The following is a 138,123-nucleotide window of genomic DNA, read 5'->3' as shown; positions in this document are numbered from 1 at the left end:
GGTTTTACAGAGTGGGGTTATTACTTGTTATTGAAATGGTTTGGAAAAATTTGTTTTTGCCCACTCACGTTTTCTGTTTTACGCCCTTCCAGGTTTTAGGTAGCGAGGACGTAGGTGACGAAAAAGGCATCGAGGTATTTATGACAGAGCACCCTCCATGTAGGATTTTCTAGTTATCGCTTGTGTAGTGTTTGTTTATTCTGGACTGCACCTAGGATACTTGAACTTCTACTTTGCATTTTTCCTTTTGTATTTGTCACTAGCACTCACTGATCTTTTTATTGTAAATCATCTTGTCGACTTTATTTTTCTCATATTTTCACTCTTTTACTTCTGCATTGCGCACTTGGCTTCGTCACCCTCACGTGATGGCTAGCACGCTCCAAAATTTTTGATCGGGGTGTGTCAGGGCAGCCCTTAACTTGGCTCCGCCATTGTTTCTACCTTTTGTATTTCAACGTGAATTAAAGAGATATTTTATAGAGACACCCATTGATAAGTTTAAAATGACAAAAGTGTGATAGACTAATGAAACAAAACTTCGTCAAAATAAAAAATGAAATAAAAAATTTTGTCCATTGCAATGAGTTTATTGATTGTCGCCTTGTTCAAAATGTGATATCTTACATTTAGTACCCTTTTCTTTTGATCTCCTTACTTAGAATATTGATGTGCCTTTGGTAGTCTTGACGAATGGCGAAGTCAAGAATTGTTGAATGAAGGAATGAAATTTAAAAGGGTAAAAAGATTTCAAAAAATGAGGACAACTAAATCCTTTTAGATAATAAACAATATTATTTTGTTCATAATTTAACACATAAAAAAATTAATTGTTGCACCAAAGTTTCATGTTATAAAAACATAGCACAATACGCTCATTATCAATAAAATTAAAAACATATCGCTCATTATAAATAATCATGCTATCATTCAATCATTGATCTCCTATTTTATTACGCTATAGTGTTTTCACAATTTTCATAGCAGCAAACGCTCTCTCCACCGAAGTGGTTGCAACCGGTAACACCAAAGCCCAATGTAAGGAATTTATGCACTAACTTGTAGTTTTCACACCTCTTGGTCTTCACCAATTCCTTTGAAAGATCACTAATTCCTTTCAATGATGAAAACTCATTATGCATCTTCATATGATGAATAAAATTGTCAAGTTGAATTGGAAGATTCATGAGGTCCACACAATCAAAATCTTGATGATAAAATTAGGCGAAATGAACCAAAAAAATTCAATTCACCATGTACACAACATCACTCAAGTGGTCATCAATTCAAACATTTATAATTTTTGCAGTGGTCAACAACGCCAAAACAATAGAAACCACTGCATGGGCCTTAAAAACTAAAAACAAACAAATTGAATCAATTCGCACAAAATAAATTGCAGCAAAACAACTCCTGAGCAAGGTTAAATTGTAGAAGGGGACTTTTATCACACCTCGATTCCAAGATACATCCAGAATCGACACATACCGTCACCAAGTACCTGAGGATCTATCATGCTTCGCCTCCGAGACATGACCAAAGACACAAATAAATGGTTCAACAGCGCAATAACTTACCCTTTATTTCATGACTGCATCTAATCTCTTTGTTAAACTGCCTACGTACCTTAAGATGGGATCAAACCATTCATAGTTCACCCTTCATTATACTCGACATTTATCATAGTACATTCTTACAGAAAAGCATAGGATTCCAAAATCACTCAATGGAACTCAATGAGTATGATTGTGACATCCCACATCGCCCAGGAGAATGATCCTTAAATGTATATTCTTATCTCTACCTAGCACGAGGCCTTTTGGGAGCTCACTGGCTTCGGGTTCCGTAGGAACTCCGAAGTTAAGCGAGAAGGTGGCTAGAGCAATCCCATGATGGGTGACCCACTGGGAAGTTGCTCGTGAGTTCCCAAAAACAAAACCGTGAGGGAATGGTAAGCCCAAAGCGGACAATATCGTGCTACGGTGGTGGAGCGGGCCCGGGAAGTGGTCCCACCCTGGGCTGGGATGTGACAATGATTCAGTAGATTCCAAACTACTTTAAGCAACCATTTCACGACCAGGATTGTCATTGGGTCAAACAGCAATTTACCCTTAATACAATATTGAGATTCTGTAGACCCAAGTTTAGTCAAGTTGGCAAGAGTGTGCTCCATCCTTTGCACCGAAATTCGAATAATAAATATAAATTTTTTTTTTTTGTCAAACGATAAATTTTGTTAGATTAGATGTTAGATTAGCACTAACGGGGTTTGAATCCACATCATCATGCAATGACTCAACACATTTCCACCAATATGGTAAATGGTCGAATGCAAATAAAACTTTATAATTATAATTTTCTTTCTCCCTCATCTATCATTAGTTATTTTCATCAAAATTATGTTTCATTCTCATTTTTTCCGTGTCCATCATCTTAATGGTCTGCTCTAGTTTAGACTTTCACCGGATTTGGTAGTTAAGAGTTATAGTCTAAGCTAGTTTGGTGTTTTATTAACAGTATAGGAAGAATCATACATAACTTCCATGGCTACAAAATAATATACACAGGTGTGAAAATTGAAGGAATAATCAAAGCACCATAGCAGTGATGATGAGTTCCATGGGGTAACGAAGCTTTGTGTGGAAAAAAAAAAAAAGGGGTTTAGGAAGCATTAAGAAAAAAGGTGGGACAATAAAAATAAGAGCGGATGAAGACGAAAAGTTTCATTGGAGACAAGTTTCAGAATACGTTTCATTCTCTTATTTCTTTTCAGTCAAATAAGAGCGGATGAACACGAAAAGAAAAGTTCGTAGGAGAGGATGAAGACGAAAAGATAGGAAAGTAAGTGGATTGTTTTTGAAAAAAGATGTTATAAATAGAATGCTTTCGGATTTTTAATTCAAATGTTTTACTTTTTGGAAAAGTTATGCCAAATAAATTATAGACTACATCTCAACCATTAAAAGCGGGCTAATCGAATGGTTCAAACCTCGTGTCAAATGTTGTGTCATAAACGTGGTGTCATGGATCTGCTCTCTATAGATATAAAGAGTGTCACATCCCGATCCAGGGGAGACTACTTCCTGGGTCCGCTCCACCACCGTAGCACGATATTGTCCACTTTGGGCCCCGACCACACCATCACGGTTTTGTTTCTGGGAACTCACACAAGAACTTCCCAATGGGTCACCCATCCTAGGAGTGCTCTCGTATGCTACTCGCTTAACTTCGGAGTTCCCATGGAATCCGAAGCCAGTGAGCTCTCAAAATGCCTCATGCTAGGTAGAGATGGGAATATACATATAAGGATGACTCCTCTGGGCGATGTGGGATGTCACAAAGAGAGGAAGCCTTTAAGGTAAGGGCCCCATTTCTTTTTTTTTATAAAAATAGGGATTAGTTGAGGGGTTCACACCATATTGAACTGTAACGATCTGAACCGTCTATTTTTCAAGTTGTACCTCATAGATCACCCTTGCAAAATATTAGCTAAAAATGAAATATTTAAGACATTTAATTGGGTTAAAAAAAATTAACGAATATTATTATATAAGAAACAATGAAATTTTATTTTGATAATTAAATAGGCAAATAGGTTCAGGTTGAATTGAATTTTTACAAGAATGATCTATAATCAAGATTTACAAAATAAACGGTTCAGATCGTTGAAATTCGATGTGGAGTGGACCTCATACCTAATCCCCGTTTTTTGAAAAAAATGAGAATCCCTTTGCATAAGGGGTATGTATATGTGTGTGTGTAAGATTTGGGGACACATGCTTTAGACATACATTTTTGTAGAATCCACTTTATAATATATTTTAACGATCTAACTGTCTATCTTTTATATCATACCTCAAAGATCATTGTCTACCAAAAATCACCCAAATTCAAAACTATATGACCGTTGAAATAAATTTAGTGTTTCTTAGTTGAACCATATTCATCCATTTTCTTCCATACAAACAAATGTCTTAATGGTTTTGAATGTCTAATTTTTTGTTAGAACCATCTACAAATGACAACGGTTCAAATCTTTAAAATACATTACAAAGTGAGCCCTACAAAATATGTATTAAAATGTATGTCAAAAGTGTGTCTCTAAATCTTAAACCCTATATATATATATATATATATATATATATATATGTTTCGAAAAAAAAAAAAAAAAAAAAAAGAAAAGAAAAGAAAGAAACCCTACATAGATATCTATTATATATAAAGAAGGAAGAAAAGGTAAATAGTGTTTTGATGTCATCCAGCTTCATTTTCGTCATTTTAATAGTATTTTGTAATAATTAAATTTTGTTCGTGTGTGTGTGTGTTTTTTTTTCTTTTATTTTTATAATTAGTACCTCACCATGGGCTAGCAATAATGTGATTTAATTTCTTTATTTTTAAACAAGTTCAAAAAGTCTTAAGATGTGTGTAATGCTAGTTATAAAAAGATCATTCGCACGCGGATAATAATGTAATTAAATTAGTTGTCAAATGATTTTTTTTTTTACATGTTCAAAACATCTTAAGAGGCGTGTAATGCCGGTTATAAAAAAGGTCATTCGCATGCGGATAATAATGTGATTAAATTAGTTGTCAAATGATTGTTTTTTTTTTTAAACAAACGGTATTATCTACACCAAAGGGGAGGGGTGGGCTTAGCCTCATAATGGGCTAGCAATAATGTGATTCAATTAGTTGTTTATAAAATATTATTTTCTCTATTTTTAACACGTTCAAAACATCTTAAGAGGCATGCAATGTCGGTTATAAAAAAAGTCTTTAGCACATGAATAATAATGTGATTAAATTAGTTATCAAATAATTTTTTTTTTTAACAAATGATATTATCTACACTAAGGGGGAGGGGGTGGGCTTAGTCTCACAATAAGTTAGCAATAACGTGATTCAATCAGTTGTTTATTAAATATTATTGTGAACACAAAAGATTCCTTGAAACAAGAAACCAGAATAACGTGTACAAAATAATATTTTTGTGTTTATGATTTTGGGGTTACGATCTCTCTCAAATTTGGTCCTCTGATTCTATCTTCGTAGGGTGTAGGTTTGTGGATGAGTTGTTGATCCAAAGGGCCGTCGGGGCTTGATCTAAGGATGAACAGTTGATGAACGGATCTTCAAGGGACGTTGGGCTTGATCTTGAAGAATGGGTGTATGGATTTCTTCAAGGGCTTTTGGGCTTGATCTTGAAGGTTGATGGATGAGCAGATCTTCAAGGGCTTTTGGGCTTAGTCTTGAAGAACGATTGGATGTGTGGATTTGTTTGTGTTGTTGATCCAAGGGGCCGTTGGGGCTTGATCTTAGGATGAACGATGAACACTTTCTTCAAGGGTCGTCGGGGCTTGATCTTGAATAATGGTTGTGTGGATTTCTTCAAGGGCTTTTGGGCTTGATCTTGAAGGTTGATGGATGAGCGGATCTTCAAGGGCTTTTGGGCTTAATCTTGAAGAACGATTGGATGTGTGGATTTGTTGAGGTTGTTGATCCAAAGGGCCGTTGGGGACTTATGCTTAGGATGAACGGATGAACACTTTCTTTAAGGGCCGTCGGGGCTTGATCTTGAAAGAGGATTTAACGAAGAACGAAGAGAGCTTTCTTGATCCTTCGGAATTCTTGGGAATTTGGATGGTTGGAAGCTTTGGAGTTTCAAAGCTTCAAGGATTTGGGGAATTCTCTTCTAATTTTGGAGTAGAGAAATGTATTTGTGAATTCCTTGATGCTTGATACCTTGATGGAGAAGCCTATTTATAAGCTTTGAGAATGAATCACCACCACAAAATATTTTTTTCCTTTTCAAGCACCATTGCCTAATTTTCCCACTTAATGTAATATTGAAATTGAAGTGGTGTAACTTATGGCCTAATTTCCCACTTAATACCATTTTAAACTTGAAGTGGTCTAACTTATGGCCTAATTTCCCACTTAATGCAATATTGAAATTGAAGTGGTGTAACTTATGGCCTAATTTCCCACTTAATACCATTTTAAACTTGAAGTGGTTTAACTTATGGCCTAATTTCCCACTTAACACCATTTTAAACTTGAAATGTGTATGCTTTGTCATTGCCCAAAATGAGAAGAACTTGCTTTGATCCGTAATGAATTGAAGTGTGCTTGCCTTGTCATTGCCCAAAATGAGAAAAACTTGCTTTGAACCGTAATGGATTGAAATGTACTTGCCTTGTCATTGCCCAAAATGAGAAGAAAAACTTGTTTAATCCTTCAAGGGTATTTCTTCCTATTTTGTTGAGTCACACGCCATGTGTACAATTTGTACAACACGTGGCGTATGCCATGTATGCCTTGACACGTCAAAACTTTAATGCATTGGTGAACATTTGTTTTACTGAAATTTCGATGTCTACAATTATTTTCTCTATTTTTAAACACGTTCAAAACATCTTAAGATGCGTGTAATGTCGGTTATAAAAAAGGTCTTTCACACGCAGATAATATTGTGATTAAATTAGTTGTCAAATGATTGTTTTTTTTTTTAACAACGATATTATCTGCACTAAGAGAGGGGGTGAGCTTAGCCTCACAATGGGTTAGCAATAATGTGATTAAATCAGTTGTTTATGAAATGCTGGTTATAAAAAAAGTCTTTCGCACTCGGATAATAATGTGATTAAATTAGTTGTTAAATGATTTTTTTTTTTTTTAACAAACGATAGTATTTATACTAAGAGAGAGGATGTGGGCTTAGCCTCACAATGGGCTAGCAATAATGTGATTCAATCCTTTGTTTATTAAATATTATTTTCTCTATTCTTAATGTAAATTCTATAAAGACCGATTTTATTATATGAATTCAGCTGCTTTAATTGGTTTATGAGGGGTTTCTTCTAGCATGATCTAAGATTATTCATTTACTTCAAATATTTGACTTTTCTTTTGTCAATTTAGGTATACAGATACATTTAAAATGTATAATTTGCGCTTAGCACGTTGTGATTCAAAAAATACCTTCTACACTCGCGTGAGCGCGTGCATGAAGGCTAGTATATATATAAACACGTGTGCATGAAGGCTAGTATATATATAATTGGGATTCCATTGATTAGTGACGCGCGTGCATGAATGCCAGTATATATATAAACGCGAGTGCATGAAGGTTAGAATATATATAAACGCGCATGCACGAAGGCTAGTATATATATATATATATATATAATTGGGATTCCATTGATTAGCAACTAACGTCATTTTAACCTCTACAAAACAGATTCTCTATTCACAAAGGTCAAAGGAAGAAAAGTCAGACGGACAGATACATACCAATACAAAAGCCAGCCATATCGAAAGTCTACAAACTATTATCCATACACCATCGTTAGGATGAGACTTTGATAAAACTTTCAAAAAGCACGCGAGTTTAATTCCGGGCACTTAGGCCGAATATGACCAGGCTCGCCGCAGTGATGGCAAATGTACTGCTTTCTTGGCCTTTTTTCCCCTACACCAGAAGCTTCCTCAAACGACTCTTCCTCGCTGTCCTCAAAAGACTGTTCCACTCTCAACGCCGCTTCGACAATGTCATCATAAGTACTGAATTGAGCTACCCTAGTTCTTATGGAAGGCCTCAGTGCCCTTAGAAACTTCCATGCTTTATATTTATCTGAACTCAAAAGATTAGGTTGTGCATACCATGATAGCCCAAGTAACTTAGATGACAATTGAGCAATAGTCATGTTTTGTTGGGTTAACCTTAGAAATTCGTCGTATTTAGCCGCCCTAGTAGTCTCAGGAAAATAGTTATTCAAAAACAGCTCCTCAAATTCTGCCCAAGTGATGGATTTAACATCACGTCTCCTTTTCACAAATTCCCACCAGCAGTGCGCCGGTCCAGTAAGACAGTATGTGGCAAACCCAACTTTTAAGTCTTCGGGGACATCACTTACATCAAAACATTGCTTTATCCTTTTGAGCCACTCCACCCCTTCTAACAGTTCATCAGGATTTCCTGCATACTGCGGGGGTGACAGACTAATGAAAACCTTCAAAAATTTCAGCCTCCGATTTACTTCGGATGTACCTTCAAGCGCAAGGTCAGCCATTTTCTTCATGGCTTGAAGAACCCTAGCCACTTCCTCATCATGTGAAACCCTGGGATTGGATGAAGTGGCTTCACCTGTTCTAGGCATATCTTTCTGAAATTTAAACAAACAAAACATTAGCTTCCATATAAATGCATAATCAAGAGACTGTTCCCAGTGTAGCCAACAGCATACTAGCCACCTTAGAAATTACCCCTCACGCTGCCGAAGTCTACCAACTTCAAAAATACCAAACAAGTACATCATCAGTATCATCACAGTATTCACCATGACACAATCATTTCTAATGGACGGCACAGCTGTAAGAATATTAATAATTTGTAATTATAAGGCACTCTCAAGAGGTGGAACATAGTATACTTTTTCTTATAAAAGAGAATCAGAAAACAGACCCAAGCAACACTGCAGCTGCATCATCAATCTGAGTTTGACAACAGAAACACCTAAGAATTATCATCATAATTAATGCAACTCTTAAGAAACACAAGCGATGCTAAATTACTATAGAAGACGTCATTCAATAGGTACAGCAAAAGGAGAACAACTACTAGAGGCATTCGCTCCGTAATTTCTTAAGCCAATCAATCTGAACATCAGGATCATTATAGGCCATGAATACCGCTATGTTATTCTTGCGTAAAATTTGGAAGATAACAAGTATGCTCATCTTCTCTTCAACTCCAGGAAGGACCCTAAGCATCTCGATCACCTCTTGGCTTTCTGGTCTCATCCATCCTAGATGCCACAAATGGCACACCCTTTGACTGCATTTACGCATGTGTTCCGTTTATTGAGGTAACTTGCCTCCAACTCATACCACCTGTCCCTTGTATCATCATCCACAGTATCATCAGAATACAATCTCTGATGAAGCCAAAATATTTTTTTATGAATCTTGATGATAAGTTCCATCTCACAGGATGGCTTTGACTTACTAATTTTGTTGGGATTATCCTGGCATTCTACTTCTTTTGATATATAAACTACCAAAAGAATTATTTACTAACAACAACAACAAAGCCTTTTCCCATTAGGTGGGGTCGGCTGTATGAATCCTAGACGCCACTGCCTTCAGTTTTGTGCCAAGTCCTCCGTTAAAACTTATAACAAGCAATATGTGTTACAATTTATAACAAGCAATATGTGTAAGAAAAAAATTAGTTAAAATAATATAACACTTGCAAAATATCTTAAACTGGGTATATACTATACTTAGCCAACATAACTTTCTTTAACTCCTAAGCAACACACACACACACACACACACACTTGAGTACAAAACAAGGGGCCGAAGAAGCAGAGCCAGGATGACACTAAAAACCCTTCTAGGTTCGTTATACACCACAAAATATTGGAGGAGTAGTCAAGCAACAACAAACAATGAGGTATTCGTCATAAGAAAATAAGAAGAGAACTGACTGTAATCTTTCTCTATCTAAAGAACCAATTAATTAATCTCTGAGAGTTTTTCCTTTGGTCAAAGGAACACTAAGATGCCTACCATTTAATCCGAACGGTCATATGGTTTATGATTTGAGTAATTGTTGGTAGAAAACGGTTGATTTGTTTGAAATATAATGTGGAGTAAGACCAACAATGGAATCCCTCACATAAGCTTATTTGACAGATCCATCAACTAAAGTATTCACATACATATGGTTCAGATCAAGGGGGACACACATTTTGACACACTTTCTTGTAGTTCGCATTCCATAACTTTTTCTTGGCACAACATAAAGGTTGCTTCTTTGTGACCGAAAGGTAACGTCTTTGAGTTTTGGAAGCAGCTTCGTTACAAAGTAAGGATAAGACTGCATAAGATAGACATTTCCACCCATTGCAAAGCGGGGAGCGCTAGCTTGGGGTTGCCGGAAGCTTGCATGCATAACATCAATTTGATACCATAAAATTCAATGGCTACATCATCCCTAAAGTACAAGTTCTGTGCTATACAACTAGTATTTCAGTTGGTTACTGCAATTACTTTAATCAACTTACACCAAGTTGTGATTGAAATTTGTTGGTCAACCTTTTTGCTTTGTGATTAATTGAAATTATCGCTTTAAATTCTTCGACTCTCAACAACAGAAAATAATCTAGGATGTTGCACGAGGAAACCCATAGAGAATCAGACTCAATAAGTAACTAACCTTCATATCAACTTTCACCTTCACTGCTGGATGATCCCGATTCATCAGTTTGCTTGTTTCGCCGGAGCGGATGGAATTTTTTGGTTCGCTCGCCAGCAGCTCGGCTTTTCATAACAAAACTTTGCGGTCTGGAACTCGAGAAATTTTTTATTGTGAAGTACACCCTTATACAAGTGATAGAGTATTTTATTTTTTAAGTTATTAATATTTTAACATATATATTTTACTAGTTATATAATGACATATAATGTATTATTCTATATTTCGGTTGCACTGAAAAATAAATTCTAAATTAGACTCTCGTTATGAGAGATTTTTTTTAGTATGTTCAAACCACGAACAATACCACATATCATCATATCATTATACAATTAGAATGCTAAATTAAAAACTTTGGGTGTAATAACATGGGAAGTACATTTCTATGTTTTGCGCAAACGGGAAAACTTTTTGTAATGGTAAGGGGCCGATGAATATTCTTGAGACCGTGTGGAGAAAAGGGAATTCACTAACATTTTAGATGAGGAAATACAAATTACTAGAAATTTTAGAGTGTATTTTTATTCACCACTCTTAGTGGTGGTAATTCTCACTATCTTCAAGGGGTGGCTGCTTACCATTCTACTTATTACCAATTAGTTTAAATCTAAGTCAATGGTTAACTAACTCTTAGTTTAGCTATATATTTTCAATGAAACTTAACTTAAAAGGTTGAGTTAATATTCACACATTCATTTTTATTTCTCACACACCATTTTCAATTTTTGACTATCGGATCAAATTAATTGAAAAAGATAAATAACAAAAAATTAACCAGAGTGTGTGAAAAATAAAAATGAGCATGTGAATCAAATATACAGATTAAATATGGGGTGTCATTCAAATCTTTGGATCTATTTTCAAATTTTTAATGCCACACTTGCATATTTATTTAAATTTATTTCGTTAAAAACACTTGGTAAAAATTAGAATACATCTGCCTTGAATAAATGGATATTTTATGAAGTAATATTTCATAAAATACCCAAAGCTGAGACTGAGGTGATTCTGAAAAAAGCTAATATCAAAAAAGGCTGGGAACTGTTTTTGTGTTTGGTAAACATTCAGCTTCAGCTTTTTTTCACAGTTTTGAGTGAAAAAAAGCCAAAAACAAGAAGCTGCAAAAGCCAGCTTTGAAAAACTGGTTTTTTTTCACATATGTTTTACATAAAAGTTTACCAAACACTATAATACTGTTTTTTTTTTTTTCAAAAACACTTTTACAAAAAAATTTACCAAACACTCTGCTGCTTTATTTCACAGCTGCTTATTCTCACAGCACATCAGAAACAACTTTTTTTCAAAGCACATCAATACCAAACCAGCCCTAAAACGCTGGAATCGAAGGAGTCGATAAGGGCAAGAAGGCCATTTTCCTGCCGCAGAGAGGGAGAAAAGGGCGGGCAAGGAAGGAATGGGAGGGCAGCTTGGGGCGTTCACTGCTGGTGAACAGTAGCCCCTCTCACATGATGAACAGTGGAGGCCAACTCAGTTTTAGTAGATAGTAATTTGAGAGTTTTAACAAAAACTCGCGGTACTGTCACTTTAACGAAAAACCATATTTTTACATTAAAAAATCAATCTTGATACTATTCACTTTATCCTTTATTTTATTCTTATCATTAAAACTAAAATTTTTCAAATCATTTTCATTAGTTTTCCTTACTAATTTCTTATCATTTGTTAAGATTTAGGGACATACGTTTTTGTATGGCCTATCCGTAATGTATTTCAACGATCCAATTATCCATCTTTTATATCTTACCTCAAAGATCATTGTCTCCAAAATCACACAAATCCAAAACTATATGATTGTTTGATTAAATTAATGTTTTTTTTATAGAAACGTATTCGTCCATTTTCTTCCTTATAAATGAATGTTTTACTGGTTATGGAGGTCTAACTTTTTGTAAAGATCATCTATGAATGATGTACAAAAATATAAACGGTCTGAATCGATAAAATAATTACAAAATGCAACCTACAAAACGAGTGTCCTGAATCTTAAACCCTAGATATATAATTGGGATTCCATTGATTAGCACCTAGCAAGTAACACTTATAACCTCTACAAAATAGATTCTCCATGCACGAAGGTCCAAGGGAACAAAAGTCACAGACAGATACATACCAAAACAAAAGCCAGGCATAGTCTTACAAACTATTATCCCCACACGAATGACTTGGAATTGAAACCATTTTTGCCTTCCATCATTAGGATGAGATTTTGATAAACCTTTCAAAAAGCACGCGAGTTTAATTCCGGGCAATTAGGCCGAATATGACCAGGCTCGCCGCAGTGGTGGCAAATGTACTGGTTTCTTGGCCTTTTTCCCCCTACACCAGAAGCTTCCTCAAACGGCTCTTCCTCGCTGTCCTCCAAAGATTGTTCCACTCTCAACGCTGCTGCAACCATTCCATCATAGGTATTGAATAGAGCTACCCTTGGTCTTATGGAAGGCCTCAGTCCACTTAGAAACTCCGATGCTGCAAGTTCATCTGACCTCACAAGATTAGTTCGTGCATACCATGCTAGCTCAAGGAACTTAGATGCATACTGAGCAACGGTCATGTTTCCTTGGCTCAACCCTAGAAATTCTTCGCGTTTAGCAGCGCTTATAGTTTGAGGAAAATATATATTCAAAAACAGCTCCTCTAATTCTCCCCAAGTGATGGATTTAACATCACGTATCCTTTTAACATATTCCCACCAGTGGTGAGCCGCTCCAGTAAGACAGTATGTGGCAAACCCCACTTTCAGGTCATCGGGGACATCACTTACATCAAAACATTGCTTTATCCTTGCAAGCCACTCCACCCCTTCTAACGGTTCATCAGGATTTCCTGCATACTGCGGGGGCGACAGACTAATGAAAACCTTCAAAAATTTCAGCCTCCGATCTACTCCGGATGTGCCCTCAAGCGCAGGGTCAGCCATTTGCTTGATGGCCTGTAAAACCTTAGCCACATCCTCATCATATGGAGCCCTGGGATTGGATAAAGTAGCTTCGCTTGTTCTAGGCATATCTTTCTGAAATTTAAACAAACAAAACATTAGCTTCCATACAAATGCATAATCAAGAGACTATTCTAAGTGTAGGCAACAGCATACTAGCCACCTTAGCAGTTACCCATCATGCCGGTGAAGTCACCAACTTCAGATATACCAACAAGACTACATACAAGTCGAATCTAAAGGCTAAAGCAAAAATTCACCATCAGTATCATCACAGTATTCACCATGACACAATCATTTAAAATGGATGGCATAACTGTAAGAACTTTAATAATTTATAATTTATAAGGCACTCTCAAGAGATGGAACACAGTACAGTTTTTCTTTGGTTTTTCTTAGAAAAGCGAATCAGAAAACAGACTCATGAGTCATAACACAGCCGACTGCATCATCAATGTGAGTTTGACAACAAAAACGCCTAAAGAATTATCATCGTAATTAATACAACTCTTAAGAAACACAAGTGATGCTTTACTAGATTCAACAGGTACAGAGAATGGGAGACGAATGACTGGAGGCATTCGCTCCATAAATTTCTTAAGCCAATCAATCTGAGCATCAGGATCATTAAAGGCCATGAATAACGCTATGTTATTCTTGCGTAAACTTTGGAAGATAACAAGTATGCTCATCTTCTCTTCAACTCCAGGAAGGACCCTAAGAATCTCGATCACCTCTTGGCTTATCCTCCACCAAGATGGCACCTCCGGTCTCATCCATCATAGATGCCACAAGTGACACACGCTTTGACTGCATTCACGTATGTGTTCATTTATCGAGGAAACCTGCCTCCAACTCATACTACATGTCCCTCGTATCATCATCCACAGTATCATCACAAAGTACAATCCCTGATGAAGCCAAAATATTTTTTGATGAATCTTGATGATATGTTCATCTCACAGGATGCATTTGACTTATTATTCTGTTGGGATTATCCTGGCATGCTACCACTTCTGATATATAAACTACCCTAAGAGTTATTTACTGAACGCAAGAAAATTGCACGTGTAAGAAAAAAAATTAGTTAAAACTAATATAACACCTGCAAACTATCTTAAACTGGGTATACCATAGTTAGCCTACATAATTTTCTTTAACTTAACTCCTCAATAACGCACGCCCGCCCGCAAGCATGACACACAGACAGAGTACGAGACAAGAGGCAGAAGAAGCACACTGCAAAATATTGGAGGAGTAGTCAAGAAATAACAAGCAATGAGGTACTCATCATAAGAAAACAAGAAGAGAACTGACTGTAATCTTTCTCAATCTAAAGAAGCAATTATATTAATCCCTGAAAGTTTGTCCTTTGGGCAAAGAAACACTAAATGTCTACCATTTAATCCAAACGGTCATATGGTTTCTGATTTGATTTGTGTAATTGTTGGTAGAAAACTGTTGGATCGTTTGAAATATAATGTGGAATAAGACCTACAATATATATGGTTCAAGATGAGGGGGACAGACATTTTGACGCACTTTCTTGTGGTTCCCATTCCGTAACTCTTTTTCAAGAATCGGAACCTTGCATGCGTAACATCAGCTCAATAACATCAAATTGAATAACTTTAATAATTCCATCATCCCTAAAGTACAAGTTCAGTGCTATAACAGCTAGTATTTCAGTAGGTTACTGAAATTACATTAAACAATCTCACAAATAACACCAAGTTGTGGTTGAAATTTGTTGGTCAAACTTTTTGCTTTGTGGTTATGGAACTTATCCACACCACATCTATGCAGGAGGAGGATTTTTTTCCCATACTAATCTCTCTCCCCTTCCCTCTCCTCCTACTTAAACTGTTACGGTTAAACCATATTAATATCTTATATTAATTTTTTTTTTTTACAAAAACAATAAGACAGAAAGCAATGGTTAAACCATATTAATATCTTATATTATTTTTTTTTTTTACAAAAACAATAAGACAGAAAGCAATGTATGTGTGAGAGGAGGAGAGAAGGGGAGAAAACAAGAGGGGCGAGAATCCGATGCGTGTACAGCATCACCTTAAATCTTCAACTTTCAACAACAAAAATTAATCATGGATGTTGCACGAGAAAAGAAAACCCAGAGAGAATCAGAATAAGCAAGAAAGTAACTAACCTTCGTATGAACTTTCCCTTTCACTGCTAGATGATTCCGATTCATCTATATGTTTGTTTCGCACCGGATAGAATATTTTGGTTCGCGCGCCAACCACTCGGCTTTTCATAACAAAGCCTTCCCGTCTGGAGCTCGGCTTTTCTAAATTGGGCTGTTATTATAAGGGGCCCAATGATATTCTTGGGACCGTTTGTGAAGAAAATGGAATTCTCGTTCGTTTAGAAGTGTTTTTATAATTCCTTAAAGCATTATTTGTTTGTGAAAGTATTTTTGTAATTAATTTTTAGTAAAAACGTAAGTGAATCATAGTATGATACTTAAAATGTTTCTTAAAAAAAAGCACAGCTGGTGCTTATTCTAAGAAGCACATTTAAGTGTTTTTGGAATCTAAAAATATTTTTTTAAACGCACTTAAACGACCCAATAATATTTATTGTTTGAACGAACAAATTATAAATTACTAGAAATTCTAAACTGACGAAATTTAAATTTTCATAAAATTTTGTATATTTGATGGAATTTAAATGACAGAATGTCTAATTATGTTGTTTGGTACTATCTTATACATTTTTGGTCTTCCACTTTCCATACTCTTAGTTTAGAAATATATTTTTTTAGAAATTGTTATTAGCATTTCAGAAAATTTCATTTCATACTTTAAACTTTTTATAATTAAAAAGAAAAATCCACGTATAAGATTTTTGAAGTACAAATAATTTTTAACGATATGTCTAATTTGTCTGTTAATTCTTCGTGCAATTGAATGAATAAAAAACAAGACTGCTTTGAATAAATGGAGATTTCATGAAGTAATATTTCATAAAATGCCCATTTCCAATTCGAAGTGGCAAAACCATAACATTTGTGTACGATTTACCAAACAAAACAGTCACACATTTAATGTTCGGCATTGAAATTAAATATTAATTAAATTTTTATTTCTCGTCAAATGTCTATAAAAGATGAGACAAAGAGTTGGCGTTGTATTTAAATTATTATCAATTTTTTAGAGTCTTTTAGATAATAGTATCACGTAAGACATACAATTTTTTTCATGGCACTTCTACATAGGATATTAGAGGAAACTAAAAAATATTAAGCTCTTACTACAAAAAAATAGGATGCAAAACAAAAGAAAACAAGGTTTTTTTGTTGTTGAGCAATTTCGGGATTGGATGTGGTATCTGTAGAGGCGCTATGGGATTGAGAATGAAAAACGGCTGAAGGACCTGTTTCAGAGGGTGGCGATGGCTATGGAATCTTCTGACATAAGCTATTTGGTTTCTAGACCTTACTGTTATGGGGCCTTTTTTCTGTTTTGTCTTTGTTTAGGCCTTTTTTTGTTGTAATTAAAATGTGTGTTAGGCCTTTTGTTGTAAGTTATGTTTTGTTGTAATAAAATTCTCCATTGTCCCAAAAAAAAAAAAAAAAAACAAAAGACAAAAGAATTGATCTGGAGGAAAAGTTAAGGTAACTCAAGTAACGTTTTGAATCTGGTTAGTCAAGTGCCTAAGATCACCCATTCTTCATTTTTACGTACTTTGAAATTGAATTATCAGATTTTATTTTTTATTTTTTAAGTAATAGCATCCTCTCAATAACTCGGTCAAGATTTCAGTGCAACTAAAGAGAGGCGCAGAGAGATTTCACATGGAGGGTTTTTGTGAAGCTATATAGTTGTCATGCAAGTGTTTATACAGATACGAAGGCTTCTTCTTTTTTTTTTTTTTTTTTTTTTTTTAATTACTGCGACTTATGCGCAACATACAAAGTTATATTTTATTTTTCACATTTATATTTACCAAGCCTAACTCTTGTATTGTTTGTTTTCAGATCAAATGCATCAAGATAAAATTTAACATTTTTTGAGTATCATGAATAGAATTTTCTTACCTTTTGTATTTCAACGTGAATTTCAACCAATCATAGTTTCGCTTTATTTTTTAACTAGTGACATCATTCTTTATTACAAACACAGCAAAGACATTTATAGAGAGCTCCATAAATAAGTTTATAATGACAAAAATGTGATGGACTAAATGAAATAAAACAATTTTGTCCATTGCAATGAGTTTATTGATCGTTGCCTCCATCTTTGTTGAAAATGTCATATCTTATTTTTAGTACCTTCTTCTTTTCATCGCTGGTGTCCTTATTCAAATTATTGTTGTGCTTTTTGTAGTATTGACTATGATATCTTCATAAACTTCAAATTCAAATTTTGAGCATCATTCCTCTAGTGGTTCTTCACATCAACATTGAGAGACTATGTGATCACCTTTGGAGGATAATGCAAGAATGAGTGCTTTTTGGCTGACGATGAGGACAAATGCAATTTTGGACGACATTGTCAAGAAAAAACAGAACGACCACCTGAATGAAAAGAAAAACAAATTCTCAACTCAATCATACCCTTATATGGATTCCTACCAAAGACTCGCAAATGCATTACCTTTATCGAGCAAGATAACTTCCTTAATTACTCTTACATTATCATGAAAACCTGATGCAACTACTTATTAAGTTGTACACACTTAAGAGCGAGTGCTGCGAATAAAATTATTCTAAGACTATGATTGTGTAAACTTAAAAATAATGACTTGTATTACTTGGAGTTGGAGATCAAGTAAACCCTATTTATAATTATAATAAATAAAGACACAATAATAAAAGAAAAAACATAAAACATATCTCATAAACAGCTGAGCCCATCACTCTCACTCTCAAATATTTTATTTTATTTTCACAACATTTTTGTTTGTTTGTTTGTTTCCTGTCGATTTTATGGTTATCGCTGCACTGCAAAGATAGGGCGAGTTGAATGCCTCACAATTTGGGAATGTGATTGCAGACATTTTCACAGAGGAAGATGAGTTTTAGTGGACATGCAACGAATAAGGTAGCCCATCGATTGGCTCGTTTGACTGAGCTTATTTAGTGACAATTTTGTAATTTGGTTTGAGTAACCACGTAATCATTGACCTCCTGCTTGATGATAGTACTTCGTAGTATTAGTTTTGGTGCGGATGATCTTTTTTCTTCATCCAAATTGAAATATCCGACAATGTTTGTATTGAGATTCATTTTATGCATCAAATTCTTAGCAATTTTACGTTTTATATTCTACTTTAATGAATATCGTACTTAAAAAAAAAAAAAATCATCCGTCTAATTGAGTAAATTGATAATATATATGTATGTATATAGAATGATCAATGTACAGCCAGAATATAATTTAAAAAATTGACAAATTTATAAAATATTAAACTAATTTCGCAAAAACCAAAACAAATCCAAACACAGAAAAAAGGTATTCATACTTTAATAGCCGATTACTCCTAAACTTTTATCATTAACCAATTTTCCACCTGAACGTTAACTTCAGCTAATTACCCCTAAAATTTTATAAATAGTCAACTTCCCCTAGTGTTGGATTTTAAATTTTCCATCCCTCCACTTTTCCGTTCTTTTTTTAGAGTTTTAACGAAACACTTTCGGTATCGTTCATTTTTAACGAAAAATCACATTTTTACCTTCACTACACCTTTAATTGTCATTTTTCATAAAAAATTTTTGAACTTTTCGTTAGTTTTCTTTCTTTTTTCTCCATACAGTTGTAATATGTTGTTTACGTGATTAAAATAGAAATTTTTTTAAAATCTAGCGTCAAAGGAAAATTGGCTATTTATAAAAGTTCAGATGATAATTAGCTAAAGTTAACGTTCAGGTGTAAAATTGACTAATCATAAAAGTTCAGGGCTAATCGACCAAAATTAAAGTTCAGAAGGAAGTAACAAGCTCTGTACAAGTTTAGAGTGCAAATCGACAAATATTTGAAACAAAAAAAATATCCCCATGCCTTAAGTAGAGAAATATGAATGAGGATCTAAAGATCTTTCAATTATATCTGTTTATCATGTATCATATAATTAATTTTCGTCAAATACTGTTTATATTTAATTTTAAATAAAAAAATTTATAATAATTTCTGACCATAAGAATATGGACGAGGTTCGAGAAATACGACCACTTCTTTATGTTGGCGCGCTCAAAAGCTGTCTGCGTCTCCAATCTCTCTCTCTCTCCCCATCATGCCTCCTTCCTTGGCGCTCACAACTCTCTCCATTCCCCTTCTGCAATTGCATAACACGGTAACAAATCTCTGCATTTTTACTAATTAATTACTTAATTATTCATTTTATTTAGTCTATTACCGTCGCTGCTATGCAGCACTCTTATCTTTCTTGATTTGTGATTTAGGGCTGCAATGAGTTTGCGTACTTGAGAAATTCCTGGGTTCCAATTTCATCGCCTAAGCTCACCCAAATTTCTCTGAATCAGAAGAACCGGTTTCGACATTTCTCGTCAGCCAATGGCAACAACAATGTCAGTGTATTTTGGGGTTTTTCTTTCATCAACAACATTGTCTTATGTCAAGTCAATTGTTCCCCTTTAATTTCGAATCGAATCGGACTCTGCTTATATTGCCTTTTGATGAAAAATATTAAAATTGGGATTGACCCAGTATTAGTGTCTGTCTGTTGCATTTTCATGTGTTAAATATGGACTGGAGGAAGGAGGATGGAACTTGGAAGAATAAAGGTTTTGAATGTCATAGAAATTTATTTTATTTTGGAGCTAATTAAATTCAACGGTTAAGGAAAAACATAGCTTATAAAGAATACATTATGACTTACAATACCCCATAAACGTTATTTGAGAATCGTCAACTTAGTAGCCAATGTAAGACCTACTTGTGCTTACAAGAGTGGCAAAATCAAACAATTCTCCTTCGATTCACATTGTTACCGATGTAAATTGACTGATTTATAAGAATTCATTTATTACTGATATTACAAGCTAAATGATCGGATGAGAGTTACATCAGATGTGATTTTTTTTTTTTTTTTTTTAACCTTTTATGGCTCTTTTATTTGTTTAGTTTGGATAAGTGATGTTGTGAAACTACCATTACTAGGTGCACTGTGCTTACTGCTTTCGTATACTGCACTGAAAGACAAAATGTTGTAATATAAGCGAAACTCAAGTATGTAACACTAATCACCCAGAAGTCCCAGAAAAATGTGGCACTTTTATTTATGTCTAAGCTATCCCCTTAAGTTTACTGTTGATTAATATATATGGGTGCTGTGAATCTAAATAATTACGACCTATATATTTCATACAGTTCTGGTATTAGTTGGTCTATGTAAAATATGTGCGAAAGAGTTTATACTTAGGGGCATGAGTCTTTTCTTGTTCAGTTTCGGTTCAATTTAACTTTTCTGATACGAAGGTGTCTCTGTTGTGTCTTTGGTGTGTGAGCAGGATTATGGTTTGTCGGGTGCTGAAAGCTTCTCTGCTGAATCTGAAGGTATATAATATTCCAAACTGTATGGATGAGTATAAAATATATTAAATTTTTATTGGGATGCTTTTATTTATTTTGACCTTGTATGCGTTAATAGGAACTTATTTCAATGTTTTTTAGGTTCAGTTGGAAAGATTGATAGTGGACAAGGAGTACCTTTCACATCCAACGAGTACTTTCTATTTGCCTTACAATGTTTTTGGTTCATACTAAAGGCTACTGATTGTTGTTAGTGACGTGATGAGGGCGAGTCAGTATTTGAACTCCATATTCATCGTACAATAGATGTATAATTGACCTGTTAGGAGATTAGTTACAGATGAGAGCTAATTTCAAAAGGTAGTCATATAAGTTATAATGTCTGTGTTATACAACTAGAAAATGAGTGGCGGTTACCTTTGCGGTCGCTTGCAAAATAATATAAGATCTATAGTTGAGTGAATTTTAAGGAAGTCACCCTTGGATGGCCCAGAAATGTTTTTGTATGCTGGATATCTCGACAAAGGTAAAGGTAATCTCATGACAAATAAGGGATACTAAAGCTAGATCCTTGAGGAGGTAACTTCTGTCTTGAGCTAGCCAATGACATGTTAGTAACTTAGTTTGTTATGCCTCTTTCATGATTTTTTTCCTTAAGAACAAGGCTTTCAAGGTCTGAAGTAGGAAAATAGTTTGAGATAGGATTTGGGATGGTGAACAGTCTCACCTGCATTTTGTAGTGTATGCCTGTTCATTGGCGATTTGGCACCCAAAAAAAAAGAGAACAAGAAAACAAAAATCTTCCTAAGATAAGTAGCCCTTGTGTTTTATTCTTTTAACAAGAATCAAGATTTGTAGCTTGTTGTCAAAATTTCTTTGACACAAGGAATGAAAATTGTTGCTTCTCTGTCATTCAAGTCATTTATTTATGGTGTCAACCATAATTATTCCAAGTTCTAGGTGAATTATATATAGGCAACTTTCCACTAGACGGTCAAGAGGATGATACCCTGTGATGTACAAGTTTTACGCTGTGGTCTAGGGTTATACAATCTTTAATGGGCATTCACAATAGATATAGTGGCTACAAGCTTGATATTTCAAGCAATATGGTGCAGATCTGTCTCGTGTATGGTGTTGATATTGGTTTTTAGTAGACTTTTCTCATGGCCTGGAATGAGATTTTCTAAAAGATTCGAGTTGATATTAAGTTGTTAACATTCTGTTGGGAAAATCGATCGTTTCTGAAATACCTGTTGGTGACCCAAGAAATATAAAATTTTGTTTGAGTGTCTTACTTGACAAACGATACCTTTAATTAATTCATAGATGCTTGAATCCACATGGAGTATTTGGTTATTATATATGTTTTGTTTTTGTATATTGTATTCCTTTTCTTTATTTAAATCAAATTTCTGCTTGTGAATAAGTTCAAATTTCTACCTTTCAATCAGCTTAGCCTTGCTATTTGCGTTTTCTTTTTGCCTTCCTTGAGCCGATGCTTTTGTTCCTGTTTGTTCAACTTCCCAGGACTTTGAAGAAATTGAGGAGATACGGAATTTCTGGGTTTTTGTCATATGGGCTATTGAATACTGCTTACTATCTTACGACGTTTCTCTTGGTATGGTAAGTGGAGTAAGAAAGTACCGTAAAATTTTGTTGTTATTACTGTATTGCTTGTGCAGTTGCTCATGTAAATTTGGTATAATAATTGTAACTCTGAACTCCTTCCTTTCTCCATTAGGTTCTATGTTGCTCCAGCACCGGGGAGGATGGGTTACCTCGCAGCTGTTAAGAGGTAATTGTTCTTATGAATATCACTGAATTTCAGAATTTTTTTTCACCTGGCTATGCACTATCGTCAAACATAGTGATCACATTAACATTATATTGATTTGCAGATTCCTTAAAGTAATGGCCATGGTGTGGGCTGGAAGCCAGGTTACAAAGCTTGTACGAGCTGGAGGGTGAGTTGCTAGATCCAAATTCCAGTTATCCATTTCTTAAATTTCCTTATCTTTTCAGAACGTTGTCATGGTTTTATGATTTTTGAGTTGCCAAGACCTAAAAACAACTTAAAAGTAATTTTGATAACTGTCACCCACAGCCACAGGCACCTAAGAGGTTGATACCAGTTTTTGTCAACCTTGGCTTTGAATTCCAGTTTCGATTTTGTGAGAGAATATAGCAAATCATATGACTCTTGTGCTTTGATAATTTTGTTGTTTCGAAGAATGTATGAATGTTCCGAGTGTGAGCTTGTGCTTTGTATATAAGCCGTGCGTCAAGGGACATTTGATTCCAGGATAACTTTTTATGCAGGGCCCTTGCTCTTGCTCCTTTTGTGGACAAGGGACTGTCATGGTTCACGGTCAAGTTCCATTTTAAGTCTCAGGGCAAGGTAATATGAATTTTCGAAATTCCTTTATACGTTCTGGTTACAATTATCGATCACATTTCATTTCATACTCCAGGCTTTCGCGGCGATTGTTGGAATTTGCTTTGGACTAGCCCTCGTTTTGTTTTTCGTGGTGACACTGCTTTGGGCCTAACGTTGTTTCTGGGTGTCTCTTCTGACCGGATTGTAACTTGCAAGGGAGCTAGGCAAGTCCCTCTTATGTGTATCGGAATCTCTAGATTAGCTTTCCATATTCATTTTTGTTCCTTAGTTTCTTGTTCAACCAGAGGGCTCCTATCAATTTTTTTTTTTTATTTTTTTTTTCCATATCAATTGATTGTACTTGTCATACATAACGAGTGTCGAATTACATATAGTACATTTTTTTTTTTTTTGGAGTAATAGTCTAATATAATTTAAACTACGGTACGGAGAACAAAATTGTTTTCTTGGTTTGGTTGCTCGTCATTCGATTTGATATCAAGGGTAGAAATAAATGAATGTATTTCTAATGTTTAAGTCACTTGCTGACCAAGAGAACGGAACTGGGGGTGAGAAATCTACTTTGGCTAAACCCTGGATAATTACTAGTTAATCTCAATACTAAGAGACCATGTAATAGTGCAACCCTGGATAATTACTAGTTAATATGTTGCCAAAACTAAAAGCGTAACTTTCATTTTTCAGTCAAGATTGCGAATTTAAATTCTAGGTAATTTGTCTCAGGTTACTAAATATTTTCAACATTAGAATTGAGTCAATTAACATTTTGTGCTTTTAAAAAGGTCAATAATAAGCAACTTAATACTACAGTTTAGTGGTATTCTTTTTCACATGTAAGTGAGGTTTTAGGTTCGATTCTCACCAAAGACGAATTTGAACTACATTATTGCTAGTCCATTGTGAGGCTAAACCTATCCCATTCCCTTTAATATAAACAATATCGTTTTTTTTTTTATTTTTAAAGTCAATAATAAGAAATATTAGGAAGGGGTCTAGACCTTAATTGGAAAGCATACTTGTTTCTGCTGAGTGACATGCGCTACAAAATGAAATGACTATTGACTTAGGTTGGACTTTTACGACCTAAATCAAATTCCCTTAATTGTAAATTGCAGGACTGTTTAGTCGAAGCTTGCAAGAGGGCTCTAGGTTGTTAAGATTATTTTGGTTCCATTCGGTTCAGCCTATTTGTAGAGCAGTTAAACCAAACCGAATGGAACCAAGATAGTTGTCGATTAACCGCTCTACATATTATGAAAGTAAACGCAAGCATGGGAAACTAAAACACTAAAAAAAATGACATGGCTCCCGCTTACTGACTTGTGTTCTGGATACACCGGAAAATCTCTCTTGTATGCATCCAAATATATCCAATCAAGAAAATGATAAACAAATCTCAAGATAAGAGCCCCACATCATTTAACACATTCAAAATAAGTTTCTACAAGCTTGAAGTAAAAGGTTGTGCTTTCTAGGAAAACGAAACGCAGGTCGTCCATCTCCTAAACTGCAATAATATGAGTCCTATAATCTACTAAAATGAGAAAAGAGAGAGCTAGTACGAGAGAGTAAATATTTAATTTGAGCACGATCAATATCAAACCTCTCGCTCGTAGTAGGCTCGCTTAAACTCTGCATCCTTGCTACCATCTGAAGAACGAGGCTTACCAACTTTCTCCTTTCTTCTGTAAGAAGAATGGGAACTCACTGTGCTGGACAGTTTTGCTTCTATCTCAGCAAGCATAACTTCTGTGCCGCAAGCCAGTAGAAACATATTTCAAATTCGTAACCCTAAGGATTGTCTTCTCATCTTCAATCAGACATTTGGTCGACGTCAGATGATACAAGCCTTCATCCGCCTTGTGCAACACCAACATATACATGTCCTCGGGTGGGTGATGCATGAGATACAGAAAATATTACATAATTTCTTTTGGAAACACAAGTACCAAAGTAGCAATCAAATATCTTGGATAGTTCTACCCCAACCAGATACTATTCACCCACTCGAGAAGGCAGCAGCTCGGTGTGCATACCAACTGGTAATCCAAATTCTTCATTTGACAAATTCTCATCAGTGAAAAAAGAACCCAACCCTTCAACAAAAGCATTTAGATGATAAACCACTGACACTTCATCTCTAAACATGATCCTGCTCTAGTATTCATATCTTGGACTTCAATACCAGCAAATCTTGTCAAATGTGAATAACCTTATGGATGTCACGCTTTTACTTTCATATCTTAAACTTCAATGCCAGAAAATCTCGTCAAATGTGAATAGCCTTGTGGATGCTACACTTTCAATAAGAATATTGCACAAAAATGAGCACCATAGTATTGACAAACATTGATAGCTGCACCAAATAGAACGGTCTTCTATACTATGCCTCATGGTAAATTCTTTCTTATACCCATCAAGTGACAGTTTAACACAATTGAAAATTTTCATATTACCTGAAATTATGCAAAATACAAATGTCAAAGAAAGGAATAACATCTAGCCTCTTGCATGCAAAGCCCTCAAGCATGCGTAGGGGTAACTATTGAAACAAAAAGATTTCAAAAATTTAAATTTAGCGTCACACTGAATCCATAAATGAACCTAATTAAAAATACTCAAAAGTCAGAAGTCAGATATGCATCCCGAATCACCATGCAAGAAACATATCCCACCGGCAATCCCCAAAATGGTAAACCAGCTAGCCTCACATGTTGGCATTACGCCAAAAGGTAAAAGAAAAAAAAAAAAAAAAAAAAAAAATCTTTCCTCGTGCTCTTCATGATATCTTCATTTTCTCAACAAACCCCCTCAAAACCTTGAACCATAAGATTACTTCATCAAAGGAGAAGAAGGGGGTGCCTTCTTGCTGTCTGGTATGTGGCTTGAAAGTATGGTTGAGTTAAAATATGGAATCCAAGCATCTAAACCATCTCTTCTTTATTTCTTATGTGGAAGATAGTGTTTTCCATCCACATTTAACATGTCTAAATAACTGACGTCTATTTACTGTAATTCTTTGTTTAAAGGTTGACATTATCAAATTAAAAGATCGCAGACAAAATTGAAACACAAGATTACTTGTAATTAATTACCAAAGAAAATAAAGTATATAAACAAAGCATTTTTTTGTTTTTTTTTTTTTTTTTTTTTGGCGTTGGGGGGGGGTGTGGAGCGGGGTGGGAGGGGGTGGGGAACAACAAATATCATGGGGCATGTTCCAGACGAAATGAAAGGGTGTTGGTTAAAGAAAACAACTTAAACCGATGCAATGAATTCAACCCCTCCTACTTACAATGATAGTTGTCCAGGCATTGGAGAATAAGAAGAATAATTGTATATATCCAATGAAACTTATTGACCCCATTCTTCAAGCACCCACTTCATCCATGTCGACAAGCAATACTTGGAAAGATATTCAGGTAAATCCTCCTACAAAACAAAAAAAATAATATAAGAATACCGTCAAACATATAATAAACCCCTCATCTTCTAACTCCACAAGGAAAGATGCAAAAATTAGAAGGATCTTTTACAAGGATACAATTAATTCAAAACAAGCAATAGAAAGGGGAAAAAATGGAAATCAAAGCCTCACAAACTAATACAACCATCAGCCATGAATAAAACCAAAACCGAATAAATTAAATAAAAAGACCATGAAAAACTTCACCCAATTTTTTGTCAGACAACATACGGAGATTGCTTGAATGTTAGCCTTTCTTCGCTTGGACTGTTAGCCCAAAGTTACGAGCATCAAGTAATATGAGACCCAATTTATAAATGACACGGACATCAGCTGTGATATGAGCTGGCATTTTCAGATTTGACAAACACCTTACGCCCAAACGCTGCACACTTGGCAGTGGCCCCTCTAGTTATTCTTTCTCTGGGCGACTAGTATTGTCAAAGGCCACACTGGCCAAGCATGCAATGTTTGGGTTATTGGAAATGTGAAAGTTGCCTAGGCTCCTCTCAACGGATGTCCACGTCATCTAAAACATGGGTAAAATGAACTAATATAACCAATAGTATATTAGTGCAACACTTTACCGACTAAGATATCCCAAATGATGAGAAGGTTTAATCTGAATCATCACCAAAAAGAGAAAAAATCACTAATCTAATATAAATTCAATGAAATTTGACCATTTGACTAATCAACCGATAGTAGTTATACATCCTCCAAAACACACCATGCAGTTCAATGAATCTACTTCCTTGACACACTTTCAAGTATAATTATATGTATCAGGGACTCGTTAAGCTTTGCTCTACACTACCGGTGCTTACTACAGAAAATAGATTTCCACAAATTCTCTATGCACATGACCACATTAAAATTATCAATCGAGAGGCAAAATTATAATAGATATAAGTAGAGTCTATGACAAACTTACAATATTCCATGATGCAGAATACTCATCAATTGAGAGAAACCAACTTCCAACATTTGATTGCAAATCCAGCACCTCATTGTCATAGCTGTCATTGTGATCAAAGCCCCTTGTTTTTCTTTTCCTTCTACTACTATGCTTTTTCTTGTGCTTAACTGTTTTGGATGCTTTATGATCCAAATCAGAACCACCTTCTTCGTAGGCTCCTTGATCGTCTAGAAATGAATATCTATCTGATGTTCGGAAACTTATTGCATTACACAAAAATAATGATTCCCAAGAATCACGAGTCCGGCATTGTTCTGATAAACTGTAATAAATAACCCATGACTGAAGCCCCAGCAACTTTAATGCTTGTATATTCTTCATTTTAAAGCAATCTTTGATTATTGGGCCCAAGCTACTGTTATCACTTGGGATTGTGCAGATCTTCGAAACAATATCTTTAATTCTTGCTTGTTCTTCGTGGCCCTCTTCATCTCGTAGAAGTCGTAAAAGTTGGCGTCCATGATTAAAAACTGCATTTAACAGTAATATCTCATCAAAGCTTCTAAAATCTGCACACTTAGAAAGTATAACCTCAAACAAATAAGATGAGTCCATAAGATCCTTCTGCTCCATTCTAGGGTTGAGATACTTGTAAAGCATTTTAAGAAAATCACATAAATCCGACTCATCAAGAGTAATAAGAAGGCGCTTGCATAAGGAAGAAAAACACTCCTCCTTCAGGAACTCACTTGTAACTTTCCAAACATCTTTTGAATCCTCTTTATACATCAGATGAACAAAATATTCCACAAAATATTTTCTGTCAACAAACAGAATTTCACCATCTTTAAGTGACTCGGAAAACTCATTGGAGGACCAAAATTCAGGGACATTTTCAAGGAAATTCTCCACAGTTGCCTGGACATCCAAATCAAGAAAGTAATGGGGTTTTGTAGCAACCACTGCTGGCGATTGCCCATGTTTTCCGTTCCACTCAAGTTCCTCCCAACAAGTATCTCGATTAACAAAAGAAAATTGTGATAGCGCCTTAGCACCTGGTTCATGCCCCAATCCACCACCAGCTTTAGAAAACCATTTAGATATTCGTGTTGGATTTCCTGCATTTTTGAACAAGTATGTGATTGTCAGAATTCCTAAAACATCCACAAAACATGGATATATTTATCAATCTTCCACAGGGATAAACATGCATGGTAGTCACTAATAATTTATGCAATCATAAGGAAGCAAATAATCACATACTGGGGTATGAACATTCACATCACTTAAGCTACAGAAACTAGGCGGAGAATGATGATATCCAGAAGTTAAACATACAAGAAACTAAGGTTATTGAAAGAAGAGAGCACCAAATTCTGTGATGGGAAAAGTAACTCAAACATGAACTGAATGTATGCAACAAAATCTACTTGCCTTCAAAAAATTTCTTTAGTGTGTAACTTCGCTTGGATATGATAGACCCTGCTTTATGTGGACTATTCTCAAATATCATTTCTACAAGCTGAGATGCTAATCCCTTCTTAAGGGGTTTAGATCTCAGTAAGTCCAAAAGTAACTCGCACTGATTGTGACGAGTGAGAGAACTTATTCTGCCTATCGTGTTACAAAGCCACAGTCGAGCCTCTGAACGGCCTCCAGATGCCATGAACAACCAAATAGTAGATTCCAATTGACTCAAGAGAGATACTCTAATCTTGGCAGAATTCTCATCTCCATTGTCATTCCAGATGGGCTCTGATAGAAACAATTGAAGCATTATATATCCAAAATTATAAATGTGCTCAGCTCAAGCAGCTTATCCCAATTAAATGATTCCACAAAAACAAAGTCCTGCATAAAACCAATAGCATGATCAATATACATCAAAAAGTTCAAGAACAGAAAATCACTATGAACATCATGTATAGCAGTCATACTTCTACTTAAAGAGAGAATAGGAATTCCAACGACATATATTACCAGAATCACCAAAGCACAGATGTGAAACCATACAATTGCAAAAACAATTAACATAATAGAAATTTCACATAAAAAATATAATAATCTCCATTTAACTAAAACATGGATACAATATATACAGCGATATAAAAAATTCGACACTGATATAAGGATAACATTTTGCTAAGGATCTTGAAAAATAAATGTTGGATTCATGGGCAATCATAAAGTTTGGCTGACTACCTCACCAGCAATGCCAAATCATTGCACTTAGTGATGATAAAATCATGTAAACCTAGGATGAGATCACGAGAGGCTTAGAGAAGAGAACAATCGGGTTTGTTAGATGAAAAGGCATATCATACACTTTGGACAAGAAAATGCTTCTCTAGGAAAAGGATGTGATATTTTAATTATTACATTTTTGTTAAACCTTAAGATCACTCAAACGCCTACCACTGCCCCAATCCTATCCAATCGTCTGGTAATCTTCCTTACCATTTAATTAACACCTCACAATTCCTATTCTCTAGCTCCACCCAAACCAAAGAACTTGGACAATTAGTTGCCATACGGTCTTGTAACTGGCAGTAGTGGATTTAAATGGTTGAACCTTACTTGCTTAGTTAGAGGAAATTGACGTACGCATATATTCAATCTCCCGAAATGGTTTAATTATATTTGCAGCAATTGTACAAGAGGAATTCACCACCCAGACACCTATGATTACTAAGAGTGAAACAATACTGAGTAAGACACCTATACAATTTTAACACACTTAATCAACGAACAAAGCAAGAAGGTTAATAAAACCAACTGAAGACTGCAAAATCTAAATCCTCAAACCCCCAAAAACCAAAACCAAGAAGAACAGCAATGCAGAATCTTAAGAACCTTGAATGAAGAGCAGATTATATTCCAAAGTGAAGCTTTTCTGAAGCTGAAGTTGATGCCGAAATCCTAGTTGGGTCTGAAAACTACTAGAAAGCTTAAAATTGAAATTACTAAGCCATTTCTTCCGGTTCTTTCGTTCTCTCATTTGGGTCTACAGTTTCTACGGGTAAATTGAACCCGTTTGCCACTTAAAAGAACGAAACTTGTATGATGTGGGGGTTTAAATAAGGGGGATATATATATGGGGCAAATTCGAGCATTTAGGCCCCAACCCAGGTGTAGAAACCCTCTGAGCACTGCTATTATTTATTTCTACATCTTCAACTACATTATTATAAGTCATAAAGCCACAGCTCAGAAATTACACATTAATTCAATCCCTGAATTATATTTAGTAAATTAACTGAAACCCTAATTCCTAATCCCTAAATTATAAAATAAAAAATTGAAATTGAATAGCAAGAATAAGATAACTAGAGAGAGAGAGGAAGACTTACAGAGAGAGAGAGAGAGAGAGAGACAGGGATTAGAGTCAACTGTTGGGGTTTCTAGAGAGAGAGCGAGAGAGAGACGCAGTCAAGCTTGGACTCCTCCAACTCCTAAATAAGAACTTCCGATCCCAACTCACGAGACCCTCCTCGACGCCGTCTACAGCGAGTCCTCCCAACTCGAAGAAGCCCAGCTCCGACGAAAACCATTCAAGAATTACATACAGAATCGACGTCGGCAAGAGTCGGAAGGCTTTGAATTGAACCGAGCAAATTCAATTGAACGTCGAAAGGTTTACCCGAAACCAGACGGGTTATTAACGGGTCAACCATTATCAACGCGAGTTAGACGATCCGTAAAGACTCCAGCTAAACATTGAATCGGGTGGGTCCGGTACGTACTAAAACCCCCTTTCTAAATACCCAATTGCCCTTCGGTTGGCATGGACAATACAACACCATTTTATTTGGCCCAAATCTTCTTCTTTTTTTTCTTTTTTTTTCTTTTTTAAGGATGAAAAGGTGAAGCATTCAAAATGTCACAAAAAGCTCCTCCCTTATTAAAACCTTTGAGAAAGATAAATCAATTAATAAGGGACAAAATAGTAATTCAAGTTAGTTTGAATTTTGAATGAAAATTATACATTATAAAAATAATAAATAAAACCCACGTAGTGTGTGGTTTTATGATGAGTTGTATTCTTTTTCACTTGTGAGTGAGAGGTTTTAAGTTTGATTTTATTAAAGGAAAATTTGAACTACATTATTATGGCACTGCTATCGAATAAGTTTCAATTAAAAAACTGAAAAATTAAATAGTTATTAAACAGTAAAAAAAGTTTGGAATGTTTTAAAAAGTTAAGATTATATGTAATCAACAGAAAGGCCTGGACTTAATTCAAGACTATTTATGCAAATTATCCCTTAAAACTAAAGTCATTTAGTCAACTACAGTAAATAAATTGACCATTCGTAATATTTTTACTGATATCAACCATTTATTTTTATACTATTTCATGGCGTATAATTTTTTGTATAATAATTTATAGTATGAAAACTTTTGATTTACTAAGATGTATCTTTTAGAATAGTTCCTATCCAATGCACAAGGAGTGAAGTATTTTCCTTATAATTCTAAGCCCATATAAAATTTTCTTTTATTATAAAAACAATGTTACACTTACAACATTTTCATACCACATCTATCCCACCATTTTAATATAAACAAAACTCGGCAACATACGTGAATTCTATTTCTATTGATAAGTGATACAAATGGTATAAAAAAATGTAGTAAGAATTGTTGCAGTCATATTTAAAATAGGAATGTGATTGTGTAAATCCTAGGGAATCTGAGAAAGTATTATATATTCCAATTAAGATTAGATTACCTATTAAATGTTGTAATCCTAAAAGGAAATATTTTACCCTTTCTATTACTATAAATAAAGCCACAATTATTTGAATCAAACACCTCACAAATAAATTAATATCTTTTATCTCTCAATATTGCCGAATCCCTCTCTCTAAATCCTAAATTGTTCAATCAATTTTCGTTACGTAAAAGGCCATGTATTGTTGAAAACGAGTGAGACAGAAAAGTCGTACAAGTCACCGCGCCACGCACTCGCCGGTCCCCAACACGCTCACACTCCGTCCCTTCTCCGGCTTCTCCCTTCTCTCCTAAGCAAACGTAGCAAACAAACAAATCCCAATTTCCACCCAAATTTTCAATTCGATCAAAACTCACTCCGATCAAAATCCTCGCCTTCTCTTCTTCTCGGAATCTCAAATCTCAACCTTCCGAACCCGACTCGGTTCAAATTGCTGCGATGGTTCCACCGGCGGGTCCAAACCCACCGAACCCCCAAATGATTCAGCAGTTCCTGAGCTCCGTCCTCTCCCAGCGCGGCCCCTCCGCCCTCCCTTACTCCGAAGACACCAAGTGGCTCATCCGCACCCACCTCGTCTCTGTCACCTCCGCCTACCCTTCCCTCGAACCCAAAACGGCGACCTTCACCCACAACGACGGTCGCTCCGTCAACCTCCTCCAGGCCGACGGCACCATCCCCATGTCGTATCAGGGCGTCACCTACAACATCCCCGTCATCATCTGGCTCATGGATTCCTACCCTCGCCAGCCGCCCTGCGTCTACGTCAACCCCACGCGCGACATGGTCATCAAGCGCCCTCACGCCCACGTCAACCCTTCCGGTTTGGTCGCCGTCCCCTACTTGCAGAACTGGGTCTACCCAAGCTCCAACCTCGTCGAGCTCGTCAAGAATCTCAGCGCCGTTTTCGCTCAGGACCCGCCGCTCTTCTCCCAGCGCAGGCCCAATCCCAATCCAAGCCCCAACCCTAATCCCAACCTTGGCCATTCTTCGTCGTCTGTGTCGAATTCGGGTTATTCGAGCTACTCGGGCTATTCTGGATCTTCCGGTTCGGTTAATCATGCCCGTCCGGCGATCCCGCCGAGGACGTATCCACCTTCACCTTATGGAAGTACCGGATCGTTTTCTCGGGTTCAGGCTGATGATCCGAACGATGTTTTCAAGCGGAATGCGATCAATAAGCTTGTGGAGATGGTGCACGGCGACATGGCAGGGTTGAGGAAGACGAGGGAGGCGGAAATTGAAGGCTTGTTCAATGCACAGGTGGTGCTGCGGCAGAGATCCGAGCAGGTCAACAAAGGGTTGAAAGAGATGGTGGATGAGAAAGAGGGTTTGGAGCAGCAGCTGCAGATGGTGCTTATGAATTCGGATGTTTTGGAGGCCTGGTTGAGAGAGAATGAGGGGAAGACTAGGGGGAGCTTGGATGGTGATGTGGACGATGCTTTCGAATGCATTGACCCGCTTTCGAAGCAGATGTTGGATTGTACAGCCTCTGATTTGGCGATTGAAGATGTTGTGTATTCTTTGGATAAGGCATTGCAGGATGGTTCAATAGCCATTGAGGAGTACTTGAAGAATGTGAGGTCATTGTCCCGCAAGCAGTTCTATCATCGCGCTACAGCTGCTAAAGTCAGGGCAGTGCAAATGCAGTCGCAGGTTGCGAATATGGCTTCTCGGCTTTCGCATTATGTTTCATCTTAGTAGAAATGGTATGGTTTTATGTTGGATTCTTGTGGAAATATGTCAATGCTTTCTTGTTCTTCTTCTTTCGTTTCCAAATTTTTCTTTCACAATGTTTCTGTGGGAAATATGTTGTTGTTGTTCAATAAGTTCGCGATGGAAACTCATTTTTGCTCTAGATTTGTATATGAATATCAGATATAATCATCTCCTGAATTCTTACTTTTTAATGATATCCCTTTGGGTTTAATTTATGAAAGTTTTACTTTTCTTGTACTGTAAGTCCTGGGATGTGGATTTCTGTCACCGAAATTTATGCCGAAAAAATGGTTGTTGGTTAGGAACTCCTGAAAACAGTCTAGTGCAACTATGTTAAATTGAAGTACCTAATTAGCCTTTGATGAGTATCGGAAGAATGTGAGGTCTGTCCTGCAAGCAGTTGTACCATCGTGCTTCGGCTGCTAAAGTCAGGATAGTCCAAGTGCAATCACAGAATTTGGATTATGTTTCACAGCTTGAAGCATTAATTTGTTCTCATATTCCATTAGGCAGAGAACTTGTTGTTTGACGTAGGCGAGTGGTTACTGGAATACAATGACGTGCAGGATACTTGGAAAATCTGACTTCAATGGTGTGTTTCGAAGAAAAGTTAAATGCAGCTTTGTTAATGTGTTTTGCATCTGGTCTGTGGTTTGATCAGAGTTTGATGCTCGTAGTTTCGTTTGGAACATTGTAGCTTACATCTGGTCTGTGGAAATTAGAATTGGTGTTGATTTTTGAAGTTACATGCTCATAGTTTCGTTTGGAACGTTGTAGCTTGTACTGTTAGGCTTTCTTGGTTAGGTTGCCATGGTCATAGGTACATACATGCAGTGGCAGTGCGGTTCCAAGGCCGACAAGAGGAAGCATGACACTTCCCCAAAATTGAAAGAAGCAAAACCCTAAAGCATTTGCTTTTTAGCGCAGGCTTCATGTCCCAACCTTTGATCGTTCCCATGGCGAACATATTTTGTTGTGGTGCATGGGACCTCCCAACGTATGCATAACGTTATCTTTCAAATGTCAATTTATATCATACGGTACAGTTTTGGTCAACACCTTAACTTCAGGTGTGGTATCACCACTTTATTTCTTGTGTCATTTGGGATAGCACGTAGCAGATGACAGTAAAACAATACGATATGCAACGAAATTAATCAAATCCCAGTGTCTTCCCCTTCTCGAATACTCGAATCAAATCACCCCGACCTTTCCAAAAGTTTACATTCTTGTTACCATTCTAATTTCCAAGAAACACTCCCAGTTCCCTCGGTGCATATCTTTTTCTTCTCCTAAACGTCAGACAAGCCTTCATCCACCTTGCAACACCAGTATATGTACACGTCCGTGTGCAGTTGATACACGACAGATGAAACAATATTACAACGTTTCTTCATAAAAGGCTGAACTCGCGGTCAAGATGAATCCTCAGTGCACCATGCTAATGTCTTTTGGAAACATAAAAGACCAAACCGGGGAACAAACATGTTTCGAGAGTATGACTCAACCATAACAAAGAGATCTTTTATACTTTGGATGAGAGGCATGATTTTTCTTATATTGATCAAGGGACCGTAGAACGCAGTACGAACCGCGTGCATTTATTACCTGAAATTAAACAAGCACACGAGTAAGTTACATAATTCCTTGGACTTCAACATGGCTCTCAATTACTACTAAACTCTCCATTGGTACTTTCATACGGTGCTTCTAAGGATTGAACCATAGCTCTAGTGAACTGAAATGGACTATATCTACACGTCGATTTCCTAGTTGATCTATTTCTGTGCTACCACCAAACCATATTATGTCATGAGCCAGGAGGCGAGGACAATGCAAACAACCAAACACATATCACAGGTTAAGGGAGCCAGGAGGGCGATGGGATGGACAGTCGGGAACCCTTGCAGCCAAACTCTATATGCACAAGGCAAATTCTATATGCAAACTGGATATACAATGTTTTTGAAGTTACCTCTCGAATTCTTCCAGACCCAAAACTCTGTAGCTTTGAAATCCATCCTTCGGATGACAAAAGGTGGTTTGCTTAGTCGGCAACAAACTATATCCTTCTTCATCTGTGCAAATATCAAGACCACAAGCTCTACAAAGAGACTCCAAATCTGATTCCTGAAAAACCACATGCAGCTTTTACAACTTCAGAAAATAATAAATTTGTGTGATTAGCAAAAATAATAATAATAATAATGATACATTTTCGTCGATCCCAGTTATTGATAGCCTACCGTCATCATCAAGAGCTTAGACAAGTGTGCCAGCGGATACGGATGAAGCTTGTATCCACCATTATTTATACACGAGACAGCGAGCACTCGAACCTTTTTAAGTTAAGAAGCACAAGAAATAAGAGTCAATTTTATCATCACAAGTATTGAAGAATTAGAGAGAGATGACTGAAATAAACTTCCACAAGGAAGGATCAATGTGGATTAGCCTTAAATCACTTAAACAAGACTCAGAACTTAAGATTAACAAAATCCACGGTCCTAGAAAGACGGGTGAAAGTTATCCTACTGTTTTGTAGCGGTCAATAATACAAGAAACCAGCCCGAAAGCGAAATGATTACACTGTATATAATGGTTTAAAAGATTATAAAAAAACATTCTAAACTTAATCAATTAGTTTCAACGGCCTCTTACCTGGTTGATATAAGGCTCGAGAATGCAGTATTGAAGATAAGATGCCTCAGCTGCTATAGTGCTTAAGAAACGCTTATAGTTGCCCATCCGGAAAAATCTGTTGCAGAAACAAATTATCTTTCTAATTTATACCCCATGCTAATGAAAACATTCACGCGTTGAAAAAGAACAAAAGCCTTTAATCATACTAATTCTCTCTAAACAATAAATAACATTAAAGGGAAGTTAAATTACCGTAAAATCTTTCGGGAAAAGCACATTTCCTTCGATTTGATTAACAAACAAGGCAAGTGAGAAAACCACCATGAAAGGGACTCTCCCTGGGACCAGAACAAACAATGTTCACACATATAGGACACAATACAAAACGGAAACCAAGAAGAAATAGAATGAATAAACATAAAAACGCAATAGAGACAAACCATCGGTTGGCTGTTAGGACCAAGATGAAGCAGCACATAAAACGAACAAAACTCAGCTTCGTTTTCGTATGTAGAATTGGAATGCCTATGTGCTTCATACAGATCAAATAGAGATGTCAAGGTCTTTGCAAGCTGTTCCATGTTGAGGTAATGGGTTGAAGAAGTATTTTGACTGCGACAACCTCGAAGCTTGCGAAGGGATATGATATGAAACTTGACCTGTACAATAAATACTGTAACTTAAAAACTATTTTGGCATTCCTAAAGGTTGAGAGTTCTAAATTCATAACATTTTTGGTAATGCATATTTCTTTCGATATTTAAAAATCCATAATATTCTGAACTGGACGATAATTGATTTCACGACACATGGAAACGACCACATCAACAGATTTACATGTCTTTGAAATGAAACTATTAACTCCATACGGCATACTATGAAAACGAAGCTTCAAACATGGTGGCAGTTAAAAGGTTTTGCAGGATACCCATACCATTTTCTCATACATGTGGATGACTTTATCGTTGACAACATTCTGCATGCTAAGATCCTGTCTTATCGACCTTGTTCGATCAAAGAGGAAGTCATGAACCACTTCAAAAGGATATTCTCTAGAATCAAACAAGTTTAAAAGGTAATTTAAGGTGTCTTCCAACACAGGGAGCGGCCGAACCTCCGATGCTTCAACTTGTTTGTTAGACGTAGTTCTGAAAAACTAGCGGAAGAAGGAACGTGTTAGCTTCTTAAATTTGCAATACATTTGAATGAGTTGCAGCATTAAAGTTACAGGAAACAATCAGAAATTACGATTCTTCCAATCAACATAACCCTACAGTCGAAATCCATTCCCCTCACTGAAATCCTTGCATTGAGTTGATACTTCAGGTGAATTTGGTCGCACGAATTTGGCATCACATGGTCATTTACTTGACATTCTACTTTGATGATATTGAACTTGGTGGCGTCATAATTCTAATTTAGAGAAGCTTAATTTTCATGTGGTATCCCAATCATTCACTTGCTATCAAACCAACTTGATTAACGATATACCCTAAGGCCTTGGCTGGTGTCTAGGATTGGATTGGAACAGATAATCCGCAATATTTAGGGTATGTTCGAATAAAGAAATGAAAAAAGTAGCGTCCCAAATGACGGTAGAAGACAGATTACTCATTAAGGAAACTTATCCTTCCATCACATCCCAAAAATGGTAGGATTAGAAGGGATAAGTTCCCTTTATTTCCAACACCTTCACACCTCGACATTTACTCTGTTATCCATTCCAATCCGATCCAATCCGGTCCTTGATACCAAATGAGGCCTAAAGTATAAGCTTGTTGGGCACCCAAAACCCATCTTTGCATAAGAAAAAGATGAACTTAATGGATCATCAGAACAAATCAAAGTACCATTCCAAACAAGAAGGTTGGATTTTTCCCACTGATAATACTGATTTAAGTAATTATCCAATCGAATCAAGAAAAGATTAATAATACGAAGGTGTAATCATGTAATCTTACTTTTTTAACAGCGAGGTCCGGAGATGATTGTCTTGGATTTCCATGGAGCCTCTCAAACACTGCTAAATCACGAAGCCGCTCACGCTGCGCCCTCTCTCCTTCCGGGCACATCAAGGGGCAAGTGCCCACTATGGCGGGAACGTCGGAATGGTTATCTACGGCGTCGTTCTGTGCTTTCTCAGTACCAGTTGCGCCTCTGCTCGAGGATTTAGCGGCTGCGGCGGAGGTCGAATTCGAAACGAACCTGTTCGAGCGGCCACGCGTGGATTGGGAAGAAGAAACATTTCGACCACGCCCACGCCCTCGCCTCTCCATTTCCTTTTTTTTTCCTTCTTCTTCTTCCTTTTCTCTCTCTCCTCGAGTTTTGGCACCAATCAGCAAGCTGATCAAGTTTTTGTACCAATCAGCAAGCTGATCATGTTTTGGTAAATACCTGTTTCTTTTTGTCTGCAGTCAAACTCTCTGCACTTCCTTGTTTTTGCACTCTCCAATTGCGTCATATGAAACAAAATATTTTTCAATAGGCTTATATTTAGCAAGAACTCGGTTTTAATACTTTACTCTCTGTTACTCAAAAGATGTCGTTTTTCTTCTTTAAACTCAAAATTCACTCTGTTTTATCTTTGGAACTTTAAGTTTCAGAGAGTAAAATAGTGATTTTTAAGTTACATTAAGTAAAGTGAGATCAAAATTGAATCGCTCTACTTTGCCCCTGAAAAGCTTTGAGTTGCAGGAGTAAAATGGTGAGCTTAGCTAAAAATAAGTCGTTTCAATAACCAATGTAACTCAAAACTACTCCCCTCCTCCCATACCAAGTAATTTTCTAGTTCATAAAACTTGACCACACAAAAGGTGAGTAGGAGGTTCCTCTCAAAAAACTTTGTGATCGATGTACGAAATTTTTTGTTTATGATTAAACTGCTCATATTTATAAATCACTATGTAAAATCATCTTTGCAAAAAATTAATAGAATACGAGATGGTTCAATCACCAAAATCGGTAAAAGCATTACAAACCGTTAATCTATTTTAACAGTTATTTGATTAAATAATCTTGATTTACAAAATGATTTATAATATAAACAATTTCAATCACAAGTATGCAATTTTGTAAATCAACAATGAAGTGTTTTGAAGAGGAGTTTCTCACCATTCTTATGAGCCAAGAATTGTTCATATTTTACACTTGGAACCTGATATTCGCTCTAATTTGGTCAAATTATGTCTTCTTTGTAAAAATATGATTAAATATGAGAACTGCTATTAGCACTCCAAAAATCTCATTCTATACTCCTCACAAGTGTATTTTTAATTCTAATTATAGAAAGTTTGAAGTGCCAAATGAGTTTTTTTGGAGTGTTAAATAACAATTCCATTAGATATAAGACCAATTATGTAGACGATTATTACGTTTAATCCATGCAATTTTGCTTCTCAATTTAGGTTCATTGACTTATGACCCAACTAAACAACTTTCCTATTTTATCATAATGAGTCATCATCATATTTTTAAGGAAAGACGGAAAATAATGATGGTTGATCAACATGGACGGAAAGGAAGTGAGTCATATGCATGGAGGGTTATTCGGTCACTTGCACTTAAAAAAAAGACATCCTACACTACAAATTTATAAAAACACAAGAAAAAAAATTGTACAGGAGGATTGCATGATGACATTTGGAAAGCCAATAACAGCATTGAAATTAGACGTGGACATTCTGTCACCCGACACTTCAAAAACCGAAATCCTGCACTCCAAATTTATAAAAACACAAGCAAAAACTTGTACAGAAGGATTACCCGATGACATATTTGGAGAGCCAATAACAACACCGAAATGAAACGTGGATATTCCACAAAGAAACAACATTTCCTTTAACCAAATGAAACGTGGTGCTGTTATAGAGATAAGAATCAAATTCAGCAAATACATTAAAAAAGAATGTAATAATTTGAAAACATTACTCCTTCATTCATACACATGAATTAATTATACGGTGGAAGCATCAGAGAGCTTAAAAGTCGAACAAATTGTAATCTATCTCCACATATGAGCTGCTATTGCTTTGCTACCAATTTTTTTTTCATGTTCATATGCTGTCCCAAGGCAACATTCATATGCTACAGTACATTGTCAGGAATGATCACTGCACACGCACATCTATTGACGAGCAACGAGCAAGAGGTTTGCGTGGAAAAATCCTACCTCAGTCAAAAATTCTCTCCCCTGTCGAGAACAGTAAAAATACTAAAGAACTGAAAATGCAGAGAAAACCCGGGATGAAGAACACCAATCTCCAGCTCTCTGGACTTGAAAGACTCGAATCAACACTTCTTGCTGCTTCAAGAAGTTTGCCGGTCAGATCAACTCCAATAATGCCAGCTAACGTACCAGCAGTGTTGGAAACTCCCATCACAATGCCTGCATATCTCGGGGCAATATCCATGTGGTTCACTGCAAAACCAGCTCTCCCAAGTGCCAAGAAACCCAGGGCAACAGAAGAGCAGAGGACAGCTCCACTAGACGTTCTGAAGATGGGAATTGCCATCAGTGCAAGAGAAGCAACTATAAACCCCATGGTGTTCAAGAGCTTCCGCGTTCTAGTAACAGACAAGATTCTCTTTGTGACCAGGTGATCAGCAACCACCCCACCTATATTTGAGAAAATAAACATGTTGAGGTACGGCAACATCTTAGAAGAACCCATTTCCTGAAGGCTAAGCTGGAGGCCCAATTCAAAGTATGTTGGCAGCCAGTTCATTAACACATATAAAGCGTAGTGAAATGTGAAATTATTAACCACAATTGCCCAAACTGGCAAACTGAGTATAATTCTCTTCCATGGGATTTTCGCAGATCTGACGGAACTTCCTCCATTGTCTATTTTCAATTTATGACTTCCATTGATTGGCAACATTGACTCCCCAAAACCAGCAGCTGTGGCTTTTGGATGTTCTGAGCGAGGTGGGTCGCTGGCATACTTGAACCAAAGCAAAGACCACATGGCACCTAGTGCTGCCTCAGCAAGAAAGACATCCTGCGGGCCTCTATACTTTACAAGGCTTGGAAGAAAAAGCATTCCTGCAGCGGCACCAAGGTACATACCAGAAGTCGTAAGAGAAACAGATCTGGATCTTTCATGCGGTGGAACCCACTGTGCTAAAACTGTGTGGATTGAGGGGAATATAAAACCTTGTGCGACACCAACAAGCAACCGAGCAATTACCATGACAAAGACTCGATTGGGGTCCAAAGGGACCAATGCACAAGTAGCTGACCATAATACAAATGAAAGGAGAAGAACCTTCCTTCCCCCAATTTTCTGGGCTGCCCAGCCTCCAGGCACCTGTGAACAAGCATAGCCATAATAGAATGTAGAAAGAATTGTGCCTTTACTTGCTTGATTTACCCCAGCAGCATCAGCAGCAAAAGTGTACGCAATTGAAAACCCGACACGTTCTATATAGCAAACAGATGTGCAGATGAAGGTCAATATGACAACTAAATAACGCTTTGGAAATTTCATCGTCCTCATACCTCACCTTTTGTGACCTTTATAAGTACTTAGCATAGCCAATATTGCCTTCCAAACCTTTTCGTATTTTTTTAGAAAAATCAACTTTGTCAATGTTATCAACTGTAGCTATTATGTCTGCTATCTTTAGGTGAGCTGACTTTTAACAGCTCACGTTTCTTACAAAAGTGGTTCAGAAGAGGAAAGCGGCAACTTCACAAGTATCACAAATCAATGCTTAGATATGTTGAATAATCTGCAGGAGGAAAAAGTGGTTTAGAAGAGAAAAGAAGCAGCTTCACAACTTGTTTGAACAGCAACAAAACAACATAGCATACCAAAAAAACCCAAAACCATTGTACAGGGGCTTCCAAGATCCAAGAAAGTGCTTTGTCAGTCAAAATTTCGACAGAGCCCTCTTCATTTTTTATGGCATTTCCCAAACTTATAGTAACTGTTAATCACTTCTATTAGTTCTATAATGTATACACGGACTCACACCCCTGGAATTCTTTATTGTTTGGGTGACCATGTTTTAAATAGAAAAACACATCGATGAATCAACAGCCTTGGCACTGTATTCATGTACAGCCAAGGAGGCAAATCTAGGAAAAATTGGCAATACATATATCCATGGAAGGATGCATGTAATTTTAGGGTCTCGACCAGTGTTTTAAAACACGAGCCTTGAGGCGCATCTAGGCGGCCTTCGAGGTGGGGCGGTAAGGAAAACGCCTATACCCAGCGGGAGTAGGCCTAAACTCACCTAGGCGTGGTCAAGGCATGCCTGAGGCGTCAACTAAGGCCTTTTTTAGGGTTATGGTTTCTCACCTACAATGGAGAAATTTTTTTTATTTGATTGTTGATTATTATTCTATAATGTTTGATTTCGACTCTATTATTGATATATTACATGTATTATTAATAATTTTAGGTCCCGTGAGGCTTCGCCTCATGCCTCAAGGCTTTCGCCTAGGCGGGGCTATCCATGAAACGCCTTGGCTTCGTGTTCTTGACATAGATAGGGGGTTGAAGTGTATATCTTTCCCCCAGATCAGGGTTTTGGCAAAATTTATCCCGAATTGGCAAACCCTAAATCTTAATTAACCTCATTGTGACCCAAGTAACCAAAATTATGCCCTAATTGCACTTATCCAGAAAATTTCCCTCAACTGATCATAAGGAATCCAAGACAATCATTGAGCAGACAGAAAACAAAAGAACTGACTCACCATTTGCAATTCTTTCATCTCTTTTCAGACCCTTTCCAGCCCATTTGTAGACCTGTGAATCATTGAGTTGCGAATCAATTCTTCCATCAGTTTGTGGGTGACCATTTTGGACCACCACCGTGTACAAATTAGAGACCTTCCACACAAAGATCAACACCCCAAAATTTGAACAGCAAAGAATTTCTTCTTAACTTGCATTTTTCAGCACTGAAGATAAGTGTGAATTTGTTAAAGACTCAGTCACTCCTTTTTCTCTCTATTTCCCTCTATTTTGGTCCCACTCTGTCACCCCTTCTCTTTGTTTCATGCATCATCACCTTGTGCATTGTTAGCATTTTTTTTTTTTTTGTTTACTTTTGTGCCATATGCATGGCAACATACTTTATTGCTTTGGTTTACTAATGTATTGCCATCATTTATTCTATGTTAATTCCCAACTCTAATATATTGTATTGCCATGTTTAATAACTGATTGGACTCTTTGTTTTTTCTTTATTTGGTTAAGACTCTTTGTTTGCTTATCTACTAGCCAATTCTACTCAGAAACGTGAATTCCCGCAAATAATATATTTTGGGCAATCAAGAGTGAAAACTGAAGGCCTAAACTGCCTTGCGGTTGAAGCAATTCTGTACCCAATATAATTTAGTTGCAGACACTAAAAACATATCTAAAATATAACTATTAAGAGTGAAACAATACAGAGTCAGATATATACACAAAAGCAAGAAAAAGGTCAACAAAACCAACTTTAGGTTCCAAAATCAAAATCCTCAAACCCTATAAAAAAAAACAGAAATGCAGAATCTTAAGAACCTGAAGAAGGACAGACTATATTCCAAAGTGAAACTTTCCTGAAGCTGAAGTTGAAGCAAAATCCCAGTTTGGTCTGAAACTTCCTAAAAGTCTCTAAATTGAAAATCCAAAGAACTTACTTCCGGGTTCTTTTGTTCTCTTATTTGGATCTACATTTTGTAGGGGTGATCAAACCCGTTGGCCACTAAAAAGAACGAACATTCTATGATTGAACTAAAATGAAACCAGGTCAACTGAAACGCAAAATTCGAGAAGATCCAACATTTTTCAAGCATTTCACAGGAGCCCAACCCATATGTACAAACTCTCCTATGTATTTCTAAATCTTCAACTACATTATCAAGTCCAACAACACAATGTACATTCAAAATAAAAATCATACAAAGATCAATTGAAAACAAAAGGTCCCCACTCCCCACTTGATAATTCACAATTAAGACAATAATTGAATCCGTTAATTAGAACAATTTAGCAAATTAAAATCCCTAATTCCGAAATCCCCAAATCCAAATTCAGACGATAAAACTGAAACTAAATGGCAAGAAGAAGATAAGTAGGGTCCTAGGAGGTTGAGAGATCGGAGCTACGGTGGCGCATTTAAATTTGAACAACCGTAAGAAGAAGAGGAGGAGGCGGAGAAGGAGTTACCAGTTAGAGAGTATAGCAGAGGAAAGGAGGGTGGAAACGCGGCGCATGGATCCGTGGAGGGGCTGAAGCACTGCTGATACTGCTGATGCGAGAAATTAGAAATTTGGACTCTTATGAGTCTTTTTTTTATGTCATTCTTTCTTTTTGGATTTGAAAACTACCGGCTGCGGCACTTTTTACGGGAACTCGGGATATTTCACTGTTTTAACATGATTAAGATTTTAACGATTAATTGTGTTTCTCAAAATGAGAATCTTAGCCGAGCATGAACGTTAAATTGAATTATATAGAATTTAGAATAAGGATGAAAGAAGGGTGTTTAAGACTGTCATGTTCTGATTACGGAGTATATATGAAATTGAGCATATTAAAAATGTCACATCAGTACGTATCGAACAACTTGTACAAATAAACATAGTGGTAGGGTCTCTTCCACTTACATGCAACGCAAAAGAGTTTGAAAATTATGTACAAAACCTCATCTAGAGGCACAACGCCTGTAGGCTCCCAAAATGGAACTATTTACAAAATAAGACAATAAGATACATGGTTAATCTAATCACTAAGCGTTCAATTCCCCAACACTGCTACTCAAGACACCTCGTACCTATCAACACTTGTCAAATTGCAAAATCGCCATTTACACCGTGAAAATGGTTTACCAGGACCAGGCAAAGTAAAGGCCGAATAATCCGTTCATCTATGAAGCTAGTATAAGTGACAGTAAAATGACATATACAGATAAAAGATGAATCGATCTTAGTTATAAAATATTTTATAAATCTTTTGCTCATATAAACTAAATTCACTCACAAAACTCGTTCGAATCCATAGTCATTCAATCATCTCATTTATATATATTAATAAAATATTACAACTAGCACAAATCACAACGTTTCGTATTCCAGACACACTCATGGACGTTGAGCCAATTCAGCTGTAGGTAGGAGCATTTACTGAAAAGTAAAGATAAATTAAGCCTTTGTTCTACCAAGGCAAAGACTTGGGTTTACAAATTAATGGAAAGTTTCCTTATATCAAACTAAGCTGCAACAGAAATGTTCAAAATAATGTCCTGAACTTCCCATACCTATTGAATCTCAAACAGGGAAATTATCCCGTGAACGTTCTCGGTTGTCACAATATAAACAATCTCCATGCTAAGCCTCTGTCACTAATGACTACAAATAATCATACATCAATTTAAACGACGTTCCCTACAAAACCAAACTACTTCCTTCCCCTGCTCAGCCTCTGCAAGTGGTAATTGATGCTTCCCATTGATTTTCTGTTTTTGTTGCTCTGTAGCGAAAGAGTAGGGCGCATGAGGATTGACTTCAAGTAATGAAAAAAAAAACAGATGCGAAATCCGAAAACAAAATTAAGATGCATAATCGAAAGGAGAACAACGGAAAATCTACCTGAGCCTCCATACAAGTACCCAAAAGTTCCTTCTGCTTGACACACTTATCATCACAGAGCTGGTTAGCAGCCAGGCAGTTGAGAAATGCTATCATTTCCTTCATGCAAGGTTTGTGAAAAGTTCCAAATTTTTTTGGATTTATGTATACGGTACCAACTTTCCGACCCATTCTGATTAAAACAACACCTGTCCCAGCAAGAAACTGTTCTGGTCACCCATATCTTGAAAGAAGTATCGGAAAAATCCAGTAGCAAATCGAAACCATCATGAGGAAAGCTGCATATATACGACCACAACAATTGCTCTTTATTTAAGTTAACAGGAATACTTTCAACGAGGTGGAAGATATGCAAAATCTTATCCAGTAGAAACTAGAAAACCTGGGTTCACAAACTTACAAATTTTTTTTACATAAAGTGGCAAATGTTATATCCTTTTGCAGTTCAACTACTGACCCAAAATTGCCCCCATAAACCCAAATTTGTTACTCAAATTATAACTCCAGTCTGCAGTTCAAACAAAAGTCTCATCCAAAGACAGTCTCGTGGGGAATAATCCATGACTCAAAATCCAAAACCACGGTACAATGGGATATTTGTGGCAATCTATCTCACCAACAAGAAGTTCAAAAGAGGGGTTTGGGAACCAAGGGAATGATAGTTTTTGAGCATATAAAGCTTAGAAACAAATTCATACCAGAACTCAAAGGCACACAATAAAGTATTCAGATTTGTCTCAATTTACTCATATTGAATGTGCTGAACGAAAAGATTCTTCCTTCATTTTCCAGATTTATTGACCCAATGAAACTCTCACAGTCACATAATTAATTAACTTACAGAAATACAAAACATGACAACACTGACATGTAAAAACAGTAAGAGATTTCATACAGCAACCACAAAAGCATAGCTTTACAAATGGTGATCATCGGGAAGTTTGCCATCTTGAATGTAATCTATGATCTCATCCATCCAGTTTTCTCGCATATCAATAGAAGCAACTAATTCCTGTTCCGGTTCGTGGATAATTTATTGCTTTGGTTTACTTATATTTGTTTTTTTTATTCCTATATTTGGTTAAGACTCTTTGTTTCTTATTGACTAGCCAATTCTACTAAAAAACGTGAATTTCCATACAGAATATATTTTGGGTAATCAAAGGTGGAAACGGAGGGCCTAAACTGCCCTGCAGTTGAAGAAATTCTGTACCCAATATAATTTACTTGCAGATACTAAAACATATCCAAAATATAGTCATTAAGAGTGAAACAATACAGCGTCAGATATCTACACGAATTGAATGTGTTTAATCAATGGAAAAAGCAAGAAAAACGTCGATAAAACCAACTATAGGTTCCAAAATCAAAATCCTCAAACCCCTAAAAAAAGAAAAGGGAGAATCTTAAGAACCTTTAGAAGCTTGGAAAGACGTTGACAAAAAAGAAGTTTGGAAGGACAGACTATATTCCAAAGTGACACTTTCCTGAAGCTGAAGCTGAAGCAAAATCCTAGTTTTGTCTAAAAACTCCTATTCCAAAGAATTTTCTTCCGGGTTCTATTGTTCTCTCATTTGGGTCTACATATTCTACGGGCGTGTGATCAAACTCGTTGGCCACTAATAAGAATAAAATTCTATGATTGAACTGAAAACTGCAGGTTAAAATGAAACCAGGTCAACTGAAACCCATAAACCCAGAAGAAACATTTTTCAACCATTTCTCAGGGCCCCAACCGAGATGTAGAAACTCTCCGAGCGGCGCGATTATGTATTTCTACACCTTCATCTACATTATCAAGTACAACACCACCATGTCCATTCAAAATAAAATCATACAAGGATCAACTGAAAACAAAAGGTCCCCTTGATAATTCACAAAGCCACAGCACACAAATAACAATATTTGAATCACTTAATCGAATAATTCAGCAAATTAACTGAATCCCTAACTCCTAAATCCCCAAATTCGAATTCAGAAAACAAAAGTGAAATTAGATGGCGAAAAGAAGAGAAGTAGGAGCTAGGAGGTGGTGAGGTCAGAGGTTCGGTGGAGTGTTGAAATTTGAAGCAGCAGGAGGAGGAGGAGAAGGCGGCGGCGGAGGACTTACAGTTAGAGAGCAGAGGATACAAGAGGAGGCTGGAAAGGCGGCGCCTGGATCCGTAAGGCGGCGCCTGGATCCGTGGAGCGGCCGAAGCACTGCACTGTCGATATACTACTGATGAGATAAACTGTTATTCCCATTTTAAAAATTTTATTTTACAATTTAAATTTTTTATAATTAAAAAGAAAAATTCTTTTACAAAAGATGTAGAATAAGATATTTAGAATGTTAATAACAATTTTTTTTTAAATTATATTTATAAATTATGTGATGCGTAAGTAATGTCATGTTTTTGGTCCACAATCAAGAAAAGAAAAGCTTATATGAGTTCGGCTTGAATGATATGATTGTTTTTACAGTTACATTTGGTTTTAACAATTATTAGATTTTTTTTTTAAAGAAAAAAAATCTAATAATTGTTAAAAAACCAGAAAATCTAATAATGGTTTAACAATTATTAGATTTTCTAGTTTCAATGTTGGCTATTTATTTTTCGTATATTCAATTTTAAGTAGCATTGAAAAATTTACCAACTTACTGCCTAACATTTTAATATTCAACTTAATACAAGAAAAGTGGGACTTGTAGATTGATTAAGAACATTTCCACCTATTTTGAATGGCTAAAGAGTTGTATTCACATGAATAGTGAACTGCCTTAACAAAGATTATTTAACTCTAAAGATTAATTAACTCTTTACCCATTCTGAATAGTTTTAGACGTGGCAGTTAGTATTCATAATGATTATTTTTATGTATATCAATTATTTAATAATTATTCAATGGATAAGATTAATTTAGAATAGGTTGTTATAGCCTATAGTTGCGCTACGTGTCCATATTTTATTTTCCGTGATGGGAATCTTTTTATTAATTTTTTTTTTTAAATTTTGGTGGATTTATTTGAAATTTGTTTTTTACTTTTAACGATTATTTGTTAGTTTTCATTTATCAAAAAACATAGATCGTTAGACTAAAGTTATTGTTCAAATCGAAAGGTCAGAAAAGTGTCGCGTGAGAAATATTGTTTTATTCTAGCTTTTGACCAAATCCCACGTGGCATGTTCACATGAATGACGTCATACTGCCATGGCCGGACTTGAGTCTAGAAATGTCATTGCCTCAACCATGATTGCCAATTGCCAAGACTCATAATAATGGGTGAAGGGTGTATTGGCACCTTGCCATGTCTAAAAACAAAGGGTGGAAGTGATGGATTGCTAAACGACCATGTTCCTAATGTTTTATAGTTATAGGTGCGAACCGGAAGAAGGAAACAGGCCAAATTTGTGGAACCAGTAAATAATGCAGAAAATTGACTTATTCATCTTTCGATTTGATTCAATTAGAGTTTTAATCATTGAACTAAAAATTTATGAGTATTAATCTTTTTTTGTTTGCACATAATGCTATGATGATAGCGTAATCTAGGGGTGGATTCAAAAAATCGAAACTGTAAAAAATCGAACCAAACACCGAACCGAAACAGAAAAATTAAAAATCGAAAAAAAACCAAACAAAAAAATGAAAAACCCAACCGAACCGAACTTTTTGGTTTAGCTTCAATTTTAGAGGTTCGAAAACCGAACCAAACCAAACCAAATCGAATCCCTTTGCACTTTATGGATGTATGCCAATAATGTTTCTTTTGTGAAACTTTGTTGCCAAGTTTGTAACTAAACCTAGCACTTTTTCAAGGAACATACTTGGTTCGCTAGAAAGGATATTCCATTGGCTATAGGGAAAAGTTTTGGAAGGCTTTGGAACTTGAAAAAGCTTCTCTATTTGTTTGCTTTTTGAATGGATGCAGTGATCATTTTTCTTTGCAATTGAGGTTGATAGAATATGATATATTTATGCGATACAACTACCTTCCCACTTTCCCTATTTTCTTTTTATTAGTCAACCAATACAAAGCCTCTTTTCTAAATTCCATAATAAAAAAAAAATCAAAAGTTTTATAAAATAAAATAAAAACCAAAACCGAACCGAACAAAATCAAATTGAAAAAAACCGAAAGAAAATCAAACCGAACCGAACTGAAGTTTCGGTTGATTTCGATTTTAGCAAAAAAACCGAACTGAACGAAACCGAACTCACCCCTAACTGTAATCTTGCCATGTAAATTGTTCTCATGAACTTGTCGTTTAATACTACCACTGTTTGGATGAAGAAATTTAAGCCACTAAGGAATTCCAAAATGACGGAATTTGATTTTTTAGAATTTAAGAATTTTCTAGTTTGGTTAAACCTAAAAGAAGAAAAGCTTACCGTTCCTGTGGTGGTGATACCCACTGGGTAGCCCAAAGCCGTCTATACTACTAGAAAACGCCGAGGGATCACTATTGCAATCTGAATTTTATTTCCAACCACAACAGAACATTTCTGCACATTTGCAAAACAATCCCCAGCTTGAAAGAGGGTGATATACGTATAACACCAGAACCGAAGAAATATTGTTTGACCCAATTAAAACGTCCAATTGTTACAAAATTGAACTGCAAAGTCATCTAGATTGTCTTTGCAACTTGCGGTAGTGATTTGAGAAGGGATGCCGATGGCCTACGCAAGGTGTGATTGAGAAGGATCATTAGTGTCAAGAGAGTCAAAGCCCCGGCCTGATGCGCTGTGCCAAGCTCCACAGGGACATAGGACAGCAGTGTAGATATCCCCAGAGTGACCTACACCAACACAAGCGTAATTGTATAAGGCAACGTTAACCAACATGATCATACTATCGAAATCATTCGAAGGAGAACTATGTTCTGATCTAAACAGAGAATAAAAATGAATGGAAAGTTGGACACCATTTATACCTGAAGGCCAGCCATGCCAACAGCACTTCCAATCAAAGATCGAACTGCAGGATGGATGTCAAACTTCCTTGTTGACCACCACAAAGCACCGATTGAGAACAAAGTTGCAGTTGCAAGGATGCGATGGTCAAGCTACAATCAGAGAAGAAAAACAATTTAGTCATAACAATTGCTGATTCTTGAAATACCGAAGTTTCGAAAACAAATATAGATGTGGAGCTATAATAATGAAATGCTGATGGCTATAACTTTTCATCTCCAACAAAATGATATACAACATAAAATTTAACAATTCTATAATTTCACAAAGCAGTCACCTAAAGAAACAAATTGACAACAAAACACAATATAAGCTCACAAAAAAAGAAGAGGCTAGTTTTTCGTGAAGGGAAAAAAACTCAAAATAAGGCCTCTTTCCAATTGTTTGATTTTTATATTTTTGTAATGCTTTAATTCTCCTCATCATTATAAAAGCAGCCTAGGAGCTAACATAAAGAAATAATGAAATATTAAGGTGCAAAATCCAAAATAAATTGTATTCTTTTGCCATAGAAGAGACCTGCACAGTAGATGTATTCTCGAAGAAGTTTCGGATGAGTGGCTTCATTTCAAACACATCCTCTGGGATCCATGTATCCCCCATCTTTGGAAAAGTATTATAGGCATGCCCCTGTACATAGAAGAATATATATATATATATGTAATCTCCAACTTTGGAAAAGACGCATATCATCTATTTAGTTGACTGTGAAATTCAAGAAGATGAACAACAATTACATACAGCATCATTCCCGGCAACAAATGCTCCTGAGACAGCAGTTACTCCAACAAGTAAGCTTACAGGGAGAGCAAGTCGCTTCACCCTTGCTGCCCCACGTACCCAAGCTAGAGATTCAGCAGGTGGTTCGGGCATGACAACAGAAAGACCAGTCCATAAAAGGCCACAATATATAGCAAAGGCTGAAGTAAGATGAGCTGCAAGACGGTAAGGGCTTACTCTTGGCTGAGCATACTCAGATGGTGGCTCCTGTGAGAGACATAATTATTTAAAGATCCATCATTAACTACATTCCAATCCAAACCAAATAAACAAATAAACATATATCTAACCTCTAAACCACTTTTAACCATCCACCAGCCAATTAAACCCTGCCCAGCACCAAGGGCAAAAAGAGTCGAGAGTCTCGCTCCAAGCTGTAAGGTAATATACCCCTTACGAAGAAAATATGAGAATGGCAAGGCAAACATAATACCCAGTGCCCTTCCCCACATACGATGTGCATATTCCATCCAATAGATAAATTTGAAATCGTCAATACTCATCCCTCGATTTACACTGCAGTCAAGAACCAGGTAACATCACAAGGGTCCATAAGAACTTCAACCACCATTCAAAACAACATAAATTATGTAATTAGTCAATCCTACAAATCTGGGTAAACACAAAATACAAAATGCTAGAAGTCCTTAAAAGCACATATATTTTGTTTTAACATCAGTAAGGAAATGATTGCATCTGCACCAACTTCAGTAATTCCGGAAGGCTTTTAATGTGCAGTCTTGTTTTCAGTTTACACTAACCGTTTATACTCAGGGGACTGCTTGTACTTCTCAAACTCAAGCAGCCAATCCTCATCTGAGAGAGGCGGGAGACCCCCAGTAAATTTCCAATCAGTCATTGAAAGACCAGATCGTGTAAGTCGTGTAATACCACCAAGTATCACCATACTAAAAACCCATGCAGCAGAGCCAAAAAGCCAAATGCCAACCATTTTCTGAGCATGAGGTCCTCCATTTACAAGAAGCTTCAATCCCTCCTTATTTTGAATGCCTACAGAAGCCACAGTGGACATATTCCTTATAGATGGTACATAGTTACCCTGAAAATGGCATAAGAAATTACCTTTTTATTTAGATACATTAATGCATGCATTGATTATGGAAAACAGAGTTACTTCAAAACAGTGATATCAAAACCATAGAAATTAAAGATTAAAAGCAAGGGACTTCAATGATATGCTACAACCGACTTCCATAGAAATTAAAGATTAAAAGCAAGGGACTTCAATGATATGCTAAGACCGACTTCCGTGACTCTAACTTGAACATACTTGGGTAGTCACAATGCCTATTATATTTTAGGTTCCCCCTCCTCAAATGCACTGTTTAATATAGACTATAGTATACACAGCAATCAAGGGTCATTAGTCCCAGACAACGTAAACATTCTTGAGAGTTTTTTACCACAGTAACATAGATGTAGGTGCTCCGGATTCATTATGTATTACAAATTTTCTTTTTTACAATATGGAGGCTTTAATAATCTACTCTAGCTTTAAAGCACTTGTGCAGCAATGTAAATATTCACTTATTTTCATGCATTGGTCGACCTTCTAGACGAAACGTCCTTAACCCAGAAAGCAGACACCCAACTCCTCCAATTTTATATCTAGTACATGCTTATTTCAAGACTTAATAATTCCAATCACAATCACTATATTTCCTCGTTGGTTACATTTCCAGTAGGACCCTATTCTTCAACACTCAAAATCAATCTCTAAATCAACTCCTCAACTGCTGACAGTAAAATTCTCGAAAAAAATTCACTGCATAAATAAAATTCTCAATTCTCAATCACCAAATAGTAGCTTTTTTTTCATTCGAATTCACTTTCAGAAAATAAATTGATCAAAAGCAAAACAAGGAGACAAAAGAACCTTGGGCAAGGATCGAAAGCAATCCAAGCATTTCCTTGTGACTCCCGTTGAGAGTAATCTGAAGGACTCCTTGTTCAGAACCATAGACGACATCGTTCCTCTGATATTGTACAGAGCCTTGCCATTGTTCTTCAAAAACAACCCTACCACTCGACTCCGAAACATTTCTCTTTCCTCTCTCAGCTCTCTTAAGGTCTGTTTCTGCAAATAATATATTCTGGGCAGTCAGAAGTGGTAACTAAAGGCCTAAACTGCCTCGCAATTGAAGCAATTTAGTACCCAACAGAATTTGTTAGCAGAGAGAAAAACATATGTAAAATATAATTATTAAGATTAAAACAATATCGAGTCAGATATCTACATCAACTTAATGTTCTTAATCAATGAAGAAAGCAGGAAAAGGTCACAAACACAAGGGGTGACCAAAAAGCAAAAAAAAAAATATTTAAAAAAAAAAAAAACTTGGAACTTGGAAGGACAGATTATATTCCAAGGTGAAACTTTCCTGAAGCTGAAATTGAAGCAAAATTAGTTTGGTCTAGAAATTCCTAAAAATCTCTAAATTGAAAATCCAAAGAATCTTCTTCCGGGTCTCTCATTCGCGTCTACATTTTGTACGGGTGATCAACCCCGTAAGCAGTCCACTCAAAAGAACGAACATTCTATGATTGAACTGAACTGTGCAGGTTAAGATGAAACCAGGTCAACTGAAACCCATAAACCCAGAAGAAGACGCAACATTTTTCCAACCATTTCACAGATGCTGTAGAAACCTCTGACCGGCACATACTACATCTTAAACTACATTATCAAAGCAACCACACACAATGTCCATTGAAAATAAATATATCAAATATCAATTAAGAACAATGAGTGCACTCGATAATTCATAGAGCCACAGCTCAGAAAGACATTATTTAAATCCGTAAATCAAAATATAGCAAATTAATTGAATCTTAATTCCTGAATCCCTAAGTTAGAATAACAAGCAGAAGAAGAAGGAGGAAGAGGACTTACACTTGGATCAGCGGAACCCTAAACCCTAAACCCTCTTTCCTACGCGTTGCCCCTATTTTTGTATCACGTTGGTTGGGATCGCACAATTAATGAGAGAATGGAGAGTTTACGTGTTGATCGGGTAATAGGTTAGGTGGCTGGCGAAATGGAAAGGGAAAGGGGAGTGAGCAGGGCAGCGGCTGTGCCGGTGTGGTACGTGGTTGCAAAGAATGGAGGAAGAGAGGACACGACAGCGTTTAATTTGAAGAATGAGGGACCTATTTGCAAATGCCCAATAAATACAAGGATCTGAGCCTCTACATTTACGAATGATTTGAAAGAACTTTTGAAATGACTGCGAGCGTTTTTAGAAAAATTATTTCTAAGTTCAGAAGCACTTAAAGTGCTTTTTATAAAAAAAAAAAAAAAAAAATTGTGCTTTTCATAATTCACTTGACTTTTTACTAAAAATTGGTTTAAAAATGACGATGGATATATTTGCTCTAGCCGGCATAAGATGAACCTAATATCTTTGTTCATTTCATCTGCATCTGACTTTCTAAACGTTTTAGCACATAGTTGTTGGAAGGAACTGAGACAAACATACAATCATCTCAACAACCTTGGGGTCCAAGTAGGTTGAATACCAATTGGAAGGAGTTGAGGTAGTAAGGCATGAGAGTCCTGACTCTTCAAACCCAACAGTGTTCCAGTGTCCATTTTAACGTGCCTTGATATATTGCTCGCATACTAAAAATTCCACACCTTGGAGCCACTTCAGTAACACATACTTCCATCTAGCTTGAAAGTATAATTGGCATTCTTTTTCATGTATTAACCATTGACTAATGTAGGTTAGAGGTTGGATCTTATCCCCATTGCTTGGTGCCAATACGAGTCTTCATAATGTCCTTCGATTTTCCTTCGATAGCCAAATTCATTCTTGCCATATTGTCGCAAACATTCTTATCAATATGCATGAGATCAACAATGTGTTGGAAATTCAATTCTCCAATGGACATGTCGTACGTTTGCACACCATTTGTGCATAAATCTATCAATTCATCAATCAACAGCTGCAAATAAACATCAATGGAATTACCACTAAGGGCAAGTTATAAGGAAGAACAATCACCACCCAAGTGTTGTGCTCATTCGAAAAAATTCTTAAACGGAATGAAGTAATCAAAAGCAAGTCCTAATCTAACATTTCTTGGCTCTATGGCAAAACCGGATAAATTTGATCAAATTCTTTCCACGGTTTGCCATTGGTTGATTGCTGCAGAACATCATTATCAACATGTTCATCCTTATGCCACCTTATATCACATGCAGTGTAAGTCGACATGACAAACTTTGTAATCTTGGCTTAAAAGGAAAATAATGCAACACCTTGTTTGTAATCTTGTTTTTTCGATATCTCAACTCATTGCACTTGGGACAATTATTTAACTTATTGAATTTATCATAAAACAATACACAATTTTTCTTGCATGCATGGATCTTGTCATATCCCAACTCAAGATCTCATTTGAGCTAGAATGATTTACAAGCAATACATTTGATTTCGAAAGCATACATTTAACAAACCCCTTTGTCGTATCGTAGTTCCAATTGGTCATATTACACTTTATTTTCATGTGCATCAACTCTACAACCGCTGTTAGGATGTTAAATATTCATAACCAGGTATAATTCTCGATGTGCTTCCATCAACATTTTATTGTACTTCTCGAAACCTGTGGACAAGCGAAGCATTAGGGAAATCATCATTCAATATGTCAATCACTTGGTCGCCACGACTAGATGAAGATGATTCATGCCCTAACTGTCCCACTATCTAAAGACGTTGATATTGTAATGGTTGATTCTTCATGATAAGTCTAGTTGAAGTAAGTGTCATTCATAAACAAATGATATCGGACTTTGTTTAGTGTCATCCAAATAGTTGTTTTATTACACGCAATGATACCTCATACAATTCTGGGCATTGACATGGTTGCTTGCAAATTGAATAAAGTTGTCAATCCCATCCAAATATTGGTTATTTATATCTGGCAACTTAATAACTCTTTGTCCATTGTGCTTTTTTTTCAAAGAATTTACTCATCATAATGATTTGATATATGCTTAAATTCACATAATCTACATATATTTCAATAATACAAACTCGTTAAGATGTACTTGATGCTGAAATATGGCCTTAAACATATGAAACCATCGTTTCGTCATTAATATTTATCTTGACTAGAGAACCATCCATCGATTAAGAAGTATGTACATATGTGTGTGTATATATACATCAATTAGTAAAATAGTTCCTCATATTTGCAGACAATAATTTTTCTCAAAATACGATCAAACCTGACCTTCATCCATTTGATGATCCATGCCTACAGAAACACAGTCTCATTAATATTTTCAAGTGCTGTTAACTTTGATTCTAAACTTGAAATCACCGACATGTTCCATGGCTCCAAACTCTGACTAGTTTTTGGCATTGATGATTCAATAGCTTCCTGCTGTTCCTAGCCGTCAATGGTTTAGTAACTTCCTGGATTTTTTTTTTTTTTTTTATGAAAATCAGTAATTCTTGCTATCAATGCTACAATTAACAATATTTTTCTCCTTTCATCGATGGTAGCCTTCCCTACTATCAGTGCTACCATTATCCTTTTCTTTCCCATCTTTTTTAAGCTTATCAATTGCAAAGCAGAGATTGCCATAGATAAAATTCTCTGCGTCAATCTTAAATCGATGACCACACTTGAATTATATCATTAACAAAAAGTTTATTCTTTTCTCTCTATAGTCTTCCTTCAATCACTATTTAACATATATAGAAAGCTTCTTGTGGACTTGCACTTGGTAAAACCTAATTCATCATGCATTTTCAAACTATGATCACTTATTTTCACTCCTAGTGATCCACATAGCTTCAATTCTTAGTCGTGTTATTCACTAAAAAATTTCTTATCAACCACTTGATTCTCTAGTATTGAGAGATAGTCGTGATGAACATTCAAATCAATAGCGAAATTTTTTTCTTTTTGTATTACTAATTTCACCTGAGATCCGCATAAAAACTGAATAATGTCTTAAATTCTATTAGCAAGTCGAGCAACAAAAAAGGAATCGATAAATATGGTCACATGTTCACTCTCTGATGTTTTCCTATGACTTCTTCAACTCAATTACTTTCTCTTCGTAATATATTCTTCAGCACAAGCAACTTTTTCTTCATCATGATTGGTTAATTTTGTTTTCAAATTGAATAACATCCATCAAAACTCTATTAAAAAATCGATTTCTTCATTCCAGTCTCTTGTCACTGGTTTAAACTCTTCCAAAATTCTATTAAGAGACTCAAAATTATGCTTGTGAGTCTTTTCCCTATCTTCATGAATCATCATCATATAAGTCTTGTTCTTTAGTTCCTTGAAACAGAAGAAAACACAGTTCTTAATTGATTAATTTCTAAAACAAAGAATTGAAAGATGATCAAATAATGTTATTTGGAAAAAAAATTTTGAGATAGATTCTTGGCGATATAGGCAAGATTATTTTCTTGGTAAACAACCAAAAGAATTAGGTATTCATACAACCACAAGAATTATGATATACTTAATGATAACTTTTCTATTCTTATTTCACCTGGATTGTAATTAAATCATCTAATTATAGATTTTTAGTAAACATTGTTAAGATATTTTCTTATCTTATCCTTAAAATTTGTTCTTTTTCTTATGTAGTATAAATCCATACGAATTAATTCAAATGAAGTCTAAAGATAAATTGATGCTAGAACATGACCTTAAAATTATGAAATTCATCATTTTGTCATTAAGATCTTGACTAGAAAACCATCCAACGATTGAGAAGCATACAAAAACAACAGTCTCATATCCTTCATCCAACGATTGATATAGCAATTATAAAAAAAAATGGTTCTTAAGATTTACTGACAATAATTTTCCTCAAAATATGATCAGACCCTTCATTCATTTGATGATCTATACATACAAAAACAACAGTCTCATTAATCTTTTGCAACTGATGTTAACTTTGATCATAAACTTGAGACCATCTTTTTTGGTCATGGATGATTCAATAACTTTCTGGATGTTCTTTGTCGTTGACAATTTGGTAACTTCCTAGTTTTTTTTTTTTTTTTTTTTTTTGTTTTTTGGGTGAAAATCAATAATTGTGGCTGTCAATACTAACATTAATAATATATTTTCCCCCTCATTGTTGGTAATCGATTTAATACCCTTTTAGCTATCAGTACTACCATTATCCTTTTGTTTCCCCTATTTTTTAAGCTTTAACTCAAAGCAACCACACCTGAATTGTATCCTTTGCAGAAAGCCTATTCTTCTCTCTTTATAATCTACTATCAACCACTGTTTAACACATATGAAAACTGTTTGTGGATTTCCACTTGGTAAACCCTAATTCATCACCTTTAAACTATGATCAATTCTTTTCACACATCACGATTTCCAAAACTAATGTTGCACAAATTAAATTCGCATAGTCTACATATATTTCAATTACACAAACTCATTAAGATGTACTTTGATGTTGAAAGATGGCCTCAATCTTATGAAACCATCGTTTCGTCATCATTATATATCTTGATTAGAAAACCATTCATCGATTGAGAAGCATGTGCGTATATATAGCAATTAGAAAAATAGTTCATCAGCTTTACAAACAATAATTTTCCTCAAATATGATCAAATCTGACCTTCATTTGATTATCTATACCTACAGAAACAACAGCCTCATTAATCTTTTTGAGTGTTGTTAACTTTGATTCTAAACTTGAAATCACCGACATGTTTAATGGCGCCAAACTCTGACTAGTTTTTGGCATTGATGATTCAATAACTTCTTGTTGTTCCTGGTCGTCGATGGTTCAGTAACTTCCTAGATTTTTTTGTTTTTTGTTTTTGATGAACATCAGTAATTCTGGCTATCAATGCTACCATTAACAATATTTTTCTCCTTTCATCGATGGTAGCCTTCCCAATGATCAGTGTTACCATTATCTTTTTCTTTCCCATCTCTTTTAAGCTTATCAATTGGAAAGCAGAGATTTCGTCGTAGATAAAATTCTCTACGTCAATCTTAACTCAATGACCACACTTGAATTATATCATTAATGAAAAACTTATTCTTTTCTCTCTATAATCTTCTTTCAATCACTATTTAACACGTATGAAAAGCTTCTTGTGGATTTGCACTTGGTAAAATCTAATTCATCATACATTTTCAAACTATGATCACTTATTTTCACTCTTAGTGATCCATAAAGCTTCAATTCTTATTTGTGTTGTTTAGTGAGAAATTTCTAATCAACCACTTGATTCTCTAGCCTCAAAAGATGGTTATGATGAATGTTCAAATAGTAGCTAAATTTTTTTATGTATTATTAGTTTCACTTGATAACCGCACAAAAAGTGAATCATGTCTTGAATTCTATTGGCAAGCCGAGTAGAAAAAAAGGAATCGATAAAGATGGTCACATGCTCACTCTCTCTGATGTTTTCCTATGACTTTTCTTCAACTAGATTACTTTCTCTTCGTAATACTTTTTATATTCATCTTGATCTTTACTGTCTCCGAAACCATGATTTATGCCTTTCCTAAGCAACTTTTTCTTCATCACGATTTGTCAATTTTGCTTTCTTTGGTTTGCTTTCAAATTGAATGAACTCCATGAAAACTATCTTTGTTAGCAAATCAATTTCTTTGTTCCGGTCTCTTGCCACTGGTTTAATCTTTTCCAAAATTTTGATAAAAGACTCAAAACTACTCTTGTAAATCTTTCCTTATCTTCACGAATCATCGCCATCTTTGTCTTGTTCTTTAGTTACTTGGAATTCAAGAAAACTTAAGTTCTTAATTGATTAAGTTTTGAAACAATGAACTAAAAGGAGAATCAAATACTTTTACAGGATAAAAGTTTGAGAGAGATTCTTCGAGATATAGGAAAAACCCTTTCCTTGGTGAATAAGCAAAAGAATTAGGTGTTCTTAAATCTATAAAAATTATGATATACTAAACAATAACTTTTCTATTTTATTTCACCTGGTTGAAAATAAAATATATTTTTGGTAAACATTATTAAGATATTGAGATTTCCTACTTTATTGCCTAAGGTTTTTTTTTTCCTGTCTAGTATGAGTTAATACGAATTTTCGGGTCCAAACAAATTTGTTCTTTGAATCCACCATGACATACTGAAATATTGTGATGAGGAATAATGCCTCATTTTCCCCTTCACTCTCTTTGGTGGACCTCTCAATTGGTATTGTCATCTTGAACTAATATGGTAGATTCCTTTGCTGAGCTAAGGAGACTTTTTGTGGCTCAAAACCTTCCAAGCTGATCGCTTACACTCTGTTAATGATTTATATACCATTCGTCAGAAGTCAGACGATTCATTGTGTGAATATGCTGATCGTTTTAGCCACAAATACTTTCTTTACACTGAGGTAAATGACAAAACAACACTTGGAGCCTTCACAGTAGGTATATAGGAATGCTTCTTCAAGTACACGACCAATGCTAACACTTGAAAAACACCATAAGGTTATGATGCAAGTTGACAATCATGCACACTGCATATGTTTTGATCTTCAGCTGTTCAGTTTCCTTTGTAACACGTCTTTTGACAAAAATTTAATGAAGAGGAACTCAGACAACTTCATGTAACTCTTTTACATTCCTAACACTGGAAACTTGGTCTCACTCTAACCTAACCCTATACTCTAACTCAGAGTTTCAACATGCATACTTTAACACAAACAAATGACCAAGTGGTACAACCAATATGGTTGGTCAAGAAAGCAACATTGAGCCCAAACCATGGGTCACATATCCAAACAATACATAGCAAAACATTCATAAGCAACATGCATGTCATTAACATTACTCATATCATAAGCATCACCCATATCATTCAGCATAAACATTATACATTTCAACACATTACTACATAAGGCAATTGAGCTTCAAAAGGGTGTCAACACACTTTTTTGCCCTTCAATACATGCTACAGTGTGCCTTTGCAAATCGTCATTATTATTCTCACCAGCTAGGTGATGAAAGGAACTCACAATCGTAACACTATTTAGGTGATGATAGGTATAACCTGTACTCTAGTAAACAATTTTGTTCTTCGATAACTTGCCACTCTTCCCACCAACCAGGTGATGAAGGAACTTACCTTCGTATCACTAACCAGGTGATGAAGGGCACAACTCGTAGTCTAATGAACAATTTTGTCCTTCAACAATTTGCCAACCAGGAGATGAAGGAACTCACATTCGTATCACCAACTAGGTGATGGATGGTACAACTACTACTTTAATAAACATTTTTGCATCAGAAAATAATCATTCTTCCTATCAACTAGGTGAGGAAAGGTACAACACGTACCAGTGAACTATTAGCATTCACAAATAACCGCAATCCTCCAGCTTTACAACTAAAAAAAAGCATAAACAAGCTTAACTCAACTCAACTCAACTCAACTACAAGTATGAAGCTTCACAAACTTTGAAGGATAGAAGCTACAAGTCTGAAACTTCACACTCCTATGGAGGATGGAAGCTCTAAGTATGAAACTTCACACAGTTTGAAGGATGGAAGTTATATGTATGAAGCTTCACTCACCTACGAAGGCGGAAAGCTTTACATATTTATGAAGGGTAGAAGCTTCGCGTACCTATGCAAGTGTGAGATTTGCACACCTTTGTTTACTACAAAACTTAACAAAGCCTCTCACATTGATGCTCACAAGTGTGTGAAGCAAAATCTATTTATGTGTTCTCTTCAACAATTTTTCTTCCTAATCCCTTAACCTTGGACCTAGTAGCCAAACCAAAAAAAAAAAAAAAGGATTTGGGTTCCACTCAAGGAGTGTCAAATGTTAAAAAAAAAAAAAAAAAAAAAAAGAGCAGAGAAAGGAAAAGGATGGAACTTTGATCCCTCGGCGACTTGACAAAAATCAAGACACCTCCTTCGGCTACCCTCCTTGCTCGGAGACTTAGGGGAACTCCTATTATATGTTACTACACTTCGGCACTCAGAAGTTTTGTAATTAGTAAGTGACTTGGATTTTACAAGTCTCAAACCGAGAACTTTTCCTCACTCGGGAACTTGGGGGATCGTTTCATACTTCACCTATCCCAAAACTACTGAGAATTCCTTCAGACACCCACTAAAGGATTCTTGTTGAGGCACCCATGCCAAAGCACAAGACTTTCTCTCTAACCAGGAGGCCAATTGCAATGTTACACGTGTCAATATCAGAATAAAACTCCTAGAGCCCCACATCAACTGCGGAGGAAAGTGTGCTACTCTCCTCAACAATAAAAAGAGACTCTTCTTTTACAATTAATCCCTAATGCCATTATTCTACTTAGAACTCAGTAGTGATGATTATGTTTAAACCTTTGTATCATGTAAACTCTACTTTATTAATGAGAACTCCTCTACCTTGGTGGATGTAGCCCAACTTAGGATGAACCACGTACATCTAGTGTTTGCTTCCTATCTCTATCTCTTTACATATTATCTACACTTGGTGACTGAAACAACTTGCGAAGGTCATACCTTTACACTCTATGTTATTCCAAAGTCTATTCGGTTCTGTGCATCAACAAGCGCATAAGATTAAACTGCAACACAAGAATTATTGAGAATAACAAATACTACTTATATATGTTGATCAAAGATTGAATCTTTACTTATATATACGTCTTGCATATAAATTAACCAACAATGTTATATCCAACACTACTGCCTTAATTCCATAACTGGCAACTAGCAGCAAGCACATACACAACCATGCCACATTTCATATCCCAAACGATCAATCACACCACTTTCCTTCTTAAAATGTTCCCTCAAATATTATAAATTAAGTAGCAATGATAGGAGGATAGGAAGCGTGCGACAGAAGCTCACTGCGATCCTCCAATGCTTAGAATCGTTGATGGAGTAGATGGGGGTCGTGACATATAGACTGCAGCCTGCAGCACATCACTACTAGAGGAAATGCCATTTTATATATGGTTTGGATAGCTGAACAGAAAAGCTTTGTTCTTCCATTGAAACATCTGAGAAATGATCAATGCTAAGAACCACAGGGCGTATAACTGCAAAAGATTTCATTACAATACAAAGTAATTAATACATGCATAAGGGTTACTTGCAGTTAATTAGCGTGGCCTTGAATTAAACTAGCCAGTAATGTGCAAGGTATAATAAAGATTCTAACTTTATCCATCTTCGCAGGTTCTAGTTTCGTTGATCTCAAGCATCCACGGTTGGATGGTTCACTTTTAGTCCTAGTTCTACTCACATGTTAGAGACTATTTGTCCTCAAGATTAAACCTCATATAATGTCAAGAAAATTTTCATTCCTTTAAAGTATGAATTCCATCGATCCATCTTCAAGATGTGATACGTCTAAATATTACGTGCAGAAAACATTTGCCAATGGTCACATACGGAAGAATGTATACGTAAGAATAATCACATATAACCATACAATCCTTCCTAAATATATGAACAAAAAACTCCTTCATAAGTTAAAAGTTAAAAAGATCTACAAAACAGAAACAGCAGTCTCAATTTTCGCAAGTGTTACGCTTCTAAACTTGATACTGACATGTTGTCTAGTGGCTCCAAACTCCAACTGCTTCTTGGTGGTGGATGATTCGATTACTTCCTGGCTGGCACTCACACTACAACAACTACTACAATCGTTTCCATATTTTTTCTCCTCCTCATCTTTCTTTGTCATTGACGATTCAGCAGCTTCTTGCCTATCAATAGTACTCGTACTACCATTAAAATCATTTTTAAGCTTAACCACTGCAAAGTGGATAGATTCTTTTTTGGCAAGCTCGGGATCATTAACTCGAAAAAACCAAACCTGAATCGTATCCCCTATCTTAAACCCAACCTCCTCATCCGTAGAAATTGAGTTCCAACCCCTGTTTAAGGAATAGGAAAAGTTATTGTTGTTATGAGCTTTCCACTTGGTCAACCCTAAATTATCATGCACCTTTAAGCATGGATCTATCACTTTCACATATACAAATCCATTGTCGTTTAATCTTTCATCGTCTTCGCCGAGAAAGTTTTTATTAATGACTTGATTCACTGGCATTGAGAGACGATCATGACCACTGCTCAAATCAGTCTTGAAAAGTTTCTTCTGGATCACCAATTGCACTTGGTAACCATTCAAGCATGCAATCTTTTCTTTGAATTCTTTTGGCAACTCTGGCGGTGGAGAGCGAATTGATGGAGCGGATGGTTTCGTGCTCCTGGCTTCCTTGGTCGGCTTCTGCTTCTTCTTCTTCTTCTTCATCATCATCGACATGCTTGGTTTCTCTTCAAGATCCTCGTCACAATCCTTATAGTATTCGTATTCACCTTTCCTTATAGTATTCTGCTTCTGCTTCTTCGTTTCTCTAACTTTCTTGGCCGCTTTTCTTTCAAATTCAACCAAATCAATCACAACTCTCTTTTGGAGCAAGTCAAGTTCTTCATCTCGGTTTCTCGCAACTGCTTTCACGTCCGCCAAAAGTTTGTTGAAAGACTCAACTTCAAGCTTTCGCACATCGTCCAATGTCATCTTCCTCGCCATATTCGATTTCTCGGAACTCAAAGATCACTAGTTCTTAGGTGTACAAACTGTGAATCGTGACTTAACTCTTAAACAATGGAATTTCTGAAACACAGGTGGAATTGAGATAGCGAATAATGTATCGTGCGATTTTGAAGACTGTACTGCTTGTAGGTTTTTATAAGAAAACTAAACACTTAATTATTATTATTTCCTAAACCTACAAGGCTTCGGATCCCTTACTTTCACTTGGATCCCTTACTTCACTTGGATTTTATTTAGTTTTTACTTTCGGCTTTCCCAGTACTAGGTGGGAGTGATATGTTTTGGAATCAATTTAATTTTAATTGACACTGCAATATTAATTAGTAACTAGGCGGAAACAAGTAGAGAGAAGGCTAGAAAGCAAGTACCTAAAGTTGATTGCCAAGTAATAATTATTTACATTCCTTCTCCTCCCTCGACAACTAACTATTTAACTCCCTAACGTTATCATACTTAAAAAAAATAAAATAATTAATATGCTCGTGACCCCTAAAAACTAACTATTTAACTCACTAACGTTGTCATTCTATTTTTTTATGTTTAAACAAATGATATTATCTACACTACGGGAGCATTAACGCTGTCGCTATTTTTTTGTTTTGAACAAACGGTATTATCTATACTATGGGGGAGGGAGGACGGGAGGACGGGAGGAGAGGGAAGGGGAGAGGGGAGGGGGGAAGGGAGGGGAGCTTAGCCTCACAATAGGCTAGCAATAATGTCGTTCAAATTCGTCTTTGGTGAGAATATAACCTTAGACCTCTCACTTATAAGTTAAGAAGAATGCTACTAAGCCATAGTACTAAGTGACAACGTTATCGCTCTATTAATTAGAAGAGAAAAAAAATAACAAATGTGCTCTTGATCATCTTTAGATTTTGTAACTGAGTTTTAAAGTTTTTTTCTTTAAATTTTTTTTTATACAACAATAAATTTACACTAAGGAGTGCGATGGAATAAATTGGTGATGAACTCTTCATTTACAAAATTTGAACTTAAAACCTAAGATAATTTTACTTGCAAGTGAAGAGAAATATAACCAAATTGTAATAGTAATACTAATACCAGCCAGATATTCATTTCACAATCAATTAAGTATCTTAATTTCGTTTGATTTGAGTAACAATTAATTTAATTTGTCCGTTTGGTTGGTTAATTTATTAGTTAATTAGGAGGATAACAAAGCCCTGCATACGCATGCCATACTTGAAATTAATACTCCCCAACGAAACGAATTCTGTTGAGAATTCTACCCAGGCAAGGTAAGGTAACCGACCAAACGGACAAATTAAATTAATTGTTACTCAAATCAGGCAATGTAATTGAACATGAATTCAGCATGCACTAGTAGTAAGTACTAACAAGGATGTCACTGTCCGTACGATGATGCGAGTTTACAACTCTATTTACAAATATATACAAACATATTTATAATCTTATTTATACATGTACTAATCAGCATTTCCGAATTTCCTTGATTGACAATTCAGAGTTCTTTTCTCTTATATATATGTATGCTTTTTTGTTTCAAATTGAAAAAATAAAAATTGTTTATATAAATCTTGACATTTTTGTTACTGTCAATAGTCATGTCGTTCTTGTACTGCGTCACATGATTATCTTGGTCGGAACCTCCTTTAAAGTACCTGAATCAAGACATTGAACTTCTCTGGCTGGCGGTGGCGTCTCTGCTACTCTAGCGGGGAAGTGATCCGTACTGCATGGTACTTAGCATGTCAGCGATTCTACCGAACATTTTCATCTTCTGATTCCAAATGAGCTAGGTATTTCCAACTTACAATCTTGCGATAATTAGTTTTTTTATTTTATTTTATTTTATTTTATTTTTTAAATGACATTGGTTAACCTTTGACAAACGATTTTTCTTCCCTAAGGAATAAAAAAACTCTACCATTTACCACTACAACCTCTAGCCTTATACCATTGACATCATCATTACTATCATGTTGCCGCTTTCGTTGCCACCACAATTGCCACCACTTCCACCACAACCTCCCCTACTAACATTGCTACCCCAACCACCACATCGCAATATTGGCACCACCACTGCCTTGCCACCATTGATTCTACCATCACCATCATTGGTGCCGTTATCATTGTCGTTGCCACACCCCCACTACCATGTCTATCTTTGTCATTGTACATGACTGTAACACTTTTACCTTAAATTTTACCAAAAAACTTTTAGACTAATTTTCATACTCACATCACTTTATTGCTTTATGTAATGGAATTGATTACAATACTTACATGTATTTAATATAATCACCATCTGACAATCAGATATAATTCATGTGAATATATGTATTTAATACAATTATCATCTGACCTTAAATGAATTTATGGAGAAGTCAAGTTTTTGCCCTCTCGCGTGTTGCTTACATGTAATTTTACGACCAACGACAACAGGTATAACACAAATAGACCAATTTGATCAAATTAAAAATATAGAGACTCAATTAGTCGATTGGGAATCACTTTAGAGCATTTTGACATAAGCGTTTTAAAAAGGGTAGTGTTTTTTGCACATCCTTTCTCACTTCATACACATATTTATAGGTTTGTAGCCGTTAGATCGAACAATCAAAGTAAAATCAATGATCAAGATTAACAAGAAGTGTGCACAAGGTAAAAAAAAAGGTATGATGAAGATACCCTTCAATTTGACAAAAAAAGTCACTACCCTTAAAAAAGAGTGTTGCTAAGCCCATATATTTGTTTGATTTTTCCACCCATATCAAATTAAATATTTTGTTGGCAAATTTGCCCTCTTGCATATTGACATTGAAGGACCTACAAAGGCTTCTAAATAAAATTAAAATTGAAAATGCTAAAAATAAAAACCCGAGCGTTAACCAGCCTTGACAGCCAACCCATTACCTAACCCATCCTCCTATCTCGGGATAGTGTGTCATATTGATTCAAATTTGGTGGCTAGAAATCTGTATAAAGGAGGCCTAGATGAGTGGAGGTAGGCAGTTTACGAGTTGGGGTTTTTATCACAAATGGTCCCTGAAATTGACCCTCACCATCAAGATGGTCATTGAAGTTGAAAATCAATCAATGTAGTCCCTGAAAATAGGTGTCGCAAATCAATGTGGTCCTTCTGTCACAATTTTGTTAAAAATTCTGTTAAGTGTTGATGTGGCACATAAATGGGCCTCATAAGTCATTTTTCTCACAAATGGTCCTTGAAATTGGAAAGGGATCTTCTTTGGATCTCTTCAACCAAATCCCCCTCATCAACTAATCCAAGCCTTTAAAATTTGATCTAACGACTACAAACAGAGGCCCACTTAAAAGTTATAATAATTTCAGCTGTTGGATCAAATTTCAAGGGCCCAGATTGATTGATGGAGAGGATTTGGTGGAAGGGATCCCGGAAGGATCCCTTTTCCCTTGAAATTGACCCATGACATCAAAACGGCCCTTGAAATTGACATGCGACATCAAAATGGTCCTTGAAATTAAAAATTCATCAATGTAGTCCCGCAAGTAAGTGTCTCAAATCAATGTAGTCATTCCATCACTATTCTGTCAAAAATTTTGTTATGTGCTGATGTGACACATAAATGGATCACATAAGACTAATTAAATTTTAAAAAAAAATTACAAATAGGCTTCATAATTTAATAGTTAATAAAAAAATTGTCAACCAAAAAACCCAGTCCTGCAATCACCTCCGATCCCAGTCCACATTTCTCTACCTCTTTCGCTCTCTATTCTCTAAAAAAAAAAACAAAAATTCTCAATACACTTGTTACACCCCACCCCCAAATTATATGTATAATTTCGTAAGTTCCCAAATTTTTTTAAGGAAAGTTCATTTTGGTCCCCTATCGTGACTTAATATGGACCATCTATTTGGATTTTTAAACTCCCTCAAGCTGCCACATGGCAGCACCCCAACACTCCCCACTTTTCTCTCTCTCTTTCCCCTACCCCGGAATCTCTCTCTCTCACTTTCAACTATCTTTCTCTACACTCCATTTCCCTCTCTCGAGACCCTCTCATCTCTCTCCCTTTCTTTCACCCATGAACACCCAAGTACACCCACACCCACACCATCTCCCCGACGTCGACGACATCATCATCATCATCATCTTCACCTCGTCATCTCTCTCTCTCTTTCTCTCTCTCTCTCTCTCTCTCTCTCTCTCTCTCTCTCTCTCTCTCTCTCCCATTGCTTCAAGGAAGGCGAAACCCAGAAAATAAACTTCTACGAGATTCCTCGCCTTTCCAACTAGGTAAGCTTAGGGATAGTTGTGAACTCTTCCTTCTCATCCTTGTGGCTTATTTCTAACCTAAAAATTGGTTGTGAATCGTTGTTTAGCACTGATTTAGCAAAGGAGGGGAGCTCCGACGAGTTAGTGAGTGTCGAGAAGTTTTTCGACCACCACCGGCCGTTTCACGGCAAAGCAAAGGTATCAAATTACTCATCTCACCTTGTGCTTCCTTTTGGTGCTTAGATTGGAGCCTAGGGTTCATATTTGCAGTCGGTCGGAGCTGGGAAAGCTCCGGCGTTCACCCCGTTGAGATAGGCCTTTTAGGCCATGTTGAAGAACCCAAAAGGCCTTAGGCCCGTGACACCCAAGCCCAAAACCCTTGGCTTTCAAGCCTCAGGGCCATGAGGAACTAGGGCCTCAAGCCCATTAAGCCCAATTTTGTTTTATTTAATTTAATTGTTTTTAAAACCAAAAAAAGCCCTTAAGGCCGTATCTGTTAAGGGCTTGAGCCCAAATTCTAAACCTATTTCCTTAAACCCAAGGCCCAAACCCTAGGGCCCAATCAGTCCAACCTTAACCCTAAACCCGGTTTGACCCATTGACTTTGACGCTGACCCGTTGACTTTTCAGTCAATGATGACCGTTGACTTTGACATCTGACCGGTCAACGTTGATTTTGACCGTTGACTTTTTGGGTTTTCGTCCGAGATCCCTATTAGGCTAGTTTCGATGTCTTAAACCCATTTCCGACGTCCGTTTTCCCAAATTAAGTCGTTTGAGTATAGTTGACTAAATGTCCCCCTTTATGTGCATAGGTGAAATTAATAGTGGCGATTCCGTTATTCCTGTTTGGTACAGCTTTGCACCAACAGTGTACGGTGAGTGGACCCCTTCTAAAAATGCATGTTTTAATAGTAGACATGCATACATGGAAAAGCATGATTTAACAATTATGTTCTATGAAATGCTTTGAGATAACATGTTTATTGAGGCTATTTTGAATTATTACTATTTTTCCTATAAACCATGTTCTTTATAGGATATTTGATGGATGACGATATAATATTTAGAACATGTTTCAAACACCTCTTTATAGTATAGATGATGGATGACTTTATGTTATGAAGTTGCTTTTCAATATATGTATGTTCAATGGTTTTGTACTTACCTAGTGGTCCCAATTCCGCTACGGGACGAGGAACAGATTCCGGTCCGTCCCGAACGATGTTTATGGTGTTGGCATAGGGTCTGAAGGGTTTTTCCTCTGGAAATTAGCACATGGACTGGGAGCTGGCAGGGGGCCTGGGGGTGATTTTCCTCTGGCAATTAGCACAGAGACGAGGAGTTGGCATGGGGCCTAGAGGGTATCAAACATTCACTAGTGATTACTATATATATATGAGATACGTTTTGAGACATTGCACGACATGCTAGGTTTCAAAAAACTAATTTTATCATGATATATGTGTTTTCATAAAACCTGGGGGTTAGTATGTTGATAACTGTTTTATTATATACATACATACATATATATATATATATATATATATATATATATATATATGTAGGAAAACTAATGAAAAAGGCTTGAAAATTTTGAGTTTTAATGATAAGGACAAAATAAAGGGTAAAATGAATAGTACCAGGATTGACTTTTTAGTGTAAAGATGTGGGGTTTCGTTCAAGTGAATAGTATCGCTGGCTTTTCGTTAAAACTCCCTATATATATATATCAACTTGGTCCACTCATGTTTGTTTTGCGTCCCCTTCAGGACCTAGGAACGAGGAATACGATCTAAGCTATGAGGCATTCCCGTACTAGTGATATCTTGCTATATTCTCTCTGCTTCAGCACCTATTGTAATAGCACTTTTCTATCTTAAATTTCCGCTTATACTCTGTATTAGACGTATACTCTGAACATGTTATGCCTTATCTTAATATTAAATTGTTAGTAGTTGAACTTTAGTATTGTGTTTTCGTCCCTGTTGCATGATTAGTCCCAATTTATGCATGTTTAGCATGTTTCTCAGTGTTTGCATAAATTAAATGGCTTTCATCACCCTTCGGGTGTCGGCCAGCATGTGACCATCCTGATGTCCCAAAGACATCGGGATCGGGGTGTGTCAACACCCATCTTTACACACTTCGACACACTTCATTGAATTAAACTTGGATCGAGATCACATTTGGTGACGGCTTGGTCCATTGGCAACGACTTCTAGGACCTCATCGTTAACATTTAGGCAATCAACATCTTCACAACCTTAATCTTGGAGAGCATGTTCGGCGTTTCCCTGGTGGTCTGGTGATACAAAGAACAGCGAGGTCTGCCTTGACATAATAAGGTTATAACCGAGGTGCGTCTATTGTTGGTTGAAAACTATTTCCACACCCCATCTTAGGCCTTGATTAAGCCTTGTGCCTTTGAGAATTTGTGGAAGGGGTCTCTCTTCGGAGTAGGCCCTACTATAAAGAAAAAAAAAATTTCCATTGTGCAAAAAGGCATTTAGACAACTTTTTTTTAAAATTAATTATTAAACCCACATCAGCACATAACAAATTTTTTTTTTACAGAATTGTGGCGAAATGATCAATTGATTTGTAACACATATTTTCAGGGACTACATTGTTTGATTTTCAATTTCAGGGACCATATTGATGGTGTGAGTTAATTTCAGGGACTGTCTTGATGGTGGGTCAATTTCACTGACCATTTGTGATAAAACCCGTAAATCTTATGGGGCCCATTTATATGCCACATTAGTACTTAACGAACTTTTTAGCAGAATTGTGACCGAAAAACCACATTGATTTGCGACACCTATTTTTAAGGACTACATTGATTGATTTTTAATTTCAAGGACCATCTTGATGGTGAGGGTCACTTTCAGGGATCATTTGTGATAAAAACCCTTACGAGCTGTCCCTGATGGATTGGTTGTAGAACAGCCTAAGATTATGGATTTGGCGTGGATTTGCTTCAGACGTTGAAGGCTTGTGCAGGTCTCGATTAGAGTTAGGAAGGATTTGGGGATTTGAGATTTCATTGGGAATCAATATTGAGAGTGTTAGTACGAAATTTATGCACCGTCGTAAAAGGTGGAGATACTGAAATTTGTTTACTTATAACAGAACAAACAACTGTGAGTAAGCCAAAACTGGAGGCCGATCAAAGACTCTTCGACAATCAAGTTAGTAAGCAATATTAAAAATTAAGCAGTAAGCAACATAATAAATTTGCGAACTGTATTACTAGAAATGAATCCTAAAATGATATATTTATACTAGTCGAAAATAGAACATTTTAGAATAGTAGAATCACATAAAAAATCTTAGAAAATATCTAAAGTAGTTATTCCTACTCGTGCTCATCTAGGGTTATTCCCAGCCCATGATAATATAAATAGCCGGCTATAATAATTCACTTCACTCCCGTTCTCGTTCGACCCAACTTCTCTGTCTTTAGCCGATTCTCTCCAACTCTCTTGCGGATCGCCATGGCCATCACCTTCTCAGATCTCTACACCGAGGCCGGTCTCAAGTCCCTCGAGGAGTTCCTCGCCGGAAAATCTTACATCTCCGGGTAACAATTTCTTCTTTCTTCTTACTTTTTTTTCTGTTCGATATAATATATATATATATATATATATATATATATTTTTTTTTTTTTCCGCTTGGATTTTACTTTATTTTTGGTTTTTGGGTTTTTGGTATAAATAAATATAAAAATTTGACGAATAATTCACTTCTCATCCCAATCTCAGAGACAAGCTGACTTTCGATGACATCAAGGTGTACGCCGCCGTGCTGGAAAAGCCTGCCGGTTCATTTGACAATGTGAGCAAGTGGTACGACGGCATTTCAGCCCAACTCGCTGCAACCTTCCCCGGCAAGGCTGCCGGAGTGAGAGTCAGCAGCGGCAAGGCTGAGGCTGCTGCTCCTGCTGCCGCTGCTGGAGGCGATGACGATGACGATTTGGACCTTTTTGGAGATGAAACCGAGGAGGACAAGAAGGCCGAGGCGGAGATGGCGGCAGCCAAAAAGGCGTCTACCAAGAAGAAGGAGAGTGGGAAATCCTCTGTTCTTTTGGATGTCAAGCCTTGGGACGATGAGACTGACATGAAGAAGCTCGAGGAGGCTGTTCGGAGTGTCGAGAAGGAGGGTCTGTTCTGGGGCGCATCGAAATTGGTTGCTGTTGGTTATGGGATCAAGAAGTTGCAGATCATGCTCACCATTGTCGACGACCTTGTTTCCGTCGATGACCTCATCGAAGAGCAGCTTACCGCGGAGCCCCGCAACGAGTATATTCAGAGCTGCGACATTGTTGCCTTCAACAAAATTTAAGTCTACTACTTCGGTGAACTACTCTTCGTTATCATAATTACTTGTTCGACTTGGATTTGTGGTACAATTTTCGCAAGTCAATCCACTTTTGATCTTATATGGATTTACTTAGTGTTTCTAGTTGTTGGCTTGTGCTATTTTGACTTTTGTAATGCCGAAATTTTACCATTAACGTGGGGGGTTTTAACATGAATGCTTAATTTCTATCCAAATTTTACTTCTTGGTGAATAATTGCTCAAACTGTTTTTACTTTTCAATCGATTGTATATCCAATCAAGACGAAGTTGGAAGTCGGGTCTGCTCCTTTGTATTTAGTTTCACTCTGTTTGGATGAATAAATCCGTTGTCTAATTAAATGGTATTTGTGAATTGCCTGGGAAAATTATGGGATATATGCATCAAGTTCGCTCATTTTTGCGAATTGTTTCTTTGATCGCTTTCCAAGTCATGATTGTTAAGGGTGGAATTGCTTGCTGTTACTCCAAGTGTTCAGTTAAATCGGGTTATAGCTGAAAATTAACTAGGTTTTGTGGATAATGTTTTAAGTAACTTTGAAATATTAGGTCATTATGTCAGTTGGCTAGTGATGTATATCTCTTCTCTGCGTAGTCAATATTATCATTCGTTCTTTCCTCTCTCTCTCTCTCTCTCTCTCTCTCTCTCTCTCTCTCTCTCTCTCTCTCGCTCTTGTACTTGTTATTAGCGATTATTCTCGAAAGTCTTGTTTTTAACATCGTGGTGCTGCCATGCTTTAGACTGATGTTTCATTTATTACCCTGTTCATAATGTGCCTTCCGACCATGTTCTAGTCAATTGCTGGGTTTTTTATTCGAAGGTGATGGTGCATGTTTGTTCTCTAGCCGACTGCATCTGTCCAACGTCTCTGGAATGATTATCTTTGGTACCAGAATGCAACGAGGTTGTATTTTCTGTCATAGTGAGTTTATCATACATATTTTAGTGAGTTTTCCTGCTTAGCTCTACGTTTCAACTTCATTGTGCAAAGTCGATAGGAAGCTGGCAAGTTTCCTTATTTTGTTTTCTGCTCTCTGATAGATGCAAAAACTGTATGAAAACCCATGAACTAAAAAAATTGCGTAGAAGTAACGTCACCAAACCGAGTTTCTTGTGTTCTACATGGTGTTTCTTTCTGTTGTTTGTGCAACAGTTTGGGGCTCAAACTAGATTGTCTGAGAAGTGTTGCATCTTTGAGAAGGGAAGTGCAAAATTTGCCGTTTTGGAACATTTGCATCTTTTGACAAGTACTGTTATATGAGTATGGCTGCCCAGCGAGGCTGCTCGGTTCGGGTTCTTCTACCAATGACCGATTCCGAGGGTCGTCTCCACAGTCCTAGCGAAGAACTCTTGTTTAGGTGATGGCTACTTGTCCTTTTGTCGAATGGGAGCGTTTCAAAGCGCAACCAAGTACATTTCGCTTGATACATGTTATATATTATGTACATCATGGTTTAATTCTTTAATTAATTACTGTGAATAATTTATATGCATCCTGGTGCCAATTTGCCTTTTTATATTTAGATTTTATCTATTTCCATTTATTTTACAGTTTTAGAACCAAGCTCGGGTCTGTGTTTGGAAAAATGGCAGGTTCCATTTGATTAATTAGACTAATTGATGAAAGCTTAACAACTCTGATTTGAAGGGATGGTATCAATCGCCATCGATCGTATTTACTCTTTATACCTTCGACTTCCAGGGCGCAGGTTGGTCTAAAGAACGAGAGTCAAATTTTTTTTGAGTGACGTCACTATTTATTTTCTTTTTAAGAAAAATTAATATAAAGAACTTCTAATTTTTACATTTTTAATCAAATTAAATCATCTAATAATTTTATTTAATAATAAAAACAAGAGAATAAAAATATAAAAATAAAAAGACAAAAAAGAGCAAAGCCCGGCGCGAGCACACACCTCCTCCCGTCCAAACTGTTGGAAAACTTCAAACTACGATCTCAAACGTACCTAAATTTAAACACGAGATTTTATCCACCACATGAACCCTAGCGGGAAAACTAAGTCTTGATGGGGGAGAATTGAGCACATAGCCATGGAAGCTATCTTGAAACCTCACCTCACGGTTTTTCATTGTTGGGAGGGGAAGAAAGCACAAAATGGAATTGGAAGCAAAATGGGCTTTTACTTTATTTTATAATTTACTAGATTCAAATATAAAAGTTAAAAAAAATATATATGAAAAGGAGAAAAGTGGGAGAGAAATGATTTTATTTTATTTTATTTTTTTCTAAATTAAAATGCAAGGATGACGAGGTTTGAAAAAAAAAAAAAAGGCTCTTCAAACATTTTCGATTTTGTGCTAAAAGATTAATATCAAGGATTTAAAGAAAATCCCCCTTTTTGAGTGGCTTCACCTTGCTCCTTAATGTATTTTCATCCCAAGTTTGTTATAAAAAATTTTAAAAACTGTTATTAGCACTCCGAAAATTTCATTTTGCATTATTCACAAGAAGGGGTGCAACATGGGTTGAGTCAACCCAAATTCGCTCATGCCCAACCCGATTTCAAACCCGATCGAGAGGTTAGAATGAAGTAAAAACCCGCCCAAACCCAACCCAACCTCAAGTTAATTATTTATTAGGTTGTACGAGCGGGTTCGGTTCATTTCTGTTCGGTTTTTTTACCGAAGCCGAAAACCGAACCGAAGTTTCTATTCGGTTTGATTTTTCTTTCATTTTTTTAGTTCAGTTTGACTTAGGTTGGTTTTTGTCGGTTCAGTTTATATTCGGTTTTTTTTTTAATTTTTTTATATATCTTTTTCAATAAGTCTAACACCGTTGCTTGGTACACTATATCACTAATGTATGCATTGTTGAAACTTCAAGGGGAGGTCATATGCATATTTATTCCATTACCAAAAATAAGGGAAGATGCATATATTTCAGTACCAGAAATGATAAAACAATGTAAATAATTATATGCAATGGGAAATTAACATAGAATCCATTTCATACCGTGTATTAGTTAAGCAATTGTGACACACCCCGATCGAAATCAAGGCGTGACGGTCAGCACGCCTTGATTTCGGTCGAGGTTGGGGCCCAAAACAGACAATATCGTGCTACGATGGAGTCGAGCCTGGGATGTGGTTGGGGCCCGGACTGGGTTGTGACAATTGGCTCCTGCCAAAATCCATTTCATCTTTAAGCAGTTGGCAATAAAAAACAATAGCAAATCCTTAAACTAATTGCACATGTACACAGTGTAATGTATTTGTTAGTAAGGGTTAGTTAAATATCATAAAACTTGTTTAAATGGGTTTAGAATTCGGTTCAGTTTGATTTTTCTTCGGTTCGGTTTATTTCGGTTTCGATTTGGTGCTAAGTTCGGTTATTTTCAGTTTTCAGTCTTTCGAACCCACCCCTATTGGGTTGGGTTGATGATTTGCTCGTCCATGTCAACCCAAACCCAGTCAAATTTTTAACCCAAATTACTCATGCACATATTACCCATCTCACTTTGTATTAAATACGCTAGATACAAGTTTGGGATGGCTATACCTGAAATTTATTGTTTGCTTTTCATTTGAACAATGAACAATAGTGTTGCTTTTATGTTTCTTTTGGTTAAAACATTAGTATTGTCTTGTCATTTAATTTTAACTTTGTATGGTTGAAACTTTAGAAATGTGTCCCACTCTATTTGGTTTATTATTTTTATGGATGGTGATGTGTAAAATTGAATTTTAAATAGTTTTGCATTACTTGGTTCAGAATTTGAGATTTATCTTATAAAGTAATGTGTTAGAAGATTAAATTTGATAAAATTGGGCAAACGCGAACCCGAATAAATCCCCATGAAACCGAACTCAACCAAACCCGAATTAGAAAGGTTGGGTTAGGGTTGGGTTGACCATCTAACTTGCCCAATTTGCCCGAGTTGCGTCTCTACTCGTAAATGTATTTTTCTTAAATATAGAAAGTTTGGAGTGTACAGTGAGAATTTTGAATAGCTAATAACAATCCTTAAATTTTAAAAATTGTATTTAATAAGAACAAGCATGATGAAAGTTGTTAGGTGTGCTTAAAAGTGATGTACATATACCCGAACTTGGATTGTCTGCCCTTCCCATTTCATACCCTTCCTATCCCCTCCTATTTCTATGGTCACGGTTAAGCCACGTCAACATTTAACATTGATATTTTTTTTTTAATTTTTTTTTACAGAAATAATAAAATAAAAAGCAATTGGAATATTAAATGTTGACGTGGCTTAACCGTAATCACAAAATATAGGAGGGGATGAGAATGGTATGTGATGGGGAGGGCAGACAATCCAAGTCCCATATACCCTCACTTAATCACTGTCTCTAAAACCCGTGTTGGATTCCATCCGGATCCACTTTGTGTGTATCCTAGAGATACCCCACATTTTAGCAGTTCATTGTATATCGTACGGTCATAAATTATTTAATTTTTTTTAATTTAAAATTAAACACAAATAGTATCTGACGAAAATTGATCGTACAATATACGATGAATGGATAGGATATGGAGATCCCCACAAAGTGAATTCGAAAGGATGCTTTTCCACAAAAGTCTCCATCTCTAAACCCGCTTTCTTTCCGGAGAATCCAAGCGAAAGCAAAAGCACAACCATCACGATTAACTCAGAAGCCGAAAGGCTGGTGAGGAGGACGGACGGCCATGGTGGCCACTTTCCCTGCTGCCTAACAGCGAGAACATGAAAAATTATTCTTTGGGTTCACAATTTAATTTCTAATGTGTGCAATTTGAGCTCACAAATTTTGGGTTGTGCAACTGGCCTAGTTGGGTATATTTTGTTTTCGCTTTTAGTCGATTTTGTTCACGTCTTTTTAGCAAAACGACAATGTGAGCGAGATTTTGGGTAGGTTTCTCTGCTTGTGTAGTTACCACTCTATAATTACAAATGTTTTGGTATTTGATTGCTCAAGACTCCCAAAGCGATCTTTCTACCATATAGATTTGACTGTTTACGACGAAGCCAAAGTTGCGATTGTAAAAACCTGGAGAAAATGTGATTTAAGAAAAGAGACTCAACTGTGCCTTTATTTATAAACTTATAGGAGTACGGAAAGTAAAATTATTTATAATAGTAGGGAATGTAAATTCATTATCCTAATAGAGTTACAATTCTAATAAGATAAGATCCAGTCTAAGAGATATGATAAGATTTGCACGATCACATTCATAATCTAATAGGACTGCAACAAATGATAACATGTTTTCTTAGTTTTTTGTGCTCACCTGACATCCATGAAAATATTTTTATTTAAATACAACATTGTTTTTATCAACTTTACCCCGAGAGCATAGTTCAACTGTTAAAAATCTTCACGCAATTGTTTCTAGATCTATATTTTGGTGCAATCTTGTAAGCAATATATTCGTATGTTATCTTCTTTTCACTGGACTCAATCTGACCAATTTGTGTAAGCTCGAATCTAACTATCTACCGATTCATTATTTGTATTAATACAGAACCTTGTACCTTGTATCCCACATGGTACCTCCTGGTCTTCTCTTTCACCACTCAGTGAAGCCTGCTCAGGAAGGGATTTGACTGCTATACATGATATCCTAGAGAATATCGGCTATAAAGACGATGGATTGACAAATGAGGTCGTATTTTTGTTTAATTAATGGAGAAGTATCTAATAAGTTGTGTTGTATATATATTTAGCCTTCTCAATAGTTACGTTCCACTGCAGCTCTCGTTCCAAATGTGAACTGACCAAATGCAGGAATCATTAGATTCAAAGAAATGTGGGGATTCTGCTTTTAAGCACTAGGACTTCAGAACCACAATTGAGTGTTATTCACAGGTTAGGTTCTTATTATGATACTTGTGGGAAATTCTGAGTAGAGGTTTGATAAGAGTTGCTTTCATGTTCCTACCGATATCCGAATTTGGCCTTCAATAGGATGTTCTTTACCTGACCTGTTAAAATAAATTACTAAACGCAGCTTCGTACGGAATTTTGTTTGGCGTTAGATTTCCAGTTAGAATACGATCGTTACATTTTATCTTCTAATTCATGATTGGAAGAATTGAAGAAACAAAATCGGTAGTTTAAGGTATCTTAGAGTATCTGAACTTAGTAACTCTACTTGCATGACCAATAAAAACAACAAAACTGAAAGAAAAGAAAAATTAGTAAATCCTTAATTGCTGCTTTCTCTGCATGTTTTATCGTTGCTGACGGTTCTATTTCGCTTTCAGTTCATTGGTGTTGGAACGATGGTTTCTCCAACAATTTTTGCCCGCCATAGTTTGTCTTATCTCATGAGTGACAAAGCCTCAGGAAGCTACAAACGATGCAATGCAAGCACTAGTAGTTTCCCCAGTTTGGCCCATTGCATGTTATCTTAGGCTGTTGCCCTTTCGGCCCTTGGAATGGACATTGAAGCGTAAGCTGCACTTAAGGAGGTACTATGCTTGAATCCAAAAGGAGCACAGCAGCTGGACAGAAGTGAAAATCTAGGCCGCTCGACCAGGTGCCTAGTTTGCCACTTCTCTCGGTTTGGCTCTCAGCTTATGTATCCTTCGATCGATCATACGGTTTAAAACCACTGGAGCCAAAGCTTCATCATTTCCACGGTTTAGATTTTGTCATTTACCAGCAGTAAATATTGTATTTGAATTGTTTTATTTGAATTGATTTCCCATGCGTCAAATGATTCGAGCATATAAATTTCTTTGACAAAATGGAAAGGAAAAATAGAAAGTCGTAAAAAACGTTGGTAGGAAGGATGTCATTCAAAAGCTTGTAATTTGTGTACAGAAAGCATATAGGGTTCCTGGTGTATTATTTCTGATGAAAAAAATAATAATTAGTTTGTTGATCGTCGTCTGATCATTGATAGACATATGCCCAAGACTGCAACCAATCCCTTGAACTAAAATTTACGGCAAACAAAACAATCATATGCAATCCAGAATTAACTGAATTTCTTTAGTAAATATCATGATTCAAAACATATACTGCAGAAAGGTCTTGATAAAGTAAACGTAAACATAAACTTCGTACAAACAATTTATACTAACAAATCATCTGCCAAGGACATTTAGAAGTAAAGTTCCTTATTATGACAACTCAATACTTGAAAACTTAAAACAGATAAGGCCCGTGAAGCTCTTCCAGTGAAGTGAACCCTTTTGTGTTGTCTCAGAAGGCGCTGAAAATAAAAATAAAAAAGCATGCATAATTAAGTTTTGAAGAACACAACCAAATTAATCAGAAAGACCTTATGAAGACATGCATGCATATCACTTAATTTAAGAAAAATAAATAAATCACATTTACGTACCATTGCTTAATTGAAGTGCCGCTTGATCAAAATCACCCTCACATAAAACCAATCATTCAAGGTATTCAAGAACCTGAAGTACGAGTATCTCCATGGCCTGATAAAAATCAGACTGCCACAAACTCCCCAAAATCCAACAATAAAGCCAAGCGCCATGTTGACGTAAAATCCCCATGTTATAAGCTCATCCTTTTCTTCTTCGTTGCTTGAGATTGGAGTTTCCTGTTGATCACCACACATCTTTGGAAGTGGAGGTCCGCACAGCTGGGGATTTCCAGCATAATCAGAGGGATCAAAACTTTGGAGCTGAGTGCCTGTTGGAATTTTGCCAATAAAGTTGTTGCATGACAAGTCCAAGACACTAAGACCATATATCTGAGCAAGGCTTGTTGGAATTCTGCCATGTATCAGGTTTCTTGACAAATCAAGTGCATCCAATGATTGCAACTTTCCAATCTTTGCAGGTAACTCACCTGTCAATCCGTTTCTCGATAAGTTTAAAGAAACTAACCCAACAAGATCCGTGATTTCACTTGGAATCTCCCCCGTTAATCTATTGCTCGAGAAATCAATTCTCTTCACAAGTCCCAAAGTGTTTCTATACGAGTGCATTCTTCCCTTCCATACGAATGTTGCATCATCCATATAACCAACGCCATCAAAAAAATCATCTCTTTGGTACAAATGTTGAAGGATCGGAGATGAATTTCCTTTTTGTGCCAGAACAGTCAAATCGTTGAGGCATTTTGGTATTGTTCCAGAGATGTTGTTGTTAGACACATCCAAGTTTTGAATGTTTGTTAGACGGCATAGTTCAGACGGCATGCTTCCGTTGAAGTTATTAGAGGAAAGCATCAGGATAACCAAGTTCTGAAGGCTAACCCCTAACCATTTTGGTACGTGTCCTGATAATTTATTGTATCCAACATCAATAACCTGTAAACTGGTGCAGTTCTTGAAGGATGAAGGAAACTCTCCAACAAATCTGTTGCTTCTTAATTTCAACGTTTTCATTTGATATAGTGAGCCTACTGTGGATGGAATTTTCCCGGAAAAAGCATTGTAACTCAAATCAAGCATGACTAGATTGTCCAAATGTGTCAAGCATTCTGGAAGTTCTCCAGAGAGATTGTTGCTTGAGAGATTAAGAAACAATAATCCATTGTATGCTTCACACAAGATAGAAATCGACCCTGAAATTTTATTATTAGAGAGATCCAAACATGACGCACGTGCTAGAGTTGGGGGAATTGGACCTTCAATTTGGTTCGAACTCAGCTGTACTTTGGGGTGATATACGAAATCCACTGTCAAATTTGCAAACATTTCTCCAATCTGGTTATTGGATAGATTGATATATGTCACGTTACGAGTCATACCCCAAAACCAGCTTGGAAGGATATCCACAATTTCAGCGTCAGAAATATCGAGGTATGCATACTCGTTCTGAGTTCGAAGCCATTTTGGAAAATATGGACCCATTTTGCAAGACCTCAAACATATATGGACCAACTGAAAAGGAGGAATCCAATCGGAATGGAAGTTTAAAGCTAGCAAGTTAGAGGACAAAGCCAAATACCTTAATCTGGAGAGTTTAGAGAAATGAATTTCTGAAACCACACCTTCCAGAGCATTCATACTCAGGTCTATACGCTCCAGATTAGGCATTTGCCCAATGCTTTCAGGTATTGTTCCACTTAATTGATTGTACCAGAGAAGTAATTCTTTCAATGATGAATATTTTGTGAGATTAGGAATTGATCCAGAAAGATGATTGCTTGAAAGGCTTAGAATCTCCAATGAGTTTTGATCAGGACATGTAGACATTAATATTTGAACCAACCAGGAAAGCTGTCCACTCAGATTGTTGCCAGAGAGGTCCAATATTTGCAGATTACATAACTTGGAAAAAGATTGTGGAATCCCTCCTTCAATTTGGTTAGAAGAGAGATCAAGATGAACAAGGCTGGCATTGGTTTTGGATAACCATACAAATATGGAAGATGTGAGTTGGTTGAAACGGAGATCAACATGAGTAAGATATTTTGAAGAATTCATGTTAAAAAGAGTAGTGGAATGAATTGCAGGAGAAGGAAGACCACATTGATATAATGTCAAGTTTGTAAGTTTTGGGAGCTTGCTAACTATTTCCAGCCAGTCAGGAACATTACTGAGATTGTTCCAACTCAGGTCCAGATATGTTAAAGAAGAAAGATGAGGTAGCCATGAATTGAGATTTTCTGCGTTAGCAAAGTAATTGAAGCTGAGATCAAGATATTGCAAGTGGGTAAGGTTTCCAACTTGACTTGGAAATCGACCACCAAAAGAGGCAAAAGAGAGATCGAGGTGTCTTAAATTGGAAAGAGAACCAATGAAATCTGGATGTCGGGTCCCATTGAAGTTAATCCACGAAAGGTCCAAATATTTCAAATGATGCAACTCAATCAGTTTAGGACTCATCATCTTACCTTGAAAAGCATAAGTGATATACTGCGGGTGTCTTTTCTGTTGAAGTGACTGTGAGTAAGCTTCAGGCGAAGAAGACCATCCAAGATTAAGTTGAGTAACATGGTTGGTTCGGTTGCTGCAGTGGACGCCTGCCCATGTGCAACAATCTTGCTTGTGGACTTCTCTTCCCCATGAAGAGAGGAGATTGTAGTGATCCACGAGGCCCTGTTTGAAGGCAAGGAGTGCTTCTCTTTCCCTCTCAATGCACCTCATCACTCCTCCTGAAGAAATATTTTTGAATCCAAGGGAAAGGGAAGGGTTGACACATTGTAGTAAAGTTAGCCCCAGAATTAAAGCACGAAGGAGTTTGTTCAAGCACCTGATTCTGTCACCCTCCATCTTAGTTCAGCTAGGGTGGTTCAAATGGTTAGGACTCAGTGTGGTATGGAAAAACCCCCGACAGTTTGTAAGAATAATGTATGTTGGCTGTGAATAAAGCTTGGTAATGTGTTTGGTTAAATAATAAACCAAATCAAAATGTAATATACTATGACTTGCATACTTGTATTTGACGCGTTTTCACTGTTTTTGTTTCGATTGAATATGAGTTATGTTTTTTCATTTCGTTTATCATTTCGTCTCAATTATGTTACAAAGAAATGTTCACAGTCACGTAAATTACCAGTTGAGGCAACAAGTGACGAACAAAATCAATATTTCCAACAAATGGAAATGTATTAACTTGACTTAGTGATTTTTTGTCTTTCTATTTTTTTTAATAAACGATATTATCTACACTAGCCTAACCCTAGACTGTAGTACTAAATGACAGTGATTTTTTGTCTTTAAAATTGTTATATGTATATGCCTTAGCCTTTAGCATAAATATTTCATGTGCTGCTTCCGCAAAAGTCAAGACTCAAAAAGGCAGGCATGATCAGTGATATAATTACTCAAAACCGTGTTTTTTGTTTTCTTGTTTCTTTCGGTGTAAATAGGAATTTCGTTGAATTGGGAGATTTATCGTTGACAAGACTTGTGGAAATTTGGTATGGGAAGCAAGAACCAATTTGTGGGAGTGCATCAGGGTCAACATTATTGCTCACTTTTCCACGAAACTGACAGGACTTGTGGAAATTAGTACAGGAAGAAAGAATCAACGACTGATAGGACTCGTGGAAATTGGTATAGGAAGAAAGAGCCAATGCGCGGGAGTGCATCAAGGTTAATATTATTGCTTGCTTCTACTAGACTGACTTCTCTTTTCGGTGGAAAATTGTTTTTCATTTTCATTTTATTTTTTGTTTTTCAAACACACAATTTTACAAGATTTGAATTTAATATTTTCAACTTATAAGTGAAAAGAAATATCTCTGGTCTGTAATACTAACTGTCGTGGGAATTGTTAGTAAAAAACCGATCATGCCACAAACAATCTATGACATAGTATGTTTGGGTGAGAGATTTTCAAGCCATGGAATTGAAAAACAAATTATAAAGGAAACGATAACAAAATGAGAAAATTCTTCAATAGTGCGAAGTAGTGAATGATACGAGATGAATATCTAAGATGAAAATAAAATATCTAAAAGTTGTTGAAATTGAATTGAACGGCTAAAACTACTGTTCTAAAAATCCCCGCCTAAGCACTATGCGGCTAGCCACCGCCTCGATAAATCACTAGGCATTGGGAAGATTAAGATTGGGCGCCTAGACTCTCTAAGTAATGCACAACTCTAAGACCGTACTTGTTACAAAACTATGTAGGATATTTTGCTCACTTGTATTCTGCAATCTCAAAAACTCGGGCAGTTCCATCAGTAGATACTGAAACAAGAAACTCTTGGTTGGCAGAAACGGAAAGAGACTGTATAGTTTCGGTGTGGCCGCTGAAGGTTCTAACACAATCCCCAGAGCGACCGTCCCAGACTCGAACCTTTCCATCCCCACAACCTGTTGCTAGGTAATTTGATTGACCAAGCCATGTCAAGCATGTCACTCCATCCTGCCAACAAATAAGATTTTTCCATTAGACAGTTGCAGCAATTTAAAATCTACAATGATACTGGCTGGAAGCTAACATGCTTGTAACAACTCGGAATGTTAGAACGAACCGGAAAGGTACATATTATACAAGAAGAAACTCCAACAGACCTCATGTTCACATGTAGCACGGGCCGATGAAGAAGGCAAGTCCCAGATAACAAGCTTCTTATCCATGCCTCCTGTTGCAGCCCAAGGGGAACTGCCATACCCAATTTAATTTATGAGTATAGTGAAAGATTACTACATGCTTTAGAGTCACATTGATTGCAACTGCAAAGATATATACAACACAAAGTTTCCTTGTAATTTAGGACGAAGGAGGGAAATGATGGAGGTGAGAAGTCAACAAGTAATAGCTTTTTATCAATCCAAAATTGCAGCAGTCTATCATAATTAATTGCAGTTCAATCTGACTGTCCGAGAGGCTTGGATGTACCTTGGTGCAAGCCCGATGCATTCGACAGAATCTGAATGTGAAGCCAGGGAATTAACAACCTGTTGATGGGGAAAAAAGGAATTCTATTAAAAGCCTGATAATTCTAGATGTGAAACCAAGGAACTAACCAACTAAGGAATCGTAGTGTAACAAAATTACATCATACCTTTCCGGTAGTTATGTTGACGATACGGATAGAACCATCTTCAGCACCAGTATAAGCTAGAGTTGAATCAGAGCTTATTGCCAAACATGTTAAACCAGCAGTATGGTATGGGTGACCTAGAAGACAGAAAAGGTCAAAAGTTTACAACAAGAGGACAAACAAATACCGTTTTTGCGACAAGTTTCAAATAGACAAAACTGCTGAATATCAGAAAAAAAAACAGTTCAGTCTTTCATTTCCTGTTAACGTTACCAGCTTTTAGCAAGATAAATATGGCACTACTCACTAGCGTCAGATAAAAACGAGATATTGAGACCAGCATAAGATGACAGATTTAGTCTGCACAGTTTATGCAAAGAAGCTGAAAACTCAGGACTAGCATGCCGAGCTGCACAGGAACTAACTCGTGATACATAAGGATGATAGACGCTAGCACCATGATAGAAAAGGTACTTAAGTTAGCTGATAGAACTAAACGAAGATGAAGGTAATCAAATTTGGTGAAAGAATGAAAAGACAGAGCTTCAACCCAAGTTTCTGTGTTGACAGTGACACCTAATGAAAACTCAAATTTTGGCCAATATAACTCAAATTTCCGCCGATAAAACATGTATATTGGCCGAAATTCAGACCTTGTATGTGAATGTCATTCTTCTCAGATATAATACAACAAAACATCTGAGTATCATCCTTATCATTGTTTGGTTTAGGGGTTCTCTGCTCTCATATTATGGTTACGAACTGGTAGCTTCTTAATGAAGTTGGAACATTGCAACATCAATTGGTCACAGGTAGAGTAAGCAAACAGATCAAGCACATTCATATCTTCCTAGGTGTTTTCAAAAGTTAAAACAATCAAGGGTTCATACTACCCATTTTCTATATTGTTTTGCTCCAAAACTTCAACTAACTTGTAAGAGGAACAACATAGGAAGGTTATCAGATAACTACCTTGTATGACATGAATGTTTTCGCCACTTTTTGGATTCCATATTCTCAAAGTTGCATCAGCAGAACCAGTGCATATTGTTTTACCTTAAGCAAGCGGCAAAAGACAATAGTGACAGTTTAAACAACGTCGAAATGCTTTTTGAATCAGTTAAATAAATTAAATGCATGAGAATAGTTTACAAAAAATAGAGCAAGGGAGTGAGAGAGAAGCAGACAGATAGAAGTACAATGATGAAGAATAGTTACCATCAGGGGTAAAATCACCACAACTCACGTTACTACCATGGCCTGAAAACATATTAAGATAGGAACCACTGTCAGCATTCCACATCCAGACCGTGCAGTCCTCCGAACCAGCGAGGACCAGATGCCCTCTAGGATGCCACCTGACCCACTGTGAATCACAAAGTTCATATTAAATTTTAATAAAGTAAAGTATAATCACAGTAAGAAATAGAGCCTAAAAGTTTTACCTCGATGCCCCCTCCAGGACCTTCAAGAGTTCTTTTTCCAACTCCGTAAGCTACATCCCAAATTTGAATAGTTCCATCCAAGCTTCCGGATGCAAGCAACTTCCCATCAGTACTAAATGATAAACTAGAAACAGAATCCTTATGACCTGCAGAGTAGCGTAGATGAAGTTAAACTACGGCATAAGATCCAATGAGTACATAGTTTGGTACTTTTGAGCTAGGTTTCTAGTATAAAATTGGGTTCAGACAAAAGCATAAGAGCACGTAAAGTATGCAGACATTCTCTTGTACACCTACCTTGGAGCTCAAAAGCAAAATCTCCTACTCCAATTCTCCAAAGAAACCCTCTGTCATCTCCACCCCCGGTTGCAACAAAAGCAGGATCTGTTGGGCTGCACACAACTGTGTAAAGCTCACCTGTCCCAGAAAGGAAAGGAAAATAGTTGAAACCCTAAACCTTCAAGTAATCCAAGAAATAGAATTGCCCGACCTAAGTGGAAAAGCATCAAGCTAGATCCAAATCTAATACAGATTTTATTGAAGAAGTTGAGGTTCCACCATAAAACCAATAGGCAATAATGGGAGTAGCCCAACTATAAGCACAAGCAAGGTCAATCTTCTCATCAATGTGGGATTCATTCTCAACACGCCCACGCAAGTGTGGCGAATTTTCAAGCCTAACACGTGGACAATGCAAACTAGGGTGACGTGGACAACGCAACTTGGGTGACATTGAGCATGTGTGGCCATTGGGCTTCACACGGGGGACAACCTGTTCTAATACCATGAAAAAGTTGAGGTTCTACCATAAAACCAATTGGCAATATGGGGAGTAGCTCGACTACTTATAAGCACATGCAACGTCCCTCCTCTCATCAATGTGGAATTCATTCTCAACATTTATTTCCTAACCAACTCATGTGCAGATAAAATAAACAGCAACATATCATATATATTTTATTTCCTATTCCTAGCACAAGAAAGCAACTGTCAATAACTCCATCGAGGGGCAGAATAATCTACAGTCCCAAAATCAATGCGGCTAGAGAGTGAAATAAATGTTAACCCTTGCATCTCATCTCAGTGATGTCTACAACAATCACCTTAAGAAAATCCCTTCAATAGAAGATTCTGACATCCCTCCACAATAGTAAGTTATAAAAATGCAAAAATATAAAACATTTCTGCCTAAGGCTCTAACTATTTGCCGCTATCGCGGTTGAGTTTCACTCGAAGTGCTTTTTGAAAGGCGTACAATTTATATGCTTCTTGCAAGAAGCACTTCAAGTGTTTTTCCAAGATTCACTTGCATTTTTACTAAAGATTGGTCTCATAAGCACTTTCAAACACACCCATAATGTCTGTAGCAGCTGAAACGCCGAAAGAAGCACAACAACTGAGACACTTACCCGTATGGCCAGTAAACGTGTGAACGGAGTCATCGTCATCAGGCTCATCTGAAACCACCATAAAACATTCATACATACCATACCAAATCAATGGAATTAACCCACGAGGAAAAACAAAACCAAACCCATTTCACACAAATCATTAGTGTCGGAGACAATATCGGTTCTAGAGAAGTAAGCATACCAGCACTTTGATCATCTGCATCAGGAAGATCTGCAACCCACCACAAATTAACAAAAATTTCACATATTATTCTTTACACAAAATATATTAATGCATGCATACATACATTTACATATATATTATATATAGAAAGAGAGAGACGGGGATGAGGACCTTCGTCATCAACAGCGGATTCGCGGATTATGTCATCTTCATCAAGAAATATGTCCCCCTGGTCATCTTCTTCTTCATGAAAATCATGAGCTGGATCGTTCATCTTCGTCTCTAACACACAGACAAAGAGAAGCTAAATAGGGCTTGAACGTCTAGAAAATAGCAAGGCGGAGGAGGTTGGTGGAGTTGTCACGTCTGGGCTGCAGCGGCGGGGGCGCAGCAAGAGACGGAGAGAGAGAGAGTTGGAGGAGGAAGAGTTGTGTGGCCTTGAAAGTGAATGTTCCAAAGGCCTACATTCCTTCTTTCCAAACACCAGTTATATCCCGACACGTGTAAAATATTTCTTTTTTATTAACTTTCTATTTCAATGGCGGTTCAGGTTCTGGGCAATTTTCAGGTCTGCCATTTTTCTTCTATTTTTTCAATTTTTTTGCTCCGATTTTTGCTGGGAGCTGAAGCAAAACTCCAATTTCAAACCCCAATTTCAAAATTAGGGTTTTGCAGAATCATCATCTTCTTACTGTCTGTTGGTTGGAGAGATGCTGCCAGTGTTAAATATCAATTGAAATCCGCTCTCGTCAACCATGTCATGGTCTAGGGTTTGTAAGAGAGCTCTTCCCCTCTCACCCTACCTCAACAGCTCACACCTTTTCACTCTCCACTTCAGGTAAATATCTCCGTTGCTTAAAAGGACATGATTTCCGCACACCATTTTTCTCGTTCCGCAAGACCCTGTTTATTTCTGTCCCTTGATTCTCGATTGGATTATTCAATTAAATGGCAAGGATTAAATAGCAGTATGCAGAATCCGGGAAAAAAAAAGTGCGGAAATCGCTTCCGGGATTAAAATTGCAGTTGGTGAAGATAACTTGTGTGAATGCCATGTATCAAGTTTGAATCTTTTGCTGTTTCATTGATTTGATGATCCAGATGCATACCCAATTGTAATTTTAGTGGAGGTGGAAGTAGCATTAGTGCATATCAGAGGCATTTCAGCCATGGTGGTAAGAATATGTGGCAGCGCTTTGAATTAAGCTCGTTCAACCAGTGTGGCAGTCAACTCTCACCATTTGCATCTCAGTCTCTGTTGAGAAGGATCCAGAGACCCTATTCTTCTCTGGCTGCCACGCAACGAAAATCACGCAAGATGCTTTACTACTTGACGGGTTTGGTTTTTGCAATGGTGGCTGCCAGTTATGCAGCTGTTCCTCTCTACAGAAGATTCTGCCAAGCTACAGGGTATGGAGGCACTATCCAACGCCGTGAGGTCTGATTCTTTTCGATTTTTCGGGCTGTAATATGGGTTTCTTTCATTCCGAATTTGTTTGATTTAACAGTGGTTTGCTCCTTTGCTTTCTTTAGAGTGTTGAACAGAAGATTGCTCGGCATGCTAAGGATGGCACAGTCACAAATAGGTCCGCGTTCTGCTTCTAAAGTAACTGAGCTTTGTCCTCTTCTTATTTTTATGAAATTAGTAAATCCTTAAGTTTCATTTTGTTGTTGCTTTTTACCCTCCTGCAAAGCCTTAAGTATTCATAAATGAATTCTTTCGGTCACTACCCGTATCCCAATTACACACGAGTTTCACTCACTTTCAAAAAAATAATTATGAAAACCTTTGTTTCTTATTCTAGAATCATGAGTCGGAATTTCATTAGTGGATTCATCTTTGGAATGATGTTGTTCTCAAAGATGTGTAATTTTGTGACTTATGTTGAATAAATTTGCCAGCATTTAGATTTCTATATGACATCCTTTTGCAGGGAGATTGTGGTGCAGTTCAATGCTGATGTGGCTGATGGAATGCAATGGAAGTTTATTCCTACACAAAGAGAGGTTTTTCCTTTCACAATATATTTATTTATTCGTATATGCATTATTAATCTTCATAACATTTTTTTCAACGAAAAGGCTCACTTTACAATTTTGTTGCTTTACCGTAACCTTCTTGCTTTATTTCTGGAAGGTAAGGGTCAAACCTGGAGAAAGTGCACTTGCTTTCTATACTGCTGAAAATCGAAGTTCAACTCCAGTAGTTGGTGTCTCCACATATAATGTTACCCCTATGAAGGTACTGCTTGATAATCTATCTTTTAGTGCTTTGTCATGCTTGTTTGAATTGGATTTCTAGACTCTAGTATGAACAGTGTCTCAATTTATTATTCTTATTGGGTTCCATAAACCTTGATTATCTAGATCTTATGGAAATGAAGTTTTCACTTATTTTTACTTCTGATGTTGATTATCTTGAGAGGTTTGATGGTCTAAGCTTCTTGACTAAATTTAGATGGCACCTTTGGGGTAATTAAGCTGTTGAAATATGCTGTCATAAGAGGGTACCTGAAGGTTGAAGTGTGCTGTTGTTTTAGGATTTCTTGAAAATTACAACAGTTTGCAACCAGAGACAGGTGGTAACACAAAAAATGGTTTTTTTGGATGAGCTTGAGATAGCTCTATACAATGCATTGAAAGTTTCCATTTTCTTGGCTTTCAGAAGATAGTTTATTATATTGATGTAATTTCTTGACATAGAGAGTGGTCCGAGGATAGTGAAGGAACAAATAGAAACACTGTATGAAATCAATGCCAGCCTAACAAAACATTTGAAAGATGCCTTGACAAATTGTTGCTGTATCAATTGATAATATGTGTCAATGTGGCCTTAGAATTGAAAGCAGATTTGTGTGGGGAAAATGACTAGTCATGAGAAGCATCTCGTGAAATCAAGAGCACTTATGACAAGCCAAGGGATCATGGGTTTGTGCCAGTTTCCATCGAATATGCAGCTTTTGAAATCATGAGGAAGAAATTAGTTGGGTTGCACTTGATCCTGGTAGGGGCTAGTGAGAACCTGGTCCAGATGGTTTTCCCATGACAGTTTTCCAAGATTGTTGGGATGTGTTCAAGGGTGATTTCTCGACTCTTTGCCGGGATTTCTTTTCGGGATTGTTAATGCTTACAGTAATATCAGTTGTATTTGTTTGATTCCGGAGAAACCCCATCTTAGCAGTCCATCAGCTTGGTTATAAGTTTGTATAAGATTGTGGCAAATTTGCTGGTACAATGTGATTTAGGAGTCGTCTAGTGTAAACATATGTTCACTTTATTTCGGTTCCAAAATCATGCCTATTGTTTTGGTATTACATTTTTCAATAACCTTTCCGATCTGACAACTTAAAAGCCAGCTTCTAGGAGTTTCATGCACTTCACATTAGAATGTCTGGGTTCTGATAACGTAATGTTCCCTTTTCCCAGGCTGCAGTTTACTTCAATAAAATACAGTGCTTTTGCTTCGAGGAGCAGCGACTTCTTCCAGGGGAGCAGATTGACATGCCTGTAAGTAGTGTGCCTTAAAATACTAATTGCTTAGAAGCAAAATTGATGTACTGAAAGACACGTTACATTTTGCAGGTGTTCTTTTATATCGACCCTGAGTTCGAAACAGATCCGAGAATGGATGGCATCAATAACATAATTTTGTCCTATACATTTTTCAAGGTTTCAGAGGAATAAAGACGGTCTGCCGTCCGCCACTTCAATAACCGCGAACATGATTCGCATTAAGTTATAGAAACGACCAGACAACGACCAAACTCGAAATGTCGAGGAAGAATAGGGCAAAAAAGATCATTTATATCAGTTTTTGGTGTATTCTTTTCCATATTTAAATGCAGATCATGTTTCCTCAGCAGATTTCAATTTATTACATGAAATCTCATGACATCGACCAACCGAGGGCAGGGTTTTATTTGGATGAAAAGATTTAAAGGAAGGGGTCTTGGTTTACATGCCCTACATTGGTTATACATTCATTTGTTTCTTCTCACATTTCAAATACATTGTTAGTTTTATGAGCTATTTGTGCGTTATATTTAGGTCGAATAATGAAAATAGCTACCACTAATACCTCTTCGTTCTGTTTAAGTCAGTACATTTGCACGACAGCATACACCTGCAGTCGAGGTCCCTAATCCGATTCCCGCCTCCCCAAGTATTGCTTGTATGGTCCCCTAGAAAGAGGGATACCTGAGGCCCGATCTAACAAGTATTGCTTGTACAATGTGCCGTCTTTGAAACTCTTGATGAAGAGACGTCTCGTCTCGTCTCCCTCGTAAAAAGGATCTTTTGAATGCTCGACTTTGGAGGAGCGATGACTGATATTAACCTCTCTTAAGTCGGACTTGCCGTAGAAATGGCATTGCCTTTGGTGGCAATGACGGCCATCCGTTGATAAGGAGGAATGCCCTCGCTTGCCCTATTTTTGCATTAGCATAAGTGGTATAGTAAAGCATTTCCCAAACTCTTCCGTCCCAGAACATAAAAGTAGTGTTCAACATGAACAAAGATTAACAAATTAAACACCAACAAATACAACTAGCTTTTCTCACTTCACCACCCAAATCAACAAAATGCAAATGACAAATATACAGATTTTAGAGAAGGAAGGGGACTGTATTGGCGGACGCAATGAACACATGGCAGAGCTGAAAAAGGGAAAAACGGGTGGAAAAACTACAACCGCTATTTCGGGTTTACAAGACGCATCAGATAAACGGTGACTGCAATCTTTAACTTTCAAAAGATGCAGCAAACAACGTGACTCTTGCAAACACTACATGATATTGAACCTGCAGATATCTTGTATCTGTACATGCACCTCCAGAAACCCGCCAAACATGAGTCTTCTTGTAAGCTTGAGAACTATACACCCTACGGACCCTAAAATTGGGATTGACAGTTACTTCCACCACCAGAACTGTCTAAACAAGTATATTTTTCTCATCCGAGCATCGTATGTCATGAAAGCTCGAGCTTTGACAGGGTCAGCATTCAAATACTCAAATGCATACATCTGTTTAGCCTCTTCCAAACCATCAATCTCCATCACAGCCTGTAGTAGTTGAGAGGCATCAATAGGGTATTTGCTTTGCTCCATTGCATCAGCCAAGCAACGAATGCTTGATGCCACAGTCATCAGTGCATCCTGAAGGGCTTCTGAGTCGCGAGGGCGTTTTGGAAGTTGTCTAAGTGGCTGGACCAGAGGGGGGTCTTGACTACCATCTGGCAACTTGGTAAATTCTTCTTCTGGTCCACTATATGACTCGGTTCCGTCTGTCTCACTTAGGTCATCTGAGCTTGGAGAAAGAAATGAGGCAGAATCATCTTCAAAATTCTTCATCTCACTTGGATGGCCTCCATCCTTCATCTTAGCCCAGCGACTAGGGACTTGATAGTTTCCACAAACAATTTTGAGTTCATCAAACATCTCTATCGGCTTTCCTCGAAACCCTTTTGCATCAGGATGTGCCTATTTATGGAATTAACAATATCACCAATATGCAGACAATAAATATAAGCATGAACAATGAAAGAATAAAGAAGAAATCCGCTCACTGCAATGTATCTCTTCCAAAGTTCTTCATTGTCACACTCGATCATCTTTGTAGTGGGATTCCACCTGAACCCATCTTGACTCAGGATATCCTTCATTGCCTTATACCTCTTCTTTATGGTCTTAAGACGATTAATGACTTTTTGATTGTTTAAATTCAAGTTGAAACGAGAGTTCACAGCAATACAAGCAGCAGTGTAAGCATGTTCATTAAAGCTCTTGTCAATTTTGTTTCCATGTCTAGCTTGAATAGCAAGGCAATCAATTAAACACTTATCCATTGCAAGTGACCATACAACGTTTCTTCCAACATTTCTTCCTTTGTGCTTCAAATCCCTTCTCTGTCTATGCAGGTCGTAGTGATCCATCTTTAACTCCTAAAAGAAATTGATAACAAATAAATAAACCAATAACTAGTATGGTACTGTATGAAAAAAATACGGTGAACATAAACTTGCAGGTGGAAAGTAATTATATGAAATCCTGAGGAACTCAAGCATATCAACACAAGAAAGAAAGAAAAACAATGCATATTGGTTTTCGAGATCAACTACTACTTGCAGTTTTTCACCCACCTTTATAATCTCCCGAACTGGCCATCATGATGACCCTAGTATAAGATATAACAACTATAATATATATTTAATTCACAAGAAAACGACCAAAATATGTAAGATTTTCAATCACACGTCTGCCAGAGGTCATGATGGTCAGTCAAAGGGTTATATGTTCAGCAAATAGACTCTAGATTTTGATAACTCTAACCACTAAAAATCCACGTACGAATTAACAATTCCATGTAGGAGACCGGAAATGATACTGAACTATGTTCCCTAATCCATTGTATCGGGAAATAATTGTGCTATGAATCAAACTTTTACTTCTAAATCACATATATCTCCTACTATTGAAAGTGTATTTATTTATTAATGAGATATGAAATCATACAACAAATAATAAAATTACGCTCAGCATACAATGATGATAACTACTACTTACTGCTCCTACCCATACTCCTATTAGATTAATCTCACAGGTAATGATACTTTCACTCGAGATCAAGGGGAAAAAAAAAAAAAGAAAAAAAAAGATAGGGGCCAATTAACAAATGTGGAGGTGTCCCAGGGATTCATACACAATGGTAAACTTCCATCAAACATCTCATAGGAACTCATACGCAATGGTAAACTTCATCTAACATCTTGTACCACAGAAACCAAGTATTTACTATCAAAGACAAAATAAAAGAGAAAGAATGCACTTTTTTGGAACTGAAGAATGAAGATAAATGTACAGATAAAACGGAGGTCAAGGGACAAAGGAATTGTAAATGTACAGATATTTCTAGCCTCCCACCCTCCCACCCTCCCACCTCCCCCTAAAAAAAAAAAGCACTGGTCAATGAAAAGAAGAAAAGGGATGGGGAGACCTAAATAATCAACTACATTTTACAAAGTCCTAGTCTTTCGTCTACGTCCAGTATAAAATAACAATTCTTCAAACTACACAGACTACATTGAGAAAAGCAAGTAAGAGTTTGATTTCCTTACAGGAGAATTGCAGGTTGTAACTCAAAATTGGTCACAATTGCGTGTTTCCATTCTGCGAAAACGAAAGTAAAGTGCATATTCATATAGATTGGTGGTGACTTCAATCTTTTCACTGGAAAAAATTCATTACCTATTCATATGAAAATTTGCATATTATCTAAACAAGCTCCTAACTGCAAGCAATTAGAATAACAAGCTATATTATACACTCGCACACAGTGATATACTGTATGCATATATACAAATATACATCTATACATACAGAGAGAGAAAGGGAGAGATACCCTGGTCAATGGAGAGAGGAAGTAGCGGTCTCTGAAGTGGTGGAGCTCTCTCGCCGGTCAGATTGCCAATTCCCACTGCATATGATCGCCGGGAGATGCAGAGACGGCGTTAGGATGAGGAATGAGGACCGCTACCACACTTCATTTGGGAAATTAGGGTTTTCTGTTTGTAATTTTGGTTTTATTTTTCTCGAGAAAAGTTGGGAAAAATTTTCCCGAGTATTGACACTTTCTCGAAAGCCAAACGCTTACGTAAGAGTTTGTAGATTTGCAGGAAGGACTTATCATGAAGTGCCACGTATACAGGAAGATTTAGTTAAGGTCAGAATGATATTTTTCATGAGAAATATAAATGCATTAAAGAAAAAACTACAAATACAACCAGTAGTTAAGTGAAGAGGATTTATGTTTGATTTTTATTAGAGACGAGTTTGAATCATATTATTGTTAACACATTGTAACACTAAGTCCACCCCCTCCTTCTTAGCGTAAATAATATCGTTTGTTAAAAAAAAAAAGACTCTAAAGCAGGGAATAGTGCAACCCCAAAAATAAGAATTGGAGGTACCCATTTCTACATTAGTGACATCTGCAAGAAAATTGTCCTCCCGAAAGTTGTGACTCCACGTAATGTTTTGGAAGGAAGACATCAAGCTTCTAATGTACATAATGATAGATCGGATTCTCCATGGTATTTTGAATCTCCCTTCAACCACATTAATGACCTGTTTAGAATCTCCCTCCACGCAAATATTTTGAAAGCCTCTATTCCGAGCAATTATCAGAGCATCTGAAACTTTGTTTTATGTGAAAATCTCGAGTATATTCATATATTGGGGTATGTTTAATAAGCATGTGTTGTAGATCCAAAAATTTCAATAAACCTAATCCAAATTAGATTCGTTAAATTTAAGAATCTTGAGTTGGAGGTAAATTTTTCGTAGATTCATTAAATTTAATAAACCCAAGACGGTAGTAAACTAATATTTTCACAATAAACTTGTGTTGTAGGACATTTCTAAAGAATTGGCTTTTGCATCCTATATGTTTTTAAGAGGGCGAGTCTTAGCGTAACACATAAGTTGCTCCTTTGTGACTGAAAGATCACGAGTTTAAGTCGTGAAAACAGTCTCTTTGCAAAATAAAGATAAGACTGTGTACGATAGACATTCCCTGACCCTCGCAAAGAAGACAGCCTTGTTGGCTTGAGATCACCCTTATCATAAATGTTTTTTTTGAAAGAGTTTATCAAAAAAGTTATTAAGTAGTCCTTTTGCAATTGGGTGTTCTTAAAAGTTAAGACCATTTACTTCCCCAAGATGAATAGATGAGAATGCAAGATGCATAGCAAAGTGAAAAAATTTGATGAAAATGGGGAAAGATGAAGTATGAAAAAACTTGTGTAACTGCAAATTAATGGCTATTTGGTGGGGAGGAGTTGGCGGAGCGCACCATAGATCTTGAATCTCTCAAGATCAAAATGTTAGTGTTTCGAATGTGAACTCTTTTGGCACCACCCCGAATGAACTCACCAAAGGAAAAAGGAGCCGGTGTCAAAGCCATCCCGAATGAACACACCAAAAGAAAAAGGAGCCGGTGTCAAAGCCGTTGAGTGAGTATGGATAAAAAAAGCGTGTGAAAATCACTTCTCTTTTAAATTACTAACAAATCCTTCGAACCAACTTCTGTACAGTCTACGGCAGTTTTCTCGTCAAACTTTAATCAAACAGTTACGAATGGCCTTAATCAAATTTCTGGAACAACAAAATTCTCTTTTATAGAACTAAGAACCATACTCCTTGTGTACTGGTGATACCATGCGATTCTAAGCCTGCCTCGAATGCACTAAGACTCGTATATTACTATACCGTCGAAACAAACTTACTTTCGATTTTCTTCCTTGTCAAATGATTCTGAGGTGGCCAATTACTGGTTTCTCAGTCCGGGTTTGAAACTTTAAACTTTAAAGCATTTCAACAACATACTGTTCATCCTGCCAAAGAGGAGCAATGCAACAATATTAACTGATATCAAGTACAAAAGAGCAAATAGATTCACTGCAATTTTATTTTCCTCGTTAAGAATAAAAAGAACTGACCGAATAAGGGATTGCACGGGGCTCACTTTCTTCTTCCTCTAAGCTATACAAATGGAACATACCTGCCTTTGATCTCAACTCTTTTCAGTTTCCCGGCAGACTGAGGAAGAATCAAGTGCAAGAGAATATTGGATTAACAGTTATAATGTCAGTACTAATGAATGCATGCAAAGGTTCATGATGCTTAAACTTCCAAGGTAGTGAGCGAAATACTTCAAATACATGATTACTATGGAACCGGAAAGTACATGCTGACTTTACCAGTATGCTAGTACATGTCCAGCACAGTCAAAACATTTTTCACGCTTCGTTTGTTGTGGAATAAGCTGTTTAGAACGCCAACTGCGAACGCTTCAGCATGAGCTTTTTCTTCCTGCGTGACAATACAAGCAGTTGGAGGCCAATAAAAATAGTGAAATCCGGAGATATATAGATCATTTGTTGTATACTGCTGACTCCTGTATAGATGTCCGACCTTTTAATTCTTTACTTTATATTCAATTAAATGTTGGACTATAATCTAAAGATCGATGTAACATGAGAATAAGGGATAAAAGCATAAGCAAAACGAAGCTCTGTGATCTGGTAGGAAAGTTAGATCAGATAACTAGGGATTTTGATAAGTTGAAAAAGAGGACCATTCAGATGTCAAATACATATAACAGGATTAAAATGATAATGATTACTGATTTGTTAAAGGCTTGACATAATGACTATGAAACAGAGTACAGAATCTAACCGGTCTACAGCTTCTTTTCCATGCAAAGCTGCGGCCTTCGCAAGTTGATATATTCTGTTGAAATTTTTTCGATCCATGGCCTCTTTATCAAATATGGCATCTGATAAAACAACTGATGATGCTCCCTCAGCAATGTACTCCCCAACTACATCTGTATCAATCAGAAGAACAAAGTATCAGAATAATAAGCCAGGTGTCCTTTCTCAAATCCAATCATTTACTTCCGGAGGATGTTGAACAACACCTGAAATATGAGTAATAATTTCATAACTGGAACTAAATTCAGCTAAATATAATCCTGAAAGATTTCGATCTCTTTAAGTTATAAGTTTTAACTAACGTATACCCAAAAAACAGCTAACATGATGAAAGGCCTTCTTGTCATCTCCTAGGAACGTATGCTTTTCACATAAAAGAAAAAAGCTACCAGCCAGAGTGCTGGAACTACTGAATTTGCATTGATCAGATAGCTTTTAGGACCTTATGTTTCTTTCATATGACATAAGCTAAAGATTTTCCGAGTACTAACAGGACGTGATGGCCGCACTGAAGCTTTCAAAGAAACAGGAGAGTCAAATTACCAACCTATCTTTATGCCTTGAGAAGCAACCATTGAGATGTGAGGAAAAGGCTTTTTAATGGCTGATATATATTGTGTGCCACCTAATGCAGAAACAGGATATACCTGCTCACCAATATAAGACAGTTGATTCCACAAGTCTTATACAGAGCTGAACAAGCATGCATAAGAAATTGAACTTTATGGGGCAGTGCAATACACAATTTGCCATGAAAAGTTCACTACACTCTACAATTCATTTTTCAACTGAAAAGAAACATTTTGTTCACTAAGCTCAGTGAAGCTACTAAAAGATGCTTATAATTAACTTATGACCTCGGATGTTTAATTTGGTTTTGTTTTTTTTATTAAAGTTGTACCAGAATGTTGGTGGACATCTTTTTTGCTGAGTCTTTATACCGTGTTTTATAATGATTATTCACTAATATTTGGTTCTCATATTCCTAGTTTTTGTCTGAGGACTCCAAACCGATAGTCTATGATAAAGATGTCTGTCGTGAAGCAACTTCCATGTGAGAAAGATGAATGCAAAGAATTACCTTGACAATCTTGGCACCAATGTTATATGCAGACAATATCTGCAAGTAGCAAATTGGTTAAGGAAAAGTTGATCAGTCTTTGCAACGTCCATCACAATACCATGATATGTAAAATGCATTTAGATTTTCCGGTATAATTACAAGAGTAAAGATTTTAAAAATTAAAATAGGTCAAACAGGTTCAACTGTAAATCCATGAAGCTTCAGAGATTGAAGCAAGTTACAGTTTTAAGTATAAGAAATGGCTTTACCTCTGTTGGGGTCATAACACCAGGTATGTATAAAACTTCACTATACCGTAAATCATCCACAATATCCTGATGCAAATTTTTTGAGTTATTAAAACTGTTAACTGAAGCAGCCAGCCATTGTGGACTTAAGCAGCCATAGCAGCCAGCCATTGTAGACTTAAGAATTAGGAAATTAGACATGAGTTCCATTGTAATTAATAAAGTAGTTGTAAACAGTAAAGTTAGGTATAGGCAGTAGTGTTTTTATGACTTCTTGTACTGGTTTCATACCTGATCATCATTGCTTGTATTCCTATATAAATCCTCCAATTGGGAGATGAATACATCAAGAAATTAACTCTATTTTGGCATGGTATCAGAGCCATTCTGATCCAAAAGGAGTTTCTATTCTGATTAACCTACTGGCACTACTGCCATCTACCCCATAAGACCTGCAGAATAGCAGGCCTTCTACTTTCATACGAATCCGATCTCTCTTTGGCCATATCTGCCAACATCACTACCCATATTGAGCTTGTTAACCATATATATTCCGCTGCATCTCTACCTAAATACTACCCCATACCCTATAAACCATACCCGTTGGAATCACCCAACAAACCCGTGCCATTGCCTCTTCCTCCTTGCATTTTGTTCCTGCATCTCTCTCAGTGAGACTGACTCTCTATTGTTTCAATAAAGAGAATTCGTTGCAGTAGTAATGGGTGACTCCAAGACCACTGTTTCAGCCGCTGTTACACAAAATGATATGTCTCTGCATATCACCCCAGACAAGTTGGATGGGTCCAACTATTCCTCGTGGTCCCAAAGTGTCCGCATCTACATCACTGGCAGAGGCAAATGGTCTTATGTCAGTGGAAAAAAGAAGGCACCAGCAGAAGCCGATGCATCGTATGCTATATGGGAGGAAGAGAATGCCATGGTTCAATCTTGGCTTCTCAACTCCATGACTAGAGATTTGCGGGCCATTTTTCTCCGACTCTCTACTGCAAAAGATGTTTGGGATGCTGTTACCCAAACTTACTCAATTGAAAAAGATGCATCAAAATTATATGAACTTCGCCGTCAAGCACTGGCGACTCGCCAGAATGGTGAGCCTTTATCTGCATATTATGGTAAACTCCAGCAAACATGGCAAGAAATAGATTTCTTACGTCCTGGAAAATTGAAATGTGCTGATGATGTTGCTGCTCGAGAGATAGAAATTTCAGAAGAAAGATTGTATGATTTTCTGGCTGGCCTTGATCCTCATTTAGATCATGTTCGCAGTCAAGTTTTGACTCAAACACCTTTGCCATCTGTTCGTGCTGCTTATGCTCTTGTGAATGCTGAAGCAAGTAGGCAAACCATTATGTTGGTTGGCCCACAAGTGGAAGGATCAGCCATGGTAGCTGCTCCGTCTCGATTTCCCCGTGGAGTCTCGAATTCTCGATCAGGTGGATCTAAAGTTACTGATACAAGGAAGTGTACTTATTGTGACAAGGATAAGCATACTAGAGACACTTGTTTTAAGTTGCATGGATATCCTGATTGGTGGGTTCAAAAGAAGGAAAATCAAAAGAAAAGCATTGTTGGATCACAAGCACACCTGTCTACACCAACGCCTTCCGTGCCTCGAGTAGATCAATCTGCTCACTCAGTTTCTCCTACTACTGCTTCCACTTCCTTAGTCGACGCAGGTAACTTTGGTTTTGCCTTGAACACCACATTTGGTGCTCCAAATAAACCTTGGATCATTGATTCGGGGGCTTCTGACCATATGACCAATAACTCTTCATGGTTTGCTTCTCACACTACTCCACCTTTAAATACCGTTAAAGTTGCTAATGGTATTTCCACTCCAGTGCTTGGAGCAGGCTCCATCTCATTAACACCATGCCTATCTCTCTCATCTGTTTTACATGTTCCTAATCTTTCTCACAATTTGCTTTCTATTGGTAAACTCACAAATCAACTAAACTGTCTTGCCATCTTTTCTCCTACTCATTGTTGGTTTCAGGATATTCGAACGAAAGCGTTGATTGGTCATGGTAGAGAGAGGGGAGGTCTATACTACTTGGACTTACCACCAGATTGTGAGAAGACAAGTTACAGTTGTCAAGTGGAAGCTAAACAATTTGAAGCTTCTGAAAAAATTTGGTTATGGCACAAAAGATTGGGACATCCTTCCTTTCAGTACCTGCAATATCTATTCCCTTCTTTATTTTCTAAAGTCAAGGTTTCTAATTTCCATTGTGAAACTTGCATCTTTTCTAAAAATCATCGTGTCTCATTTCCTTTAAGCTCCAATAAAAGTGATGTTCCTTTCTCTCTTATTCATTCTGATGTTTGGGGACCATTTCATATTCCTACTCATACTGGTGCTAAATACTTTGTCTCTTTCATTGATGACTGCACTCGAGTTTCTTGGGTATACTTACTAAAAAATAAGAGTGAGGTTATGTCTGTTTTTCCAATATTTCATCAAATGATTCAAACCCAATTTAATGCTAAAATTCAAGTTGTTCGATCTGACAATGGGAAAGAGTATTTGAATTATGGACTTGGAACATTTTTTCAACAAGAAGGTATCATTCATCAAACATCTTGTCCACATACTCCTCAACAGAACGGTATAGCAGAACGTAAAAATCGTCACCTCTTGGATGTGGCTAGATCTTTATGTTTTGCTATGCATGTTCCTAAACGTTTTTGGGGTGATGCCATTCACACAGCTGTTTTTCTTATCAATCGCATGCCATCACGTGTTCTCCAATTTCAAACACCTATCCAAACCCTTTCCCAGTATCATTCTCTTCCTTCACTCCTTCATATTCCTCCAAAAGTGTTTGGTTGTGTCTGCTATGTTCATGTCCACATGCAAAATCGTGATAAGTTGGATCCTCGAGCCATCAAATGTATGTTTATTGGCTATTCTGCTACTCAGAAAGGGTATCGATGTTACTATCCTCCCAATGGGAAATTTTTTGTCTCTATGGATGTTACCTTTCAGGAACAAGAGGCTTATTTTTCAGACGGAGATTCGGTCACTTCTCTTCAGGGGGAGATGGGGAGTAAGGAGGAAGAGCAGTGGCCACTTGACATTGGTGGTATGCATTTTTCGGATGAACACTTGTCTGATGCCGGTGATGGTCCAAATTTGCCTAATGATGAGGCAAAGAGTGGAAAAATATTGAAGGTATATGAGAGGACAAGAAAAAGGGGAGATAAAGGAAAAGAAAAAGAAAAAGTGGCTGATGAGATAGACCACCCACATATAGATCCCCTCATTGACCAACTCTCTGACCAATCAGCTGCTACTCATACGAATTATCCTGAGGTAACCACTCATTCTCCTTCTCTTCAGCCTACTATATTTGATGAGTCCAATCATGAGATTTCATTAAGTGCTGATCCAAATGAACCACATCATGAGTCTGGTTCTCGTTATCCTATTCGAGAAAATCGAGGGATACCCCCTGTTCGTTATGGTTATTCTTCCACAAAGGGTATTCAATATCCTATATCTAATTTTGTTTCATCTCATCGCTTGTCAGACTCTTATATAGCTTTTGCAAACCAATTGTCATCAGTCTCAATTCCTAATAAGTTACAGGATGCTCTTAAAAATCCAAAATGGAAAAAAGCTATGATTGAAGAGATGGAAGCTCTTCGAAAAAACTCCACTTGGGAACTGGTTAAACTTCCTGAAGGCAAGAAATCTGTTGGGTGTAGATGGGTGTTCACAGTAAAGCATAAAGCTGATGGTTCAGTGGAGAGGTACAAGGCCAGATTGGTAGCCAAAGGTTATACTCAAACCTATGGCATTGATTATCAAGAGACATTTGCGCCAGTAGCAAAGATCAACACTATTAGGGTTCTTATGTCATTGGCAGCAAATCTGGGGTGGCCTCTACGACAGTTTGATGTGAAAAACGCATTTCTACATGGAGACTTGGATGAAGAGGTATACATGGATCTTCCTCCTGGATTCACTACCACTTGTGATATTGGCAAAGTATGCAGGTTGAGAAAGTCCTTGTATGGATTGAAGCAATCACCAAGGGCATGGTTTGGCAGGTTCACTCAATCCATGAGAAGTTATGGGTTCAAGCAAACTCAGGCTGACCATACCTTATTTCTTAAGCATGATAAAGGTAAACTTACAGCCTTAATTGTTTATGTGGATGATATGGTGGTTACAGGTAATGACGTCGAGGGAATTCAAAAACTTCAAATGTATCTAGCCAAGGAATTTGAAATGAAGGACTTGGGTACTTTGAAATATTTCTTGGGTATTGAAGTTGCAAGATCAAAGCATGGCATTTTTCTTTCTCAAAAGAAATATGTTATAGACTTATTAACTGAGACTGGGATGTTAGCTTGTAAACCTGCAGACACACCAATTGAGCAAAATCATAGATTAGGAGACTATCCTGATCAAGTTTCGGCTAACAAGGAAAGATACCAAAGATTAGTTGGGAGGTTGATTTATTTGTCTCATACACGACCTGACATAGCCTATGCTGTAAGTGTGGTGAGTCAATTTATGCATAGGCCAAGTGAAGCCCACATGGATGCTGTACAACGCATTCTCAGGTATTTGAAGTCTGCTCCTGGAAAAGGCTTGATGTTTTCCAATCATGGACATCAAGAAGTTGAAGGATACACTGATGCAGATTGGGCTGGGTCAGTAACTGATCGCAGATCGACTTCTGGATACTTTACATTTGTTGGAGGAAATCTAGTTACTTGGCGCAGTAAGAAGCAACATGTAGTGGCTAGATCCAGTGCTGAAGCTGAATTTAGAGGTATGGCACACGGCGTGCAAGAATTGTTATGGCTCAATATGTTGTTGAGAGAATTGGGTTTCAATTCTACAAAGCCATCAAATCTTTATTGTGATAACAAAGCCGCCATTAGCATTGCTCATAATCCAGTTCAACATGATCGTACTAAACATGTTGAAGTGGATAGGCACTTTATTAAGGAAAGGTTGGTTGATGGTAGCATTAACTTGCCTTATGTGAAGAGTGATGACCAGCTAGCAGATATGTTAACAAAGGCAGTGTCAAGTAGGATTTTCCATCTTGCACTCAGCAAGTTGGGCATTCGAGATATTTATGCACCAACTTGAGGGGGAGTGTTAACTGAAGCAGCCAGCCATTGTGGACTTAAGCAGCCATAGCAGCCAGCCATTGTAGACTTAAGAATTAGGAAATTAGACATGAGTTCCATTGTAATTAATAAAGTAGTTGTAAACAGTAAAGTTAGGTATAGGCAGTAGTGTTTTTATGACTTCTTGTACTGGTTTCATACCTGATCATCATTGCTTGTATTCCTATATAAATCCTCCAATTGGGAGATGAATACATCAAGAAATTAACTCTATTTTGGCAAAAACCAATATGAGATAGATATTTGAAGACATGAACATGGAATATAACTGATAATAAATGGAAATAGTTACAAGTTATACGATGGTAAGGAAAGCAGAGTGATTGGAGAAGAACAGAGAAAAGTGAAGGAGGCTTTTCTTGGCCAAGTATATCAGTATATGTATGCTATGCCAAAAGGAATGGACATGTCTACAAAGATAAGTTGGTAGTCTCGCACAACAATAAGTTACTCCTATGTACATCTGTGAGACAACGTCCTATAAGCCCTTGCAAGGCTTGTTAAGAATCCAATGTGGAACATTTATTTCCAAGAACTTAGTAGATAAGCTCTAATGTGAAGATAAAAGGTTCTTCATTGTTATGGGTCCGGTTACCCTCATTCCAAATTAGAAGTTAGATTAGATGAAGATAAGGCAAGTTGAGAGATACACTTGGTGGTTAATACCTATGAAGTTCAATATTAAGTAAAGAAAAAGCGTACAGAAACTTCTAAATGCTTACCTTCACCATAGCAGGACTCATAAGAAAGTTAGCTCCAGCTAGCATTGCCCTTTTGGCATCATCAACATTGAGTACAGTTCCTACCTGCAGGCCCCTTGGCAACTTCAGAGAAACTAATTTATGATGGTTCCAATTACAGTTTCTATTATGGGATACAATTTGATATTGTCATTTCTAGAAAAATACAGAATTTGCATTTCGAATGCTTAGCAGAAGATGTGACTGGAATTTAGAAAGAGAAGCTATCAAGGGTTAAAATCCAAATTTCCCATCTAGAGCATATATGCTACACAAGTCACATTTCAGATTACATCCAAGAAAAGGATAATGTATGACTCAGACTCACCCACATGAACCAATATTTGTGTTAGATGATGCGGACAAGGGAATAAGTGCGTAATTTTGTTTTTAAAGTTTTGGTGATCTATTGTGTCAAACACCATGACATAGAGTGCACAAGCAATTGAAAATGAAATGTCAAGATATCGAGGAGGAAGAAGATGATTACCCCCAGGAATCTTGTAGGATGGTCAAGTACTAGCTGCTGTAGAACCTGTGCAGGAAGGGTGAAAAAAAAAAGGCATGAGCACCAGAGCTAAGCAACCATTTTAATGAGGAAAAAAGAAAGTTCAAAACTTTAAACAACCTCAAAGACACCTGGGGTCGACATCACAATCTCCAGCTGCATATGAAAAGATAATAAACTATCAGCAACCCATCATTGGTGGTTATATAAAAAAAAAAATAACTATACTGTAGTCTTATAAACAATGCAAACATGCAGCAGATATTTTTCGTACAAGGGTGTTGCGCTCCCTTGGTGCTTTTTCGGTAAATGTCATGCTTAATGTCAAGTGAGCAAAAGAAAGAGAAGAGGGGGTTGATAGAAAATGCTTTGTCTCCCTAGCATAAGAAAACAACCATTATCTAACAAAAGCATATTTATGCAGAATAAGAAAACTATCGTTATTACTATATGAGAGACGTAACACTGGTGAAAAAAGGGGAATACGACAGGTATTTCTTCCGACCATATGAAGTTGGCAATAGTTCCCTAAATGCAAGGTACTTGAAGGATTGTAAAGAATTTAAAAAAACCACGACCAGGGAGCTTTAACCACCTGATACAAGTACTTGGCAGATATTCCACTGTGAGCTAGTAATATCTTTCAGACATTTGAAACTGATGCAACTGATTCGATTACTACACAAATATGAGAATATTATATCTCTAACTCATAGACTAAAACATTAAGTCAGCTATTTTTGAATTTTAACGTTTCTTAAAAGCTTGAGTTTTTCCCTAACATATTTAGGAGAAGATCTTGGACGGAAACCAGTTTCAACTTCATCTAAGAAATTTAAGGCAAAAATAGAAAAGTTACGAACAGAGAACTCACAACTGAAATGCCACCACGAAATGCAGCAGTAGCAGCTTCAAATGCCAGTTCTGCACTACACAAGGCGAAAAACAAAGAGTAAGTCTGAAAATCTGTTATAAAATTCACTCCTTTTCGACTAGAGAAAAAGTACACCAAAAGAAGTCAAATCGAATACTATTATCCCTTTAGATAAATAAGAAATATCATTCACAATGCAGAACAAGCAGGAAAGGTTGCATAGTAAATCCAGTAGCAGCTTTCCGTGCGCAAGAAGCATAACAGAAACTCAAAAACAAGCGAATCACAAGCTAAAACGTCAGCTGCGCACCCCTAAACCTCACAAATATTTGACTCTTGCTACTATATAATACACATTAAAAAGAGCCGCCCCCATTTGTTTCTTAGTCTTTCCAGTGCAAAGAAGTCATATGCTGCAGTTTCGGAGGAAGGTTGCCTTGTTTGGATTGCCGAAAATTTATAATCCGATTAGATTTGCTAGTGTTTGAATTTCCGGAAAATGGTATTTCTAAATCACTCCTGACTTTAAAAATCCCATATGAGACCCAATTGAGCATGCATAAAACTACATAGCAACACAGGCTGCGCTGTGATCGAAATTATTAACTTCTCTGGGGAAACTAGGGAGAATATCCCGTCAAAACCGTAACAGAAGCCTTCGTTATTTCGATCTTTATGCAAAATCTTACTTGTTTGGAGTTTATGCCGTAATTTGAAACTAGTTGTAGAGATATTTTGAACGTTATTATCTTGTTTATGAGGAGAGTGAGTCACCTGTTGGCGCGAAGGCAGGCGATGACACCAGAATTCTCAATCTCCGCCAAGGTTTTGTCAATAGAAATTGCACGAGACAAGCAACGAAGGCCGAGGCGGTGGGGTCGCCGCCACTGAGGTGGTGGTGGTAACGGTGGTGGTGGGATTTGAAGGCCAGGAGAAAACAAAGGCCGTATGATGTTTACACTCGCACTCGTGCTCGCCATATCCGCTGCTCCCTTCAACTGTGAAAACACACGAGTAGATAACTTTGGGCGGGACGTATTAATTAATAAAAGATAATACTTGTGTTCCCTGGTGGTAACATGATTAATGAATGTTTATTTAAACAGAAACTAGCATTTGCCTACACACTTTATATGTATGAACACATTTGTTTAGAAAATGAGGAGAGAGGGAGAGAGTGAGAACGTGGGGAAGTAGTGGGAGGTTTTTTTTTCTTTTTAAAATTTTTAATATTAAAGGTATTTTAACATCAGTTGTAAGTGATGCTTCAATAAAAAACAGTAAAATTTGAACCTGTAAAATTACATTATTGCCCATTATTTTTTTTGTGTGATAAAAGATTAAGTAGTATTTTCACCATCTTTTGGTTGGCAAAAAAAGGTTTTATTAATTAATAGAGATTAACACATTTATTTATTTTTATAATTTTATATTCCGTTAATTAACACATTTATTTTTTTTACTTTTGAATTTTTTTTATAGGATAAATTACACAAAACTATCTTAATTATGAATCCACGACAATCTCATCTTTTAAATATTGCAATATCATACATCGTCTTATGAATTTATTTCAATGTCAGACTTCTATTAAATTTTCTATTAAATTTGACATTTAAATGATGAAATGGTAAGTGCGGGACTCACATCCTCACCTATTCAAATTAAAAAATTAATTAATATTAATTAAATCACCTTCACTCCCCCCCCCCCCCCCCCCCCAAAAAAAAAATCCTTCCGTCCCCCCTCCACCTCTCTCATTCCTTCACAACCAAAAACACAGATCCTACCCACGCCAACATTCCCCCACCCTCCCCGACCACCCATCCCACTCCCCCATTCTTCTCCTCTTTTCCCAAAAACCAAAAAAACCCATAATTTTTTTTTTTTTTTTTTTTTTTTTTTGCAGGTAATTGATTCACCCTCTTTAATCTCCAGATTTCGCCATCAATGGCTTAACTGGCCGATTCCACCGTCCTTCCTCACCCTCCCCCCCTCCACTGCACCTCAACGTCACCCCCTCCACCCATTTCGTACGATTCTCCTTTGACCTCCTGACCCTCATCTTTGTCTCTTGTCCCCGCGTGTCACACCCTGATCCTGACATACGACCAAGATCGACACGTGACGTCACTACATTCTTGTTTATCTATCATGTCTCGCCTCTAAGACAAGACCAAAGCACAACCAATGATTTAACCACACATTCATTTTCTTTTATTTCATGGTTGCATCTAACCTTAGGGTTAGATTGCCTACATACCCTGAGAAGGGATCAAGCCATTCGTAGTTCAACATTCACTAAACTCAGACATTTATCCCAGTGCGTTTTAACAGGAAGGCATAGTATTCCTCAATCAATTATTGGGACTTGACAAGCATGAATTACTAGATAGTGGGCTACATAACAAACCCAAATGGCAATCAAGATTTCAATTTCATCCATCATATAAATCACTATGTTTCAACATAATACCGCAATTTATAGCATGCAACATCTCAAAAAAAACAACCAATGAAGCACAATATTATTCTCTAGCCACATTGGTCAACGAATCTGATAATAGTAATAAAAGTCATATCCAACATCATTCCACAATCACTCCAATTAATCAATCCCAAGAATCAAAGATGCACGATATTAACATTTAACTACGTTAATCAATCAATAAGATCACATATCAATTCACAAAATTTAATAAAGGAAATCTACATAATTCCCTACCTGATTCCAAGTAATAACATGATAAATCTAATTTATAAACACAATGTCTACTGTGAGCAATTCCTATTCACTCGAATCTAGGGCTGGTGTTACACCCGCCCCTGCGTATAAAAGTAATTCTGTAATTCTCCCCAAAAAATTTATAGAATTTTCAATTTAGTCCTTATTCCTTCACCCAATTAGGATCTGGAAAAGAGATTTGTTGTCATCCTCAAACTGCCACGTGGCAGCACCCCAACTCACCTCTCTTTTCTCTTTCTGTCCCCTACTCGTGACTTCTTCTTTTTCTTTTCCTTTTTCTCTTTTTGTCTTTGCACTCTTTCTTCTCTCTTTCTCGAAAACTCTCATTTTTCTCTCTTCTCTCTTACACTGTGACCACGCACACACCCATAGTTGCACCTACTCGAGGAAATCATCACCATCATCGCCATCAAAACCTCGTCTTTCTCTCCCTTTCTCTCGTTGCAGTGAGGACAAAGGAACCCGAGAACTCTCCTACAAGTTTCCTTTATTTTTCCGGTTGGGTAAGCCTCAATTCTCTCTTTATCCGTATTAGATTGTTGTCTGGATGGGATTCTCTCTCTATTCGTATTAGATTGTTGTCTGGATGGGATTTACTAAGTTGTATCTCGTTATTTCCAAGGTTTTAGAGAAAGATCGGCTCGGGTGAAGGCACACCCATCTCCGGTGAGCCCGTTGTTGTCGAGGGGATTTCCGACCACCACCGGCCGTTTCACGGCGAATTAAAGGTATAAAAACACTCATCTCACCTTGTGCTTCCTTTTGGTACCTAGATCGGGGTTTAGAGTACACGTTTGCAGTTGACCGGAGCTGCAGAAGCTCCGACGTTCTCCTCCGGTTCACACCAGGCCCTTCAGGCCGTTTCCAAAACCCACGGGCCTTAAGCCCGTTTTGTTTCAGCCCAAAACCTTAACCCATTTCCTTTTTCATTTTATTTTAAAAACCTTAAAACCCAAAGGCCTTAGGGCTATATCAGTAAACCCAAAACCCTTTCTAAGTAGGCCCTCGGGTCGTGTGGGTCTGGGCCGAGCCCAGAGAGTTACTAACCCATTTCCAATACCCAAACCCTAGGGCCTAAACCGGACCTAATACCCAAACCCTAAATTGGGTTGACCCGGGTTGACTCTGACGGGTTGACTCATGACCCGCTGACTTTGACCGTTGACTCGGTCAATGGTCACCGTTGACTCGATCAATGGTCAGCGTTGACCTTAACTTTGACCCGTCAACGTTGACTTTGATCTGTCAACGGTCAACATTGACTTGATCGTTGACTTTGACCTTCAGGTTGACTTTTTGGGTTTTTTTGCGGGACTTCTTCTAGGCTAATTTCGACATTCTGGACCCGTTTTTGAAGTCTGTTTTCCCAAATTCAATCGTTTGAGTAGAGTTTGATTGAAGGCATCCTTTGTGTGAGTAGGTGCAAGTAATAGTAGTGATTCCGTTATTCCTTTTTGGTTCGGCTTTGCACCAACAGTGTACGGTGAGTGGACCCCTTCTAAAAATGAATATTTTGATAGTAGAAATGCATACATGAAAAGCATGCTTTGATGACTATGTTTTATGAAACGTTTTATGAGATAACATGCTTACTGAGGCTGGTTTGAATTATTACTATTTTTCCTATAACCTGTGTTCTTATAGAATATCCGATGGATGATGATATGATATTTAGAATATGTTTAGAACACCTCTTTATAGTATAGATGATGGATGACTTTATACTATGAAGTTGCTTTTCAATATGTATGTTCACTGGTTTTGTACTTACCTAGTGGTCCCTTCCTCTACGGGACGTAGGGATAGAGCCTATCCATCCAGGGCGACGATTTGGTGTTGGCATAGGGCCTGAAGTGTGTTACCTCTGGCTATTTAGCACATGGACGGGGAGTCGGCGTGGGGCCTAAAGTGTATTTTCCTCTGACTGTTTGCTCAGAGACGGGGAGCCGGCATGAGGCCTGGGGTGTTATCGAACATTCACTAGTGATTATTATATATACAAGTTATGATTTGAGACATTGCACGACATGCTAGGTTTCGGAAAACCTATGTTTATCATTATATATGTGTTTCATAAAACTTGGGGGTTAGTACGTTAATAACTGTTTTGTTATATATATATATCAACTTGGTCCACTCATGTTTGTTTTGCGCCCCCTTCAGGACCTATGAACAAGGAATTTGATATGAGCTACGAGGCATTTCCCTACCAGTGATTTTGTGCTATATTCTCTCTGCTTCAACATATTGTAATAGCACTTCTCTATCTTAATTTATGCTTGTACTCTGTAATAGACCTATGCTCTGGACATGTCATGTATTTTCCTAATTTTAATACTTGGTAGTTGAACTTTTATTTTGTGTAATTAGCACCTATTGCATGTTTTAGTTTATTTCTCAGCATTTGTGTACTTTAATTGGCTTCATCACCCTTCGGGTGTCGGCCAACACGTGACCATCTTGATGTCCCTAAGACATCAAGGTTGGGGCATGTCAGCTGGACTAACCTTATGGAAATGAGCAAGAGTAGGGATTCCGAACCACTTAACTGAATTTAACTAAAATATGGTCGCTTATCGAAATGTACCAAGTACAACTAATCCTCATCACTCCTAAAATGGGTATGGTCCCCCATTACAGATATACCAAGTAGAAACATAGGAATAATTTAATCGTGGAGGCAATGATCACCCATCGCGGATATACCAAGCATGATCACCCCTGAAATACATATGGTCCCCTATCACGAATATACCAAGCAGGAATAATTATAACAATCGACAACCGTTAGAGCGTTTTCACAGAAATGATGAAAATCATATGTGAAGTAGCCTGAAAACGCCTTAATTCGGCAAAAACCCTAGAAATGGTGAGCTTCGATTCGTCAAATTTGCAACTCTGCCACGCCCATACTTGTTTGGGGTTTGCTCATGGGTTCAAGGGAAGCATTTTGGTGGTGGTAGTCATCGAAATACCTTTCATAAACGGCGGATCGCCGCCGTGCACCCTACAAAGCCCTTGGCTTCAATTCTCATGAAATAGGACCAATTTGTATCAGATTTTTTATTAAAATGGAAGAGGGAAGGCTATGGAGTTGTCCCCAGGTGTTTTTTCACTGTGAATCACAGGAGAAACGCCGATGTTGGCATCAGAATCTATAGTTGCAGTCGGGTCGGGTCACTCAGGAAACGGGTCGAGGAGTTTTTATTTTTTATTTTTATTTTTTATCAAACGATAGATTTTGTTAGACTAGATATTAGATTAGTCACAAACAAAGTTTAAACCTACGCCGTCATATAAAAACTCAATACATTTTCACCACTATGATAAAATGTCACTTGCATAGTCATCTTTGATGATGTTGTGGTTTTGGTCTTATTATTGCGACGGCATTGAAGGCATGGAAGACTATTGCAAATGTTAGTTTTTGTTAAATTTCAAGCATGTATTAGGGTTTTTTTTTTTTCTTTTTTTTTTCTTATCTCGAAGTTTTGCTTCTATTGGTCTTCTTGGAGAAAGTTATTTTACTGAGGCCTGTATCACCAACGATTTTTTTCAGTTTGTTGTCTTTCTCAAAGTATATGCACTTACTTTTTTTTTGTTTGAATATGCACTTACGTTTAGTGGTACTGGTGTAAAAAATAAGTACGGCTTTTTCTCTGTGTGAATAGTCATGGATTGGAGTCTCCTTTCCTTAGACCATCTCTAATGGTTAGGCTAAAAGCTAAAATTTTTAGTCCAGAAATAATTTTTTTGTTCCAACCGTTCTAGTCTAAAATTTTAGCCCGGGATTATTAAAGAATGAACTTAGGCTCTTTTTTTCCTTAAATTAATTTAAAAAAAAAAATACATATGTAGACTATCGTAAATTAATTTTATGAACATTTTAATCTAAAAATATTTAAATTCCGATAAATATTGAAAAATCACTAAATTTTCACAAAGCAAGCCTTCAACTTTCAATTCACCAACCGTTCCGCCGCCATTGCAATTTTCTTGAAACTTTGCAATGATTTTATCCCACAAAACTTTCTTATTTTGATTTGTGCCAGCCACCATCTTCGCTAACAGAAACTCATGCCAAATATAAAGTAACATCTTCCTTACAGGTCAAATTACAACCTCTAATATGCTCTTTTGCCATATTGAACAATTTGGAAATGGTAGAAAGATAATTTGGAAGAATTGTAGGAGAAAATTGAGTTTTGTGTGGATGTTTGAACAAATATATAGATATTTATAGAGTTTTTTGAAGAATTTTGAGTTAAATAATTTTTTTTAATTATTTTAGCCGTTGGATTTAAATTTGGGTCGTTAGATCTTTTTTTTTTACTGTTAGATTTGATTATATTCAATCTTAACCGTTGAATTCAATGTATTTTAAAATAACATATTTAAAAAAAAAAAATTAAATTTGAATTTGGAAAGCAACCTATTAAAAAAAAAAAAAAAAAAAAAAAAAAAAAAAACGCGCTGTTGGCACTAAACGAGGAGAGGGAAACCTTCGAACCTTCCCTTCAATTTCTTGGATAAAGGAAGGAAACTTTCCTCCTCCTGCAAAACAAAACAAGTCTCCGTTTACCTGATCTCAAGACGATCAATCGCCTCACCCCGTCCGCATTTGATTCATTGCTTGATACGCACGCAACTCACTCAAACCCAGTTTCTACAAGTTTCCAGGTTTGATTTTAAATTTCAACATCTGTTTTTGCAATTCAAAACTTTTATAATTTTGTCTGAAGGTATGTATTTTACGGTTGCTGCTTAGAACAGAGCTGATGGATTCAGATAACGGGACGCCGCGGCCTCGGCCTCCTCAAGGTGATGGATTCAGAGCAGGCCAGGGCGATTGGAGGAGTCAATCTCTGCCGTGTTCACGACAAGAAATTGCCATCAAGATGTAAGTTGTTTTTTTTTGTTTGTTTGTTTATGGAGTTGAGATTGTAATTCGATAGATAATATTCTACTAAGTAATATTCGTTTACTTACATGAATTCCGTGAACGTGAATATACGTTCATACAACTGTACTTTAATTCGAATCTGTTGCATGTAAAGATTCGATACATTGAAGACGCATCTTTCCTCATCTGGCCAAGAGGAATTACCAGAACTCATGAAAATTGCTGCAGTCTTTGAGGAAAATGTTTATACTTCTGCCACAAGCCAGGTACTTGTGTAAATCTCCGGGTTACTTCTTCATGGTATAAATCTCGGGGTCCTACTTATCATGGATTTCATTTTTCAGTGGGATTATCTACAGAAGATTTCTACAAAGATGTTTACTGTGGAGGCCAAGTCTCCGAACACAATATTGGACACTTCTTTACAAGCTAACTCTTCTGGTAATCGAAACCACCCCCTTTGTCTTCCTGCTTGCATGCTTTTTGACATGGAGGTACTGTTATCTTTGTAAATAATGGGTTAAGGTCGAAAGACACATTTTTGATACACATTTTCAGCCTTGAGATTGAACACATATTAACCGTAGCGATTGAATCATTAGAACTATAATTAAACATTCATGTTGTTACGACGAAGGTAACATAAGTGCACAACTTACAGAAACAGACACTCTGTCTCTTCTTTAAATCGTAGGTTCCTCTCTTGCTGCTCAACTTTCTTCATAGTTCTTTTCCTCTGAAACTCTCTCTCATCAATTAATTATGGTATGTTTGGGTGACGGATTTTCAAATTCCAAGAGATTTAGACAAAGTGAATAAGAAATATGGATCACAGACAGTTAGATAGCAGGTATTAGAAATGTACCGCATGAGGATTACGAATGTATGTAAGAGAGATTTATAAATAACTCTTTTCAAGTAGTCATTTGCAAATCCTCTCACATGATTTTTGTAATGCTTATGTGATGCATTACTAATTCCTCATATCTAAACTTTTTGTGACCTATAACTTCTTCACTTTGCCTAAATTCCGTGGAATTTGGAAGTCCCTCACCAAACGTACGCTAAATCTAAAGAAACTGGAAGAAAAATCTTATCTGAAATGTCCATGCATGATCCTGGTTTCTTAAGCACTTGGGCACCCAGTGTGCGCTCAAAATTTTCATGTGAGTTAGATTGATTCTTTAAAACATTACATTGCATGTTTTTGCAGGATCATTATTGATACATTTGGTTCGCATTTTTCTTGACCAATGTTCCGAAGGTAAAGCTGTTCTGAAATTTTTTCATATGACCTACAATATTTTTGTATAACTTTTTACCGATTCTAGATTCCCCAGCACTGACAAGACATGCAAATGAGGCTGTTTGGCAGGGGGATGTCTATCAAAAGGTAAGCTGCTTTGACATGCCCCTAAATGGCTAGGATATGTAGAAGATGCTATTTTGGCCTTCCTCTCGGGTGGGGATTATATACTGGTGTTCATATGTGATGAAGGATTAAAAAGGAAACTAGAAACAGCCTTTTCAGGATTCATCCTGCTTTATCAGGAATGGTGACTACAGCTTGAACCAGACGACATGGTGCTAATACCGTAGGAATACATTATTCAATGGTTGAAGATGAAAGAATTCTATTATTTTCATAAGTTCGCATTGGTGTGTTCTATATTGCTTAAAGAACAGGCAATTGGTAGTAAACTAGGAATTTACTATGAACTTTATTAGTAATCGAAAATAAGTTTGAAAGCCCTGGCTACCGATCATCACGTGAAGCTTAACTGTGTTACATAAGTTATATGTGAATTCATGCTTTCTGGACGCATGGTGGCATGCACAAGCTCTTGATATTGGGTTGGTTTTTTATTTTTTATTTTTTATTTTTTTTATTTTTTATTTTAAATCAAGTAAAAGCTTTAATAGATGCGGTAAATGATGAGCTAGTAAGAAACAAAGAATCTTAGTGCTGCTATGGTGTTTGGAAACATGTATCTGTTTCTAATCATATTGGCTTGCTGTATCTGATTTGAAGATCAAAGACATGAAGGAGATGTACTTACCCGAACTGAGTGAAATGTATCAGAAGATTGCTAATAAAATTCAGCAGGTATGTAATCACTCCCTCATAATTTGTTGCTTTACTTTTGTAGTTTTACCCTTAAATAGTCTTTCCCTTCAAGGTTATCGTCGTGGTGGTTATGGTAGATGCCTTGTAATGACTGCTCTCCTTTTTAACTGTTGCTGCAGTGTGGAATGGCTACATGAAATTTTTTTAACATACCAAAAATGCCTTGTTACTTCTTATATTGCTTTTCTTTTGCTTACTTATGTCTTGTATTCTTTCTTATTTCGCATTGCATTATTTTCTGAAAGTCTTGTTACCATACCAGCACGAATATTGTCTTTCAACGCAACCAAAATCAGAGGAGCTTGAGAAGCTAAAAATGTTCAAGACGATGTTGGAGCGTGTTATATTAGTCTTGCAGGTTTCCAAAAGTAGCATTTCACCTAGTTTGAAGGACAAGTTGTGCTTATATGAGAAGCAAATTATAAACTTTATTAATACAAACAGACCAAGGAAGCCAGTTTTATCTCTGCAGCAAGGGCAGCTCTTCTCACCTCAAATACACGACATGCAGCCGTCACAATTTCACACTACTCAAGTCCATCTTGAAAATCAAATGAACCCATTGCTGCAGAACAACATGACTAGGTTGCAGCAAAATTCTGTGTCTTCTGTAGCTGGGGTTTCAAGGGCACAGAAGAACATGTTGACTGTGGGCATAAAACGAGACAGGGAAGAATGTCTTGAAGCATCATGTCAGGTATCAGGAACCACACTTCAACAACAAAATTCAAGGGATCAACAAAAGCAACTGCATCAATCACAAGGAGCCCTTCCTGAGACGCCATCAAGTATGTATTTGTTCTTTTTCTTTCTAATTTTTTACTTTTTTACAGTTATGCAGCTCGTGTTGTCCTTTTTATGCATCTGCTTTCACGTTATTCAGATTATCATGTATGAGTGTTTTGTAATTTTATTTTGCTTTTATATTACTTTTCAATTTGGGCCTGTTTTATCATATTACATTATGGTTAACGTTGTCATTGTTATATGAATTTATCTGGTTGTGTCAGTTGAACAGGCTACTTTATTTCTTATGCCTGCCTCATGTACATATGGCTGTAAACCGTCTGGAAAATAATCAAAGTTTGAATGTTATCTTCTCATAATTGGACTTCTGATATTAAACAACATTGACCTGAATTTGGCTTGGTGAACCGAATATCTTTCATTCCTTTTGATAGCGTGAAATATGGTTGTTTTATAGATAAAGCATTCCTAAAGGAGGCTTATTATTAGGCCGTTTTGATCAAGCGTTTGGTGGCCATTTACTAATGTAGTTTCCCATGACCATAACATTGACAATCTAGTGAATTTTTAGTCCTGTTCTGCTTTGGCCTGTGCAGTTTCTAGTTTGTCTGCATACTGCTCATATCTTTTATTTACAAAAGTACATTTTTAAATTCCGGCATGACAGTTTTCCATACATTTTCTCCCAGACTAATGCTCATTATGAAGTTTTTGTACAATCTTGTGTGCAAACATTGACGTATATTTCTGCAATTTATATGGACATCTCTAGATTGCAGGGTCCAGACTGGGAATGCAACTGTGGGTGATTGGCAAGAGGAGGTCTTTCAGAAAGTAAGACGTTTCGCTTGTTGTCCATACAACTATACTGATGCAAAATTGCCTTGAATAGTGATTTTCATTCTAGTCTTATTAAGTTGCCTATCATCGGCTGGGAATTTAACTAAAGCTCGCTTCTCCGGGCACTCTTGTTGATGCATTAAACAGAAAAACTTAGATTGATGCAGGAGTGAGCGACTAAGAAACCCAAAAATGTTGTGATATTATTATGCTGTCACCAAGCATGCAGCTGCAACAATGTTTCTAATCATCTTTGACTTGCTGAATTTGACATGCAGATCAAAGTCATGAAGGAAATGTACTTGCCCGAGCTAACTGGAATTCATCAGAAAATTATTACTAAACTTCAGCAGGTATGCAATTACTTTATCGTTTTTCCTCATCATTTGTTTCTCTACTTTTCCCATTAATTAGTAGCTTTCCATTCAAGGCTATCATGGCAATGCTTTGTGAATCTGTGATAGATCCCTTCGGTTGGATCTCCTTTTTAAGTATCGTCCCAATTTAGACTGTATATGGCATTGTCACCACACCATCAATGCTGAAAACATTATTTGCTACAAAGTCTTGTTACTTCTTATATTGCTGTTCTTTTGCTTACTCGTGTCTGTTCTCTCTGTTTGGCAGCTCGTTTCTGTTCCAGAATATTCAGAACGGAGTGATAAGCTAAAAATGTTCAAGACCATGATCGAGCGCCTCATATCAACCCTACAGATTTCCAAAAATTACATTACACCTGGTTTGAAAGACAAATGGGGCTTATATGAGAAGCAGATACTAAACGTCATTGATGCAAAAAGACCTAGGAAGCAGATCCCCTCGTCTGATTTGCACTCCACCCAGCAGCCATACTCTCAACGCCTTGCCGCAGAAGTAAAACTAGAGCAAATAGAAGGCGAGGGTTACTGAGCTATGTGCCGTGGTATGAATTTGCTACTACATCTGTAGAGAAGACAAATGTTGCTCCATCATTTTCGCCATCAAGAAGTGGCCTATCGAGCTTAGTATAATCTCTTGTTAATATGTAGTACATTTACAGCCCTATCTGGTGTTCCCCTCCTAAGGATAAGCAGTCTCTGGTTAGAAGCAATTTTTTTGTAGACAATGATGTAACACATGCATCCTTAGCTAGTGAAAAAATGATTTTTGAACTCTCATATTTCTCTTCTAGCGTTAAGGTTGAATATGATCAAAGGAAAATCAAGGAACAAAACAAGCTGAGGAGTGCAGAAGGAGAAAGCGATGTGAAAACAGTTGGATAAATTAGACGTAGGAAAAAGTGGTATCGTGAATTTACTAACAAAGGAAGAAAAATAATGAGATTTTTATGTAATTAAAATTTAAATTTTGAGTGCTAGTAGAGTACAAGCGGCATGAAAAGAATTGAGAAGGCTGAAATGAAAAGGTAAGTGAAAAGGTTGCTAGCATTTCTCATTACAAACATGTCAAAGGTTTGAGATGTGTAATTTGAAGGGATTCAACAGTTAAGCTAGATCCCTTGAAACTTAGAAAACGCTCGTCTAAACATAGCATAAGGGAAAAATCCCCAGCTGTCTAGAGCAAAAACCAAAGAAAAATTCTCTGCTACCGGCTCCCACTTTGGCTTTGGAGTCGGAAGCAATTATTTTGAAATCATTCTTAGTCTCTTCCCTCTCCCCTTCCATTTACTTCGGTGTAGAATTATCTCCATGAAACAATGTAGTTGCCATGATAGTCATCGTCTTTTGGCCCACGCACACAGTAAACACAAGGTTTGGATCCAATTATCATCCTCTATTTAGGGTTGAAGTTGGAAGCCATGAAACGGATTGCGTCGGAATTGGATTCAAGCCAGAATGACACTTTGAGTTTAGATTATCATGTTTTTGTTGTCCTTTTTATGAAAAGTGATTTTTGCATCCACATATTTCTCTTCAAACAAGTTTTTACAATTTGTAAACATACTTGGATGGTCAAAGATTTATAATGTGACAGAATCAGCAACACTTAATTTAAATTACCAAAAGGTAAAATGTCGAAAACACATGAAAAAAAGAAAGGAATCCTCATCAAGAACACAAATAAATAGATTACAAACATCCAGAATCTGCACACTTGGCCCAGAATCTGAACAGGCACAAAATTAATTGATCAAGCAGCACTCATACAGTCTTCCCACCCTCCATACTTGGAACTCAAGTTTCCTCCCCCATTCTGCTCTGCATATTCTGCGACAACCGCTCGCACACACATGTCCCACGTCCTTGCTATCTCCCCAAGTGACAAGGGTTCCGTCAGCCTCCGGAGCGACATATTCAGCTTTGATTTTACCTTTGCTGAAAGATCTTCTAGCTCATCACTGCCAGACCAACAATGGATTAAATCAAAAGGACAAATGGAAACTGTACCTTCTCTAAGTACTACAAGAACTGAAGAAACATGGCAATGTTATTGTGAACAACAAGAACCGAAAAAACATGGCAAATAATTAGCGGTAGGTTCTCATTCTAATAACTGTGCGCTGTATACATGGAGGATGATAGTTGGTTCGTCGCTGTATACATGGAGGATGATAGTTGGTTCGGGATGTAGAATGATACTTATAATAAACAGAACAAATACAAAGAAAAAGTCCTGATGTCTCACCCGACTTCCACTCTCAATTTGTCTAGAAATATGGGAGAGCACAATGGATAATTTGCAGGAACAAGCAATCGTAAAGGCTGGATTGGAAGCTGCATAGACATTAACAGCAAAATCAATACAGGAATAGAAAAATCACATGTATGGTTTCTCATTCACATCTAGACTAGTGTGTAAAAGTAAAGCATACCATTTGAGCTGAAGGGTGCTGTGACCTCAGATTGGGATTGATGGTCACGGGAATGAAGGAGCACCGGACAATGGTTCCTTGACCACCTCTAAATTGAGCTGAGACTACTGTTGGAGGGGTATCTTCGTCACTGACATCTAATACAGTGTCTATTAGTTGGTGGTTAATTGCTGTAATTTCTTCAAACAGGGTTTGATTCACCTGAAACATGTAATATACTGTAACTGTAAGGATCATTTGATTTGTTTACCGACTAATAAATTCAAAACTAAGACTTGCCCCAGTAACCCTACCGGGAGTCATACTTCATGAGTTGCACAAAGTAATCAACTCTCTCTGCCTCAACAATTATGAATCAATTTCAAAACATTATACCAATTGATATGCTGAGAAACCTATCACAAAATGCAACTTTCCTGGCTTGAATATGGAGAAAATATAATATGCCAATAATGTTGAGAACCGATACATATTTTACAAAGATGACCGGGAAAAAGAATCTCTAATCTACATTTCAAACATACATGGATAAGAGAGCGATTGTTAGAATCTAAGCTTAAGAACTATAACAGAACACATAAAATGTATATATGAACTTTAATACTTTTATGAAATTAGGTTAAGCTATGGGTTGCTATAATAAAAACAAACCTAAAGGAAATGTGAGATACGACGAGAGGTTTCCTGTCATAGAAGTCAGACAGTTATTGAAAATGAAAGAAAGAAAATAGAAGACAAAAGTATTTGGGTCCTTGAGTAGAAGACAAAGAGGGAGATGACTTTTTTTTTTTTATCAGAGGGTGAAGGCAATAATAATGACCGAACCCTAAAAACCAAAAGGATAACTCTGATGATAGTTTCTCAACTAAATTGATGTTCTGTTGAAACAGCATCCATGAGATGGCATTACTATTAGATAAAATTATAAGCTTCATAGGATTTAGAAAAGAAAAAGAAAACTCTCAGAGTAGCATCATACCTCAATCTTAGGCCTTTTGATATAAGATATTGCAGTTGATTCCAAGTCAAATATCTCCGTATCACTCAGCCTTGAACTACCATAGATACTTCCAGTTGCTGAGGCATCAACATTAATTGGTGACGTACTTCTGCAGCGTTTCATATTTTTTGTTCCAAAGGTCTTATCTTGCCATGCCAAATAACTCTTCTGCAAACGAGAATTAGTCATGCCCACAAAATCCTCACCAACCAAACCTCTAGATCCCGTAAGTGTTGCTGATCCTGATATCCTATCAGTTGTACAAACTACAGAGCCAATGTCCAAAATAGCAGCACTTAGTGCTTTAGATGACATCATGTTCACCTGAAATGGAAAAGAAAATAACATTTCATCTTATAATCCCAATTTTGATGTTATGCAGTAAATCCAACACTTTCTAAAAGACTAAAACAATCAAAGAGGAACTTGCAACAGTTCAAACTAACCACTTCAATTAAGCGCTGAATAGGCTGCTTAGAAGCACTTAACTCATCAGACATTATTGTAGATGTATTACAATGAATGTCGTTACTGGATTCTTCAAGTAAGAGTGAAGCAGATATCCCAGGAGTGCTGATGGCAACGGGTGATGTGGATTTTGGTGCACCATCTATTACATGATCTCCAATAGTTCTAGCATTCAATAGGGATGAAGTATCAGACATAGGTATCTCAAAATCTCCTGGGACAGACGATGAAGGCAAGGGAACCAAACAAGAAGTTTTAGTAGAGGGTGTGTTTATGGGATAGAAAGTGGTTCTAGCTTCTGTAAGAGGCACCAGAATATTTTTCTTGTCAATAGTAGAAAACCTAGGAACTTGTGAACAGGAAGAACCATGAGTTTTGGGCGAAGCAGTAGGAAATGAAGCTCTGGATTGAAACTTTAGCAGCCCGCTATGATGTTGCTCAATTTGCTTTTGTACTGACTGCTGCAGCATCTCATGCCAATCTTGAGGTTCTTGCTTCAGGGTCTGAGTCTGCACATCCCGCTCCTCTTTAGGTTGTTTCAGGTGCATCTCTTGGAGTGTATTACAACTTGACTCAAAAGCATTCACATTTGACTGTGGTCCATGCACCGAGCTATGTGACAACAAGGTCTTAACATTTGCTTGTTGGAGATTGGTTCTAGGAATATTTAAGGTTCCTGAGGAGACCTGCTGCACTACGTTAAATGAGTCTATCTTTCCTGAATATGTCTCAGTCGGCTGCAGGGTTGGGCACTCAGATACAGAATTAGAATCGTTAACCCAGTTTGTTGCATTGCTCCGCTGCATTGTTGTTGCAGAATCCTGTGAGTTCGCTGACTGAAATGTTGGCTTCTTTTTGTCTTGCTGTGTCTGAACTGGAGGAGTTTGAGAATGAAGTTGCACAAATTGACCGGTAGAGTTCACATCAGAAGAACATTGTGCATGCTGCTGTGAGGGACCAGAATTTCCCCTTCCACGTACGCTAAGAATAGAAGTAATGAACTTCTCATATACACCCAGGTTCTCCTTGGACGAAGGTACAACTTTGCTTTTAGGCAAATTTAGATTAGAAATGATTGACTTCACCCTATTCCTCAATGCATTAAGTTTCTCAATACTGACTGTTTCTGTCTGTTGAGAGACAGAGTTGAGCTGGAAAATTAAGAGAACTTTAAAAAAATAATCATAGAAATTTGTCATCTATGGAATTTTAATGTAAAAGAACAAAGCGATTGATCTCATGTTGGATACCTAAAGCAGAAAATTTGAAGTGAAGGATAATTTACCTGCTGGAGCCTACATGTTATTGTCTTATACATATCAGCCAGAGGTATTAAATACTTGCTTTTTAGACTTTGAAGCTGCAAAGTTACATTTCAGAAAATTATTCAGTCACAGCTTTAACTCTTTGATTAACTGCCCTACACAACAATGGGCAGATAGTAATTTTACTGACAAAATCAGGAAGAGAGAGAGAGAGAGAGATTACCATCTGATAGGCTTCCTCTTGCCCGTTATCTGTACATGAAACCCTTCCCTCAGATGTAGAAGTTAGCGTTCCTGTCAAACGAGTATATAAAAATGGCGAGCAAGTCAACTGAGAGTAGATCTGACAGGATGAAAGCGGAAATAAGGTGATGATGGGATGTAATTCTACAAAGGGTTTGCAGATAAATATCCATACAGAAAGATATATAGACATCCCAAGAAGTGAGCCCTTCTTCGTTTTAACTAACAATCAAGGATGATTTCCAAAATCCACAGAATTCCAGAAATTGGCAATGAGTTTAGAAAGACCGAGCTTGTAACATATCTTTATTGCAGATAAATATATTTCCTAGAAGCCAGCTAATATAGTTGGACATATTTTATGGTTTGTTAATAGATCATTCAAAAATTTCATAATAATATTGCAACTACAAACGCATAATCACATGAAGATGTATTATTGCGCTGCTAAAAGATATGAGAATCCAGAAAAACTGCAAGACAAATGAACCAACCAGGGCTCATACCGAAGAGAGAGTCATGTCAATCAATAGATAACAAAACCAATCAACAAAATAATAAGAAAAAAGGCAGTCAGAACATAATTTTCAAGTATCTATCCCAAATGTTACAACAAAGTTAGAACTAATTTTAACAACGAACTACATATGTTTGTGAGGTAATTTTGATAATCAGCTTGATTAGAACTAGCCTGTACCAGTTAGAAGTTCATCACACATCCGGAATAGGATCATAGAAACTAGCAACTCAATAATATATCAATGATGTATCTAGGAAGGTGTTTCTACTTATTTTCTTATTTAATAAATCTACTTTTTTTCTACTGAAACATGATTCAGTTTCACAGTAATTTTACCTGATGTTTGATATGCTTGCTGCTGATCTTGTGCTGATGGATTTGGCAATTGTTTCAACTTCTCTGGCTGTGTTTGAGTGTTCAGTCGTCTCTCAAGAGAGTGTGGTTGTGGTTCTTGATCTTTATTTGGTAGCCGTGAGCTTTGTTGTAGCACAGAAATATTGTTTCTTTTGCCCAATTGCTCGTGATGTGCACTTGAAAGATTTGTTTTCTGTACCTGAAACCATTGTTGTACATTATTCTGTTGGCATGGTGACCTGGACTGTTGCTGCTGCAAGTTAAGGACGCCATTTGGTTGCCCATCTAAGTGACTCTGTTGTGTATTAGTAGCAGTCAACTTTCTCTCTATCAAATGTGCTTGCATTTGTGATTGCATTAATGGGTTCTGTGAACTTGATGATACATTTTGATGAATATCCGGAATCACTTGTGATTGGTTTGTTTGCCTAAAGGCTATCTGTGACTGATTCTTAATCCTCGACTGTATTTTCTGATGGAAAGAAGACATCGGATCCTGCCAAATATCAGAAAGTGGAGAAACACATGTCTCAGAAGGGCACATGACAGGAGTTTGCAACATAGATTGTTGAGAGGTCTGCTGCTGAGTAGGGTTTAAGAGTTTCTGTTGGTAGTGGTGTTGCGGCTGTAGTTGCTTTTGCTGGGTTACATATGAGGGTGAGATATTTTCCTGCCAGACCTGCTTACAAAGATGAGGATTTTGCTGCTCATGGTTCTGCTGAGTAACAATCTGGGGTGAATTTTGTCTCCCTTGCTCCTGTCTCATATTATTGGCAGTAATATTATAAGGTTGCCCACGCCCTGATAAATTTAGTATAGACCTCTGTGAATTACCAAAGACATTCTGCGAATTGGAATTTTCACTAGCATTATTTGGCAAAGGAACCTGAGGCGTAACACTGACAGTGGGCTGTGCAGATGCTAAGTTAGTAAAACCTCCACCAGATGCAATGTTATCTCGAACACTAGGCAGTGAATGTTGTTCATGTGCTTGAGACGGAGCTGTGGATTGAACAGAAATTGATTGGCCTTGCGCACCACCTTGGGGATGAATACCATAAGATGTTATTATAAAATAAGGATCAAAATATCAAGACGAATTAATTGAAATTAGGTGAAGAGTACAAGAAATATATGTAAAAGATCCTGAAACGGAATCCTAGTAGTTACAACTTTCCATTGTAAGTTCGATTCCTGATGTTAGGCATTATAATGGTGGGTTGAAGCACACATGCGACAAGTATTAGAATATAAAATAATTATTGTCTCGTGTCGGAAAGCATAAGCTTCTGAGAATATGATGACCAACAAATTCATCAATATGTATCTGTCACTACTGGAAAATAGTATAACAAACGTGGAAAGCAAATGATGGGAATGTGTGTGTGTGTGTGTGTGTATAGTGCAAGCATAGACCAAACGAAAATGTTCATAGAAAGGATTTTGTAGCCACCAAAGATAAAAAAAAAACAGTTCTTAGATTTTCCCTACAAAAACCCATAAGTAATCTTCTGTTTTATGATTTTAAAAAGTTGATTATGCAGATAAGGAAGATGATATCATGTATATGTATATCCAACGAAGATATATAAAACGACAGAACAAGCTAACATCACACTACATGTTAACACCATTCCAGGTTTAAGAGAAAAATATAATGCACTTAAACAGTCAATTTAGAAGCAAAAAGTTGAAGAAGATGATATTGCTAAGCTCAATAATTTAGTTTCCAAAATAATGTCATACCTGGATTCAAGTTTTTTGACGAAGATTCCAATTCTTCCAACTTTGATTTGATCCGCAGTATATATTCTTGCTAAATTAAACAAGAAATGTTTATTTCAGACTGATAAAAAAAAAATTACTCAACTATGAAAATAAAAAAAGACGTCAGTGAACTGCAAAGATGACTTCTAGGTTTATTTCTAAATTAAAGAGAGGTTCTTAGGTTCAAGAAGGGCAATACTGTGAAGAAAAGAATAGAAATATAAGCTTGAGAAGAAGGCACTGATAACTTAAGGTACCTGGTCTCTGGAAACCATATAAACCTTTTCCTCGAAATTTACAGAAATCCTCTTGTAATCAGACATATGTTTCTCGTGCTCAGAAAATGGAACACGCTTCATTAAGGTATTTAAACTGCATGAGAAATTGTTCTAGAGTCAGAATGTATTGGCCATGCCTGATCAATTAATTTGGGAATTTTATTTGTAAACCAATTAGAACTGAAACAACAGTGGTAATACATATCCAGCCTATCAGAAGATAAGTTAAATATTTGCTTTCCAGGCTTGCCAATTGGTCATCCTGAAGCTCTCCCAAGTTCAGCCTTCATAAAGTGTAGCATGTCTAAATTGAATTTTCTCTCATTTTTTTAAGTACTAAAACAAATTTTAAAGTACTAATCCAAAAATGTAATAATAAGACAAAATCAAAGTAATAAAAAAAAAAAAGGACAATCCTAACGGGGGAATTCAAATGATGCTTTATATGAAATAATGAAATTCAACTTACACTTTATTCACAACTTTTTCTCGAGACTCTGCAGGAAATTTAGTTCTCCAATTGACTGGATCCATATTGAGTTCAGCTTGAGCGTGCCCTTAATAATGAGTATCCATAAACAACAGACATTGAGTTAGTTATAAAGCTATGTAAAGGACTTCACAAGCAATAACATTTAAAAGAACAAATAGCACATACAGAAATGCAAACACTAAGGAGAGCTAAATAAACTTTAAATAAAAAACCCTCCCAAATGACAAACTACAAGTTATTTATAGCACAATAAATACATGCCTTTGTCTCTGTTAAACATTTTTATCGGTTTCAGGTAATTAAAGCCATCTACAAAGCAAATTTATAGGAAGCATCTCCATTGACTAGAATTAAATAAAATCATTTGCACCTCCCTCAATCAAATGATAATTATAAAAGACCATGCTTAGGAAAGACAGGAGCCAAATTTATCTCCCTATACAATGGGAGACCAAAACTTAGAAGCAACTGGTTTTTATCTTCTCTAATTATAGAAGGCAGATAGTAATTCTTCATTTTAAAAAAAAAAATTAAGATAGTAGGTCTTACAAGATCGCATCCTATGTTTATGTTTTTTGTGATGAAATTTTACTTTTGTCCACGACTACATCATTTCAGGATCGCATTAGATTATTATATGGTTAACTGGTAAGTTTCTAACACTATTACATACTTTGTCTCATGGAACCACAGTGCATTTTAGGTTCAGGATGGAGTTATGACAAAATAAAGCATTACTACAAACAACTAAGGGGAAATATGAAAGATCATAGGAAAATTTTTTAGCAGTTTTTTAAAACGAACTTGAAGCTGCAGTGCTGCACTACATTAAAACCAAAACAATTCTGCAGAAGTGTCTCAGATTCTGCAATGTATTACCAATGATAGAATCCTAACATTCAACCTTGACTCATCTACTCAATAGCAGAATAATCAATCAATCAATATATTTCAACAACGAACTATTACATCGGCGTCACTAACTAACAAGTATGTTAGCAACAACTTAACAACTTGTTAGTTAGTGAATACCCACTAAAAAGAAGACACCTGCACAACCAATATGGCATGAATACCTGACAACCAATCTGCCAGTCCACAATAAACATCCTCTACTGTATTACTAGCTCTTTCTTCGACTTGTAACAAAAGTAATCTAATTCATACAAGCAGCAAGAGTTTTGTCGTTTAAATTCTATTAAGAGAAGCATTGGTGAATGGCTTTCCAACTATATCATATTACCATCATCCCAATTTAGTCTAAGGCCATAGATGAGCAACCAACACTAAACCTCCAAAGGGAGCTTTTTCCAAAATGCATTTTACCCTATTTTGAGTTTCACTTTGTTTTTTCTTTTTAAATCGTATAGACCCTCGACCCCCGCATCTGGATTACAGTCTCCTGAGTCTAAGGCCATAGGTAAGCAACCACCACTAAACCTCCAAACGGGAGCTTTTTCTAAAATGCATTTTACCCTATTTTGAGTTTCATTTTGTTTTTTCTTTTTAAAACGTAGAGACCCTCAACCCTGCATCTGGATTGCACTCCCTCAAGCTCTTCTTCTTCCTCTCCGCTTTCTGTTGTTGAATTAATAAATAAATAATTGGCAAACGGGTTGTGGCTTTGGATTTCCCCTTCTCCAAAACCCCAACAGTTTTCTGATTTTGAAAACCAAAACAAATAAAAAAACTCTAAAAACTGGACAAGTTGCCAAACGACATCTTGATACGTTTCATACTTCTGTTATATAAGCATGCTGCCTAAGGTCTAAAGGTACATTAACTTAAGTGATTTTTCTAATTGCAGGACAACATCGCAGGAAAAACTTTCAACAACAACAACTCTTACCCAAAAAAACAAAAAAATCAATTTAACTAGACTGATAGCAGCATTAACACGAACGGAAACATAGCATCCCAATAAAACCTCAAAACAAGAGCAGTAAAAATCCCAAAAAGAAAAACCCAAATTCAACCAATCGAATACATATTTTCAATATACACATAACCAATTCATAGAATCATCACCCAGAAAATCCCAGAAAAATTCACCAAATTAACAGAGACAAACGAAATCCCCATAGCCAGCCGCAGGTACCCAAATAAAAAGTTCAAAAAAAAAAAAAAAAAATACAGAATTAAAAATCTATAGAAAGATTTTATACCTTTTTAATCAGAAAAGGGTTTTGCGGAGGACTCGCGGCAGAGGAAAGGGCGACTGATCATCGACTGTGTGCTCAAAAGATTCTTTCCTTTCCCGCCGCTGTGTGAAGTGTACGAGTGTGTGCTTCTCATATATTAGAGGCTGTATACGTGCGTAGGTTGGTAAGCTTGACAAGCAAGGAATTAGTGTACGTGTAGATTTGTCACCGGTCATCGGTCAAGGTCATTAAATATAAATCCCCGCCAAGTGTGGATACCGTTCAAATATGGAAGTTGGGTCACATATTGGACATTTTCCCTTATTTGTTCTTTTTTTTAAGTACATTGCACATGTCCTAAGAACGTTTCGCATCTTTTCTGTCAGACGTTGTTTTGCGTTTCTAAATAACGTTAAGCATCTTTTTTGGTTGTATATTTCACATCTCGTATGAGCGTTACTTGTCTATTCTGTTTCATTGCACATTTTTTAAGAACATTAACCAGTCTGTCAAGGTTCCATGTAAATTATTTTTAAATGACTGAGTAATGGTAAGAACATCAATGGCGCAGATATACATCTTTTCGAATTGGGTACATGCACATGTACTAAGAGCATTATGCATCTGTTCTGTTAGGTTTCATTACACATCTACTAAGAGCGTTACGACCACTCGGTCAAATTTGTTTAAGGTAATATTCTAAACTATTCTAATTTAAAAAATGGACATGACATCCACCAAGTAGGGGTGCAACTTGAGCAGGTTGGACGGATTGGATGGTCAATCCAACCCTGCCCCAACCTTCACAATTCGAGTTTGGTTTGGGTTTGGATGCATACGAGTTTAGCGGTTCGGGCTTATTCAAGTTGGATTCTGGTCCGCACAAATTTATCGAGTTCAATCTTATAACATCTTATTTTGATTTTTCAAATTCTAAACCAAACAACGTCAATATTAGTTAAAATTTCATTTACACATCATCATCCGCACAAAAGTTAAAGCAAACTACTTGGTGACTATTTCTAATGTTTCAACCATGCAAATTTACAAGATGTATGCCAAAGCTTCAACCAAAAGAAATGCAAAAGTAACACTATCATTCATTATCCATATGAAAACCAATTATAGCTCCAAGTATAGTCATTCCTAAACTTATACATAACTTATGTAATGAAGTGAGATGGGTAATATGTGCATGAGGGAATTTGGGCTCAAGATCGGATTGGGTTTAGGTTGACATGGGCGGCCAAGGCATCAACCTAACCAAACCCAGTAAATGATTGGGTAGGTTCAAGTTGGATTTAGGCAGGATTTTTCTTTCATTTTAAACCGCCCAATTGGATTTCAAATCAGGTTGGGTATGGACAAATTTAGATTGATCAAACCCAAGTTGCACCTCTATCACTGAGTAGAGAACACATTATCTTTTAAAAAATTTGTACAGGTACCTTTTATTTTAATAAAGTTATATTATAACTGTCAAAGTTTGATTAATTAAAACGAATCACTTAGGTTAGTTGAATCACATTAGGGGTTCGATACCAATTATCTATACTGTGGATGAGAATGGTCGTATTAAATTGGAATTACAACTGTATAGGTTTTCCAATATATTCTATCTTATATGCATCTAGGCAAACTCATGATCAGTGAGGCCCTCGACAATAATTAGAATAGTTGTCAGTGAAAGGGTGAATTAAAAATATGTTTTAAATCATTCACTTCCTCGCGGATAAAAACATAATGGATTGCACACAAAAAATGATAGAGCAATAATTAATTTGATTAATTGGATAGATGTAGAAATTAATTGAAACAATTTCAATTAATTAATTTGACATTTACACGTTTAAAATAGGTCTCAGAATAGTTTTTGTATTGGCTGAGCACATAGGGCCCTAACCCATGGTGTTTAATTTGAGTTATAAGATGACTAAGTACAAAACGACCCAAAAGGCCCACTAACCCATTTTACCAAAAAGAGTTTTCTGGAGAGAAGTTCAAGCTCCGTCAAGCTTGAACTCAAAAGAGTAAAAGTCGAAGTCCTCGTTCCTGCTATCAAAGAAAGAGCGAACTCGCTTTAACTCCACCATTGGGTTTATCTTTCATCTCAAACACTAGGAGGTGTGGAAACTTTAGATAAATTTTTTAAGGGAGAATCTAAACAAATTGAAACCAAGTACTAGCTTTTGGGTGAGAGGCATTGGTAGAACACCTACCTATACAAAGTTGCTTCCACTTGCCATATCTAGCATTGCACGTTGATTTAATTGTTAGATTTTGTCATGCATGTTACATGTTAAATTTTGAAGTCTCAAGCATTGAAACTCCCTATGAGACACAGTAATTCTCATTTATGAGCGTCTTATAATTTGAATGAACGGCATAATTGATATGTCTCACTTTTATAGTATATTAATAAAAAGTAAATACAAGTGTGATACTTTAATTATAATATGAGTGGACAACATAGTTGAACACCGCCCTAATGAATTCCAAACAAAACATAATGCCTCCAAGATTTTGGACATAGTTGAAAGTTGAAGAAACTTGCAAGAGTTTGAAGCCTTCATATGTATAACAAATTAAGTCAAAAATAGATAAAATTATGTGTAGATTAACTACGAACTGCAAGAGTTTGATACAAGTTTCTTGCAGAACAATGAATGCTAAAAAGGATTGAGGAACATAATTTCTCTGCTCTCTCTCCCAATTTCAGCAATGACCCTCGTCCTGATTTTTAATTTTTGTGAGGACAACTGTTGATTCGATATAAATTAGTTGATCGTAGTGTATACTTCGTGCTTGTTTCGATTTTTGTACGAACGGGTGGAACTCTGTAATATGCTAGCATTGTTGCAGGAAAGAACATTTGTCTAACTCCTTCGGCTTTAATAATTGGGAATATGATTCCTGATGCACTCTGGAAAATGAAAACCAAAACGTTAGTTTCATTAAGTAGCAATTCATATTTGTATTATTTGTAATATGTCTTAAGTAACAAGCTTGCTGATGAGACAGTAATGGGAAGATCATCAGTAAACATACCAAGATCAATCTAGCCCCCAACCACAGGCGTTTTGGTGTAGGGAATGGAATCATTAAGCGGCCGACTCCATACACAGCAACAGCAAAGAAATGGAGAAACAGGCTGATTGGACGAGGATTAAGACCGGAGAGTAGAGATATTGGGCCGTTTGAACAGACCCCTCCAAGGCTCAAATAATCAAAACAAGCTTCACGCATTTCTTGTCTTGCGGGGTCAGGCGACGTACAAAACACCTTGTAAAGAGCACCGGCCAATGTGTTTATGGTAGATGACACAGGCTGCAATGAAAATTAACCAATTCCATCAGCCACATTTTTGAATGCTTGATAACAAGCTCTTGCCTAGATATATATATCTGACATGTTATATTGTTAGATTGAGAATCGATGCCTAATATAACAACATAACATGTCAGACTGTCATATAAGAGAAATTTTAATTTTCATATTGCAAATATGGCTATATACCTTACGCAGTGTGTAGAATGATTCGAGATAATCGCACAAAGCAGGTGCATCATTGAAATCACTTAGCGGTCTCAGAAGATCCCTTAGAAGAACAATGTCGGAAAGAGCGACAGTCATTCCTCCTCCAGTTAAAGGATGTCTCATGTTGAATGCATCCCCCAATAAAATTGCACCAGGTGTGGGTTGAGGAGCAGCAGGCATGCTTTTGTTTTGCATTGTTCTGATGATTCCTTTATCAACCGCTGCTAGAAAAGCCTTTAAGAGTTGATGGGGAACCTGAAACAACGAATTCCTCAGTTCAGTCCCTTTTGATCGAAATGACTGGAAATAGGAACATAATTGAGTCATGTAAAATAATAGATACCTGAGGAGCTACGACAGTTTTCAAATAGTGAGCCATTTCGCCGTTAGCTACTGAAGGTACTTTTGTGCCGGGTACATCTACCAAACAACGAACCTCAGTGGTACTAATAGGATAAAACAGGATAGGTGAAGGGTCTCCCAAGATCACATGTCCATGGTTTGCATGAGGAAGCTCATAGTTCTCCAAGATCAGCCCGACAAAGCAGGACGGATTTTCAATCTGCAGTATTCAGACAATTTAGTCTTGATCTCATGAAAGAGCAAATAAATCCATGCTAAAACTTTAAGGAAATGCTTGAGTTTCTAAAGACCGAATAAATTACATTTGGAGAAGAGATAGCGCGGCGCAGATTTGAAAAGCAGCCATCGCATACTATTGTTAGGGGAGCATATGTTCTCATCTCCTCTCCTGCCTTGTTCTTGTACATCACTCCTTGGATGGTGCCATTTTCTTCAAGAAGTGTGGTAACTGTTCCTTGTTCCAGTTTCACATTGTAGAGAAAACATTGTGATAAGTAAGAGGTACAAAACAGATTACATCAAAACAATCAAAACCAAGAAACATGGAAATGATCTTCACATCATTATATTCTGAAGGAAAATGGAAATTACGTACTTTGGAAGGGCTGCGGCCCTTTCGCGCATTCTTTGGATGAAACGCCCGTTGTGAAAACTTCTCCCTGCTATCTCTGAACTATATGTTTCCAAGGGATATGACAGTTTTGTGTTATTGCCATTTTTGTAAAGGGCATAGCCAAACACTTTCTGAGCATCAATGGAGTCATTAGCACAATCCTCAAGACCTAATTCAATCAACTTGAGATAGCCTCCAGGCTGCAAGAGTTCACCAACAATTCTGTTCGGCTCGCTCAAGTCTCTTTCGATCACATGTACCCGCCGTCCTTCCTACATATTTATCAAGAAGCAAAACTCCTGATTAACTTAAAAGGCCACATAATTACAACTTTGAGCTCCACCAGGACAACAAGATCCGAATGATTAATTAGCCAAACTAATGACAAATACAAACTGCCCCAAAACCAGAGTTTATCAGTGTGAACAAGATTAATATTGACTGCACTATTGGAATTAGCTCGCCATATTAGAGCCAAATCAAAAAGACAAAAAACAAATAAATTGGCTTTGACAAAATCATCTATTGACTGAATCCTCATTTGTGTGGTTTATTTAAAATGCTAATTAGTTTTACTCTCTTGGACAAATGTTAGTGAGAATCATTTAAAAGCGAGTTTAGGGTTAATAGTAAGATTTATTTATTTTTTCCATGGTTGAAAATGATGCTTCAAGTAATTTTAACTCTGAAATTAAGTTTTAATTAAGGAAAAAACTAACCTGCATGAGGCAATTAACTCTTTTGTAATTATTTTACTTAAAAACATTAATTAAAATTTGTATAATTTTTTCTCAAAAAATTTTTTTTATAATTTAAAAGAATGAAAAATTAAATTTAAAATTACAATAACTACCCAAAGTAGGAGTTGTGATATTTTTTTTTTTTTCAAAAAAAAAAAAAGGGAGACAACTGGTGGCAAGTCACGTTAATCCACCTCTTACGGGGATTGAGAAGACTCATAAAAGCATTTCAACCCTTGTGTTACTTTTAAGATTTCATTAAAATGTATTAATTTATTATTTTACCCTTTAATTCTTATGTCTTCTCCAACATGTATAAAAAAGAGGGACACTTTTTGGTATTACTGAAAGTTTCCCTAAATTGGTCTTCTTCCTATATTGAGATGAATCAACAAGAAATAAGAAAAACTAGTAAAAAATTATTTCTTATAGAATATTCAATCGTCTTAAAATAAAAAAAAAATAAAAAAAAATTAGAAAATGAAGATTATGAAGATAAAGAAAGTGAGAAATAATGATCACCTTCCCAAGAGTGTAAGCAAGAGCAGCACCAGCAACTCCGGCGCCGACAATGACAACATCCGTACTTTTCTCAATCTCCGGCGTCAGAAAAACACCGGTTGCTGAAACATTCGCGATGTCATTGTCCTTCTTGTCGCCGTAGGTGGTGTTTATGAAGACGAAGAAAACAGAACTCAACAAAGAAACCAAGACGCCAGCAAGAACATACTCATAAACCATCTTAATTTAAGTAATTAATCTCTACGATATAGTGTTTTTTTTACGTCTGGAATTTGGTTGTGAATATTTTGATTTGTGAATGTGAAGTGCTTAATGCTTATGATGGGCGCTGAAGGGCAATTATATAGGAATGGGATACTGCAGCTGGTAGGCAACTGCTGCGGTGTTTCGGGTGCTTTTTTTTATTGAATGAATTTTTGGTGCTTCGGGTGTTCTTTTATTGAATGTATTTTTGGTATTGTAGTGCTTCTTTTATTGAATGAATTTTTGGTAGTGTGCGGATTATGTGAAAATATTGTGGGATAGAGGACAATGATAGTCACTTTGGGACAATTTAATGGTGTCACACTCAATCATGCATTATTTTATATAAAAAATTTAGCCTTTATATTATATTAAATTGCATTCGGTTTGCATTTTGATTACGGCTAATCTTTTTGAATTTACATGTTCAAGTTTTATATAATCATTATATATATACATATATAAGGTCTGTATTAGGAGTTTACACATGTTTTGTTACATATTTTGTTTCTTGTAGTACTCATTTAGTAATTTTTTATTTTTTAAATTTGAATTGTCTATATTTCAATTCATCACTTATTTATAGTGAAAAAAAATAAATGAATACGATTATACAATGAAGGAAAGGGATCCTCTTTGGATCCCTTCCTCCTAATCCACCAAGTTCGGGGATTCGAACCGTTGAAATTTAATCCAACTTCTAAAATTATTATGACTTTTAAAGTGACCTCCTATTTGTACCTGTTGGATCAAATTTCAACGACCCGAACCTTCAGACTTGGTGGATTAGGAGGAAGGGATCCGGATCCCTTTCCTACAATGAAACATTAAATGACTACAATTTAATTTAACGATCATATCGTTTTGAATTTAAGTAAATTTTTATATAAATAATATTTGAAAGAAGACACACAAAGTAAACAATTAAGTCGTTAAAATACATGAAAATGTTCCGAA

The 138,123-nt window shown here is 36.7% G+C and overlaps 17 protein-coding genes and 1 pseudogene across 32 annotated transcripts; 5 read left to right on the top strand and 13 right to left on the bottom strand.

Annotated features, from left to right (window-relative positions):
* Nucleotides 1-7,223: 7,223 nt before the first annotated feature.
* On the bottom strand, nt 7,224-10,383 carry LOC137748908 (uncharacterized). 2 transcript variants are annotated; one of them, XM_088681650.1, is made up of 3 exons: nt 10,226-10,354; nt 8,257-8,293; nt 7,224-8,168 (listed from the first exon to the last, which is right to left on the bottom strand). In XM_088681650.1, exon 3 carries the CDS (start codon nt 8,160-8,162, stop codon nt 7,377-7,379), a length of 786 nt encoding a protein of 261 aa, XP_088537776.1. In that variant the 5' UTR covers nt 8,163-8,168; nt 8,257-8,293; nt 10,226-10,354; the 3' UTR covers nt 7,224-7,376. The 2 variants fall into 2 exon arrangements, with proteins under 2 accessions (XP_088537776.1, XP_068345201.1); XM_068489100.2 differs by lacking the exon at nt 8,257-8,293 and having other exon boundaries at nt 10,226-10,383.
* A 1,948-nt stretch (nt 10,384-12,331) lies between these two features.
* On the bottom strand, nt 12,332-15,532 carry LOC137749055 (uncharacterized). 2 transcript variants are annotated; one of them, XM_068489239.2, is made up of 2 exons: nt 15,391-15,532; nt 12,332-13,295 (listed from the first exon to the last, which is right to left on the bottom strand). In XM_068489239.2, exons 1-2 carry the CDS (start codon nt 15,433-15,435, stop codon nt 12,504-12,506), a joined length of 837 nt encoding a protein of 278 aa, XP_068345340.1. In that variant the 5' UTR covers nt 15,436-15,532; the 3' UTR covers nt 12,332-12,503. The 2 variants fall into 2 exon arrangements, with proteins under 2 accessions (XP_068345340.1, XP_088537772.1); XM_088681646.1 differs by lacking the exon at nt 15,391-15,532 and adding an exon at nt 14,387-14,474.
* A 3,874-nt stretch (nt 15,533-19,406) lies between these two features.
* LOC137748820 (Gag-Pol polyprotein/retrotransposon) lies at nt 19,407-23,534 on the top strand. Its single transcript, XM_068489010.2, has 9 exons — nt 19,407-19,541; nt 19,651-19,776; nt 20,719-20,764; nt 20,882-20,933; nt 22,271-22,366; nt 22,485-22,538; nt 22,642-22,707; nt 23,063-23,141; nt 23,215-23,534. The coding sequence occupies exons 1-9, from the start codon at nt 19,482-19,484 to the stop codon at nt 23,290-23,292; spliced, it is 657 nt and encodes a 218-aa protein (XP_068345111.1). The 5' UTR covers nt 19,407-19,481; the 3' UTR covers nt 23,293-23,534.
* Nucleotides 23,535-24,537: 1,003 nt separating this feature from the next.
* On the bottom strand, nt 24,538-31,303 carry LOC137747510 (uncharacterized). 3 transcript variants are annotated; one of them, XM_088681627.1, is made up of 5 exons: nt 30,877-31,303; nt 28,961-29,377; nt 27,542-28,644; nt 26,437-26,573; nt 24,538-25,597 (listed from the first exon to the last, which is right to left on the bottom strand). In XM_088681627.1, exons 2-4 carry the CDS (start codon nt 29,301-29,303, stop codon nt 26,496-26,498), a joined length of 1,524 nt encoding a protein of 507 aa, XP_088537753.1. In that variant the 5' UTR covers nt 29,304-29,377; nt 30,877-31,303; the 3' UTR covers nt 24,538-25,597; nt 26,437-26,495. The 3 variants fall into 3 exon arrangements, with proteins under 3 accessions (XP_088537753.1, XP_088537751.1, XP_088537758.1); XM_088681625.1 differs by having other exon boundaries at nt 30,854-31,254; XM_088681632.1 differs by lacking the exon at nt 30,877-31,303 and adding an exon at nt 30,380-30,566.
* Nucleotides 31,304-32,325: 1,022 nt separating this feature from the next.
* LOC137748291 (protein ELC-like pseudogene) lies at nt 32,326-34,197 on the top strand (annotated as a pseudogene). Its single transcript, XR_015954249.1, has one exon. The product of XR_015954249.1 is annotated as a protein ELC-like pseudogene (transcript).
* An 826-nt stretch (nt 34,198-35,023) lies between these two features.
* Nucleotides 35,024-39,103, bottom strand: SAC3C (SAC3/GANP/Nin1/mts3/eIF-3 p25 family). 2 transcript variants are annotated; one of them, XM_068488423.2, is made up of 8 exons: nt 38,582-39,103; nt 37,555-37,776; nt 37,061-37,279; nt 36,873-36,958; nt 36,639-36,735; nt 36,224-36,316; nt 35,953-36,107; nt 35,024-35,585 (listed from the first exon to the last, which is right to left on the bottom strand). In XM_068488423.2, the coding sequence occupies exons 1-8, from the start codon at nt 38,894-38,896 to the stop codon at nt 35,582-35,584; spliced, it is 1,191 nt and encodes a 396-aa protein (XP_068344524.1). In that variant the 5' UTR covers nt 38,897-39,103; the 3' UTR covers nt 35,024-35,581. The 2 variants fall into 2 exon arrangements, with proteins under 2 accessions (XP_068344524.1, XP_088537748.1); XM_088681622.1 differs by lacking the exon at nt 35,024-35,585 and having other exon boundaries at nt 35,949-36,107; nt 38,582-39,083.
* Nucleotides 39,104-40,420: 1,317 nt separating this feature from the next.
* LOC137748124 (putative anion transporter 5) lies at nt 40,421-44,957 on the bottom strand. 2 transcript variants are annotated; one of them, XM_088681609.1, is made up of 3 exons: nt 44,792-44,911; nt 43,330-43,465; nt 40,421-42,353 (listed from the first exon to the last, which is right to left on the bottom strand). In XM_088681609.1, the coding sequence occupies exon 3, from the start codon at nt 42,116-42,118 to the stop codon at nt 40,790-40,792; it is 1,329 nt and encodes a 442-aa protein (XP_088537735.1). In that variant the 5' UTR covers nt 42,119-42,353; nt 43,330-43,465; nt 44,792-44,911; the 3' UTR covers nt 40,421-40,789. The 2 variants fall into 2 exon arrangements, with proteins under 2 accessions (XP_088537735.1, XP_068344307.1); XM_068488206.2 differs by lacking the exon at nt 43,330-43,465 and having other exon boundaries at nt 44,792-44,957.
* A 786-nt stretch (nt 44,958-45,743) lies between these two features.
* On the bottom strand, nt 45,744-48,438 carry LOC137748824 (uncharacterized). The gene is made up of 3 exons (XM_068489012.2): nt 48,323-48,438; nt 46,213-46,490; nt 45,744-46,093 (listed from the first exon to the last, which is right to left on the bottom strand). The coding sequence occupies exons 2-3, from the start codon at nt 46,381-46,383 to the stop codon at nt 46,022-46,024; spliced, it is 243 nt and encodes an 80-aa protein (XP_068345113.1). The 5' UTR covers nt 46,384-46,490; nt 48,323-48,438; the 3' UTR covers nt 45,744-46,021.
* A 2,216-nt stretch (nt 48,439-50,654) lies between these two features.
* COX15 (cytochrome c oxidase 15) lies at nt 50,655-55,115 on the bottom strand. 5 transcript variants are annotated; one of them, XM_088681594.1, is made up of 8 exons: nt 54,866-55,115; nt 53,849-54,065; nt 52,713-53,011; nt 52,242-52,467; nt 51,913-52,158; nt 51,691-51,801; nt 51,132-51,263; nt 50,655-50,996 (listed from the first exon to the last, which is right to left on the bottom strand). In XM_088681594.1, exons 2-8 carry the CDS (start codon nt 54,011-54,013, stop codon nt 50,826-50,828), a joined length of 1,350 nt encoding a protein of 449 aa, XP_088537720.1. In that variant the 5' UTR covers nt 54,014-54,065; nt 54,866-55,115; the 3' UTR covers nt 50,655-50,825. The 5 variants fall into 5 exon arrangements, with proteins under 5 accessions (XP_088537720.1, XP_068344338.1, XP_068344340.1 ...); XM_068488237.2 differs by having other exon boundaries at nt 53,849-54,049; XM_068488239.2 differs by having other exon boundaries at nt 52,713-52,962; nt 53,849-54,049.
* An 18,063-nt stretch (nt 55,116-73,178) lies between these two features.
* On the top strand, nt 73,179-74,349 carry LOC137748371 (elongation factor 1-beta 2-like). Its single transcript, XM_068488518.2, has 2 exons — nt 73,179-73,376; nt 73,558-74,349. Exons 1-2 carry the CDS (start codon nt 73,291-73,293, stop codon nt 74,135-74,137), a joined length of 666 nt encoding a protein of 221 aa, XP_068344619.1. The 5' UTR covers nt 73,179-73,290; the 3' UTR covers nt 74,138-74,349.
* Nucleotides 74,350-81,082: 6,733 nt separating this feature from the next.
* LOC137748882 (receptor-like protein EIX1) lies at nt 81,083-84,416 on the bottom strand. Its single transcript, XM_068489074.2, has 2 exons — nt 81,466-84,416; nt 81,083-81,333 (listed from the first exon to the last, which is right to left on the bottom strand). Exon 1 carries the CDS (start codon nt 84,310-84,312, stop codon nt 81,472-81,474), a length of 2,841 nt encoding a protein of 946 aa, XP_068345175.1. The 5' UTR covers nt 84,313-84,416; the 3' UTR covers nt 81,083-81,333; nt 81,466-81,471.
* A 1,004-nt stretch (nt 84,417-85,420) lies between these two features.
* On the bottom strand, nt 85,421-90,120 carry LOC137746811 (uncharacterized). 2 transcript variants are annotated; one of them, XM_068486821.2, is made up of 11 exons: nt 89,732-90,120; nt 89,579-89,608; nt 89,395-89,442; nt 88,283-88,402; nt 87,986-88,131; nt 87,759-87,906; nt 87,513-87,596; nt 86,562-86,677; nt 86,396-86,454; nt 86,068-86,158; nt 85,421-85,918 (listed from the first exon to the last, which is right to left on the bottom strand). In XM_068486821.2, the coding sequence occupies exons 1-11, from the start codon at nt 89,832-89,834 to the stop codon at nt 85,691-85,693; spliced, it is 1,173 nt and encodes a 390-aa protein (XP_068342922.1). In that variant the 5' UTR covers nt 89,835-90,120; the 3' UTR covers nt 85,421-85,690. The 2 variants fall into 2 exon arrangements, with proteins under 2 accessions (XP_068342922.1, XP_088537690.1); XM_088681564.1 differs by lacking the exon at nt 88,283-88,402 and having other exon boundaries at nt 89,732-90,023.
* Nucleotides 90,121-90,256: 136 nt separating this feature from the next.
* Nucleotides 90,257-93,589, top strand: LOC137746810 (cytochrome c oxidase assembly protein COX11, mitochondrial). The gene is made up of 7 exons (XM_068486820.2): nt 90,257-90,398; nt 90,662-90,998; nt 91,094-91,146; nt 91,495-91,567; nt 91,698-91,802; nt 92,987-93,067; nt 93,143-93,589. The coding sequence occupies exons 1-7, from the start codon at nt 90,316-90,318 to the stop codon at nt 93,242-93,244; spliced, it is 834 nt and encodes a 277-aa protein (XP_068342921.1). The 5' UTR covers nt 90,257-90,315; the 3' UTR covers nt 93,245-93,589.
* A 496-nt stretch (nt 93,590-94,085) lies between these two features.
* On the bottom strand, nt 94,086-97,286 carry LOC137746809 (uncharacterized). 3 transcript variants are annotated; one of them, XM_088681575.1, is made up of 5 exons: nt 96,958-97,147; nt 96,804-96,846; nt 96,674-96,725; nt 95,126-95,500; nt 94,086-95,039 (listed from the first exon to the last, which is right to left on the bottom strand). In XM_088681575.1, the coding sequence occupies exons 4-5, from the start codon at nt 95,489-95,491 to the stop codon at nt 94,470-94,472; spliced, it is 936 nt and encodes a 311-aa protein (XP_088537701.1). In that variant the 5' UTR covers nt 95,492-95,500; nt 96,674-96,725; nt 96,804-96,846; nt 96,958-97,147; the 3' UTR covers nt 94,086-94,469. The 3 variants fall into 3 exon arrangements, with proteins under 3 accessions (XP_088537701.1, XP_068342918.1, XP_068342919.1); XM_068486817.2 differs by lacking the exon at nt 96,804-96,846 and having other exon boundaries at nt 96,958-97,286; XM_068486818.2 differs by lacking the exons at nt 96,674-96,725; nt 96,804-96,846 and having other exon boundaries at nt 96,958-97,227.
* A 1,307-nt stretch (nt 97,287-98,593) lies between these two features.
* LOC137749052 (uncharacterized) lies at nt 98,594-109,507 on the bottom strand. The gene is made up of 12 exons (XM_088681557.1): nt 109,218-109,507; nt 108,444-108,498; nt 107,690-107,725; nt 107,552-107,596; nt 107,044-107,127; nt 101,165-101,230; nt 100,914-100,952; nt 100,380-100,479; nt 99,795-99,945; nt 99,317-99,428; nt 99,056-99,155; nt 98,594-98,950 (listed from the first exon to the last, which is right to left on the bottom strand). The coding sequence occupies exons 1-10, from the start codon at nt 109,421-109,423 to the stop codon at nt 99,386-99,388; spliced, it is 825 nt and encodes a 274-aa protein (XP_088537683.1). The 5' UTR covers nt 109,424-109,507; the 3' UTR covers nt 98,594-98,950; nt 99,056-99,155; nt 99,317-99,385.
* A 6,163-nt stretch (nt 109,508-115,670) lies between these two features.
* LOC137746541 (mediator of RNA polymerase II transcription subunit 15a-like) lies at nt 115,671-120,964 on the top strand. Of its 2 annotated transcripts, none has more exons than XM_088681548.1 (11): nt 115,671-115,869; nt 115,963-116,089; nt 116,247-116,358; nt 116,437-116,533; nt 117,306-117,356; nt 117,424-117,485; nt 118,125-118,199; nt 118,483-119,008; nt 119,740-119,801; nt 120,086-120,160; nt 120,435-120,964. In XM_088681548.1, the coding sequence occupies exons 2-11, from the start codon at nt 115,968-115,970 to the stop codon at nt 120,714-120,716; spliced, it is 1,464 nt and encodes a 487-aa protein (XP_088537674.1). In that variant the 5' UTR covers nt 115,671-115,869; nt 115,963-115,967; the 3' UTR covers nt 120,717-120,964. The 2 variants fall into 2 exon arrangements, with proteins under 2 accessions (XP_088537674.1, XP_088537671.1); XM_088681545.1 differs by having other exon boundaries at nt 115,681-115,869; nt 115,958-116,089.
* An 802-nt stretch (nt 120,965-121,766) lies between these two features.
* Nucleotides 121,767-131,461, bottom strand: LOC137746704 (mediator of RNA polymerase II transcription subunit 15a-like). Its single transcript, XM_088681541.1, has 12 exons — nt 131,173-131,461; nt 128,984-129,071; nt 128,494-128,608; nt 128,216-128,285; nt 126,452-127,510; nt 125,576-125,646; nt 125,373-125,447; nt 124,066-125,238; nt 123,599-123,943; nt 122,620-122,820; nt 122,433-122,521; nt 121,767-122,145 (listed from the first exon to the last, which is right to left on the bottom strand). The coding sequence occupies exons 2-12, from the start codon at nt 129,046-129,048 to the stop codon at nt 121,938-121,940; spliced, it is 3,471 nt and encodes a 1,156-aa protein (XP_088537667.1). The 5' UTR covers nt 129,049-129,071; nt 131,173-131,461; the 3' UTR covers nt 121,767-121,937.
* Nucleotides 131,462-133,635: 2,174 nt separating this feature from the next.
* LOC137748028 (squalene monooxygenase SE1-like) lies at nt 133,636-137,214 on the bottom strand. The gene is made up of 7 exons (XM_088681531.1): nt 136,924-137,214; nt 135,647-135,933; nt 135,351-135,522; nt 135,029-135,247; nt 134,665-134,940; nt 134,197-134,475; nt 133,636-134,071 (listed from the first exon to the last, which is right to left on the bottom strand). The coding sequence occupies exons 1-7, from the start codon at nt 137,140-137,142 to the stop codon at nt 133,889-133,891; spliced, it is 1,635 nt and encodes a 544-aa protein (XP_088537657.1). The 5' UTR covers nt 137,143-137,214; the 3' UTR covers nt 133,636-133,888.
* Between the last annotated feature and the right edge of the window lie 909 nt (nt 137,215-138,123).

Source organism: Pyrus communis, chromosome 2 (genome assembly GCF_041283825.1).
Source record: "Pyrus communis isolate YQ-2024b chromosome 2, ASM4128382v1, whole genome shotgun sequence".
Lineage (NCBI taxonomy): Eukaryota > Viridiplantae > Streptophyta > Magnoliopsida > Rosales > Rosaceae > Pyrus > Pyrus communis.
This window is presented reverse-complemented; position numbering and strand designations above follow the sequence as displayed.

What these genes read in the sequence shown, in the direction of transcription:
- LOC137748820 (XM_068489010.2), top strand. Translation starts at nt 19,482, where the DNA reads ATGCCTCCTTCCTTGGCGCTCACAACTCTCTCCATTCCCCTTCTGCAA. An exon ending in CTTCTCTGCTGAATCTGAAG is followed by an intron (nt 20,765 to 20,881) that starts GTATATAATATT and finishes AATGTTTTTTAG; the next exon opens with GTTCAGTTGGAAAGATTGAT. An exon ending in AAGCTTGTACGAGCTGGAGG is followed by an intron (nt 22,708 to 23,062) that starts GTGAGTTGCTAG and finishes CTTTTTATGCAG; the next exon opens with GGCCCTTGCTCTTGCTCCTT.
- LOC137748882 (XM_068489074.2), bottom strand. Translation starts at nt 84,312, where the DNA reads ATGGAGGGTGACAGAATCAGGTGCTTGAACAAACTCCTTCGTGCTTTA.
- LOC137749052 (XM_088681557.1), bottom strand. Translation starts at nt 109,423, where the DNA reads ATGGCGAGCACGAGTGCGAGTGTAAACATCATACGGCCTTTGTTTTCT. An exon ending in GCCTGCCTTCGCGCCAACAG is followed by an intron (nt 108,499 to 109,217) that starts GTGACTCACTCT and finishes CGCCTTGTGTAG; the next exon opens with TGCAGAACTGGCATTTGAAG. An exon ending in CGACCCCAGGTGTCTTTGAG is followed by an intron (nt 107,597 to 107,689) that starts GTTGTTTAAAGT and finishes CTTCCTGCACAG; the next exon opens with GTTCTACAGCAGCTAGTACT.
- LOC137746811 (XM_068486821.2), bottom strand. Translation starts at nt 89,834, where the DNA reads ATGAACGATCCAGCTCATGATTTTCATGAAGAAGAAGATGACCAGGGG. An exon ending in TGCAGATGATCAAAGTGCTG is followed by an intron (nt 89,443 to 89,578) that starts GTATGCTTACTT and finishes TGGTGGTTTCAG; the next exon opens with ATGAGCCTGATGACGATGAC. An exon ending in CACGTTTACTGGCCATACGG is followed by an intron (nt 88,403 to 89,394) that starts GTAAGTGTCTCA and finishes TTTCTGGGACAG; the next exon opens with GTGAGCTTTACACAGTTGTG.
- LOC137748028 (XM_088681531.1), bottom strand. Translation starts at nt 137,142, where the DNA reads ATGGTTTATGAGTATGTTCTTGCTGGCGTCTTGGTTTCTTTGTTGAGT. An exon ending in TTGCTTACACTCTTGGGAAG is followed by an intron (nt 135,934 to 136,923) that starts GTGATCATTATT and finishes ATAAATATGTAG; the next exon opens with GAAGGACGGCGGGTACATGT. An exon ending in TGGGGGCTAGATTGATCTTG is followed by an intron (nt 134,072 to 134,196) that starts GTATGTTTACTG and finishes TTCATTTTCCAG; the next exon opens with AGTGCATCAGGAATCATATT.
- LOC137748371 (XM_068488518.2), top strand. Translation starts at nt 73,291, where the DNA reads ATGGCCATCACCTTCTCAGATCTCTACACCGAGGCCGGTCTCAAGTCC. An exon ending in GGAAAATCTTACATCTCCGG is followed by an intron (nt 73,377 to 73,557) that starts GTAACAATTTCT and finishes TCCCAATCTCAG; the next exon opens with AGACAAGCTGACTTTCGATG.
- LOC137746810 (XM_068486820.2), top strand. Translation starts at nt 90,316, where the DNA reads ATGTCATGGTCTAGGGTTTGTAAGAGAGCTCTTCCCCTCTCACCCTAC. An exon ending in CTTTTCACTCTCCACTTCAG is followed by an intron (nt 90,399 to 90,661) that starts GTAAATATCTCC and finishes TTGATGATCCAG; the next exon opens with ATGCATACCCAATTGTAATT. An exon ending in GCACTATCCAACGCCGTGAG is followed by an intron (nt 90,999 to 91,093) that starts GTCTGATTCTTT and finishes TGCTTTCTTTAG; the next exon opens with AGTGTTGAACAGAAGATTGC.
- SAC3C (XM_068488423.2), bottom strand. Translation starts at nt 38,896, where the DNA reads ATGGAGAGGCGAGGGCGTGGGCGTGGTCGAAATGTTTCTTCTTCCCAA. An exon ending in CGGACCTCGCTGTTAAAAAA is followed by an intron (nt 37,777 to 38,581) that starts GTAAGATTACAT and finishes TTCTTCCGCTAG; the next exon opens with TTTTTCAGAACTACGTCTAA. An exon ending in TCCACATGTATGAGAAAATG is followed by an intron (nt 37,280 to 37,554) that starts GTATGGGTATCC and finishes TTTATTGTACAG; the next exon opens with GTCAAGTTTCATATCATATC.
- LOC137746704 (XM_088681541.1), bottom strand. Translation starts at nt 129,048, where the DNA reads ATGGATCCAGTCAATTGGAGAACTAAATTTCCTGCAGAGTCTCGAGAA. An exon ending in AGCACCCTTCAGCTCAAATG is followed by an intron (nt 122,522 to 122,619) that starts GTATGCTTTACT and finishes ATGTCTATGCAG; the next exon opens with CTTCCAATCCAGCCTTTACG. An exon ending in AAATTGAGAGTGGAAGTCGG is followed by an intron (nt 122,146 to 122,432) that starts GTGAGACATCAG and finishes TTGGTCTGGCAG; the next exon opens with TGATGAGCTAGAAGATCTTT.
- LOC137747510 (XM_088681627.1), bottom strand. Translation starts at nt 29,303, where the DNA reads ATGCTTCAATTGTTTCTATCAGAGCCCATCTGGAATGACAATGGAGAT. An exon ending in ACTAAAGAAATTTTTTGAAG is followed by an intron (nt 28,645 to 28,960) that starts GCAAGTAGATTT and finishes TCAAAAATGCAG; the next exon opens with GAAATCCAACACGAATATCT. An exon ending in ATTCTGCATCATGGAATATT is followed by an intron (nt 26,574 to 27,541) that starts GTAAGTTTGTCA and finishes TTTGTTTTGTAG; the next exon opens with GAGGATTTACCTGAATATCT.
- LOC137748124 (XM_068488206.2), bottom strand. Translation starts at nt 42,118, where the DNA reads ATGAGGACGATGAAATTTCCAAAGCGTTATTTAGTTGTCATATTGACC.
- LOC137746809 (XM_068486817.2), bottom strand. Translation starts at nt 95,491, where the DNA reads ATGGATCACTACGACCTGCATAGACAGAGAAGGGATTTGAAGCACAAA. An exon ending in TTTGGAAGAGATACATTGCA is followed by an intron (nt 95,040 to 95,125) that starts GTGAGCGGATTT and finishes TTCCATAAATAG; the next exon opens with GCACATCCTGATGCAAAAGG.
- LOC137746541 (XM_088681548.1), top strand. Translation starts at nt 115,968, where the DNA reads ATGGATTCAGATAACGGGACGCCGCGGCCTCGGCCTCCTCAAGGTGAT. An exon ending in CAAGAAATTGCCATCAAGAT is followed by an intron (nt 116,090 to 116,246) that starts GTAAGTTGTTTT and finishes TTGCATGTAAAG; the next exon opens with ATTCGATACATTGAAGACGC. An exon ending in TCTTGACCAATGTTCCGAAG is followed by an intron (nt 117,357 to 117,423) that starts GTAAAGCTGTTC and finishes TACCGATTCTAG; the next exon opens with ATTCCCCAGCACTGACAAGA.
- LOC137748824 (XM_068489012.2), bottom strand. Translation starts at nt 46,383, where the DNA reads ATGGGTCGGAAAGTTGGTACCGTATACATAAATCCAAAAAAATTTGGA. An exon ending in GTACTTGTATGGAGGCTCAG is followed by an intron (nt 46,094 to 46,212) that starts GTAGATTTTCCG and finishes CTTTCGCTACAG; the next exon opens with AGCAACAAAAACAGAAAATC.
- LOC137749055 (XM_068489239.2), bottom strand. Translation starts at nt 15,435, where the DNA reads ATGAATCGGAATCATCTAGCAGTGAAAGGGAAAGTTCATACGAAG. An exon ending in AAGGGAAAGTTCATACGAAG is followed by an intron (nt 13,296 to 15,390) that starts GTTAGTTACTTT and finishes TTTAAATTTCAG; the next exon opens with AAAGATATGCCTAGAACAAG.
- COX15 (XM_088681594.1), bottom strand. Translation starts at nt 54,013, where the DNA reads ATGTTTCGGAGTCGAGTGGTAGGGTTGTTTTTGAAGAACAATGGCAAG. An exon ending in TGGTTAAAAGTGGTTTAGAG is followed by an intron (nt 52,159 to 52,241) that starts GTTAGATATATG and finishes TGTCTCTCACAG; the next exon opens with GAGCCACCATCTGAGTATGC. An exon ending in TTGGCATGGCTGGCCTTCAG is followed by an intron (nt 50,997 to 51,131) that starts GTATAAATGGTG and finishes GTGTTGGTGTAG; the next exon opens with GTCACTCTGGGGATATCTAC.
- LOC137748908 (XM_068489100.2), bottom strand. Translation starts at nt 10,270, where the DNA reads ATGAATCGGGATCATCCAGCAGTGAAGGTGAAAGTTGATATGAAG. An exon ending in AGGTGAAAGTTGATATGAAG is followed by an intron (nt 8,169 to 10,225) that starts GTTAGTTACTTA and finishes TTTAAATTTCAG; the next exon opens with AAAGATATGCCTAGAACAGG.